The following is a 131,401-nucleotide window of genomic DNA, read 5'->3' as shown; positions in this document are numbered from 1 at the left end:
AAAACATTATTAAAAGGAAATTATTCAATTGAGCATTTAAATATCTTATTCAATTCGATTATGAAGTTGGAAAATAATGGTGATTACATTAAAATAACAACAAAAGATTATTTTTCATTTGATAAAGATTTAAATTTAAGTTTAGGATTGAATGATACAATACATACACATTATGGAGAAAATTCATCATTAAATAATAACAACAAAATATTAGAAGTACATTGTAATATAATTGAAGAATCTATTACACATCATATTGATGAGCTATCTCATTATGATGAAGTTTTATTTTTATTTCAATATAATTCTAATAGTGCTTTGATTAAACCTCATAAAATGATATATAGACCAGTGAGTAAAAATCGGTTTCAAAAAATAGAAATTTATATTTTAGATTTGAAAGGTAATATTGTTAATTTTGATGAAGAATTTATTGGTGTTCTTGATCTAATCAAAAAATAAATATGAAAAGTTTTTTTTCAAGATAAAATATCTTGAAAAAATAAAGTATGGAACGATCTTTTTTATAAAACTTCCTCAACTATTCCTCTTTCAATATCAAACGTATACACTGCACTAGAAATTAAACAAACATAACAAATTGTGTTCTCAGGTAAATTTTTACTGAAATCTACGTTTAAAATTAGTGTACAGTTGGTGACCGCAATTTGACTTTGGTGTCTACTCATGTTAACAACAAAAAATGGTCTCTTTTTAAACATTTGTTTATCTAAATACATTAATGGATTTTCTTCATGTGATTTATAATAGGTTTTTTTATAACTCATATGATCTTCATATGCTTGACAAATTTTCAAATCATTAAAATCAAGATTTTGCAATTCATTAGGATATTTTTTTCCATTAACTTTAAAAGAATAATTTACAACATTACAATCATCAAAAAAAGCAGCATTACTATCTTGATTGTCTAGTTTATTTTTTTGAAAATAAACAACACCAAAAAATGGATGTTTATTATTTCGATAATTAGATGATAAATCGTATCTTATATTTTTTCCAGTAAGATTTCTGATTTCAATACATTGCCATTTTTTAAAATCTAAAATAAACGGTTTCTTAATTAATTCATCAACTATTTGAATTTTTGTTATTTCATCATATTCTATATTTTGCATTTGAACTTTTAATTCTAAAATATTAACTTTACCACGTTTTGCTTTAACATTTTTTGACTCTGCTGTAGCTTCAGTGTTTGTTTCTAGAATCAATGCATCATCATCAATATTTCTTGTAAAAATTATTTCAAATCTAGCATTGTAAATTTGTTTTATATCTTTCATTGACCCTAAACCTAAGTGTGATAAAGGAATGATGAGCTCAACACTTCCTCCTCCTTCAGATGTAGATTGAAATCCTGAATTTTGTGTAGGACCATTTCCATCAACAGCATAACTCATATAACCTTTTACTGTACTTAGTCTTCCAGTATTCTCACTTTCATCTATAATTTTATTATTTAATTTAATTGTAATTTTTTGAAACGAAAATGCTCCACCATTATCAGATAACATAACATTAGATTTTGCTGGATATTTAGTACCATCTTCTTGTACATATTCAAGTAATAAATAAAGTTTTGAATTTTTAACATTCAGAAATTTATCTTTACCATCTACTATAACTATTGTATTTCGGTTTGGTTTATTTAATTCTGTTGTGATTTGAGGTATATAACTTTCATATTGGCTATTTATTATATAATTATCATATTTATTTAAAATATTTTCCATTTTCTTATTTATATTACCAAATATATATTTTTTTTTAAATAAATGGATAAAGTAAAAGTAAAATTTTTTATTGAAGATGAAAATAAAAAAAAATCTTTATTTGAATTACCTTCACGTGTTTTAATTATAGGACCATCTGGTTGTGGTAAAACAAACTTGTTGTATAATCTGATTATAAATTATTGGATTCCTTATTTAAATCTATATATTTTTACAAAAAATATTGATCAACCAATCTATAAATATATTAAAAAAATATTTGATGATATACCTTCTATAAACACACATTTTTCTAATAATGAAATAATATCTGTAGATGATTGTGAAGAAAATAGTTTAGTGATTTTTGATGATTTTCTAAAAGAAAAACAAGACATGATAATTGAATATTTTATAAGATCAAGATCAAAGAATATTAGTGTTATTTATTTAACACAAAGTTATACTTCAGTAGATATAAAAACAATAAGAAATAATTTGAATGTTTTAATTGTTTTTAATCAATCAAATTATTATATTGAAAAAATATGGTCCGATTTGATTAGTGAAGATGTACCTTTAGAAAAATTTAAAGAAATTAATAGAACTTATTGTAAAAAATATGATAAAAAAAGTAAAACAAAATCATATGGTTTCATAACAATAGACTTGATAAAAAATTTAATCTATGACAATGAAGGTAATGAGATTTTATATATCGATGAATGATTATGTTTTAATTTAATTTTGTATAATAAATGGATATCAAACAAATTCAAAAAGAATTAAAAAAAAAAATTTAAAAAAATGTTACATTTGAAGATCAAACACAAAACAATTCCAAGGTAGGAAATAATTTAAAAAACACATCAGATGTAAAGATTCAGACAATAATTAATAAGAAAAAAAAATTACAAAATAGGTTTAAAGATGTATTATTAAAACCTAATGAAAAAGAGACTGTTATTATAAAAAAAGATGATGAAGGTGAAGATGAAGATAATATTAAAAAAGAAAAAAAACAATTAAAATCTACAGATGTAAATAAAATAATTAATCTTAAAAAAGATTTACAGGGTAGATTTAGAAATACAGTTGTAAAACAAAAACATGTAATTGAAGAACAACAAAAAAAGTTTGGACCAATAATAAACGCATTAACAAATGTTAATACAACAATGAATGCAGTTAAAGATGTTGCTATTAAAACTGAAGGAGACATTCAAAAATTAAATAAACCCTATTATTATCAACCTAGAAATCCAGAATTAAAAAGATTAACAAGTTCAGAAGAGACTTTTGGAACTCCAAAATATTCTAGTCAAAAATCAACAAGTAATTCTCCATTACCTAAAAATGTTATAAACTTAGGTGCTATTTCGACAAGATATTTACCAACTGTAAAAGATACTAATTCTTTTGGAATATATTATAATAAAGAAGATGATATTCATATGATTGGAAAAGATAAAATAAATTTTGAAAATGATAATATAATTTTAAATGGAAAAACATATACAGGAACTCTAGGTTTGTGGAGATTATTAACTCATGTAGATACTACCAATCCAAAATTTTATACAGATGATGATTTTAATATTTATAAAAATATATTAATTGAAACTAATTCTATATATCAAAACAATGATCCTTCAACGAAAAGAGCTAAATCAAGTCGTGGTGAAAAATATAATGATATGATTAAAAACATTTGGAGAGAAATGAATGGAATTAAAACGAATGAAAATGATGAAGAAACTACGGATAATAAAAAGAAAGAAACTACTGATAATAAAAAAAATAATAAAAAAATAAATAAAAAGAAAGAAAATAATGATGATAATGAAATTATGGAAAAGAAAGAAAATAATGAAATATTAGCTGAAGATAATCAAATAGGGGAGGGTTTAAAGAAATACACAGAAAATCATATTGAATATCGTTATATTAGTAATGTAAACCAAGTTATAGATAATTTACAGTTTATTTCTGCAGAGGAAAGAGCTGGAAATAATAATTTTAAAAACGAAAAACTTGGTATTCTTCATTTGTTTAAAATAATTATGGAAAACCATATTGATACTCCTGAAGGTATTGAATATTTACTAAAATATGTAACTTGTTTACCAAATGATGTGAAAAATATATCAAAAGAAAAAATAATTAAACGTATACATTATATATCAATTGAAGAAAGTACAGGAAATAATATTTACCATGATGAAAAACTTGATATTCTTAATATTTGTATTAGAGAAATGGAAAAATTAATTGATATACCTATTATTGGTGCAGATTATTTATCATCATATGTTTCATGTTTACCAAAGAAAATTATTACAGGTTCAGGAATTGTTAATTTTCTTTTGAATTGTTCAAGTTTACCTCAAATACATTGGCCTGGTTATAATTATTTAGGACCGGGAACAAAGTTAGAAAAAAATAAAAAACCTATAAACAAATTAGATGAAGCTGCGAGAGAACATGATTATTTTTATAAAGATAATAAAGATATTAAAACAAGACATATTGCTGATAAAATTTTAGAACAAAAAGCAATGGAAAGATTTTATGATCCTCATAGTTCTATAGGTGAAAAAACTGCAGCCATTTTTACAGCAAATGTAATGAATGTTAAAAGACGATTTGGAATGAATTTAATTTAATTTATTTTTTTGTATTATAAAATGAATCTAAATTTAAATAAAAAACAATTTAATAAAATATTGGAAGCTCATAAAAATAATAAAGATGTATCAATTCTAATTGAAAATAATCAAATTGATAGTGGAAAACATAAATTTATTCTTGAGCCAGAACAAATAAGAAAATTAAAAAACGCTAAAAAAAATAATACCAGATCAAGATTAGAACTTAAACATATTCAAATTAAAAACGGTGGATTTTTACCAATAGCTATTGCTGTGATTGAAGGCGTAAGTGCTTTGGCTGCAGGTGCAAGTGCAGTTTATACAGCAATAACTGATGCTAAACATAAAAAAAAATTGGAAGAAGAAACAATTCGACATAATAAAGAGATGGAAAAAATTAGATCACAAGGTTCTGGTTTGAAAAAAAAAAAAAAAAATATTGAAAAAAAAATTGAAAAAATGAATAAATTTGAAATAACAACATTTAGAAATAATATTGAAAAATTTGAAGGTATTTATACACGGTTTTGGATTAAACAAAATAATGTAAAAATTGATCCATTGAGTAATATAGATATAAATTATTTTGGAAATAAAATAAAAAATTATAGAGGGTGTTTTATGTTAAATGAATTACCTAAAACATCATGGGAAAATGAATGTGGAGTATTTAATTTAAATGATTCTACTCAAAATGGTTCTCATTGGGTTGCATGGAAAAAAATAAACAATACATTTAAAATATATTTTGATCCATTTGGTCATATAGTTGGCGAGCCACCAAAAGAACTTTTAAAATATTTAGGTAAAGATAATCTTTTTTGTACTGTTTCCCAATTTCAATACTATAATGATCCACCTATATGTGGTCATTTATGTTTAGAATTTATTGAAAATTATAAAAAATTTATTTAAATATCATAATTTTTTTTAATAGAAATATTTCTATTAAAAAATAACGAGTTAACGAGTCGTTTTTTTACGTTAACGAGTCGTTTTTTTATGTTAACGAGTCGGTTTTTTTACGTTAACGAGTCGTTTTTTTACTTTTACGAGTCGTTTTTTTACGTTAACGAGTCGTTTTTACGTTAACGAGTCGTTTTTTTACGTTAACGAGTCGTTTTTTTACGTTAACGTTAGGTTAGGTTACGAGTCGTTTTTTTATGTTTTTACGTTTTTAAATATAGTATGTTATTTAGAAATTAATATAATTTTAAATACTGTTTAAAAAAATTTTTTTTATTTTTTATATTAAATAAAAGAAATGGTAAATGAAAAATTGGAATCACTTTTAAAATTGATTGAACAACAACGTAATATCCTAAGACATATATTTAATGATAGTGACATTGATAGTATGTTATGGGATGATGTAATAAATAAATGTTGTTTCGAAAATTTTTTAAAATATAGATAAAACAATAAACTAAAATTAATTCATAATAGTTGTTTCGAAAATATTTTAAGTTTTATTAAAAGCAGATATTATAATGAAATTTTAATTTCACTAAACAAACTACGTAAATTAATAAAAGAGGAATTAAATGATTCGAATAATAATAATAATAATATATAGCTAGACTGATTATTTTTCTCAAAATCGAAAATTTAAATCGAATATAATACTTACGAAGTATTATATATTTATATATTATAATACCTATACAGTGTTGTATAATAATAATAATAATAATAATATATATATATCAACGTTAGACTGATTATTTTTTAACATCCGGTATTGAATATCTTATCATAATATATATGTATAGTTTATATTGTGATGTTTTTTTTATCGAATTATTTAAATAGTGTTTAAATAATCATTATACATGCCTAAGTGTTGTAGCTCAGTGGGTTAACGCGTTTGATTTAAATGTGTTCTTGGTCGGATTGAAACTAGTGGGAGAATGTGTGGCGCCCATATTCACCTACTAATTTCATCAGGCTTTGAAGACGTTTACGGTAGATTGTATAGGTGGGTGCACACACCTATGCAATCTACTGAAAAACTGTCGTTGACCTGCGAATAAAGCACTTGGGTAATTTCACTGTCCCACGATAGCTTTGCAGATATCTGTAAAAGAGTTCCGGCCTCCTTTTTCCTAACGGGTATCTGCAAAGCTGGGAATGATTTTGTAGATTTTTTGCATTTTTTTTTCCATGTTTCTATTAAAAATATTAAAAATTAACACGATCGTATAAGAACTATATTTCATTTAATATTTGATATTATCAAGTCGGATCAACACAGATATGTTTTATATGCTTATCTACACTACATATTAAAAGTTTACCCCCCGCTTCATATTTTTCATTTAAGTATAATTCCGTTGCTATTTATGTCAGAATCTTCATTTTTACATCAAACATTTTTGTTTTTAATTCTTTATAAGTCCCCCTCATAGTATCATAGTGTAAAATCGTTTTCAAAGATTTTTGGATTTTAATAACGTGCACCCTATTCGGGTGCACGTTAAATATCAAATATTTTTTAATAGAACAATTCTATTAAAAATTAAATTAATTATATTATTATATTCTAAGCATTTTGTGATCGGCATCTGTACCTCCCATGCCAAGACAACATATTTTAATACTTCCTAAATCATGAACAACACAAATATCATGGAGATATTTGAAAAAATAAGTACCGGTTGTATTTATTAAATCATTAGCTATTTTACAAATTTCAAGCCATGTTGGCGATTCTGGTATTTTAGAAGCATAAGGTTTTCCATTTCCAGAAATATTGTGTCCATGATCGACAATTAAAATATTTCCTTTAATTGGAATTTTATTTAGATTATTTTTCATAATTTTAATTTTAATATTTTTATTATTAGTATTATAGTATTCATATTTACAAAACTTAACAAAGATTTCATTATTTAATATTGAGTTTTCTATTTCGTTTTGCATTTCATTTTTTCGTAATTTATTAAAATCATTGATAGTTGTTTCCATTATTTTATTATTTATTATATTTTTAATTTTTAAATTAATTTTTTCAATTTCTTTTTAATACATTTTTGCATTTAGATTTTTATTTTAAATAGAACAATATTATTAAAAAATTTTTTGGGGGATCATGGCATTTCAATTTTTAATTATTAATAACATAAGTTTTGCGAAAAATATTTTAATTATTATTGCATTTAGATTTTTATTTTTAATAATTAAGTTTTGCGGAAAATATTTTAATTATTATTGCATTTCGATTTTCTGATCTTTTTATACATTGTTTTCTTTGTGATCTTTTATTGATATAATATGGACTGTGCCAGGACTGGTACATATATACTACTAACAATAATGTCCTTTATTCACATTATTCATACTAACATCATCAGTATCCTCATCAATCACTGTTAAATACAATAAATCTATATGATTAGTTTTTTCAATTTCAATTATTTCTAAAGGTACAATAACTTATTTATCTAAACAATAAATATTAATAGAAATATCTTTTGTTCTTTTAACAAATTTCGGAACATCTGTGGTTTTTACTGGAAATTCAATATCTTTAAATTCTTTATCAAATTCACTTTCCCATTTTTTATATTTAGTTACTCTTTGTCCATCTTTTTCAACAGGATGTAAAGCAGAGAGTGTTGACCAAAGAAAACATTTATTATCTTAATTTTTAACGTTTATAATAGCATGTTTATTTTGAATATGTTCAGGTAATGGAATATATGAAGAACCTTTAAAACAAACATATTTATTTATATTTATTCCCAAGCTTAAAATTTGATCCATTGAGAATCCTCCATTACAGAATCTTCTATTTCAATTACAATTTTAATTTTTGCATATGTATAAAAATCACTTAAGTTAGAATTTTGTGTTAAATTTGTATTTTGTGTTTTAAAATTACATTCTTCCATATTTTCTTCATAATTACCTCTCTTATATATAGCAAGAAACATAATATTAACTTTAAAATTTTTCTTTTTAATGCTTGTTTAAGTTTTCCTATTACTGGGTTATCCAAATGATTTAAAAACATTTGTACATCTTTAATACCCATGTTATTTTTAATAATATAAGTTATTAATCTACTTTTAAATGCTGTTTCTTCAGTTTTTAAAATAAGTCGAATCGTTTTGTTCTTTTCAAACATTTTCCCACTAAAATTGAAAACTCTATGTGGTTTGGGTATTGTATCTTTACAAGTTTTGGTATTTTCTCTATTTTTGTTTTTGGTATTCTCTCTCATCTTGTTCTTATATTTGTTGTTGCTATACCCCTGTATGTTCTTCTAAATCGAGGTATAATTGTTTGATTTATATCATTGTTTTGATGACGAATAGATTTCAAATGTTTAGACCAATTTTTGTAAGTAACTGTTACATTTAAGTTACATTTATCACAAGTTTTGTTATCCCTTTTATTATTGTTAACATTTCTTTTAACATAAATTTCAATTTTTTTTTAGTATCCATTTTATTATACATTCATTTTTTAATAAAAATAATTTTTATTAAAAATTCTGTGAATTTATGTAATTGTTTTCTATATTTAACGCGTCCCCCCACCAGGGACGCGTTAAATAATATTAAGATCCGATACTAAATTCACACATTTTAATATTTCCTAAATCTTGAACAATCTTAATATCCTCTAGTAAATAGTGTTTATAAACACCTGTTGAAATAATTTGCTCATTGGCTATTTGACGAAGTTCTAACCAAGTTGGTCAGTGTAATAGTTTAGAAATATTCAAAATCAATATCTCCTTGATTAATAATGAAAATATTTCCATTAATTGGAATTTCATTTAGATTATATTTAACATTCTTAGAATTTTCATAACATTCATGAGCACAACATTTCACATAACATTTGTTATTTTTTATACTTTTTTTTATATTATTTTGCATTAATTTCAAAAAATTATAATTTTTTACTCTTTCTTGATTAATTGATATACCCTTGTTTTTTGTATTAAGTCTACAAGGTACGGTTGTTTGATCTATATCATTTTTTTGATGGTTATAAGACTTCAAATGAGCAGACCAACTATTGTAACCATTTGTTAAATTACATTTATCACAAGTTTTAGCAGGATATATTTTTTTATTTAATACATCCATTTTATTGTAGGTATCAATTTCTTTGATTAAAGATTCAATTTTTTTTTAATCCTTCCATTCTTTATTATAGAGAATATTATTTTTTAATACAATAATTTTTATTAAAAAATTAACCCCCCATGAAATATCAATCAAAATATAAAATTGGATTTTAGTGGAACGTCAGGTTAATAAAATAAAAGATTTTTTTTCCATTTTTTAACTTGTTAAATAAGATATCTTTCTTATATTTCAGAGAAATATATTCCAGAAAAGGTTGAATTTGTTTTATAGATGAAACATTTTGATGAAATTCTCCATCTACCATTAACTGTTTGAAGTTTAGTTGCATTTATATTTTTTGTTTGAATTTTACATTTATGGCAATGTATTAGATTGTCGCCATTTATTTTATATAATTAAATTTTAAATTAATTTTTTATAGTTTTTAATAAATTCGAAACACAAATGTCTACATATAGGTGGGTCGTTATAATCTTGGAATTTGTCATCTGTTACTTAAGGTTATCTTCACCTAAATATTTTACAAGTTCTGGAGGAGGACCATTTCCAAATGAATCGAAATAAATAAATAAATATTTTTTTTTCAGAAAGAGTATTATAGTATATTCCTAATGAATTAGTTTCAGATATAGATGATAGACTTTTTGATGCATTTTCACCTAATATTGTATCAGGAGGCATAGGAGAATTATTTTTTGTTTTTGTCGGAGAACTTTTAGGTGTTTTAATATTTTCATAATCCCCTGTACTTAATAATCGTAATATCTCTGGATTACGAGGTTTATAAGGAGTAGGTATTAACATTTTTTGAATATCATTATCGGTTTTAATAGCAACCTCTTTAACATCATTAACAGATCAAAATTTTTTACTTTTTCTTCTGCTGAATGTTTATCATTTATAACTCTTTTTCTATAGTTACTTTTAAATTTTTTTTTTCTTACTTTGCTGGTGAATATTCTTTTTCTTTTAAATTTTTTACATTATTTTCATCTTCATCTTCATATTCATCTTTTTTCAAATAATTCGACTTTTTTTCAAAATGCGGTAAATTTAATTTTTTTAAAGTATTTTTTAAATTTTGTTCAAGATGAATTAATTCTTTAATATTTTTAGGTTCGTTTTCTAAATTAGTTCCTTCCTTAAAATTGTTTTGATTTTCTGGTGGCTCTGAAAAAGTAACTTTTAGATTCTGAGTGAAGCGATGAATGAATTGATTTTACAATGATGTGTGTTTTTCTTTTTCTTTTTTTTTTTCTTTTTCTTTTTGTGTCTGTCATCACCTTTTAGGACAGTAAAAATGCTTGGATTTTCTTCAACAGTAACTTTTCTGATAGGAAAGTGAATCTAGTTGGTACTTTGGGGGGTCAAAAGTTTCCCAGTAGTTATCAAATGCGACGTGAAATTCAAAAAAAATTTTCACGCAAAATCTGTTTTTAAGAAAATCGATTTTGGTTTTTGGTGCAACTCTAAAACAAAGGACAGTAGGGACATGAAATTTTGACTGAATATTTATATTAGCATTTTCTATACACCATAAAATATTGAAAATATTTTGACTCTTTTTTAGCTGTTTACGAACATTGTCAGTTTTCAATTTTTTTAGTTTTTTTTCTATAAATATCAATAAAATTTTATCTGTTGAGTAAAAAAGCTTGAAAATTTTATAGAAGGCTCCTAGGTTATTGTTTAAAAGGCAGATGAAAAAAATTAAAAATCCTTAGTCACAGTTTATATTTATAAGCATTTAAAGTTCAAATTTTGACAAAATACGGAAAAATCATCAAAATTAGCAAATTATTTTGAGTTGAGAATTCATAAAAACTTTCTTTTTAAATCTAAGATTTGAAAATATAATATAAGATTACTCATAAGTTTGTCTACCTTTCTCAAAAAAAAAAAAATGTCTACAAGAAACTTAAATTAAATTTTTATGAGCGTCTGAAATTTATATTTTTACAACATTTGATATTCACTCGATTTCTCATGTAACAATTTTCTTATTTTATTGTAATTAAAAAACGAATGACTGTAGATACTTGAAAATTTCACTGAATGTTTATATTAGCATTTTCTATACACGATACAATTTTGAAAATATTTTGACACTTTTTGAGCTGTTTACGGACGTTGTCAGTTTTCAATTTTTTTAGTTTTTTTTTCTATAAATATCAATAAAATTTTATTTTCTGGGTAAAAAAGCGTGAAAATTTAATATAAGGCTCCTGATATATCATTCTAATATTAGTTAGAAAATATTAAAAATACATAGGCACAATTTTTTTTTATAAGCATTTAAAGTTCAAATTTTGACAACATTTATCAAATTTGTAATTTATTAATTATTTTGTGGTTAAAAATGTATAAAATGTTTAACTTTTATGGCTAAGGATTGAAAATTTAAAACAAGGCTCCACGTAAATAGGTTATATATAAATTACTTTATTCACAATAATATCATCAAATATACTCGGTAATATCATAGGCTGACTGACCGTTTTCGCTCAGAATCGTTTTTCTTATACAATGATATTATATCATTGAATTCAAATTTAACACCATCCATTACAAGGCCTCACTTGTAACCTACTGTACAGCAGAGCGACATCCACTTATTCACCTTTTTTTAAATTTTTTTTTATTATTTTTCTTAAATTCTTTTGAGTTTGTTCAACATCCATTTATTATATGAAAAATATTAGTTTTTTATTAATTTTTCAAGTTTATAGTAGAAACTATTATTGATTAGATCGATTGTTATAAAACCATAGTCATTTTTCCAACAATATGAACATAAAGTTTTAAAATCATTTAAAGAAATAATATTACTTAAAAAATCCTCCCAAATTTTTTTAATATATTGAGTTGATTTAAAAAACATTAAAATAGTTAAATTATTTCTTATATATTGTTTATTTGCTGAACTATAACATTGTGTTAAAAAAATAACTGAAATATCTTTTGGTATTGATCTATTCATATATTCATAAATAGGTTTTTGTTCATCTAAAGGAATATCATCAAAAATAACTAAGCTATCAGAGATATAAAAATAAATCTCAAGTATATCATCAAATATTTCTATCAGTTCTTTATAAATTAGTTGGTCGATACTTTTTGTAAAAATATATAAATTTTCATAATTAGTCCAATGATTTAAAATTATACTCTTCAACACAGTTGTTTTTCCTTTACCTGATGGACCAATCTCCATACCTCGCTTAGGTAAATGAAATAAAGATTTTATTTTATTTTTTATTTTAGATGATTTTATTTCAATAAAAATTTTTTTTAATTTTTGCTATTATAAATAATGAATAATATTTTTAAAAAGTATGATCCTTTTATTGAAAGAGTTCAAACTAAAACTTGGATACCTACGAATAACACTCAACTTAATACACATAATAAAGATACAATTTTTAAAATAAACAGCATGGATAGTTTTCTGGATATTGAGAATACAAAGTTTTATACGTATGGTAGATATTTGCAAAATGATGGAAAAAAATATCCTTAAGATTCAAAAATACCACTAATTGATAATTTTCCTCCAAATTTATTTACTAAAGCTGTAGCAAAAGTTTGTGGTAAAACAGTATCTGAAATTGAGTATGTAGGAAGAGTATGTACAATTAAAGGTGTGATTAGCTACTCTCTGGATTTAAACGGACCAACTATAAACTCAGGTTTTGTGTTGCAATTTTAAAGGTGGAGGTAATTTTAATGTTATGGGTAACTTATCACAATTTAGTTTACCATTTTTCAAAGACCATCCATATCCTGTTTTCAATTGTGATATGGAATTATGTTTTAATAGAAATACAGATGATGACGCATTATTAAAAAAAGATATTACAGGAACAGTTGAAGGAAAAATTATTATTGATGAATTTACAATTAAAATTCCAATTGTAGAATACAATCCTTTACAAAAAATTTTATTGATAACTGAGTTAACTACATTTTCTCAAGAAAAAAAGTATACTTTTAATTTTAAAACGTCGCAATGTATTGAGGAAATAAATATATCAGGAAGAACTATAAATATTCATTTAACATATCAATATCGAAGTGAAAATCCTCCTGTGTTTTGTGGTTTTGGATTACAAACAAACAAATTAAATACTCAAGATGATCCTGGTGAATTTGATCATTGTGGTGTTAGAAACTATTGGTTTCTAAAAACGTTATTTTTATTCGTTTCTATGGTAATAACTAATAAGCAAAGCGTTAGAAATTAAATTCCCATTTTTAGTGGTTTTTTGTAATTTGTGGGTGGTTTTTCCCGTGGCATTAAATAACTATTTGGAAAATAAAAAAAAGACCTTTTTAAAGTACCATCTTGAATCTTGATCCAATTTGCTAAAAGATATAATACTATATATTGAAATCGAAGCACTCCTTCTGGTAGACATTTTGTATACAGAATAAAAAAAAAATTAAAAAAATAAACACCATTGTAAAACCACTAGATCCCTCGCTCCGCTCAGAATCTAAAACATTATGTAATCCATGAACTGTGAATAACTGAGAGCAAATTTAGTGCAATGTTCAAAAGTTCCATCTACATAAAATACACTTATTTTACTAAAACAGCTTAAGTTAGATTGATACGAAAACATAATTATGCGAGTGTCCGAGTTATTAAATAATACAAATTGTATGATGTCTGTAGTTTTAATTTCAATAAAGTTTAAAATAGAATGAACATCATTAATAGTTTAACCGGTTATACGTGCATAATGCATATTATTTATTATATACATAACATCAGTTAATGTTAGTGTAGACATGTTTTTTAGTAGTTTGTTCTGATACGTCTGTAATTGCTTTCTGTTTTAAGCTATTTCTAAACTTTTGGCATATCTGCAAGCTGAATTTACTTGTTTACAAAGTGAATGAATGTTAATAGAATTGCTTGTGAAGTTTTCAATAACAATATTGAAATTGAAGAAGTGATAGTGAGTGGTTGTTATTGTTGATGAAGAGAAAGAGTTTGACCGGGAACTAATTTTTGATTTTTTTTTTTTTTTTGTTTATTTCTAACAATAGGTGTGGATGGTACATTTGTTGTGGTAGGTGATTTTTGCGGCAAGGACGTTTCGAAAATGTCTTTTATTATTTTTCGTTTTTTAAGATAGGTGATGAGTTATGTTTAGGAGTATTTGATATTATATATTATGTTCAATAATTTCTTATCCATCGACTAGTCTTCTACTTAGACGTCTTTAGGAAGAGCTAGGAGCTGTAAAGGCTTCTCTATCTGTTCGGTTGTTATGGAAGGGGGAATGCTTTCTATCTAATGCTTCAGAGGTAATGCAAGAACACTAATATTAGCCTCGATGATCGGCCGTCAACGCGAGACTATATAATATGACCCGAAGTCATCAGTGTTGAGTTTATCTAGATAAATATTCTTTTATCTTTTATCTTATCTAGATTAATAGAGATTATTAATTTACACAGTTATCTAAGATAAAAATCACCGTTATCTAGATGAATTTATCCAAATAATTTAATTTATTAAACGGCTTTTATTTATTATAATTTATAGGTAGACAATTAAGTAATTTATTAAGTATGTGATTTTTACTAATAACTATGGACATTTTTGATAACATACTATTAAGTTATTCTATACTTCTATGAGCTTACAGAAAGTTCTATAAACCAATATACAAAAAAAAATTATCTGATAATTCATCTAGATACGTATAGGTATAATAATAATTTTAAAATTTTTTATAAATAAATAATTAATTTATCTTTATCTTTATCTAGATAACATTATTATAATTTATCTTTATCCAGATAAAATTATATTTATCTCGGCTCAACACTGGAAGTCATCCTCTTAGTCACGAATTTCCTACGGATTTCCTACGGCCAGTTCTACGCGGATTCGCGCGTGTATCGTGTTTGAGTAACCGGAAACGACGTGGGGACTACGTGTGTATATAAATGGTTATTAAAATCTACACAGTTAAACACATCCTCACCGACTGCAGAAAGTACGAATTACAACGTCAAAAATTCAATCTAACTCACCATCTCGCTGAAAACATCAACATCGATACAACTAACGTTCTCAAATTCCTAAGGGATACAGAACTTCATAAAGAAATTTAATATATATTATAAGTATAATGTACCTACCATATTTAATGTAACTTATCTATTATTAAATACTATGTAATATTCTTTTGTAGCCAATGGCCCATAGTAGCCGAGGCATTTGTCACAATAAAAAAAAAAAAAAATCTACACGATTCCACAATTTTTTTCATTCATTTATTCTATTATACCAGCGATTTAATAATTATTATACTCAATACTGGTATAAATGCTATTATAAAAGTCTCTAGGATAATATTTTTTTGAACCACTACAAAATTATGAGCAGATTAGATTATCAGTTTTTTTCTGAAATGTTGGTATATTATAAGTATAATATATAGTGTATATCTCTTTTGAAAATGTTTACCTCATGTCTGAACTTTTATATTTTGCGATAGGTACCTATATACTCGGAGGTTCTGGATGTAAAATAATAAATACTTTTGTTACGGATATACGATTACGTGTAATATTATAATAGCAAACATATTATTATATTATATTCTAGTTGACATCAGTACCTCACGTTTTCACTGTTTTGTTTATTCTAATTGTATATATAAAATTACAAATCATGAGTAGGTGACACGACTGACACGTAGAAAATTAAGTAACACCTAGTTGAAGAATTTTTGTTGATTTACATAAATAAACGTTTTTGTTACCTATGTTATTTAATTGGTTTTTATTTGAAATATTATATATTATTATTATTATTATTTATAAACGCGTAAACACGATAGTGTAAAGTTAATTTATGCAACTTGTGAAAGTCGTGACTATATTAATTTACAGGTAATACTGCTTTTGGTTATTTTGTAACCGGTATAAATCTCACGAGAAACCTTGTTTTGAATTTTCAAGCTTTTTGACCAAGGAACAATTTTTCCATCTTTTATCAAAAGCATAAAAACTATGATGATTCATCGTAAGTATTTATATTATGTACGTATACAATATACAAAAATAATACATTTCTGTTCAAGTTACATTTAAAATTTCGATTTTTTAGTTTTTCAAAGCCTGCAGATGTTATTATATATTTATAAAGTAGGTTTTGAAGCCCTGTGTCTCCTTATACAAAACGTATATCTACATAGTGTTTTTCAAACCCCTTAACTCATTGTTATGCTTAGACTATGCATTTATTTAAATATTCTGATTTGTGGTTTTTTTAAGCATACTATATAATAGTCTATAATTCTATAGAAACAGTATTTTAAAATACTAAATCGGTTGGAAACTTGTTTGACAGTGTTGGATTATTCCCCGACTATAGTGGAAAAATAAGAACATTTTGTGGAAAACCGGTTTTACGTAAAAATTCCCGTTATTCTTTAATTATTTTTTTCCCGGTTTCTTTGAAAAGTACTGGACATTTTCCCAATTTGACCCTCCCCCCCCCCCCCTCTAAAATGTTCAACTGGATCCAATCGTCTACCAGAAACCACCCTCAAAATGGATATTAGATGGAGCATTTTTACTACCCCAATAGGTGACAACATACACGTAAATAAAAAACACACATAATTTGTGAAACCAATACATCCATCGCACTCCGGTTCACTCTCAGAACCTAAAAATACAAACAAACTTTATCATTGGCGTATAATATCTCGGCGTGCACAGATATGTTCTTGAAAATCAGAAAATCAAAGAAAAATAAAAAGACACGCGTCAGTCAAAGTCTGTCAATATAGCGCCAGCTAGTGTCGAAAATGAGATGCGAACGTTGCGATGCTTAAAACGACGCCGATAGAGTCGATAGATGACGCTGCTTTTATCAGCCACAGATTTTTATGATATTATCCTCATCATCAATTTCACCGTTATTTTTTACAAGGTTGGAAAATGTCAACGAATTTATTTCTCTATTATAGTTCCAATTTATTGTTAACGATCAATTATAAAAAAACAAGTATGTAAAAATCAATCAAAAGAAAATAAATTTCATAATACAGTCGTATTTGTAGCATTCATAATATTCAAAACTTAACAGAAAACGATTATTCGTAAGATACGCGAAAAAGTATACACCATAAGTTAATTGTCATACGACGCACTGACGAACAGTGACGTGGCGAGATGGGTGTTTTTGGTGTTGTAACCACATTGTTTGAATTTAATATACAAAGTGTAACAAAGTGAATAATCTGACAAATGAAATAACTTTTGTTCTAATCAATGGTTAAACATTTTTTTTTCTGTATGCATCATTTATAGACGCTTGCGTTACAATTATTAGGTACTAATGTATATTTTTTTTAAAAAAACGTTGGTGGTAAAAACGTTTATTTTAGTCAAGTAGTTTATTTTTAAAAATTATTTTTTAGAGTAAATTCATTTGATACATAATAAATTTTTTTAAACAATTATTTTTTAGAGTAAATTCATTTGAAACATAATACATTTTTTTAAGCAATTATTTTTGAAAATTTTCAGACAAGTAAATCTCAAATTATCTATTTATTTTCCATATGATTATTTAAATAATTTTTGTCTTACAAATATCAATTTTTATTTTTGTATGATCTTTCTGTTACATAATTATAATACATGATTCAGATACCTATAATTGTTATAAATAATTTGTTGTCTTATGGTTCTTTATTATATTTGATATTATTATTAAGATTGATTACTATAACAGAGTGTGCATGAACCCCGCCAAGTGATATTTAAATATAAAATTAACGTTCGTGAAGTTGGCTCACCTAAGTACTTCATTTTTTTTTTAAATCTATGTCATTATTTTTCAAGTAATTTGCAAGTATTCGAAAGTCTATTTTTAGAATTTTTAAGTCCTCCAGGTAGCCGCTATAAACTTTTGAACTTGTGAAGTTGGTCCATTTTGGCCTAGGTGGGTCAACTTCACGAATGTATACAATTAAGACACCCCTCTGAAAATAAATCCTGGTTACGAGCATATCGATGCGTATTGTAGTCCGACTTCTATAATTAATATAATTTTTAATTATACACTAGTAACAAATTAATAATTATTACAATAAAATGGAGTGTAAAAACAAATTTAGGTAGGTATACCTATTACTTACCATTCGTTACAACGACGTAATATTTTGTCTTCGTTAGTTATTTTGAGCGGAGTGATTATACATTGTAATAATTATTTAACAATGATGTTTTTGTTGAATAAATTGTTTTAAAACAGTAATATGAGTTCGTATTATTGTTTTCCGGGTTTTTATATGCATCACCTATAATTTATAACATATTTTTTTTTATTTTTTTTTATTGATTAAACCTACGGCAACACTGGTCATTGGGTAATATATTATTACAATATACATTACCGCGGCAAGGCGATATTAATTTAACTGCTTCAGTAAAAACTCATTATTTCAAAAACCGTATTAACATAAATCTATATGCACGTCTGTGGTCATGTTGCTGGGTGTAATTGAGTAAATAATATAACATTCTAAATGTAAAACGCAAGTTGACCGTACCTGGGCCGTAGGGATATCATTTTTCCATACGGCTCAACGATATACGTTGAATTAATATTTTCTTGGTTTTATTTTTACCTAGAGGACACCAAAACTGATTGCAGAAATATTTTGGAGAGGGATAAGAAGGATATATCCTAAGATAACATTACCTCAGCGGCTCAGCGGTAGGTATATAAGGGTTCGAAATTTCAATGTCACTTGAGCGCATTATACGAAATACTATTATAACATAAATTTATGCATATTATGTGGTCGTGTTTCTGAGTTCAATTGAGTAAATAATATAATAACATTCTAAAATTTAAAATGCAACTTGACCGTAGCTGCGGGCCTTAGGGATATAATTTTTCTACACGATTCAACGATACCCTGTGGCCTGCGCATTAATATTTTCTTAGATTTGTATTTGCCGGGAGAGGGCACAAAAAAGATTGCAGAAGTAAAGGTATGTTACGGAGAGGGATAAGAGGGATATCTTAAGATAACAATATCACCTCCACGGCTAAGTGATGAGGGTTCGAAATTCCACGGTTACTTCAGCGCATCACGTACGGTACAATTTGGGACAGGTGGGTCTAACCGATCTTCGCTGCAGAGGTTCGCTCGGTTCACAATATCAGGTATAATATACAGGTAAATATAATATGCAAATATTTTATGACGGTCACCGTCGTAATGGCCTCTGGTGTTGGACATCTCGGCGAGTCTGCCGGCAGGACAACGCGCGCGATTTTCGACGAGATCCAAAAAACTTCCTAGTCGAGCGGTCATCGCGCAAGTCTGGCGGCACCGCCGTCATAACAACACAGGCGCGCGCTTCCCGTCGTCGCTGACGTCGTGTCGCCCTCCGCCCCTCCCCCAAAAAACTACCCCCTACCCCCCGAGGTGTACCCACTTCCTCGTGAAACCCTTCTCGGCGACACATTCGCGGCAGTGTTACGGCGTCCGCAGTGGTACGACGTACGGCCGTCGACATGGACGCGAAGCCCGCGGATCACCGAAAGTCCAAACGCGATTTCCGATACGCCGAATCTCAGCTCCGGAATCTCAACACGAAAATCGTAAGTGTTCGGCTCTGCCTGTCTGTCACTCTCTCTCTCTCTCTCTCTCTCTCTCACACATTTCTGTCGAGCTCGTGATGTTATATTATTATCCAAAAACAAGCGGGACGATTGCCTTCCACCTCACTGTTGCACATATTATAACAATATTATATATGTCATATTATAATTATTATAATATATATTTACTTGTATTATATAGGTGTAATAATACAAATCGACGTGTTTCGTGATAAACGTCTCGAGCCCGATTTAGTAGCTATATTTTATTTGATCGTGCACCCATGTGTAATACGCGATGATTTATTTTGATCGAGATCCTCGATCGTGAATTTATATAACTATATATGCATCCGTTTGACTGATAAGCTCGTATGTTCGTTTACAATACGGAATTGAACGGACAAAAATACCCTGCTGGAAAAATTTAAATTGTAAATGAAAAAGTAATATTAATATTATTATATATTAATATAAATTAGTGAATAATTAAAATATCCTTATTATTTGATTTTAAACTAAAATACTTTGATCATTCGAAGTTTCAATGAGACTGCAGTAAGTCCCATAGGTTTCATGTTCAAAAATTAACGGTGATATTTAAGATTTAAATACGAAACAGTAGAATCAGATACGCACATCATATATTATAAATATAGGTACTAAATGAAAAGTTATTTCTTTTCTTTAATTTTATAATAATTTATTTAAACGATTATCTAAATAGATTCGATTAATTTGTCAATTAATTAAAATATTGGATTTATTTGAATAAAAATAAACCAATACATCAGATTGTCTTATGTCTAAGTTTACTTTAAGAAGGTTGATAAGTAATGTTTAGAAAAAATATTTACATTTTAAGTTTTCTTAGTTTAAACTTGTACTTTATTCCTTAGTAATCTTTATTAAAATACAGTTTTTATTTTATTTCATCAACAATAGATGGTGAATAAACAAAGCAGTTATAAAAATGAATAGGTAATAAACTTTTTAATACAAATATATATATTTTTTTATAAAACTACACTATGGTTTTACATAAATATTTTGCATATTTATTACAGTTTCTCGGTAGAGATATTTCATGTTTTTATACCAAAAGGTTAAAAATGCAATATTAGTTTAAAATTTATTTCCCTTACATAATTTAAGATTTACGTATACTTACAGGAATTGAAACTAAAATTAAAAAAAAATTCTTGTGTTACTCTTGGCTGTAATGCAAGTCGTATGAATAATTATTTAAAAAAAAAAAAAAACCATTTTGATAAATTTTCCAATGGCCCACATTTAATATATTACGGGTATAAAATATCATTGTATGATATAGCTTTTATGTAAGTACTGAATAATAATTGGTATCTACTATAAAAATACTTAATATAGGTCCACACGTTTTAAACTTAACACGTTTCCCGTTAACTAATAATTCTGCGTAATATCCTACTCAAATAGCATTAAATACTAAATGTCTAAAATATTAATACGACGAAAAAAGCAAACTATAAATTTTAGCGTTGTATAATACGTCTTGTGTCTTGTATGCAATGCGATCACGTTATAAAACGTAACACGTTGTCAGATTTAGGTATATAAATCGAGATTTATTTTAAGATAAACAGAAGCAAAAAAAAGTACACTTTATCGATTATTGTTCACTGGTGTAGGATATGTTATTGGCTTGTATGAAATTTGAATGAAACTAATAAAAACTATTGCACTCATGTGTTTAACAAATTTCAAAATTATTTTTTAACTATTATTCAGTACCAAACTAGATAATAATTAATTACTGAATGCGTATTATGTAAGTATTTACAAAACTGCCCTAGATTTACTTACCTACCATCTGATCAATAACCGGTGTTTTAATCAGATCGATTTGGTATGAACGAATTTATTTTTTAAGACAATCTATGTGTAGTAATATTTTTCTTTGAAAGTCTGTATTCGAATAACTTCGATGCAATTTAGCTGAATTTAACTAACGTTGATTATATCAATGCAATCATAGGCTATCAAAAACTTTATTTATCTTACCTACAAAATTTATCAAGTACCTGCCTATAACGTTGAATCGAATCGGGGTTTTTTTTTTGACAATAACTAGAGATCCATAAAAAACATTATTTTATACGAAAATCTCAAACTTCTATTTTTATCAATATTTATTTTTGATAATTTAATTGACTAATTTTTTTTTTCAAGATCCATTATTATTGTTTGTAAAATTATTGCTCTAAAATCAAAATTCACTAAATCAACTCCACGTTAAGTTTTATCGTTAACACGTATTATTTTTAAATATTGTACTAAATATTATTCTACTAAAACAGTATTAAGTATTTATACAATTTATAATATTTTGGATGACAAAAATACTATTGAACAATAAATAATACTGAAAAAAAATTCTAAATACAGTTTTCTATAGATATTAAAACTGTTATCAACATAATATTTTTATACGTAGAATCACGTATTTATATTTTACAATTAAATTTTAAATTACACTCGTTCAGTCAAATTTACTCTTAAAAATATGGTTGTTCAAAATGGGTGTTTGTATTTTTAAAAACACAAGCTTAACTGCACATATACGTATATGTGTATAACGAGTTGTCAACAATGTCCCAATACAATCCACCATAATCCGGACGAGAAACGTATTGTTATAATATTATGAAAAAATGATCACACTGTAAATACTAAATATATTATATTTATACAGTGGACAGTAACGATCATTTACAATTTTATATTTTATAATTTTTACGAATATGAAATTCATTTATACGAATATTAAGTCCATTTTTATGTGTACATGAAATTCTTATAAATTATAATACGCTAGGCTGACTTGGTTTTATATTTTCTTTCAGTTTGTATCAGAAACCTTTGGAATAGAATATTAATAACTAAACATCATATTACTATATTTTTAAAACTGAGTTAACCAATAATAATTTTTAATTTATATCGTCCATCAAGTGTATATATTTTATATCAACTGTAGTATCTATGTATAGTAACTATGCATAACACATTATATTATAATCAGTATTAGTTAAAATTTAAATTCGAAACTATTTAACATCGTATAACACGTCATATCCTATATCAGTTATAGTAGTTATACTACTTATAGGTATACATAATATACTATTTTATAAAACTTAAATATTTATTAATACGGTCTTCTGCTACTGTATTATTATTTTATTGTGCACTATTTACAATAAAGTTAACACGCATCTGAGAATGTTTACCTACGTGATTGAAATTTTTTTGTTTTATTTTAAGACATGACTGAATCTGTTTTACTTTGAAAATGCAAATACTAAAAATAAATTGAGTATAATTATGCCATTACATAAAACTAAATGTTAATATATTCACAATCCACCCCTCAACATCCCATTGCTAAAAATGTACTCATTTATTACTCTTTCAAACCCATTATTTTTAGTTTCTGTATCCGCATTATTACAAAATACGGTCCATACTTTTGGAGAAAATGTTATAAATAAGTTTTAGCTTATAAAACGTAATACCTAGTATATACAATTTCAAAAACACGATGAGAAACGAATTAATGTAGAAAAAACACAAAATGTGATGAAACTTGCTTTTAGTTTTTATAAAATAATAATTAATTCATAACAATGAATTACATTTAAAACATATTACGAGTAAAAATATCAAAATATTTGAATAATTTTTTATGTTATTAAATTACTTATCTTTTATTATCTTATCCCTCATAAATTATTTATCTTTTATAAAAGTTTAAAAACTAATTTACTATTATATTACAATCAGTTCATTTTTATAAATTACAAAATATGTAGAAAAAATAAAATGCTGTCCCAAGTCTAAAAAAATACATAGATTACTTTTTATTCAATATAATTATAAGTTTTTAATGCTTTGTAATTTTAAACAATGCATTTGATGAATAATTAATTTGCTTACACGTTACCTATATTGATAAGTATAATTAATAAATTTTCTATTATAAAATAAATACGTTTCTATATATTTTAACATACTTTCACCTAATTCAATTTAAATTAAAGTACAAATTTAAAAATAATCTTATTGAGTTAATTCATTTTGTATAAAAAACTATAAGACTGAACAATGTCCAATAATGTATTTTTTATTTTGTTAAAATAGGGTTGGAATAAATTACTACCTATTCAAAAAATTTTGAGAGATCGATAAAAAAAATAAAGAATTTAAATATATATATATACATTATGATAGGGTTATTGTGAAAATATTATACTATCATTCTTGCAAAATGAATATTTTAAATGATTTATGTTTTTAATTTTGTAAAGTTTATTGACAATCGTAATCAATATATTTGAAGAATTTAATATTTGAAAATGAAGTATTTAAGATGACAACAAAAATTATTACCAAATATTTTTTGTGAGTAAGATTTAAGATTTATTGTTTTATGTATAAGGGTTGAGAGTGATGTTTTCATGTTTTTGTCTAATATACGAGTATAATAGGAATTTATAATATAGATGACGAATTCTTTTCCAACGTAGGTACCAATTGATCTAGTGAAGCAATAATATTTATGAAAACAGATTTTATTGTTTTAATACACCGTTGAGTGTATACGTGAGAGATTTGTCCACATTTTTGATTTAATCGACATAAATCCTAAAAAAAGTTATATTACAAATATAGAAATTAAAAATATGTCAAGAATTCAATTTTTAAAATATAATAAGTATAAAAAATCCGTTTTCAGAATTCTTATCACAGTTATCGGTTCGTTACACACTTTATAGGTCAATCGGTACGTTGAAAATAGAACACTTCTAAATCCCTATATGTTTCGAGTGTTAGACAAAGACCACGAATCACCGCTTTCAATTTCCTCTATGACCGTATTTTAATTTTTTATGAGTATAGGATTTAAAATTCATTTGGAAAGATTATAGTACTCTTTCATCGAAAAATATTTACTAGTGAAAAGAATAACAAGTAGGCACACAAACAATTTTACGTGCGGAGTATTATTTGATTGAAAACGTTATTTTTTTTTTAATATTTTTGTTTAAAATTCTTGAAGATTTATTATACTCAGTATTTTTAATTATAGGGCTTTTGAATTTTTCTCGTGTTCTGACCAAGTTTATGCCGGTACCTAATAGATTATATTTTGATAAATCTTACATTTTTACCTTAATTTTTAAACACTTTGAACTGATGACCATTTTTAATGTTTTATTTATTTTGATTGATATACCTTAGTTATAAGATTATAAGGTATTTAGTTTCAAAGTTATAACATTTATGTAATCAGTAAAAGTTTTGAGAAACTTATATTAAGCTGGCGATTTGATACCATGATTTTCTGTTTTTGTCTAACACACGCGTGACATGGTATTTTAGACGTGTTTTTTTGCCAAGCATACCAATCGATTTAATAAAGCGATAAGAATTCTGAAAACAGATTTAAATTTGTCGTCAATTCTACTTGAAATCGACTTTCCTACATTTTTGGTATTATACCCCAAATTCCTAAAAATTTCATTAAAAAAGAGTATTTAAAATTTGTTGTATTTCAATTTTTGGAGAAGTTAAAATCAAAAAATCGAAAATGAGAGAAAGTCGATTTCAAGCAGACTTGACGACAAATTCAAATTTGTTTTTAGAATTCTTATCGCCTCATTAGATCAATTGGTATGTTTGGAAAATAACCCGCCAGAAAATCAAGGTATCGAATCTCCTTATATATGTACGATATTTATGTGAAATATCGACTAATTAACTGTTAAGGTACCTACTAAAAATAAAATTCGTTTATAACTAAATAAAATAATGAAAATTTATCCGAGAAAAATTCAATAAATAGTATTTACAGTGGAATAATCAAAAAATCCAACGACCAAAATTTGTTTTAAATCTCGTGCTTATAATATTATTGGGAACCATGCAACAGGCACGGATATAGAGCATCCAGAGCATAAGGGGGGGGGGGGCAATATTTTTACAACACAAATACAATCACAATATTATACTATTACACTATTTACTTAATTTAAAATGTTTTTCCATTATTAGTAGAAATAAACTTACCTAATGTAATAAATCAATTAATGATTATATATTGAATAACTAATAATTATTAAATTAGTTTTTATGTAAATTTCCCTAGGAAAGTTGGAGAAATAATATGTCTGGGGGGAGGAGGCTGGAACCCTAGGCTCACTCCTGGGTCCGTCCCTACATTCATTCGGGAAAAAACCGTTTTTAAGATCGTGTAAAAAATATGCATCATTTATTATAAAAAAAAAAATTAAACAACAGTACCTGTATATACTATGTCAAAATACGGATGGAATGTAGAAAGAAAGCCACCAAATTTGGTGTGACAGTTTCAAAATGTTTGACAAGGAACAACGCAATGTCAAGAGAGTGTTTAAAGAAACTGTAAGGTTAAAAATGTTCGAAATATGTTTCAGCTTAGAAATTCTTGAAGATTAAATAAAACACATAATGTAGAAGCTTGAAAGCTATGGTATTTTTTTTTTATTCAACTGCACTTTAGATCATTTATAATAATAATATGTACCTAATAATAAATAATTAAGACTTATGTAACAATAAAATACTTACAATACATCATACATGTATGTGAAACTTTTAATACTCAGAACAGTGGCCTCTGTGTTTTTTAATTTTGATTTTCTGGGTATGAGAAATGTTTAATTATAATAATAATTGTGACAATTATATCCTATATAATATTATTATCTAATAAATATTTTAATACAAATTATGTGTTATAATATTTATATATTATATAAACGTACTACTTTAAATAAACAATTAAAAGTATATAGTAACTATAGCTGACTCAGTGAACTTCGTTGCCCGTCAAAAATGCTAACTATTTATACCTTTAGAATTAATTTTAAAATCTTTTATGTCAATAATATTATTGCATTAAATATGTTAAAACAATTAATTTTAATAATACTGTAAACTGTAACCAATAGCAATTTATTAATTATAATACTGCTGTAAGCCGTAACCAATAGCAACCATTCGAATAATGTCAATCGTAATAATATCAAGATCCTTTCTTAAATGTTCAATAAAAAAAAATTAACTACTACTTATCTAGGTAAAAATTGTCCTATATTTTAAGTTGAACCAAATCACACACGTTGAACATATTTTTCTCTAAATTGGTTGAGTAGTTTTGGAATGCATTGCACGTTAACTCGTTGTATGCGTGATATTTATAAAGATATCATTATTGGTACAATGGTACCATTCAATTTAAATGTATAATTACAACAAAATAAATGTTATTTTAGATTGTTCATTAAATGTATAAGATATTATATACACCTATATATTATAATTATATATTTATGATAATAGGCAATTATTACTTAAATAACGGTTATTATTTTACAATTTTATTTGAGATACATAAAATTAATTTAAAACTATTTTTCTAGGTAATTCATTTTAATAATTTTCTGTTATAAAAAAACTTTAATTTATTAGTTGGGCAAAATTATATTATATACTGGCTTATCAATAATATCCATTTTTTTTTATTATTTTATCCTAATTCTATTACTTACATTGCATTATTACTTATTAGGTATAGGCTGTATAGCCATATATAGATATACCTATTATGAAATTAAAATGACTTAAATAATTTTATAAATCTCGTATAAAATTAAAAGTGTTGAAATCTGAACACTGTTTGTTCTAACAATTATACATATTTTGTGAGAAATGTATTCTTCTTATTTTAAGGTTATAATTGAAAATCCGTTTAATACTTGTATATTGATTTTAATAATACAATTATTTCAAAATTGACTCACACATTTATTAAAAAAAAAAGTGAATAGAGATTCTCTTCAACCGAGGGCCGAGAATCATAACTGCCATAAATAATTTATAACGTATAGGTATCTACAGCCGGTGACAGTATCCAGTACCGAAGGGCGTTGGTACCCTGGTGTCGGGTCTAAATCCTTTCTGCAACAGGGGCATAGTATGTGATGTGATGAATGTGGTTAAAAATATTTTGAAAAATAATTCGTCGGTCCCTTATAGGTGAATTCTAAGACCTTGAGAGGCAGGATTGTAGGATTATCTGTTGTGGTTTCATAGGTTTCCCCTACGCTGGCTCTAAAATCCGTCGTCGAGCTCTACGGGTCCTGAAGTTTTATTCCTTCTGCTCCCAACCCAAACCGTTGGAAATCCTGTTTTCTCGGCCACTCCAGGCGAGATAAGGAGTTAAATCAGTCGAGACGTCAATAACATCTTATTAAAGATACCCCAGTGGGTTGACAGTTCCAGATGACGTATAATAAAACTGCGTCCGATGCGCCAGTACTGGGATCATCGGCCACGTAAAACCTAAGCGCTATAGCCGGTGTGTCATGAAATAATTAAGCCGGTGATGGGATGGCGGGGATGATCGGACCCCCAAAGACACGTAACTGCGGTACAGTACCGTTTTATATCAGCTGGTATAGTAGTATCGGACGTGGCCACCGCGGTCTCTGTCACCGACGAACCTAAAACTATACCACCAATACGAGTCGATGAATAAACTTTCAATTGTACAAAAACACTGGAATGGACATTATAATTATAATATACCCCAAAGTAGATATAGACGAAAGTATCTACTCGACAAACCCCACGATAAGCCGACTATAGGGAGCCGAAAGACTGACGGTCTTTGCATCTCTTACTGCAGGTGTCTTATTTAAACACAATAATCCTGTTTTTTCTATCCCTATAGTTATTCTCCTGGCACGACATATACCTATATATGTAGCTGCACATAAACTTATCCGTACGCATCGAGGTGGAGGTGGGAGTGGGGATGCCATAACCTAACCTTTTACGGACGATAGGATTTTTTCGTAACAAAAAAAAAAATATGGATATCCGGAAAATAAATAAAACGAGACACGGCGACGATGGTGCAGGGCGAGGACGTGGGATCATCGGCCGCGTAAAACCTAAGCGGTATAGCCGGTGCGTCATGAAATTATTTAACCGACGATGTGATAGCGGGGACGATCGAATCCCCAAAGACACGTAACTGCGGTATAGTATCGTTTTATACCAGCTGGTATAGTGGTATCGCGCGTGGCCACCGCGGTCTCTGTCACCGACGAACCTAGAACACCAGCTGGCACTCACCATACCGCCAATACGAGTCCATGAAGAAACTTTCATGAAAATATAATCCTGATTTTTCTATTCCTAGTTATTCTCCTGGCATGACATATCCTAGCTATATGTAGCTGCGCATAAACTAATCCGTACGTATCGAGGTGGAGGTGGGAGCGGGGATGCCATAACCTAACCTTGTACGAACGATAGAAATTTATTAAAATGTACATCTATACCTATATAATATGGAAAATAAATAAAACGGGACACCTCGACGATGGTGCAGGGTGAGAGCGGGGGATCATAGGCCACGTAAGACCTAAGCACTATAGCCGGTGCGTCGTGAAATAATTTAGCCGGCGATGGGATGGCGAGGACGATCGGACCCCCAAAGACACGTAACTGCGGTATATAGTACCGTTTTATACCGGCTTTGCAGCTGGTATCGCGCGTGGTGTCTACCGCTGACGAACCGAAAACACCTGCTGGCACTCACGCCTATAATATAATATGATGACGTCGGAAAACGGTCCGTTTTTATTTTTTCCCTCCGATATTAGCACACTATATACACACTATAGGGTGCACACGCGTCGCCGGACTGAAACGTTATAATGGTATAGTATATATGTATTATATACGGAAACCCTGTCAAAAACCGTCGTCTCCCCGAAAGCGGCGAGACGTGTACAAAAGTTGCGTGTGCGGGGTAGCGTATTGCTTCGACGAAGTGCGGACGACCCTTCGAAAACAGACACGCGCGCATTCCTCGGGCGGTCTTTATCGGATTTATTCGTCGTGTACCGTACCACACGAATGCGCGTGCCGACGGAAATACGCGAACGGGATCGTTCAAACAGCGTTGCTGCTCTCTTCCGATACGACCGTGTGTGTAATATATACGCGCATTCCTACGACTGTTTCCGGAAGTCCGGGCGAAGAGGCGTCTACGTGAGATGTACAAGTCTCGGTCCCGTGTCCTATCCGAATACCATACATAGACATAATAATATGTTCTACGGTATAATAATATGCTGTGAAACCGCGTTAAGACCATGTCAGCGCGCTATTTGTATTCTCTTTCCGGCCCACGCGCCACATAGACAAAACGCGCGTTTACGCAGGATCGTGTTTTCTACGTCTTTTGAAAGTAATCTCAGAGTAAAATCACTCATCACAAAAAATACAGAGAATAATATTTTTGCGGGAATGACGAATCGATTTGTCTAAATATCGTCTCGAAACAATTTAAACATAATTTAAATTTACAACATTTTTTCGTTTGTTCTGAAAGTCGAATACAAAGTCTAATTACAATAAAATATAAAATCGATATGTCATTCTCTCAAAAATATTATTCTCTATCTTTTTTGTAATGAGTGATTTTACTCTAAGATTACTTAAAAACATAGAAAAAACGGTTCTGCGTTAATGTGTTTTGTCTATGTTGCGCGTGGGCCAGAGAGAGAAAACAAATCGGTAAAGCACGATTGAGCATATACCTTTTTAGCAACACGATTGAGCATAGAATATTTTATGTGATGTTGCCACATTCACGTGGCCGAAATGTTGTAAAATTTTGCGAGCTGAGTCCAGCTATATCGACAATGCTATCGGTTAATAAATTAGTTCCGGAACAATGAAGTTCCGACATTTTAAAATTGGGGGAAATATAAGATAATAAACTAAGATACAATTCCAAAATTATTATAGAAATAATATCAGTGTTCGATCACCTATAATACTAATCTATAGTACTTTTGGCTTATAAACCATGCAGTATTATTTTTAATTCGTACCATATTTTGATTTTATTATTTTCATAACTATTATTATTATTTTTACTATCATTATTATTATTATTATTATTATTATTATTATTATTATTATTATTATTATTATCGAACAGATTTATAAAATGTGACTATATTATTGACTATGAAATCATGTTATTTTTTTGATATGTTATATTTTGAATTAATATAATAATTTAAATAAAAATGTTTGTATAATATAGTTTAAAATGGAAAATAGCAACGTTGCAGAGTTTTTTATGCTCAATTGTGTAGGTTTTCTTTTGTATTCCGATTTCCTTTGATACACCGACAATTATTTGGCTCAATCGTGTCGCAAAAAAAGGTGTTATATGCTCAATCGTGTCTCAGCAAAACAAATAGTGCGCTGACATCCTCTTAATATGTACGATTAATACCTACCGATATTATTTAGGTACGCACGATCAGAGGTATCCGTATAATATAATATCTATGCACCTTTGTTTAGGAAAATGTAATTTTTATTTTTGCGTGTTGTCACAATTTGTCTTCTTCATCTCGCCTGCAACGCGTGACATGGAAAATTCGTGTTCTTAGCATTAGTGCTATAGCGAATTGACCTTTCGTCGAATGTAAAGTGAATAACATTATAATATTAATATATGTGTTCTGAGTTTTTGACGTTGTCACTTTTACGATATTTAAATTTCAAACGAGGGCTATGGGTATAATATGTATAAAAATATAATGTTACGATTTAAAAAAAATGCTTATATTATAATCATGTTTTAAAATATTTGAATACTGTAAAAAAGCCGACTCAAGAACATTATATAGTGTTAATGTTCGAAAATTTAAGTCAGGTCACAAGATTGCGGAAAGCAAATTTTCCATATTGCGCGTGGGTCAGAGAGACAACAAACAGTGAGCTGACATCTACTTAATAAAACACGTATGATGTAATGCTATTAATAGTGCTCACATCCTCTTAATAAAACACGTACCTACCTAATGCTATTAATAGTTCACTTAGTATAGAAGCGATTATGTGTGATTACATACTTCGTTTCGACTTACTACATAATGCTTACCTGAATGAAACACGGCAACATTCGTTATATTTAATTTTGATTGTCGCGGTAAGTTCTAAATAGATAACAACGTTCTGAAACCAAAAAAACGAATATCTCTCCGACGTACCTAAAAAATAACCGTTGTACGAAATGTGCAGATAATACACCTTATTTATTAAACAATTGTAAGAGGTCGAATAAATGCGCGTATATATTTGATAAAACTTTGTGAGTACAAGGCGTTCGTATCGATAATAGAAACCCCGTGTGTCTAGACAAAATTTTAAATAAATTTAATACAACAGCACGCGCACGTAGGACGATGCGTTTTAAAACTTTCTATAAGTTTCCACTGTTTTATACTTAGTATAATATGTATATATAGGTACTGCCGAGTTAACTGTTTACTGCAGTACGTATTAGGTATATATAGTATAATATATTGATGTAGCGCATAATTTAATCAAATTGATTCCGAGAACATATTTTTATGCAAAGTAGGAAACAAGTTTAATTTTCTTTTTCTTTTCTTAAACTAAAAAAAAAACAGTTCTACAAACACGCCGCGGTGTTAGGGTTTATATATTTTATTGTACGCGAACGGCGCCGCCGGCTTGGTAGCCAAGTAGAATTGACCTCTGATCCTGGAAACGAAAAAAAAATGATACGATTTTTTAATTTATTTTTTATAAAATACAGTGATAACATACTGTTTGTTGACTGCTAATCCCATGTACTGGACTTTGTGTTCCTTGGAGTATGCGAAGTCTCTGAAGCACGTGCCGTTGGTAAATGATTCGTAGTTTAGGCATCGCAACGAAGGGAATCCAATTGGATTGATGACGGATTCAGCAAAATACTCCCACGCCCTGTCGTGACTGCAAGCCACTAAACAATTGCATTCCAAATTTTAAGTATAGTTATACGGTAATAATTATAATATTACACATAATGGTCCTCCGGTAAATTTTCAGCGATCATAATATTATATTATTTCGTTTTACTGACTTTCGAAGAAAACAATTCACAATCCAATGAACTTTTTAATTAGTTTTTATTAAATATGCTTTCAAACAAATAATGAAATTAATCCCTCATTGTTGACATTAATTGATTATAAAATTGAATGTATATTAATATTTTGATATTTTTTCGTGTTAGGTCGATATAGGCTTCGACGACAATGCGGTTTTCAGCCTTTATTTAATTTTTTTTAAATACAAATAGCGATTTAATCATATTTATTTCCATTGATTAGGGTGGTTTATTATTTAATACGAATGTTTAAAGTCTCAATTTTTTCTATAAATAATAAAGTTATTTGTTTTCAGTTCACCGATATGTGTAATCAACCGTTAAATGTTCACGATCTGCGTTAATCTCGTTTTCGATAAGTCTTATTGGTTTTCTACTGTGGGATGTGTTTGACCAACTAAATTTGAAAACTTATTATTCCACCCTCAACTAACAATATTATTAGTTTGGTAGCAGCCATTGAGGGTAGTTTTACTCTTGCATTCGATGTTGCTGGAAGCAATGAGTAAAACCGTTTCGACCATCATCACAAACTCTCAAGTTTTAATTATTACGTTTAAATTAAACGAAAATCGTATAATATGATTATTATTAAATTGTCACTTATCAACGTCGTTTAGCTAGAATTAAGATTATATGTGCACTAACGACATTAAGTTCTCTCGAGTAACATATATAATATATAATGCTGGAAGACATTATAATATTTCATTTAAATTATGACAGTTTAAAATATATAAATAAAATCTATAACATAATATAATATTATATGTAACGAGCACGTCGTACTGAGAGGGTTCTCATTTCCCAACGAGTAAAAACGTTTTCTTTATTGTTATGAAATAATAATTTCTGTGTTGCACTTCAATAGGTAATATTATAATGTAGACGGAAAATAATTATTTCCTATGTTCATTGCTCGGTTGACAAAAACATTTACAGTCGAAATTGATTTTATCGCGGTGTCGATGTTTCAATAAACGCACTAAATAACAATGAGTTATGTTCTTTGAATATTTATAACTCACTGAAGTTTCTTTAGTAATACATTTTAATGTTCTCACACTCTATACAATATAATGGAGTCGAGATAAGTAATGCCTACGCGGTTTCCATTGTCAAATTCAACAAACTACAGGTGCCCATAGCAACAAAACCCTATTATTTCTTCTGACGTTCGCTTATCAAACCTAATGTTCGAAAACTTTTTGCAATTTTTCTTAAGTTTCCAACAACAAACATAATATACTTGAAATTTTACTTTAGTCTTAACTCCATATAACCTGCTTAAGCGGTATACGTTTTGGCCACGAAAAAACAATTTAAGGTAAATATTTTTCTTAAAATTAAATAATGAAAATGAGCATGCAGGTCATAACTGATTATGTATGACGACATTACTATCTAGCTCCATTTACAATGAAATCTGTATACACATATTTATTTTTGTATTATGCATATTTTTTATCTGTCTCATCGTAAATAAAAATTTCAAATAATATTCAATACGTTTGTAATTCAAATAAAATAATATAGTCGTTGCTATAATAGTTTATAAGTTATGCAAGAATATCTTATGCTCATTAAAATGCTTAAATGAAAATAATATCAATAAGAAAGCTAAGTATTTTACAATTTACTTTTATACACCCAATACATCATAAAATATAGTATTCAATCGGTCAACTAGAACAATTTATTTTAGTTGAAATTTTTTCATAATTTTTAATGATGAACTGTAAGTATACACTGTCAGGTGGAATGCCTTTTTTTTAATTTTTCAAGTACCTGATCTTTGTATTCTCGTAGAGCACTTACATAATATACTATACATAGTTCAAAATATTGAAACATTAAAGAACTCGTGCACGAAATAGGTCAAATGAATTATTGACATTTCAAAACTCGTTTGTTTTTTTTTATTTCTAAACTAAATATTAAATTATAAAAATCGAACATATTTATTACTTTGGAATAATCTGACATTAAAAATAATTAATATACTTATTAACTTTTGTGATTTAGTTTAAAATTATAACTTTATAATATATGTTTTAATAGTTATAATTGATGATAATCATTACTTAATAATTTAAAAGGTATCTTGGACGTTTTCTTTTTTAAACGAGGGACGTTATTTATTAGGTCAAGAGAGAATAAATTAGAAATCAGATGATTTTGTAGTTTTTATGGAATAGTTTGTAAAGTTTAGCTACTAAATATGTAGCCCATTATAATCAAGTAAAAATATAATTATAGACACACTTGAATAGTTTAATCATAATACAACAAAATAAAACTTTATTCCAAATAAATTTTGTTTTTTTTTTTTTAATAGTTGTCTCGAAGAATGTTATATTCCAGTTTTCAATCGATTAATTCCCCATGTTGCCTCGACTGCTTCAGAGTTTTTTCGTTAATTTATTTTATGTCAGACTTCTAATTTATTAAATTCATCTGCTGACTAAAGTTTGCTTTTTTTAAAAAAAAAAAAATATTGACTTGATAAAATCTAACAAATAACGTGGCAATATAAATATTTAAAGACAAAATACCACGAATAAATGAATACATTACGGTTGTGATTTATACGAAATCTTAAACAAATGGAAAACCGTTTCAAAATTAATTGCACTCTGTGAGAATAAATTCGCATCCAAATAATTTTAATGCGAACGCGTGTTACATTAAGGTGCGTTTTAAAAATTAAAATGGTGCAGGAAACGTTTTTAATAAATTACGAGAAAACTCAAAAGTTTTGATAATATTATTATTACTATGTCGTCGGCGGCGTACGGTAGAGCGCACAATTAATAATAATAATAATAACATAGTCCTGATGGTTAAGAATCGGACCCAATCGTATTCGTTGGAAACGGGATACTTTAATGTCATTGTAATCCAACAGTGAGCACAGTATGCCGTATATGTGGTTTTTGGGGATGTTATACAGGGTGATTCACCAAGCTGCATGCTCACCCCATTCTGATTATTGGAATATTTAAATGCACTTATAGACCATATTTTTGAATTTTTGAGATTTGTTGTGCTACTTAAGGATTAAGGAGTATCGTCTGTGTATCCTGTAACGAAACAAGCTTTTTTTTTAATGAGAACCCTTTTTTATTGAGGATTATGAAGAGGATGAATTTTTTTTAATGTTGGTGTACCTTATCCAAAATTCGAACGAGTAGCTTTTTGGTTATTAAATGTTTATTTCTTACTTTATACTGGGAATAGTTTAGTAGTTGTGCTAAAAATGATTTAACAAAAATATAAAACAGATGTAGTATTTATCGTACATAGATGACCATTTTTACAAATTATAACTGTCATTTTTAAATCGCCATAGCTCCCATATCCTCCAAACCCATTACCCATGGCCATGGATCCTTAGTAGATACATAAAATTAAATAAATCAAAAACTACTCTTGTTCAAATTTTGAATTTGGTACGTCTACGTTTTCACAAAAAAATATCTGCTAAATAATTTCTAGTATACATATTGGTGAGGGGAGTTTGATTATTTGAAAAAGAAAAAAGTTTGCTCTCCACCGGACAATCCATTAAGTGATAGAAAAAATCTCAAGAATTTGAAAATACAATGGTTTTTAGGTTTTGAAAAAATTCCAAAAATCCGATTTTCAATAACTGGCCGTAAGGGAAAAACGGGGTGAGCACGCTCGTTGGATCGCCCTGTATATTATGATATTATCGTATTGTATTTTTCCCGAGTTTGTGGGACCGCGCGACGATCAGACGCGTCGTAGTCATATGATATTTAATGATATTGACACGGCGCTGCGTGGCAATGGAACGAGCATTACGTTATATATAGTGATATAAAATTGTATTTTTAACAAGCCACGATCGCATTTCGACGGAATAACACAACGACATCGCCGTGTACAAGACGTAATATTATTGTAATAATGATAAAATAGTAACAATACCGCGTTGGCGTATATACTGTCAACGTCGGTTATAAGTTGTTACACCTCGGACAAACTCCCACGCGTAGGTTTTATTATTATTATTAGGGACTTATCGCTATGAGTATATTATTATTATATATACAGTATAATAATATGATATCGTTGCAGAAATAACGCGAACAATTTCGAGACTTGTGCAAAGTCATGTGCTCACGCGCTGTTCGCAATATCTCACAATATGTTATATGAGCAGACGTGCGGTAGCCTAATAGTATAAACAGCGTACCTATATTATATTGTACTGCAGTCTACAACAGTTGAACCATATTGTATCGAATCAACTAGGAAGGTCCTCGGACGCTACGAGGACAATTATTATTCAAAACGATGTCGCGGTTCTTGGGATTTGTTTAAAATATTGGCCCAAATTTGAACGGGGTTTCGCCTTTGAGTACAACATATTTTATACAATTATTAGGGTCCCCGATGTAGACAGGTATATTATTATTTATTGCTATGATACCAGTATAATATATGATAATATTTTTATAAAGAGAACAATTTCGAGACTTGTGCTAAGTCATGCTCGCTTGCAATTCACAATCTCACATGTTACAACCGATCATGTGGATGTGGTTCCCTAGTATAAACACGGCGTATAATGTTATACTTGCAGGCTACTACGGTTGAACTATATGCAAGTATAATGACTTATAGAAGACGCGTCCAGTTGAACCATATATTATTAATTAGGAAGGTCCTCGGATGCTATAAGGACAATTCAAAACGATGTCGAGATTCTTTGGATTTGTTTAGATATTTTTAAAATATTGGACCAAATTTGAACGGGTTTTCGCCTTTGAGTACAACATATTTTATACAGTTATTATGGTCTCCGATATAGACAGGTATTATTATTATTATTTATTACTATGATATCAGTGTACACTGTACATATATGATAATATTGTTACGTACATAACGCGAAGAATTTCAAGACTTGTGCAAAGTCATGCTCGCGTGCTGTTCAGAATCTCACGTGTTACAACCGTTAGCGCCACTTGGGGGGGGGGGGGGGGGTGCAACAGGGTCTTTAACGCCCCCAAGTTCTAATTTAGCACCCCTTGTCTTTTTAGGTCTGGCTATCATACCTAATCTCGACTGGATTTCCGCCTTTAAGCATTTACAACATATTTTATATATTACCTATAGTTATTAATATCATCTCTGATATGCAGAAACCAATATTACACAGGTAATATTTTTTTACAGCGAACGATCGAACTCGTTTTTTTTTTATAGTTTAAAGGTTTTAATTTTTTTATCATAAAATATTTTAATACTATCGTTCTAATGAATGACGTATTAAACATACATTTCACGTCGATTGAAGTAGATCAATTACGGAAATTGCATTTTTATATAAATTATTATTATCTTTACGTCATGTGCTGTCTTTTTTTCAATCATCCCCACCCGTCCCCGTTCAACCGTCCCCTCGGCGTACATATAATATATATTATACTTGCGAAAAGCTATATAGCTGCCATCGACACCGGCCATCGTTTAATTAAATATTTAGACTATTTTACGTAGACATCCAAATATTTTTAGCATAATATTATTTTATCATATTTCAGCGCATACTGCAAGCGTATAATACTATACACGCACTATACATATTTTAGCATTTTTGAGTGCATCAACTGCGTATGCTTATTATTACATTGCAGGCTTTTAGGGCGTCGACATATAATATATTAATATACGCAAGCACCAAATTTATTACATTATTAGTGTGGTTTCGACCGCGCAACACCAGAGTTGCTATACATATTATTATACATTATATATTTCGCGGTATATTCCGCAGAGGTTTCTATGATATGTACCTAATTCATTATACACTGCAGTGCCAGGGATCAGGATTCGGATATCCAGATTTTGGATGGTGGGATACATTTCATACCTTGATACGTGTGAAATTAATTTATAAAACTCTTTTTCTTTTTACGTAACGTCTTCTCATTTTTACCGAAGCGTCAGAAATATATTTGCGAATTGTATGGAGTAAACCAGCGAGATTAGTTTTTTCGATCCAATCTCGTATTATATTATATAAACTGGATCGGTAAAAACACATGAGTTTGTAAACGAAAATAATATAATACGCGGAAACATCCACATTATTTCCCAGTCACGATAGATGCACAGTCCTGGTACTTATATAGGTACTCACTGATTCTGGTGATGAGGTTGGTCTTCGACAGCTCCCGGAGGGTGCACCCGGGCTGCAGTGGAAAACCTCCGTTCGGGAAAAAGTCGGCGTGACCTAGGGCCACCGGAAATCCGAATACACCGCCGTCGGTGTGTATCACGTCCACGAACTCCGCGTCCGAAGGCGTCAAGTGTCCCATCTTGCCCGTCCACATGTACAGCGGAAAAGCGGGGTCGAGTCCTGCAAAGAAGGGATGATAGCCCCACACGTGGGGTGTTATAAAATCGACTTTGACTCGGGACAGCATGGTATATAAATTGCATCAAATATCGGAATCGAGTTTTGTATTTTTCATCGTGTAACATAAATTATCATTTATTGACATCGCCAATGTCCAAACACAAATATATATACAGTGTGATTGTCCTGTGGCGTTACCAAAATCATTTTTTCAAATGAGAACCCATGTGTTTTAACGTTGAAAATTGCGGTGGATCGAATGATTTTTCTGTTGGCGTATGAAAATGAACGAAAATTGCTGAGTTCTTCCACTTAAAATACTAAGGACAATATTGTCTAGTAAATACTTTGAAAACAGATACGAGCTCGGTAATTTATATTATGTTATAATAATTAAGTATAAAATAGAAAGTATTATTTTGTTAACAATAGTTAAAACTACTTAGTCGAATATATTTTTTAATGTTACAAAAAGTCTATGGGTTAATATTGCACCCAAATGATTTTCAAAACAAAAGTAAATAATATCCTTTTTTTGAACTATTGTCCTTAATATTTAAAGGATAATAACTCGGAAACTTTTCGTTCAAATGTTGATTACAATACGTCAAAATTATCTGCTTCACAATTTGGGTTAAGACATGCAGGTTCTCATTTTAAAAACCAAAGTTAGTATCGCCACAAGATACTCCTTAAAAGCTGTGAAAAATCTAAGTATTCAAAAATATCGTCTATAATTACACTTAAAAATTCTAAAAATAAAAATTGGGTGAGAATGCTTAAGAAATTACCCTGTAATCTGTTTATTTACACATTTTTTAATTTCACCCATTTATTTAATTTAAGTGTATTTATATTTGCTTATAGGTTCATTGGTCTAGTAGGCACTACTATAATATAACCTAACCATTATAATGTAATTAGTTTTAAATTAAATTATTTTATAAAATATTATACGTATGTTATGATGGATTTCATTATTTAATTCAGTAACAACAAATCCCAACAAAATAATATGGAAATAAGGAGTTTGTAAATAAATATTTGAAAATAAATGTATTTGTAAAACATTACCCGTCGATTCATCATTCCTGGATTTCACGCATCATTATTTAAAGCAGGTCTTATATTGGTTCACATTTTAAGGGGATGTTTCGGGAATTCGATGTTCACCGCGTGACCAAATATATTATATTAAATGCGAATGAATATAATATCCATTATCGTATTAAAATGTAAAAACTTGCGTAGGTATAAATATTATATGGATGACAAAATTACAGTAGGTATAAATTAATCAAACCTCAATAAATTACGAATTGTGTATAATAAAGTATATATTATTATGGCTACCGAAACTAAAAAGTAGTAAAAACTCGCGAAATGTTTGCCCATCCTCATAATATATTATGTATGGGTATATCGTATATGTATTGCGTCGTATATTATATTATACAGAAGTGTGTTGCAGACTGCAATCTTAGATATTATAATACTCGATTATCGTAAAGACGAACCAGCAAACGTACCTCGTAATATAATATCGCCGCAACTCAAAATAATCTTCATAAAATATTATAATTAAAATACTTCAATCTTCAACTTAAAGGGTAGTTTTTGGTAGAAAATTGAATATAGTTGATACTATTATAATGGTGTAAATGTAACAAATTCACAGTAATTTTCAAAATAATAATAACAGAATTATTGAGAAATTACGGAAATATTTACGCAATTAGTTTTTGATAAAATTTAATTTTGTTTTTTTGTTATAACTATTCAAAAACGAATAACTGTAGAAAATTGAAATTGAAAATGTGAATTTCACCAAATTTTTGTATTTCTAGATATAATGATATCGTTTTTAAAATATTTTGTTTTTTTTTTTTTGCGTTGTTTATATCACAGACCTATTCACAAAATATTGTAAAGTCCTTCGATATTGAATTATACGTTATATTTTTACAAATTACGCTTGTACACGTACCTATATAGAGGGATTTCTTATTCATGAGAATGCCAGAATTTTAAATTGTGAGTTATCCGTAATATTTTTACTTTTATCGTAACATAATATTATAATATAATATTAATATATGTCACAGTGTGATAATTTTTTCGGGTAAAATAAGTACTCAACTGGATCGTATACATTAAATCGAAACTGGGTTAATTTTTTCGACAACCTAATTATATGAGTAGCTGAGTAAGTAAAAACACATTAATGGGATCGTTTAACCTCTCCCAAATGTAACCGAAATTTACATTGTAACCATATATACGCGTGCCATTTCGCCTACAACTATACTATTATTATAATATAGTTATTTCAATATGAGAACAATATAATAATAATAATAATTTATTATAATATTATCGCACGCGCACAGGTGTTAGTTTAACCCGGCGGAGACAATTTCGTCGTCGCCACCAACCGCGGTATCTATTATAATATATTATTATTACACCCGATGTAGGTATAAACGTGGTGCAGGTATAAAATCTAGAGTGTCGTAAGGTGGTGGGTTACACATAATTCCCGGTCGTGGCAATGTGTGTGGGTAGGTCGCGAATATTATTCCTCTCGCGTAGCTCGCATAAAACCGTTTGTCGTTTACGTAAATCATTATTATAATAATAATAATAATAATATGTAATTATTATCATCGCGCGTTTCTGCCCCGTTTTCGCGGGGGCGCACAAAATCTTCCGACTAAAGCCGCTGCTGCAGGTATATATAATAAGAATATATAGTACAGTAAACCGCCGCCCGTTTACCTATATATATATAGACCGAGTGTGAGCTTTTTAATTATTCGCCATTGAGAAACAGTATATACATTTTGCGCCTTTGTCTCTCGCGAACGTATTAATATTGTAATAACCGAGCCACACGTGCCGGTTTTTCAGCACGACATCGCCGACAACGATTACACGGATTACGACGATAATTAAAATTGTATAAAATACGACGAGGGAGAAAACGAAACCACATTAGGTATAATAATATCGTATCGACAAATCGTCCGTGTCGCTGCGCAGTCGCAGCAAACAGTATATGTTTCTGTTGCATCTAGGCGCAGATTTTATTTTAGGGGGTTGTTTAGGTTTATTGTGTTTAATTACAAAACGCGTGCAGGGGGAAACAGTAACCATATTGTGCTCATCATTCTTGATATTAATATCAAATAGGAAATAGAATCATATTATACATATTGTTTTCTAGAAATTTTAATCACATTGCAGGTAGGTATATAATATAATATATTTTTCCCGTAAACTCGGCCGATGGGGGACACTTTCAACACCCAAAACACCCTCCTGGCTACGCCACTGATTTATTTATTTACATAGGTACACTGGTGGACAGATTATTGACAACGGGAAAGGTGATTCAAAATAATAATCCCGATCGAGTATATAGTCTGACTAACGCGGTTATCTGTGTGTTTTTTATCTTTATATTATATTATATATTTAAGTATATTATCTGACTAGTCGCAATTGAAAAAATAATATAAATATTATCGTCTAATCGAATTTGAACCTATATATGACGTTATCGTATAATAATATTATTATTATTGGACTTTTCGTGTTCGTAAGTAGGCAGGTACGTTACGGAAACACTTTTCCCATCGAAACTTTGTTCATTTGCATTCTACTACTACAATATCGGAGTTGGAAAAGTTTGCGTGCCACGTATATTTTATACTATCGTGTATAGTTATAATTACTAAAAAAATAATTGTACACAGATTTAAAGAGATGCGCTGGAAACGACCGATATTGATTGATTATCGTTATTCTGAATTAAATGTGTTCCGTGTACACTATTATAAAGTTTAAAAGTTAAAAATATTAGTTTTTTTTCCCCCATTAATAATTTTCCCGGATATTTTAAAAAACGATAAATTCTGCTTTGTTATTTCGAAGGTAAACTCATTGATATCGTTAAAGTGTAATAATATTATGATACTTTTATTTCGATAACCATATTATACATTGAACAATGAATTGATGTACAAATTATTATTATTATTACATAATGTTCGTAAAATATTGACGTTTGACATTGATAATAAAATATACTATACATTTTTATTGTATTTTTATTATTATTTAGTATCTGTTACCGTAAAATATGTTATATTCAAACTACAATAATATTTAAACTATAAAATACGTCATAAAAATTGACATTTGATATTTGAACATACTTAATATCGATTGTTAAAAAAAAAAATAATCATAAAATCTAAATAAACGTAATAAACACAATATTATTATGTAGGTATCTAATTACTTTATTTCTTGTATTCGTTTACTGTAAATTCTGTATTTGCACTATTCGGAGGCAATTTTATGCTTGAAATTAGAGTTTTAAACACTATAGCGTTACTCTGAACGACTTCTGATTGACTACCGAAAACATCAGATTACCTATGTTTAAGCATTGCCATTAAATGTTGAGGAAATATGTAAAATAAACGATAACTTCAATGGCGTAATCGTGCTAAATTATGTGTAAAAATATAAAATGTGTACCTATTGGTCATAATATAATATGTAACAATGTGTAGCTGTAAAGTACACATACAATAGTCTTAGTCAATGTAAATAAAAACTGCTTACATAATTATTATTATAAAGATATGTAGTAGTAGTTTCTCAAAACGCAATAATTATATTTAAATATTATGATTAATTCATTTTCAAAAAATTATGGTAAACATTTCAAAAGCGTTAGTAATTTGATTTGGATTTTAGTTTTAAATAAATTTGAATAAATTTAAAACTTTGTAGGGTCATTCACCAAAATTGTTTATTTTATGCGACACGATTAATTTTAATTTCCTGTTTTTAAGAACAAACAATATTCCGAAGTTAATCATACCGTTTTTAATTAGAGTACACTTCACAATCATAAATATGACTGCGTTTATCCATATAAAATAATTATGTTTGATACTATATATAATATTATTCTTTTATAAAAAAATCTTATGAGAAAATATTTTACTATAACTTATAACGTCTCTTATTCAATATTATACATCCCTATTCCCTCTATTATACTATTATATTATAAATTAATTAAGTACCTACATACATACGTATTGAAGCCATCTTTAGAACATCGAGACTTATTTTAGATTCTGAGCGAAGCTATGGATGTATTGATTTTACAATGATGTGTTTTTTTTTTTTTCTCCTTTTTTATTTTTGTGTCTGTCATCACCTTTTAGGACAGTAAAAGTGCTTGGATTTTCTTCAACAGTAACTTTTCTGATAAGAAAGTGAATCTAGTTAGTACTTTGGGGGGGTCAAAAGTAAAAATTTCCCAGTAGTTTTCAAAAGCGACGTGAAAAACAAAAGAAAAATTAAGGAAAAACGGGAATTTTTACGCAAAATCTGTTTTCGAGAAAATCGATTTTGGTTTTTGGTGTAACTTTAAAACAAATGACCGTAGGGACATGAAATTTTGACTGAATATTTATATAAGTATTTTCTGTGCACTATAACATTTTCCAAATATTTTGATTTATTTTGAGCTGTTTACGGACATTTTCAGTTTCCATTTTTTTTTAGTTTTGTTTTCTATAAATATCAATAAAATCTTATTTTTTGGTTAAAAAAGCTTGAAAATTTCATGCGCTCCTAGGTTATTGTTTCAAAGGCAGATGAAAAAATTAAAATCCTTAGTCACAGTTTTTATTTATAAGCATTTACAGTTCAAATCTTGACAAAATACGGAAAAATCCCGAAAATTAGTAAATTATTTTGAGTTGAGAATTCATAAAAATTTTTCTTTTTAAATCTAAGATTTGAAAATGTAATACAAGATCATCCATAAGTTTGTCTACCTTTATCAAAAAAAAAAATGTCTACAAGAAAGTCAAATTAAATTTTTATGAGCGCTTGAAATTCATATTTTTACAACATTTGATATTCACTCGATATCTCATGTAACGATTTTCTTATTTTGTTGTAATTAAAAAACGTATGACTGTAGATACTTGAAAATTTCACTGAATGTTTTTATTAGCATTTTCTATACACGATAAATTTTTTATGAAAATAATTTGACACTTTTTGAGCTGTTTACGGACATTGTCTGTTTTCAATTATTTTAGTTTTTTTTTATATAAATATCATTAAAATGTTATTTGTTGGGTAGAAAAGCGTGAAAATTTAATGCAAGGCCCCTGATATATTGTTACAATAGCAGTTGAAAAATATTGAAAATATATAGGCACAGTTTTTTTTTTTATAAGCATTTAAAGTTCAAATTTTGACAAAATTTATCAAATTTAAAATTTAAAATTTAATAATTATTTTGTAGTTAAAAATGTATAAAATGTTCAACTTTTGTAGCTAAGGATTAAAAATTTAAAACAAGGTTCCACGTAAATAGGTTATATATAAATTACTTTATTCACAATAATATCATCAAATATACTTGGTAATATCATAGGCTGACGGACCGTTTTCGCTCAGAATCGTTTTTTTTATTCAATGATATTATATCATTAAATTCAAATTTAACACCATCCACTTGTGACCCACTTGTAACATACTGTACAGCAGAGCGACATCCACTTACCCACCTTTTTTAATATTACAATTATGTAGTTAAAAATTACAGTTGAAAAAGATTAACTGTCGAGTACGTAAGTAGTAGTTATTATACTAATGTAGCGACGGGTTTAATTTTATTGTTTTTTTTTTTAAATTTAAAGCGACCTAATATTTTGTGAGAAGATATTATATAAAAACTGTCTATATATATGTAATTAATTCTCGTATCCATATGATAAAATTTGTAGTTTTTCAAAAACAATATAAATAGTAATTCATACGGATTCAGACCAATAATAATTGTGACGGTGCGGATAAAGGTTTATCACGGAAATATTTAATCAATGCGTGGGTATACTATTATAGGTAGGTATTACTGACCTGTGATTCTTGGAAGTTTTCCGATTTTCAGATTCTTGCCGGTGAACCCGGCTATTTCCGCGCCCAGACTAAATCCAATTAAATGTATTTTGGACAGATAGAATCTTCTGGACACTAAATATTCGATGAACTTGGCCAAGTATTTAGCGGCTATACGTGTATTGAGCACTGCGTGACTGTACCACGGAAATGCGCACATCGGACTCCAATCGACTATTATAATATTCACTCCTCCTCGGTGTAAATACGCTGCAAACATTTACACCGCCATTTTCAATCGCTTTAAAAGTATCGGAAACTCGCGTAGGGCGTTCCTCTCCGCGAGTGACGATTCATAATAATATAGCCGTCTCGATAATATTTTATAATTTATATTTTTTTTTTTTTTATAATAATACCTTTTTTTATGGTCTCCGCGCCTTTGGAGTTTCCCTGCTCTGTAAACCCGTGAACGTAGATGACTGTGGTCAAATTTTGCATCATATTGGCTCCGCGCAGGGAGACATCGTCGCCGATGTATATGCGTTTCGGACGAAAAGGGTTGTTCCTGGACAACATCATTTTTGTTTTTCGATTATTGTTATTACTATTATTATTTTTTATAGTGACATATAATAATAGCAAGAATAATAATAACACAACAGTAATAAAACGGACGCACGCATATATATATATACGTAAACGCACACATACAAAATATTATTATATTATATACGAACATACACAAGCACACACAGACATACACAAACACACACACACACACACACACCTCGAATATGAAAAAAATGCGATGTCCTCTTTTTCGTTTATTGGACAACAACCTTCGCATCGACCCCTGGGCGTCATTGTAGCGGAAAATGGATTTTTACCTGAACGATAAAATTGTGGTTTCACAGTTTGCTCTACATCATTCAAAAGTCCGACTCACCCCAAAACAACGTGAAGGTCATGCATGCCATCATGCCTAGGGCCACCATGATTAATTGGCATCACAGAACATCGATACCTATCACAATGTTGCAGGTTTAGTAACTGTAAAATAATTGAACGAAAAAAAAAAAAAATTACATCTATCGCACACAATTTGCAGTTATAAGACGTGTGTTTAACGCGAGAAAAAAAATTAACGTCTACCACCGAATACGCGTTAGCTGAATGGGAAACATTACTAAACGTTTCGTCGCTCGCAGGGCTTCGTTTATGTATTTTTTATCTCCCCGCCAGCTCCTCTACACCCAAGGTTAAAGCTAATGGAAATTCGCAAATAATAACAATGACAAATTCTTCTGAAACTTAAATGCATTTTGTTTATTCGGAGTTGGCTTTACATAACAGTACAACCAATCAACACGTTCAGCCGAAAATTAATTGCAAATAATTGATACATATTATTATCAATAAATTATTATTGTTTAGATAGAAATAAAACCCAATGATCATATAATACTTATACCATAATAATGCTTACCTGTAAAACGTTTAAATTCGGTTTTGTACTCATACGATATTATGTTATACAACATAGACTATGAACATATTGTATATCAGACGCACACTGCACACTGCCATTCGCATTGTGATTGCATTTTTTAATTATTATTTTGTCGTATGCCTGGTGTACCTATACATACTTTGTTACGTTCGCGACAGGGCGAACGATTATGGGTAATATAATAATAATAATAATAATAATAATAATATATTTTCGTCCTTGGCGAAAATACTATATTCACCGATACGAAAACCATGACCACAAAATTTAATGTCACGTTCCAGTCACCCAAATACGAATAAAAAAAAAAAAAAAAAAAACAATTTCGCCGATACATTATTATATTATTATTATTATTATTATTATTGTCTCTTTGATACGGCGGAAACGCATTAAAACGCATCGCACGAGACAACAATATTGCACTCGTCGGGGAAAACAAAATAACATAATATCCGACGAAATGAAAAACAAAACGTTCCCCGGACGTGAACGCGACGTGTTTTCGATAGGTAAATACAAACAACGAAATATGTGTGCACGAATAATAATAATAAATGATGAAAATAAACTCTTCCAGAGAGTACATCGCAGCGGCGGCGTACTCTATATTATAGTCGCTGTCCAGTGTGTGTATAGCTGACGAACAAACACGAATCGATATAAACCCTAACCTACACCCACTAATATTATTATATTCTGATATTATTATATGACATAATGTCATTAAATAAATTATAATATAATATTATATCGTCTGCGGCACGATAGACATTCCGTCGCTTTTTTCTCTATAATTACGTCCTATACGACCCCCCACACCTATGTCGTATAATATTATAATAATATTATGTCCGCATTATAACAGCGGCGGCGGCGGCGGCAGTCGTGTGCGTACGATACGAAAAAATGGCGCGAATTTTCACGTTTTTCTCACGTCCTTGTGCAGTGTGGAAAACGGGGCCAATATTCCGGGGGCGAAAAAAATAATATTAAAATAATAATAATAAAAAAAAAAAAACCGACAAAATATGTATTATTACAGACAACGCGTCGCCGCCGATTTACGACAGTTCATTATCGTTTAACACGGTAAAATATATATAATTGTATTATAATATAGCTTCCGAACGAATACGATATATACATACATACTTATAGGTACGTGTGCCGAGGCAATTAATTTGATACGGCCGACGAGCTCGACGGTTTCGACACTCCGTGACAGTGTATATATTTATGATTTATTGTAATATGTTTACGTTGACCGCCGCGATATCCATAATAATATTATTTTTATAGACGCGATTGCCATAACGGCGCGATTTATGTAACTTAAGTAAATATCAAACGATTTTTTATGATATATCAGATACCTACTATATAATGTATATATTATTATTATATTGACTTCCGACCGAATCGACGTACGTAGGTATATAATATTATAATATTATACCGGGTGATCCACTTTTCGTTTATTTATTTATTTACACTATAATGGTTTTTGGAAAAAATATTTTATTTTACATTAATTTAAGTCGTCTAAAAACGACTAAAAAAAATATTGTAGTTCTCATTTTTTACTATTTTTCAATAACGATAAATATGCGATTTTTGATTCCTCATTTCAAAGCAGAATATTTTTTTGATGTACTCCGGTAAATAAATATCGAATTTTGGACTAATGGTATTGTCGTATTGACACTGGTAAGTACCCTACAAGAAAGGTCACTACTCCGCTCATCTTAACTTTAAATATTAACTGTAACTAATAAACTACCAGTCCAAAATTTGATTTTTAATACTCTGAATAATATTCTGTTTCGAATTAAAAATATAAGTTGTTGTATAAATGAGTAAAAACTTAAAGAAAAATAGTAACGATAAAAATAGAAAAAAATATAATTTTTTCCAAAAAATGTTTTATACAACACTAATATTCAACTATTATGTACAAGAAATAATTTCAAAAACATCAGTGTTTTCCGAAATCACGAGTGCCTTACGTTAAATGTGGATCACTCCGTAATATAGAGCAGATAGGTACTAGGATTTCTACGGTTTTAACGAGAAAACCGCTCAATTTGGAAACCGAAAACACCATAATAATATTTAGAACAGATGCGTGTGATGTAAAAATAATATGTGTTGCATACTGTAAAATGTACATATTATCTGTACGATATTAATTGTCATAATGTCATATCATAATTGGGACACCAGCTGTTCCACTGCTGGCCGTTAGATAAATTATATAGATGATAATATTTACTTTTTTACTTATCCAGCTAAAAAATAATTTCACATATCTTTTTATCCATCTGTGTTCAAAATTAAACGATTGTCTGAGATTTATTATCTAGATAATTTTTCGTGACGAGACTTTCGTTTTTACTTTTAAATAATCTTTTTTGTTGCGGGGAGTCGTTTAAATCACCGATTTATTTGACTTTATGTTCTTTTATATGTATATTTATTACGTGTGTTCTACTGTAGTGATTTCGTAATGTATTGTTCATTCTCTGTAAGCACCGACGGGTAATCGTATTCGAAATACCCATATTACATTATTTATGAGTGTAATCATTTAAACTTAAATATGTATCGTTATATTTATATTTTATAGTAAAAATGATGTTTATGCAGGTTTTATATTACCCGTTTTTTTATCCAGATAAACATTTGGTTATCTTTGACCCTAAGAATGTTATGCAGTTCACGAATCGATTGGGTCGATGTAGGTAAATTCAAAGTTTTTTTTCACGTGTTCCGAGTACGAAAGTACGTCGTCTACGACGATTATAACAATATAATTATTGACTTACAACGGTAATCACCGCGCTTTAGCGTGCAGGTCTTTAAAGTTTATTTGCTAAAATCAAAACACACGGGCCCGTAGGTCAAATGCAATACGCACGCGCAGTAATATGGAGAACAGACTGCAGTCAACAGATGAGATAACTACTTACATTATATTGTTGCTATATACATACAACTATTGTTATTATTATAATCGGTACACGCGAATACCTGTATACCAGCTGTACCGCCCACCACCGCAGCCACCGGTCGACAACAATAATACTTAGAAGTGCACTTAATAGTGCAATTATCGTTGAGTCCAAAAACCGCACACTTTTTTCAAACATTGTTGTAAGGATACCAGAACCAAAAGTTTTCAATTTTAAATGCTAATACCTACTTAAAAGTTAAAAACGTATATTATATATTATATTTAAATGTAAAAATAATTCTCGTCACCTGTTGTACCCATCACAATAGTTACATATACTTTTACACCGAAAATTTCATTTTATTTGCAATCACAAGTTATTTTTTTCATTTCGAGTGGTATGAATGTCACAATTATTTAATTATTCTTCCGAAACTCGGTAAAAGTTTTCAAAGTTCGGAATACGCATCTCCTGGTCTGTAGATTAAAAACGTTTGTGCGGTATTTTTCTACTTAATATACATTATACAATCAGACGATAAAACGAGCGCATAAAAAATATGTTTGAAAAAAAATATCACGTATTTACTATATAATCATTGTTGTTATTATAACAATAATTCCGTTTCCTCGTCTCTTCCGACGAGTGTTTTGGTCGTCATTGTCGTCGTGGTTGGATCATAGACGTATAATATTATATTATATTATACGTCTATGGGTTGGATGCGGGCCGATTCGGCGGACGTCTAAGTCGTAATGTTCACCTAAACATGCCATTATTAAATTGTTTTGTTTGTTTCGTACAGTTGAGCCACTTGTTAGTTGCGTACGATCCGTTTACATTTTCATTTTACTTTTGTTTTTACAGGACAAACTGTTGAACAAACTAGACGAGAAGGAACAAGACGAAGCGAAAACGCCGGAAGAAGAGGTGGGTTCGAGACTTATTCGCACTAATAATAATAATAACATGTACACCCATACCCTATGATAATCATTAAACATATATACGGGGTGATCCATTTAACGCGAGACACTCATTCTCTTTCAGAAAACACTAACGTTTTTAATAATATTTCTATAAAACATATTTTTAAGTCGTTCCATTAGACCAGTGTTTCCCAACCTTTTTTTACTCAACGCCCCTTTTAGATTTTTAAAATCACACACCGCCCCCCCCTTCCCCAATCAATTTTTTAAAATGATAAACGTTTTATTTTTTAATAAGCTATTTAATTTAAGACAAAATATCATTAACATTTTAACGCTACAATTTAGTTAATTTTAAATTTAAATACCTACTAATAATTAATAATTATATAATTTGATTTCGAATTCGCTAATATAAAATTATAATACAAAAAATACTTATGTGACTAATGACTGCCATGAGGTTGATGTTTTCCTGCTAACGAAATGATATCTGGTTCAATAGATGTCAGCATTAGTCTTAAATCTCCACATAACATTGTCGGAATCGGCTAATCATTAGCCGCTAATCGGAATCTATACGATAACTCCGATAATAACGTCAAGTACCTGTCAAGATAATTTTTTTGATATTATTTAAGTGTCTATAAATATTATACCTACATAATTGTGTTGATTACATTAGGTATTTTATTCTACGTAGTTATACATTTCATTACAATCAGTTATAAACAAAAAAAATTTAAATGATAGATGAGCGCCCCCTTTAGCGCCCCCCTCATAAAAACGCCCCCTTCAAAATAAAAAATGCCCACAAGGGGGCGGTAGCGCCCACGCTGGGAATCACTGCATTAGACACTAAATAAAATTTTTGGGAAAAAATTTATACTTTTACTATTTTTAAGTGTTTTGCTGTTTTGAATGATGACACACGTTTTTAATTTAATATAAGTAGCTTATTGATTATAACTAATTATCAGTATTTAAATTTGAGATGAGTGATGTAGTGAAAGAACATTTTGTGGGGTACCCATTATGTATCACTCTTAACTCATAAATTAACGTCCAAAATTCGACTTTAAAAATCAAAGTACTCTAAAAAAATTTAATTTTTGGAATAAGGATTTAAAAATGAATGTTGCAATTAAAAAGATTAAATAAAAGATGATAACGATAAAAATAATAAAAAAAAAATGTGTTTTTAGCAAATTAAAATAATATGAGTGTCTCGCGAGATAGCATATTATCATTCGGTATTTATTCGTGTAGGTACGCCGCGAAAATCCATACCGGAAAATCCCAAAATTAAATCGTTTTTCAATAAACGTTGAGTGTCTGAAGTCATACGAAAAATTGTAGAAAAAATAAAATATGGGCCGAGTACACATCAATATGTCATACAACAAAATAATAATAACACCACACAATTATTATTATATTATTCGTTGGTAGTTTGTTAGGTACATGAATTTATTCAATTTATTCGCAGGTTTTTTTTATATTTTCACGTCATCGCGAAAATCATCAATTTCTCGGTAAACTTTGTTTTCATAAACCGCACATACAACATATTTTTCGACTTTTGTTGACATGTCCTCCAAAATTGAACGTCCACGTGTATATATCGAATGTATTCATAATATTATATATTTTATTTACACGGGTAAAAAAATATTATGTCATCGTTTATTTTTGTTTATCCTTATTCGCTATACAAACAACGTTAAGTCATTATATCGAAATCGCCGTTTAGTTTTTTTTTCATATTATTACTACTATAGGTGGTGTCTACATTAATAACTGTCTGTGAACATTCGATTTGAAACATACATTTAAGCTCAACACCGTTCAAAGGTGCATTTTGTTCAAACAAACAAAAAATGTAGAACATAACTACACATGTTATGCGAGTGTTATCAACTATAATTTCACTATTATTAACGACGTTTAAAAATTATTGTCAGTGTAATTTCACTTTGACCTGTTTGAGCACACCAAAGTGTTACAGAATAAACATACTGATCTTAAATTTACAACAAACTTGAATTGTTTGTCAACAAGTAGTTTCTAAATGTTATTAGTACTCATTTTTATTTGTGCTTAATATTGTTGACAAATTATTTTTTTTAAAAACTAGCCTAAGCTACATGAGCCATCACAAAAGAAATTATATTATTTGATCAGTAGATTTAAATATCATATAAAGTTCTTGTATATTACAAATCATAATTTATTATAGGTAACACGCAGACAAAATATTTAGTTTAAATTTTAAACTAAAATAAGTTATTTTCATCCATTTATAGTAATGTGTATAATATAAATAGAAGGTAAATAAATATAGGTAATTAAAATATTTTATAAATATTACTCGATAAAAGTATTACATTATAATAATAATAATAATAATAATATCTTAATGACAGTCGTAGGTACACGCGTGAGTTTTACTAAAAATTAATACAAATAATAGAGAAAAATATAAATATATATAATAATTAATACTTGTTAGACATTAAAAACTGAACTATTTATTAAACAACAGTTTTGACTTAATTAAACTTAATAGTTAGGTAATAATCTAAAAATAGCAATTTAAAGAACTAAGAGTCATATTGAACAGATCCAAATTACTGTAAAAGTTTTCAAGTTTATAACCGATTAAACAAAAATAATTAGAACCAAAAAACAAATTCGATGAACCGAAATTAATTTTAGTGGGTACCTATAATGTATGAAAAAACAATATTAATTTAATGAGCGTATAATGTAATGCGATGTAGATTTTTACGATATTTGTCTAGAAACAATATTTGGGGGATCACTGAACTCGCGTTTTAGCGAAAGGTGAACACTTTATAAGAGCTTTTGCACTGTGTGCACAGTTTCTCAAAAGTAAGTTCCGAATATAAATTGGTTGTAATTGAATAGATGGTGGAAAAAAAGTTTCGGGGGCGATGAACATGTTTTATTTATACCGTCTCTGAGATCCGATCCTTCAGTGCTATGCCGACACGCAGCCGGGTTTCCTTCTTGGCCCTTGTCTTGTTCGCATTCAACGAAAACACGAACACCCTACGATAGTGAACATTTCAGTGTAACACGTTATGCGTGATTTCGTTTACAGACCTTACCGTGGTTGCGAATATTTATATACTTCGTCTCGTGCGAATATCTCTAAACAATAATTACTATTCCGAGAACATCGTCCAGTATATTATATTTACGTAACCAATCAAAACCAAACAAATTAATTTGTTCGATCCGCTCATAAAACATACCAGCAAGAAGATTATCTATTCTGATTATACGTATAATATATAAACGTCATTTTTAGTTCAATCACAATAATTAATATTTTTAAAAACAATTAGTGAGTTACCCAAGACAAGTAGGCACTGTTGACAGTGGCGTACACTTAAGGGGGAGGGGGACCAATTCAATTGGTATATTTTTTCTTTGTGTATAGATGTTTAAAAATTAATACAATTTAAAAACATTTTGATATATAGTATAAATATTACAGTAGTTTTTTGTACAGCCCCTCACATTGAAAATATCTGTGAGCGCCACTGACTGTAGACAAGTGATTTCCATTAAAGATTGCCAAAAGAAATACGATATAATATGTAGATACATAGTACATAATATTATAATCTTAGATTCTGTAGATAGTAAAAACCAAAATTAATTTAACTGTAAAATGTCAATAGCTATAATAATATATTAATTTATTGACCTTTTTTTTTTTTTATATATAAACGTAGGCGGTGGCCGAAAATAGGTTTTAAATCTCATTAAAATATGCACGATTACTCAACGAAAATAAAAGATGAATCATGACTTATTTTTATATTACCTGTATGCATTACGTTAACTATGATTCATATGGACGTTACACGAATTAAAATATTAGAAAATAATAATAGAATATTTGTACGAAAGTGAACGAAGTAATATAGTAGACCTATGGCCGCACGATAGGCTAGTGGCCGTTGTAATTTTTATTTGGCATTTGGTTAGGTTTGGTCTATTTAGTTAGTTGTAGTTGAAAATGTTAAGATATTGATACTTTTAAGATAGGTATGTAACTATAATAGCTAAAGCTGGTTTAAATATACTTTAAAAAAAAAAAATGTTGATAATTGTAAAAATTTTATTCGACACCAACATAAGATAATGATTGAAAACAAACTTGTAACTTAAAGTTAATAATCACGCAGAATCTTATATTTTAATGTAAATTACATAAAAAATATATATACGCAGGCTGTTGAGTATTTTAAAATTTAAATTCAGTTAGCAACAGGTTGTAACGTTTCTATACTTTGCCATTTAAATGTTAAGAAATAATTAGTGATGATTAAACTATTTTTTTCCAACTCTATTCTGATTAACCATTTGTTTTAATGTTTTTTTTTCGCATTTATCCTTCCTTTTCTTAATAAAGAAATCATTTTTACTCACGTGAGAAGAAGTAATTTGAGATTAGAACCGTATTTTTGCTTGTCATTTTTTTTTTTTCAAGCAAGTAACCAAATAACTCATCAAGATACTAGCTTGAGTGCCCGACCTTGACGTAGTATAGTCTGACAACTTCCAGCACGAGATAATATTGATTATTCCCCAAGGCATATCTATTAGTTTTGGTTCTACACAATTTTCAAATAAAGAAAACTACAATGATTAAATATATAATATATAACACAAGTCACAAAGAAAAATGTCTTTCACCATTAGATATTTATACACGGGGTGGTTTTTTTCACAGTAAACACTCATCATCTTGAAAAGTCTTGATGTATTTGATGATAGTTTTTTTTACATAATTTTACATAAGTCATTATAAGACAACATTTTTGACAAAATATTACATTTTTTACTATTTTGTACGGTTATTAATTTTTTTTAATCACAATGTTGGTATCTATTTAGAACTTATTAGCTGGGTAGTAGAAACAAACTCGTTTGAAATATGATGTTTGTAAGTACATAAAAATTCTGAGCAAAACATTTCGGTTCAAAATATGAAATAAAAAATACACGAAGTTCAAAAGTAAAAACCACAAAAATAGTAAAATATATAATCTGATTTAAAAATGTTGTTTTTAATATGATGACTTCAAATTACGTGAAAACGCTTATTTCAAAAACATTGGTAATTTTAGATACGATAAGTGTTTATTGCTAAAAGCCGATCACCCATACATGTTGACAATCATAAAACTAGCATACAACTGAATATTGAGAATCCCTGTAGGGGACGTTTTAAAATTCGACACACGAAGCCTTTTACACGGAGTAGTAGTTGTTGGATGGAATCTGCTATGAGCTGTATGACATATATATTATAACCACATACGCTGTAGTACACACGTAAAGTCTCTAATGTATTGATATTCTTGTGAACACATATAGGTACAACCTTATAGGTACACGGTATATCGTATATACCCGGTGGTTGGTATATAATAATAGGTGCACTATATTATATATATATAAATCTTTACACGGGTACCTAATAATATGATTTTCCAGGATTGTAATCTCTCAGCGACAACTGAATTTCAAAACTAATTACGAGGAAATTGATTTTCGTACATTAATTATTGAGTAGACACAATAGTCCCTGCAGTACATTATTATATTGGTTTTAAAATAACAGTAAAATAAATAAATGCCCTTGCTCAATATTCAGAGCAGATACTAATCCAAATTACAAAGCATATTTTGTATTATTATTATATGGGTAGGTAGATTATGATACAAACGTATATTACTTTAAGTGTTTAATAAGTATTAAAAGTGTAAGTTATTTTGGTTTATACAGATTTGGATTATACGAAAATAAAATAAAATACTGACATTAGTACATTACCTATTACGTTGCCCGCTAATGTTTCATTAAAAAAAATCATGTTCATGTCTGACGGCAGCTATTGTCACGAATTTATGAAATTAAATATTATGTACAAACTTTTCGTCAACTCGTATATACGCGATTCGTATTTAGGTTCAATGGTTTTGAGCGAGTACCTACAATAATGTAATATTACAATAATTAACTATTCGGCTTTAATTAAAAATATGATTGTCTTGTAATAGTATTACGGTAAGATCCATAAACTGAGAATCCTCCAAACGTATCACATTTAAAAGGTTGAATAACTTAAATAGTATTTTTATTATGCCTACCTTATAATATAATAATTTTATAGTCATATTATAGTGTATTATACTCTGTCTATAAAATTATACAGGTACCTACTGACAGAGGTGTGCCCAGGAGTTTTCTGTTGAAATTGAGAAATACAATATTTATAATTATATGTAAGAACATATTATAATTACGACATACCTACATGTGTGAGCCCCCTAGCCCCCCCCCACCTCGAGCAAGCCCTTGGGTACTGACAAACCATCAGCCGCAGCTGCGCTGTAGACTGTAAATGTCTTGAAAGTCGATTGATATTGTAAATTATAGGTATATGCGAATACGATAAAAATATGTAGTATTTAAAGAAACACATTTTTATCTATTTATGTGTAACGGAAATACACATACCAATCGAGTACATCAAGGTGTGGGTGTGTAGGTGTTCTTATGCATACCTGTCATAAATTACAGTATAGGTACTTTTAGCCACTACTACCTATACACAGGCGACGTATGAATATAAAATATCAGTGTATAGCAGAAAAATAGAATGTACAATTTATTTTATTCTCCACTCATAAATACATTCATGTATAATGTATATACGGTCGGAAAATTCGTTTGGATGCAGAAAAAAAAAACGACTCTCAAGTGTTTCGAGGTCGTTGATCCGCGGTGGGAATCTTCTCGTTACGTGACCGACCGATCCTGGAGATTTCCCCGACTGCGGCGTGGACGATTTTGCGATTCAAACATTTTTTCCATTAAATATTATAATATTCCGCATAAACAATATTACGACCGACATTGCGCCGTGTACATTCGAGTACAACGCTATAATTTGGCGCAACGTAAATTTTTCATAAAATTTGCACACTAATGGAATAAGAGAACACCTATGAACACTTAGCATGATATGCGCGCGAGGGGTTCGCATGTTATGACGTGTAGAACATCGCGAGCATGCGTGATGGAAGAAATTCCATCATTTTTGAGATTTCAAAGAGATAATATGACTGTAATGTAATATTAATAATATAATACATGACAGACATTTTATGTCATTTTATTAGCACGATAACAATCCCGTCGAGCAATTTTACAAATTATATTTTTGGTTAATGTTACAACACAAACATATAGGTAATAATATCACTATAAAGAAAAAGTATATTAAATCGAACTTATGAACGTACGTCTTATGGTGGAAGAAAATTGTAATGTCGTTATCCTCTCTAATGTATACATTTATTTTGAAACGTCATCATCAATGACGAATGAAAATAATATAACTTATGTTATGGTTTTAAATTGGTGTGTTGTCACATATAATAACATAGGTATCGTGTCATACATAAAAATATGTTAAACATAATATACCATTAAACATTTTCAGCGATATTTTCAATAACTTTGACAAAATATACGTTTCACAAGGCCTTTGATATAATGTCATTGAAACATATTAAGTATATGTGTGTGTAAATTTTAATATTTTTCCGTACAATAATAATATTATATTATTATATAGCACTGTTGCGCACCTGCCCGCCATTAAACCATTGTTCACGGTGTCCTGAAAGCATTATATAGTCTACCTTTACACTGTATGCTCACATTCGCTTGGAAAAATCGATGGCTCGGGTCACTAGGACTCCAAACCCTTAGGAAACAATTCGTGAAAAATATAACGAACTAAGTGTTTCATTATCATTTTATACCGTGGTATATTATGTGCCTATACGAGCCTACTTTGAAAATTGTTACCGTAATAATTCTCGTTTCCCCTACACAAAAGAAGCACAAGGCGAATGGCCAAATGCCAAGACGTTTATTGACCAAATAATTAAATTGTACGCTTGACATTTAACGCAGTTTGGGCGGACGGGGCCGCCGCCGGTAAGAAATCAAATCGATATCGTAATTAATTAATTTTAGCGATCAACGAGAGCATTTTAATAGTCTTCATAATGACATAATTTATGTCAAAATAAATATTTAATAATCACTAAAACGTGCGACACAAAATAACATAATATACATATAGTGTAATAAAAATACGTATGATATATAAAGATGCAACATCATTAAACGCACTTAACTCCGATGACCTTTCCGTATTATAATATGAAGCCAGAACGATGCAGAAAACAACGTGTAAGACTTAATCAATAAAGTTTCATTCCGTACATAGGCACCTATACTTACGCATAGGTAATAGCTGGTGCTTACATATTATTATGAACACAAAAAAAGAGAGATAATAATAATATGACGTGTGGTTTGTATACTACACAAAATACATCATGTTTGATCGAAGTCAAATAAATTGCTGCGCGTACTGCGGTATTTTAAGGTAAGTACGGGGTAGGTAGCTGTAATATTTTTCTGTCAAAATTTTGATTCTTTTTTTCACGATAAAACACGAAACAATAAAATATTGTCGAATAAACAATAATGATAATAATCTGATTTGCAAGAGTATATTTTGTGACTTTAATATCGCCTGTAAATTGAACGTACCGATATTAGGAAATAATAATGCCATTCGCCCTGAAAAACGTATATAAATATTTATGGTTATTTTAGATTCTGAGCGGAGCGATGAACGTTGCACTGGTTTTACGACGATGTGTTTTTATTCATGTTTTTGTGTGTCTGAAGACACTTTACAGAAGAAAAATGCCGTAATCTTCTACTCCATTCGACGACGGTCGTGTCTGGTAACAAATTGATAGCGTTTTCTATAGATACATCGTATTATTTTCAAAACAGTTTGGTTCTTTTTATCCTATTTGTAGACATTGGAAATTTTCGACTTTTTATTTTTTTTACAATATATTTTTATGAGAAAAAATTTTAATCAACTGAAAAGTTTGAAAATGTAATGCAAGATATCCCATACATTTTTTTTTTAAATGTGATTTAAATAAATAGGTTAAGCGTAAATCCACTTCAATTTTTCATGAGTATTTAAAGTTAGAACTTTGACGAAATTCTTCAAAGTTGCGTGAAATTTCGCTAATTTATTGGTTAATAGTCTTAGGACTATCGAAATTATTTTCAAAGTATTTAATTTTAAAACCTAAGATGGGAAAAAATATTTCTCATAAGTTTCCTTTACTAAAACTAAAAAAAAAGAGTTGAGCGTAAAGTCATATTATTTTTTTTTATGGTCGTTTGAAGTTCAAATTTTGACGACATTTGATATTCAACCGTATAATAACCATTTATCTGGTCAAATGATTTTTATTATTTTGTTATTATTCAAAAAATAGTCATCGTAGAAACTTCAAGTGTTCCACTATGGCACTATTACTTAAATTATCTTTTTATATACATAATGACATTTTCAAAATATTTTATAGACTAAATATGTTAAGCTATTTAAAGTAATTTAAAATTTTGGTTTATTGTCTATACGTCATGTTGATAAAAAATGTTATTCTCGGTCGAAAAAATTGAAAAGCTTCCTGATGAGTTGTCCATGTTATGCAACCTATAAATAATGAAAACACATAGATTTTCCAGAAAAATAAATGACTTATACCTACCAATATAAATATAAAAACAATAGAATATCCTAAGAAATTAAATCGAGAGACCATCACCTCCTCTCAAAATCGTTTTTCCTATACAATAATTTTATTTGTTTATCGTTAATTCAAATTAAACACATCAGCTTTTACAGTGACCATCTAAATGGCGACGAGGACTGCAGAGAAGGAAATCTCGCTAACTTTACAACTGAGTGACTTCCTCGGTTTTTTTTTTTTATAGCTTTTTCAGTATTTAAAAAATTGGTTGATTAGCTGATCGTATTTAACTACGCTTTTATTAAACAAATAATACTTTATCGTACTATTTTTTTGTGATAAAATTGTACTGTCTGATTATACGAATCACTAACTATCAGCGGATGTTTTGAAAAACCGAAACGTTCGGTGAAACTTAAACTTAATTCAAATTCAGATTATGTTTATCTTGAAACTAAACGAACGATGACTGCGTGAAACTTTGAGTTTGAATTATATGATTTAAAACGTTGTTCGTAATAACTAATGAGACGATTTAAATACCAAGTCGTTAACACTAAACTTACGTTCAAGGAAAAGAAAAACTCTGTAGGTAATTATTATTAACGATACTACAAAATAAACAGTATAGATTTTCGTCCGGTCGTGTAAACAATGGGGGTTATAAAGGAATAAAGCCAACTTTTGTTGGGCTCTACAAACAATCATTTATTATACTTAATGAGCTTCGTGCGCGTTGTTTAGCGAATTATCAATAATGCAAGAAACTCATTTCCAGTTATCGTTATGGCTAATATTAGGTATATTATTATTTATTATCCTACTTTATCGTCGAAAAGCCTATACAAACACACATAATATTCACCAGGAAATATAATAATAATAATATGTCCAATTAATATAGAAACAAGCACATAACTAGCTATAACATAATATGATATTATTAAATCAATGATGGTTGATACATACGTTTTTTTTTTGTACGTTTATCATTAAATTGAAAATATACCTTCAGTGTTATTATAATACCCATCTAGATACCATCATATAGACACCAGCTACATATTAATATATTATAGTAGTTGTAATAGGTATAAATCAATTTAAATTTGTAGTATCGGGTATTTCAATTATTAATATATGAACATAGTTTATAATACCAAGTCACCAAATAGGTATATGATAGCAGCACATTAAAAGTGATGTTAACCACTGGGCTTGCAAACGTTATACTTGACAAAAAAAACGATAGAAAACGTCATCATAACGGAAATCGACAATCAAAAATATTTAAACGCCGCAAAACATAACGATTAACAAAATAATATATTATACATCATTAAACAAAACATAATAATAATATATTGTTCGTACATATTATATAATATATCAGATCGAGATTGATAATATTATGTCGAATATCGGAGCAGTGAAGAGTTTGACCGATGTCAACACACAGTCAGATTGATACCGAAATCATGATAGGCATGCGTACTTGACGATCTCCGTGAAAATGGAACTTGAAGAAGCCGAAGTTACTGTGGTCGTAATTCTAGCCCTGAACCAAAAGAAATGGCTATGCAAAAAAATTATACCTACATAAGTTATAAATATGGCTATATCACCGTAAACTTATGTACATTTACACCGTGTAATAAACGATTTTGTTATGCAATTTCATTGGTTTTCATTTGATATTATTATCAACAGCCGCGTCGAAAGGCTGGCGTAAAATTAATTTTTTCCAAAAATGTTCTTTTGAAACTTCTTAAAATTATGCGAAAGAGATATTTTCAAAAACTTTATTGTCTTGTGAAATAATGAGTGATGTCTTACGGAAAATGGATACAGGTCCTTATTTACGCGTTTTAGAAATGTTATCTCGTCGACTTTTACGAGTTTTCAGATGATGATGAAATCGGTAGGTACGTGATTTGACCAAATCGAAGAGACGGAGTTGAGACATGAATATATTTCATCCGGAATGTTGCAGTTTTTTTCAAAGTTTTCACAAGTGATTGGGCTTTCAGTTATAATATGTGTGACGTGTGTTATTATTAGCTGAACTCAACAATATTATGTAGTTGTTGAAGTTTTTTTACTGGGAATTCTCCATTCGAGTATTATATTATGACTGTATGAGTGGTTTCTTTTTAATCGAAAGGGATAAAAAATAATGTTTTTATTGTTACAGATATCAATTTGATAATTTATCAAAATTTTTTTGGGCAAGTGTAAAATATATCTTAATCTGTTTTTATGTGTCTGGACTTGAGACTTTTTTTCATATTTTTCTATCAAATAATGGTACAATTTATTCAATACAATCCAGTGGCAATAGGTATCAGCTTAATACAGAAGTAGGCTTGAATCTTTCCTCGGTTATAATTAGTATAAAATAATAAATATTATACAGAAATAACATTGTAAAATATACAGTTAGAACAATATTTGAACTTATCAGTCATGGGCAATATACGATTGACTAAAAATTGTGGATAATAATTTTTTTTCATTTTATTCCCTAATATATAATAGTCTTTAGCTATTGGTTGTTATTGATTATTTATTATAAACTATTTACACGTAGATACTGGTTTCGCCCTTGGTCGATAATTTTTTTAATTTTCCACATAAAAATATTACAGCAAAAAAATAGATCATAATATATAATAGATTATATACATATATTGTTATATTATATAATATATATTAATATACATAATATATGTATTATTATAATACTTCGGTATACATATTATATTATTATATTCAAGAAATATTATACCAACTAATTGATTTGTTTATATTTTTAGTGATTGAACGAAACAATAAAATTATATTGTTTTACGGTATTGTGTGGTTTTTCGTATTGTCTTTATGGTTTTATTTGAAAACCCCTGCATCTGTACTACACCACTACTGGAATTACTTCATACATCTGGCAACCTAATACAACGATATTTGGAGCTTTTTCAAATAAAATGTTTACAGAATTGAATCTTGGTATTAGAAATAAAAACGAATCTGAGCTGCAGCTAATACGATTTTTGATATTTCTTCAAACATTTTCAATGGCCGAAAAATGAGCTCTTTTAATAATTATTCTCTTCGACGTTTGATTCCTCCCGTCTGTGGTGCAATTTTTTCGACCTGCGGTGTGTATTCGCAGAAAAAAATGATAATTTTTAATATTTATAAATAAATGATTTGTGTCCGTATAAAAGATAAAATAATTCCAATAGTTATTATTAAATAATAATTTATCATAAACATTAAAAAAAAAATCATATTGACGTGCGTTAGCGTTAACTATTAAATTATAATATGGTCAAATAAATTTATTAAATTCGTATTATTCTATATTACTGCCTATTGGTTTATGAATTATTATTACTCTTAAACTATAATATTGAAAAAAAATCAAAATAAACAATTTTGTAGACATCTGGAAACAATGCAATACAAATGCTTCAAAGCGTAGGTTGAAATTATTCAATCTCATATTTTATACTATTTGAGAAATGTATATATTATGTATACGTCCTACTTAAACCTAATATTATTATTTTTTTTCGTAATATCCACTACGCATATCCCATTTACTTTTAAGATAATAATGTTTACCATTTAGATTATTATTATGTTTTTACAATGTTATAACTTATAACTTTCAATAAAAGTAGTATCTTAGGACTTAGTTCGTGCAAATAACTTGAATATTGAAAACAAAATCGAATCCTTTTTTATTTTTCAACAATGTTTTTTGTACAGTAATTAAAAAAAAATGTAAAAAAAGATTCGTTCGTCGATAAATAAATAAAACGTAGGTAATATGATAACTAAAAATTAAACTCATTATTTATAACTGAAATTCAAAAATAACGATGACACGCTGTTGCGCGGAATACGTGTTCTTCGCTGTACAATTCGTATACAATATGCAGACACAAAGTTTGGAGAAAATTACATTTTTTACAAGGTACACGTCATTTAATGTCGTGCAAAATCGCGTGTTTAATTTCCCGAATAACAATTATAGTGATTACGCCCGAGTGGTGTCCACGTGCCGTCACTGGAGTTACACCTGTGTAATACGTGACGTATCGGAAAACCCGTCCTTCTATGATCAACAACAACAATAATAATTATTATTATAATCGTGTACCCCCCTAACCCTGTTTTATTCGGTGGTGTCCTTAAGCTTCGTACCTGCAGTGTAGTATACGGGACACGCGCGTTCAATATTAAAACATTAATATACGATAGGCAATATTTAGTGTTCACTCGACAATATCATTATAATAATATATTCTTGAATCGATCTGTACCTAGGTATAGGTTGGGTATATAGGTAGGCATACATAACCGACTTCCGTTCAGCACCTGCACGTAATGATCGATCGTGGGTACGGTGTAGTAGTGTACCTACCTATATAGGCGCCTTAATTAATTTTCGATTTTATTTCGTTTTTCTTTTCGATTCGTGTAGATAATAATATTATAAAATAGGTATGATATAATTTTGGTTTTCGAGTAAAGAAGTTTGGTACCTAGGTAATGTAATAGAAGATTATTATCAGTTTTTTAATATACCAATAAACAAATATATTGAAAATACATAGTAACAATATTTCACTTTAAGGTTTTTTTATAAACACATCAAAATCACCAAAAATTGCAAATTATTTTTTAATTATACACTCATACCTTATGTTTGAAAGTTTTATACAAGCATTGAAGCTCATTACCGTTATAAAATAAAAAGATGAGTGTAATTATATAAATATTTTTCTTGGACGTCTGAAGTTGAAATGTCTACAAACTTGGATATTCACAACAAACGATTTTAGTTTTTCTTAATGTAATTCAAAGAGTATTATTTAATCGCAAAAAACTTCGATAAATGTTTCGAAATCAGAGTTGGTTTCTTGTAGACAAGTATATAACTGAATCTCACAAAATAAATGAATTTCCAGTACTTACCTAATTTTCTAAATAATTAAAAACTATTTTGCATAATACTGTTATTGGAAGCGATTGATCCTCATATAATATTATTCGATTGCGATAAGTCGTTATAAGACGAAAATCATTGAATAAAATGAGACACAAGATTTAGGAACAATACATTTATTTATAAAGAAACAATACACATAATAATTATTTGCAATCATTGCAGTCCATGCATGGCGGACGTGCACTCCACCAAATATATAACAATAACAATTTGTCATGACGATCAAGACTCACAGACTCCAGGGAAGTGTGTGTTGATCCAATCTTGCTGGATGGATCGCGGAGGAAGAAAAATGTGGAAAATACGAGGAGGAAAATGAAACCCCGTACACGCCGTACAGGATCATTGAAGAAGACGGATCACTAGGTTCGGAGAGCACAGCGCCGGCGTGGAGGTTGTACTTAGTTTTTTACCGGTCAGTAGTCGCCTCAGGCAGCGTTGAGCCCCCCAAACTTGGTGATCATCATCTTCACAAATCCCGCACAGGGTTTAATTTTCTTCCTCGGACTTCCGACATTCTTCTTCCCCCCCACCACCGATCCATGTCCACAAGTTTGGATCGGCCTCCACGTCCCGGTGACGTCACTCCGCGGTGCGTACCGTCCACCGTCGCTCACGATTACGGTATTTTGTCTGCGTTTTGGTGCCAAGTCGTCGCGGTTGGATTCGAACATTTTGATCAGTGCAGAAACATTATTGCCCCTCTGGACACGAACCTTCAAATCAACTGTTTCAACTGCAGCCATCATAATGGGTATGTTGCTGTAGACGAACTGCGAAATAACAATATGGACCATAATTAATACAATCATTGATTAATCCACGTAATATAATGAATTAATTATTATAGTATGGTTGTTTTTAGATAATACGAACCGATTACTATAACTGTGCGGATGACAAAAAATGTGAAAGCGCGATAAATAATTGTTATACAATATAAATAAATATACAATAAATGTTCGACAAAAATACGCGTCGAGATACGATACGAGAATAATACGTTTATGGCTTGATGTCCGGATAAATGTATTTTGAATAATAATGTTGGCATGGCATTGTCTTACATTTCATTGGGCCATAATTATAATTATTAAAAAAAAAAAAAACAAATAAATAAATAAATAAAAACATATTTTATTCTCATGCAGATATTTAAGATTCTGAGCAGAGCGAGTATTGACTTTAAAACGATGTATGGTTTTTTTTTTGTCTCTGTATATACGTGAAAGAAAATAGAAAGGATTTTTCGATATTTGACTTTGAGGGTGGTTTCTGATTTCTGATAACAAATTGGTTTTACTTGGTAGTTTAGATAGGTAAAAATTGAAAATTCGCAATATAAAAACGAGAATTTTTACGCAAAACCAGTTTGTTCCTAACCTAACCAAAACTCCGGTGTTGTCAAATTAATAATCAAGTTATATCGATTATTTTTAATATAACAAGAAAAAAAGTAAAAAAACCCTTAAAATGTTGAAGGATAAAAGTTTATATTATATATTAATTTTAATATATATTAATTTCGCAGTATAACGATGGATTAGGTTTCAGTTTTTGAAATATTTATTTTGGTTTGGGTTTTGTACAAACGGTTATTGAAAATGCTATTATAGTTTAACAGTTGTCTCATCGATTGTTTTTGATGATGATCACGTTGTAGACAAATAATTAGATAAATATAATATCCTATATTTTTCATTAACTATATTTTTAAATTTTAACCAGTTTTTTACTTCAAATATTTACTTTTTTGAGAATACTGAATCAAATAGTTTAGGTCGTATATATACATGGATATTAAAATTTTTTTTTTAGAAAATTATGTCCTTATAAAGTTTCTACAGTTAACGTGAATCTATATAATATAAAACTACAACAAAAACGTATAATATACGTTAAAGTACCTATATGTTTTTATTCAATAAATGAATAAAAATAATATAGGCTTATTTCGTCAATAATAATATTGTAAATAACATCATATTTATTAGTTATTGAACTATATTATTATTTTTCAATAATAAACTTTATGTAATTATTATTGTACGGCCCACACCAACTATCAATAATGAGTGAAAATAAACAACGATGGGTGTGAAACAACGGTCGAAATCAATACTGTTTTAATCGGATATTCGGTTTGGGTTTTCCGAACAATTTTTTTGAAATTCTCAGGTTTCAGATTTTTTAAACCCGCGGTTTTGCAAGCTTCCGATTTCGATTACCGTCGGGCGGAATAATATTGTAAAAATATGAAAACACCGAAGTCATAAGCGGCTTTCCGGAAAATATGTTTTCAATTATCCACGTCGGAGTAGGTACCTATATTCGTGGAAAACTCGAGTACCGGGAAATCTCGTCTATTTCTAGACGAACACCGTGGCGCGTGACAGTGCAGTACTTTGTCAACCGACGCGCAAAAAGTTACTGAAAAATAAACATCGGTTTTGTAATAATATTATGGTAAACGGCCGCGGAGTATTGCTCGCCCGGCTCATTTCGGCGAAAAAAATTTCGCTGCGGGGGTCAGGTCGAATTCCGCGTCGGTCGTGGGCGTCGCGGCGGCCTTTCGACGTAATCTCAGCAATATTATTAATAACAATTTACTATCGTGATAATAATATAAACAGAGAACGAACCTCGCAGGTCCTAAACCAGGTTCTAAGGATTGTAAAAAGTTCTATGATTTACTTGTTTATACTTTAATACGTCTTTATAACGATAATAATATAATATCACAGCGACACTCTATCAAATCTCTGGTGTAGGAAAAAACACGGCGTTAAATTTTTGTTCTCTCGCTCTCGTCTCGTCTCGTCGGATTTCTCGCCGTTTTTAAATTTTGCGTTGGTCGTGGGCGTCGCGGCGGCCTTTCGACGTAATCTCAGCAATATTATTAATAACAATTTATTATCGTAATAATAATATAAACAGAGGACGAACCTCAAAGGTCCTAAACGCGAGACGGACGTCGGCGCACTGTTCCGGGAAGTGGGCGATCGAACTGCGTCGTACCGGGTAAACGGTGTGACGGTTACCGGATTTCTGGTTCATTCGCGTAATGTCATTACTGATTTTAATCTGACCGCCATGTGGCGCTGCGACATTCTGCGTACACAGACATTTCAATATATTTTAAGGTAATAATAATAATAATAATAGAATGACGTATATTGTAAAGAGTGTAAGGACTAAGGAGTCTAAGGATTAAGGAGTCCAAGGATTGTAAAAAGTTCTACGATTTACTTGTTTATACTTAATACGTCTTTATAACGATAATAATATAATATCACAAAGGTACTCTATCGAATCTCCGGTGTAGGAAAAAAAACGGCGTTAAATTTTTGTTCTTCCGCTCTCGTCTCGTCGGATTTCTCGCCGTTTTTCAATCGCAATTATTGGTTTTTCCATTTCACATTCCAGAGCGGAAATTCTTTTCCAAAGCAAATCGCAATCGTTTTCTCCGCATAATCGTATAATGTTGTGATAGTGATTATTATAGAATCCTAGAGAAACTCGTATGCAACATCTCACCGTCGAACCTTTATGCCACTATAATATTACACGACTGTTCATCCAACTCAAATACCTTTACTAACAAACAACAAATATTATTGTCCAAAATTTGCACGCACAAATACTTTTCGGAACGTGGAATTAAAAAAATATGAATTTCCTGCGCAATATTATGAAATATCGGCAATCGCCTTTCCATAATATTATGTACACAAGCTGATTCTTTTTTAGGTAAACACTCGAATACGTATCGCGTTCGAGCACTATATGAAGTATAAACGTTTATGGGAATATTTATTTTTTTCACGTAATTTGAAGTCATAAGCAATATTTTTACTTTTTTAGTGACAACATACATTTTTAATATCATACCCCAAAGCAGAATGTTTTCTTAAAAGTAAACACTTATCATCTCAAAAAGTATTTATTATTATGAACGTTTTCGGAAATATTTTGAGCTATAAGTTTTTAAAATAAATTTATATATATTATGAGCAATATTTTGCAGAGTACCACTTTGCTAAGCTCCAAATGCTTATACCCAGAAATATTTCCAAAGACGTTTATAATTTAGTTTTAGAGAGACAACGAGTTTTTACTTTCAAAGTATAATCACTTGTATAACATACAGGTACCTCTATGCGTGTATCCATTATACTAAATCTAAATCCTTAACGGGGATGGCGAACGACGAGAAAGACTTTTCACGCCTAAAGTGAACATTGTGAGTAAAAGAGCCATAAACACTCAACAGAAATCAAAATAATTGTATTAGGTACTTATAATAATTATATAACCATCGAACATCGTCAATATAAATCAAACTATATGTCACGGTTTATTTCATTGCAGTTGTTCGGAATTATATTATTATAATATGTTCGTCGGTAAATAGTGTTGTAACTGCGAAAAAACCTGAGAAAATTAGAAAAATATATTGTACAATATTCTGAAACCCGGCTATATATTATATTATAGTGAGCACATTTTTTAAAACATTTTTCCCGTATCCGCTTGCAAAAATACTATTATGCGTTGGAGACCACCTCCGATGTACCTACTGTATCGGTACATTCATAATGCATTATGCTGTGTATACTAATATAAGGTTTATAAATAAACTATGTATTATGAATAGGACAGGGGGGGGGGAGTACAAAATATATCGTATACTTACCGCTCGCGTGCTCGTCCCGATATTGCAGTGTACCTATACTAATGTATATACGGATTCGATTTTTCGTTTTGTTTTTTGATTTAAGTGAAATATGCAAATCGAAAAATATATTGCGTCATCGCGATTCGTCGGCGTGGTGTATATAATATTATAATAATGTTTGCGAGAATTCGATGTTGTTTATCCGCAGATATATATTATACAAAAATGAAAACATCTCTAACGGCTTTAATTAAAAACGATGCAGTATACAGTCTGTGTGTATATACACAAATATTAGTTCCGCCATCGTACATTTTATGGCTGGATTCCGGTGCACAAAAAACGAGCGAATATTCCCTCGGCGCGCTATAGCTAACGCTTCTTTTTCTATGACTAAAATACAACAATGAAAAATGTTTTGGAAATAATTAAACTATTAAAATATAAAATTGTACATCGTATAATTACCCGGTATTGTTCCGTTTTTTATTCGCTGCAGCCAGGTTCTCTGAATTTTTTAATGGACGGAGGTAAACATATAGTGATTAGAACACTTCGGGTTGTTGTAGCCCTCGTGGGTTCACCCTCCCACCAGTCACGAAAATAACAGCAAATTTAATTATTTCAATCCCAATCAATATTGTTTTTTTTACTATGTACTGCTGTTTTTACCATTTTAACTTACATTTGTAAAATTATATCAATTGTTCTTGATTTCTCATATTGAGAACTTATTCAGCGCACCCCACTTTACCGTGAGTGGTCGACAATGTTAACCCATTTAAATGGTACTAAAAACGATGGTTCTCCTAATTATAGGGAAAATTATGTCCCATTAGTAAATTCAATACTTACCACAGCCATTGTGTTTCTATTATATTACGTTATACTATAATATAACCTGTATGTATTGTCGTGTATGAAATAATTAAATAATCATTTATAAATATTGAATGACTATAAATTAATTATACATAAACGTTAAGCAGCTAAAAAAACTATATAAAAAATTGTATTTTATTGAGTATTAAAATATAGAATGTTAGTTAAGATATAGTTATAAGAGTTAAGAAGAGACTTATGTAATTAAGTTTTACTTATTAATTATTATTATATTATGTTGACAGTTCAAATGAATTTACGGTTAAATAAATTAATTTGAACCATGGAAATAATATGACGGTTAACTTTTAAAATATTTAATAATATATATATGTAATATTTCATATTGTTAAAAGCCAAAAGGTACTCTGTATAGGATCAAAACTAAATCATCAACTAAAATTTTCAAAAGTACAATAATAAATAATTATCATAATACCATCACAGCTGTGTAGTCATCCTACCAGTGGTGTAGTGGGGCGTATACGCGGGTATACGGCGTATAACGACTTCTCCAGTTTTTGGTTGATGCGTATACTTATAATATAATTTGTGATACGCAGGTATACGGGTATACTGTATAGCTATAAATCAATAATATAAATAGTATTAACGAATAATCAATAATACCAAACATATTTCCTTATTATCATGTTCATTAGGAACTGTTATTATTTTTACATTTTACACATCTATTTTTAACTTCATTGCATGGATTTCTATTTATTATATATATATATATTATACGTCTAAAATTATAAGCTTATCGATAACGATAGCCGACGCTGAGATTCACGGTCACATGCATTACTGAAAATAATTTTGTCAAAAAATATTATTTTATGTACATACACTGTGTCACACAATAATTACATAAATATAACAATTGATCTAAAAAAAATGATGTTTTCATTTATTTTTAATCATTCAAAGTTGTGATACCTAATTTATATACTACCGAGTATACATTTAAGACTATAAATATTAATAAATATTTAGGTTTTTTGACTTAAAAAGAAGTGGGGATAGGGGGGTTAAGAAATTAACATAGGTAATCATAAACAATTTAAATGTATAATCATATATTTTAGGAGTATGATTGTAAACTATAGAGACTCAATTGCGGTAAGGTAGTAGTAAAGTGTATGTAATTATAAATATATCATAAGTAACAGCGTAGCATATATAGTGGTTGGGGGGGGGAGGGGAGAAGCCCCCACGCTTACATATCAAGCACATTAAAACGTATACTCAGTAAAAAAATTACGACTACATCACTGCATCCTACCCACCTAATATTAATATGTTTTAGAACAGGGGTCAGAAATAAATGGCTTGCTGGCCAAATCCAGCTCATGGAGGGGAAAAACTGGACCGCCAAGAATATTTCTTTTAATGCTGTTTTCTGCCCATAATAGATATTTGATCTAATTTCAGGTTGTATTTTGGCTCCACATGTACACATGGGAAATGTTGTTCTCCAAGATGACGTTTTTAAATAAGAAATATTGTTGATCTCCGACTTGAAAACACTCTGCTCTCCAGTTGTTCTCCAAGAGTACCAAATTTAAAAAAAAAAACTGGCCAATATTATATTATATTGAATAATTTGCTTCAATAATAGCTTGAACTGTATTTTTAACACAAAAATAAACACATTAGGTATATTACTATTATTTCAGTGTATTCTGGTCCTTGAACATTTTTTTTTTCAAATTATCTGGACCGCCATAGAATTTAATAGCCGACCACTGTTGAAAATAAATTGTTATATATTGTTGAATACCATAAGATTTTTATAAGAATATATTCAAGATTACAAATTACTATTTTTAAACTGTAGGTATAATACCTACGGCAAATACACTACCTACTGCAGCAGTAGTAGTTCGCTCTATTCCGATTAATGCGACTAATTACTAAGCTATAGTCAATTTTAAATTTCAAATCACTACGGTGAGTAAATCACGTTCGTATTGAGTCGTCGGGTTCGCAGATTGTCGACGTGTATATTTATTAGTCGTACGAAATCACGTTAGGAATTTAAAATTGCATCCTTTATGTATATATCGCGAGAATTCCAACTATGTCCGTATTCCCGTATAATTTAATTGAACGAGAAATTGTTTGCAAAACTCGATGCTTTTAGTTTTCCATTACCTTGCCTATAACGTATATATATATATATTTGTGCGATAAACTATATAACACGCCCGCATAAATTGCCTAGCTCGAGTGGGTAGGCATAGGCATTAAAAATGTAATGATGAAAAAAAATGTTATTCCGAAACGCGTTTAACGGAGAAAAGCTGCCGACTAAAAACGAAGAGAAGCGATTTCAAATATACCTGTAATAAATTAGAAGCATAGTAAGTAATAATGAATAACACCTCGCTTAGGTGTACTTTTGCACCTGTACGGTGTGCAATACTGCGTGCATAATATTATTAAGTATTATAAATAATATTTCGGTAAAGACGCGCGAACGATTAACATAAAATATTATATTATGCAAAAACATAACAATATTTTTTCATTTTTTATGCTCTCGTTTCGCTCTCGCAAAACGATAAAAACAAATGGGTAATATAATATAAAAATAAATAGATATTACGCGATGGTGGGTAGGTACTCTGCAGAGCGTATATTCAAAATATTTGAACGAATGCATTTTTTTACAAAACAATAGTTCAAACAATATATTTTTGTAAATCAAATGTTTCTATATATTATATTCTGCACACGTGCACGCCAAATATTTTAGGTTACAGTTGTGATACTATCTACGGGGCTGCAGCATTGTGTGTGTGTGTGTGTGTGTGTGTGTGTGTGTGTGTGTGTGTGTGTGTGTGTGTGTGTGTGTGTGTGGAAAAGTGGAAAAAAAGGCACGAAACAGTAACACTATCGAGTCTGATTAAATGTATTGTATATAGCTATAGAGTCCGTTGTGGGATACAATAATAATAATTACACTGACGTTGTACAGATGGAATGGAGCGATAGACGCGACCGTCTTGTTATTTTAATCGAATTTCGAGACGTATATATATATTATTATACCGAGTGCACTTAAATGCAAACAAATAATTAACAGTAAATACATTTTATAGGCGGTGACCCACTTGAGCAATTTTATAGTGCAGCTGCGCATCGAAAACGATGGAAATTGGAAATTTGCTCGCGTTATTTTATCGGGGGGGGGGTTGTGCGTTTTTAAATCGACGATATCGATGATAAAATTATTATTATCGTCAGCGTTTTCATACAATTATGGACATCTGAGGTGGGTAAACGCATTTACCACTGATGGTACGACATTATAATGACCTGCCGTGACCCACTGCGGTATAATAATATAAATACTCGGGCGGGGTTGTTGTTTTTGAATTTCCTCATTTGATTTAGTGGCTGGCGAGAATCCCAGAAAAACCAGCAGTTCGGTTCATTAACGCCGCCGTCGAACCATTAATACGGTCGGGCCGAACGTGCACCGAACCCACCGCAGTAAAACCACCCCATTAAATGTCACGAATTTTATTTCTGCACCGGTACCCGAAACCCAGCACGGGTAAATCTCGGGTTTTCCGTAATTAGGAGGAGGGTAAAATAATAATATAACGTCCGGTCAGCAGTTCCCGCGGTGCGATGTGGGCTGTAGTGGGGTATTAAAACACTGTTTGGAAATCCTACTGTGGTGTTGTAAGACAGTGAAAATATTACAAAACGCTCAATCGAAAAATGTTCGATATTTCGACGAAAATTTCAATCGTTGTCGCTCGCTGCATTTTTAGAAACACATTTGTTTAAACTACATTTTTTCCCGAGAAATCCCTTAAGCCCTGACTACTTGAAGTGCATTCGATGTTTTCTATTTAAAATCTAAAAAATATTGTTGATGTGTAAGCCTTTTCACCGCCCGAAAAACTGTGCGTTTCAATAAATTGAAAAACGCGTAGTTCGTTTGAAATTATACTGCACTTGTATTGTGTTAATTTTAAATTTTTCGTTTTAAATACGGTTGGACCGAACGTGCACCAAAATCACCCGATTAAATGTCACGAATTTTGTTTCTGCACCGGCACCCAAAACCCAGCACGGGTAATTCTCAGATTTTCCGTAATTAGGAGGAGGGTAAAATAATAATATAACGTCCGGTCAGCAGTTCCCGCGGTGCGATAAGGGCTGTAGTGGGGTATTAAAACACTGTTTAGAAATCCGACTGTGGTGTTGTAAGACAGTGAAAATATTACAAAGCGCTCCATCGAAAAATGTTCGATATTTCGACGAAAATTTCAATCGTTGTCACTCGCTGCATTTAAACTCATTGTAGTTTTTTCAACTCGCTGTAGTTTAAACACATTCGTTTAAACTACATTTTTTACCGAGAAATCCTGACTACTTGAAGTGCATTCGATGTTTTCGATTTAAAATCTGAATAATAATATTGCTGTGTGAAACTTTTCACCGCCCGAAAAGCTGTGCGTTTCAATTAATTGAAAAACGTATAGTTCATAGGCAGTGTTGGGAATCATCTAGATAATTTTATCTAGATAGAATTATTTCTTTAATTATCTTATCTTGATAAAAATAATTAAATCATCTAATCATCTCATCTAGATAAATGTAATGGTTATCTGTGGTAATTTATCTAGATAAATAATATAATAATAAGAATATTTTTAAATACTGAAATAGCCAATAATTTACGATAACCGAATAGTGATACCAAATTCCAATATTATTATTTTATAGTTGAAAAAGAAATGTTTACTGAAATATTGTCAGTTTTATTTTATTTTTATTCAAGTTGTATTAAAAATTTAAATTGTACATTAATTTAGTTGAGAAATGACATTAAGGATTTATTAATTAATAAATATTATCTAATTAGTAATTACTAATAAATTACATTATTTATAATATAATTTTAAAAAAAAATTATCTATATTATTATCTAGATAAATGTATGTGTATTTTTATCTTTATCTAGATAAAAAAAATTGTATTTTATTTTATCTTATCTATATAAATTTTGAATGAATTATCTGTTATCTTATCCAGATGATTTTTTGGTTATCTTTTCCCAACACTGTTCATAGGTATTACGTATTATTATATAAAACGTATGTTCTGTGTTAATTTGAAATTTGTCGTAATTGAGGAGAGCCACATTGTTTTCGAATCTTAACCACAATATTATTAAAAATAGATTCCATTGTGGGTTGCAGCTGTGTGTGGTTTTTTTTTTTTTATAAACTTTTTTTTTGCTATTTATTCACGTTATTTTGTTAATTAACTAACCAAGGTTGTTCAAGATTAGAACGTTAATTAACTACTTTAATTAAAATAACTGAACTAAATCTATTTAAATGGTGTCCTTTTTGATTACACGATGGTCATACGCACGTTGATCACAGAAAATTACGTGTCGGTCTACAATATGGTATAACATAATTTATAGGTGAACTTCCGATTATTCCATTATTTTTTTGAAGTCAGTTTATTCAATGAAAATTACTGTGACATAATCAACACGTAACGTGCTATTTTGTCCATCAATAGATCACTGAGAATTAAATACAATTATTAACGTTATTTCGGTGACATGTAATATTTTACACATTGTGTAAATTTGAGTTAAAACGTACAGCCCTAAAATATAATACAATTATTCAACAACTGTAGTAATGAATCAGTTCCACGAAAAAAATTTACATTTTAATATAATATTAATAATCATAAGTTTATACAGCACGATGGTCAACAATTCTTTACTGTTGAATGTCGATCAATAAAGTAAAACAGTATACTGTGCATTATATGATATTATATTATTCAGCATAATATATTATTATAATTTAAAAATATTATTTTTTTTCAAAGATTTTTTCGATTATATACAAAAATGGTTTAAAAAGTTCAAACATTTTTTTTTTTGCGGAAACTCCGTCAGTTAAATAATGAAAAAATAATTAATTCTGACAAAAATTGCAATCCAGTGCAGTGGTGCTGTATGCCTTTGATCAGACAGTTAAGCATTTAAATGTAATACCTTTTATAGATTTATTAAACAGCCCGTTGGCGTACTCTAAACCAAAAGTTTGAAAATACATTATAATAATATTAATTGTTATATAATATACATAGAGTGAAATGTTTAAGTCAATACTGCACACGATTTACCTTGTAACAGCAATGTGCACCTGTTTTGCCTATACACTTTGCCGTGTATAACACGTTATTAATATTGTTTCCTTTTTTTTGATTATCTTACTCTCGAATTATTTATTTTCGACTATGAAAACTTTTTTAAGCCAGTTGCATCATATCTGGCACAGATACTTGTTAACTTTCAGACCAATAAAAGCAAGCGCCTAGGAAGCAAAATAAGATTTTACCTCGTAATAATGAATAGTATTATTATTATATTTAGTTTTAAATATTTTCGATGAATATTTTGCCACTTCTTGGATCGGAATTCCAATACCAAAAGGTATAATACTATAAAGACGTCCAAAAGTGGGAAAGTTAGTGAAAATAATTAACTCGAGTGAATTTTATTAAGTCAACGTTAAGTTATAACTTATAAGAAAATATTATGAAGAAAAATATTAACTTAACGTCTTAACTTATTTTGTGTAGTTTGTGGGTTGTTCAACTTTCAAATATATTAAATAATAACTAAACACTTTGTTTAAAATTCATTCTACAATATTTATATTCCTATGCAGTATGCACACAGCCCACTAGTACTTTAGACAAATACACGTTAGTGTGAACCTGGCTTTTAATGAATATTGATGTGTTTGTTTCAATTCTAAATCATTGTATAACTAAAATTAATAAATTATACATAATATATTGTATAAACGTGATTTTAACTAATTAATGCCCACCTTTGACAATGACATAATTAATGAATGCTAGGGCTCGGATTTTAATGACATAAAAAATGTACTGAAGGCAATTTAATTTTCTAATATTTTGGTATTACGCTATAAAAGTACTATTATCGTTTGAAACGTATTTTGTAAAATAAAATGAGTTGGCCCACCCACGTGTTGAATCGATAAAATTGACATCTGTATCTATAATCGACAGGTGGTAAATAATAATTATTGAAACGGTTTGTGTTGTACAATGTTGTCGCAGTGCGTGATATGCGTCAACTCGAAGGCGACGATGCAGACTTGGCCGTGCGGTCACCGGGTGGTGTGCCGCAAGTGTCTGGTGCGCACCATCCAGATAGCCGTGTCCCGGCGGTCGTTGCCGTTGCGGTGCGTCGTGTGTCGCGCCCGGGTGTTGCGCCTCAAACGGTCGTCGGACTCGCGAGCCACGTCCACGGTGGCCGCGGCGTCGGCGTCGGAGAGCGGCCGTGACGGGTCCACCGCGGCCGGCCGGTCGCACAGCTTGCCGACGAAACTGCGGCGGCACGCGGCCGCCGCAGTGGCCGTCCGGTCGCGGTCGGTGGGCACCGGCAAGACGGGCCCCGTGCGACGGACGACCAGCGGCGGCAGTGGCGGCGGCGGACGGCGGTACAACTTTGCCGGTTGGGCCGACGCGTTCGCCACTGACGACGACGACGACGAAGACTACGACGACGGCAGTGGCGTTGGCGGCGGTGGTCACGACCAACTGCACTCCACTTCCGTTAAATACAGGTACTATAATAAAATATATATTGCACAAGACATTTAATGAATGAATAAACCCACTAATAGTCCCTTAAAAAAGACTTAGCGGCCCACGATTGGTCCATTAAATTTTTAGTAAACCATTGAATTTAATAAATTGTTTATGCAACCCAGTAATATACTAGGCTGCATTATGACATAAACGCCAAAGGTATATAAAAAAAAGAAACACTTGTCGTTTCCTCTCTCAATTAGTAGAACATAAGCGTCAAAGGTATCGACAAAAATACTTGTCAATCGCGCCATAATTAGTAAGGATAAAAGCGCCAAACGTAACAAAAAAAAATAAATATTTGTCATTTGCGACATAATTAGATGTAGGACGTAAGCGCGAAAGATGACATTGTATATAAAAAAAAATATTATTCGCACCAGTACACAATAATTGGTATATATTTTATACGTTTCATATAATCGTGCGATTCGTCATTTGATGTAGAATTTTACGACCGATCTTTTACGTCTGCTGCTGTACTTACGAAGATTTTAAGTAGTTGAAAGGATTAAATATTTTACTTTTAAACATTTTAACATGGATTTAAACTGTATTATTTTCATTAAATCTGTGCTGTTTATTGAAATTAGAAGCGGCAATTATCCGTTATGGCCATAGTTGCCGGGCTTAAGTTCAATAAAAAAAAAAAATCTGTTTTGGTCGTTAATAAACATTTTGATGTCTTGTGCGCGTTTCAATTTTTCGTTATATTTTTACTAGAGATCAAATTTCACACATTTTTTGATTTATTACTAAACCGCAAAAAAAAATCAATTCAAATATTGTAATATTCAACTTTTAAACTTTTTAAAGAATTTCAAACAGAAAAAAAAATAAAACCTAGCGGAGAGTATATCACTTGTAGACTTATTCACATCAACTTGTCACATCAATGATGGTTTATTATACACATCTGCAGGTTTATATTATTATCGTGTTCGAAATGTGCGAGAATCAAGATAAATTCCGAACGCATATTATTATACACTGAAATTATTATAATATTTTGATATACTCGTCGCACCGCCTAACTATACGTAATGCGAATAAAACATCAAAATTCATAATATTCACGACTACAATGGCCACGACCGCTTGTAACCTACTGTACAGCAGAGCGACATCCACTTGCCTGCTTTTATTATATCGGTATAATAATATGATTTCGTTTCGCCGAATAAATTTCATATTATATAACATAATAATATGCGTAAACCGGGCGGCATTGCAATGTTTAGTTTGTCCGGGGCCAAACATTATCGTATCGTTTTTTAGCACCCAAGTCCCCCGTGGGAAAATATCGCGAGATCCGGTCGCCGTCCGATTTTCCGATATTTTCTGTCCGTCGTAACACGGCGGTGCGACGACATCGTATAAAGTAACAATATTTTAGATTCTGAGCGGAGCGAGAAAGCTAGTGGTTTTACAATGGTGTTTTTTTTTTTATCCTGTATACAAAATTTTTACCAGAAGGAAAGCTTCGATTTAAAAATATAGTACCTTATCTTTAAGGATATTGTACCAAGATGGTACTTTAGAGAGGTCGTTTTTCGATTTTCTCAACAGTTATTAAATGCCACGGGAAAAACCACCGATAAATTACGAAAAACCGCTAAAAATGGGATTTTAATTTCTATTTTAATTTCTAACGCTTTGTTTATCAGTTTAACACCATAGAAACGAATAAAAAAATATAATATTAATTCAATTTGCAGGATAATATAATAAATAATAACAATATTTAATATCCAGACTGACAAACCGTCTCCGCTCCGAATCGTTTTTCTTATACAACGATATTTTATCATTGAATTCAACAATCCATTATACATTGACCCACTTGTAACCTACTGTACAGCAGAGCGACATCCACTTTCCCGCTTTTATTGTATCGATAATATAACAATATGATTTCGTTCCACCGAATAAATTTTATATTATATATAACATAATAATATGAGTAAATCGGGCGGCATTGCAGTGTTGTTTGTCCGGGGCCAAACATTATCGTATCGTTTTTTAGCACCCAAGTCCCCCGTGGGAAAATATCGCGAGATCCGGTCGCCGTCCGATTTTCCGATATTTTCTGTCCGTCGCAACACGGCGGCGCGACGACATCGAATAAAGTATAATACAATTTTAGATTCTGGGCGAGTGGAGCGAGGAAGCTAGTGGTTTTACAATGGTGTTTTTTTTTTTTTATCCTGTATACAAAATTTCTACCAGAAGGAAAGCTTTGATTTCAAAATACAGTACCTTATCTTTAAGGAAATTGTACCAAGATGGTACTTTAGAGAGGTCGTTTTTCGATTTTCTCAACAGTTCTTAAATGCCCGCTTTTATTATATCGATAATATAACAATATGACTTCGTTCCACCGAATAAATTTCATATTATATATAACATAATAATATTCGTAAATCGAGCGGCATTGCAGTGTTGTTTGTCCGGGGCCGAGCGTTATCGTATCGGTTTTTAGCACTCAAAGCTGCCGTGGGAAAATATCGCGAGATCCGGTCGCCGTCCGATTTTCCGATATTTTCTGTCCATCGCAACACGGCGGCGCGACGACATCGAATAAAGTAATAATATTTTAGATTCTGGGCGAGCGGAGCGAGGAAGCTAATGGTTTTACAATGGTGTTTTTTTTTTATCCTGTATACAAAATTTCTACCAGAAGGAAAGCTTTGATTTCAAAATACAGTACCTTATCTTTAAGGAAATTGTACCAAGATGGTACTTTAGAGAGGTCGTTTTTCGATTTTCTCAACAGTTATTAAATGCCCGCTTTTATTATATCGATAATATAATAATATGATTTCGTTCCGCCGAATAAATTTCATATTATATATAACATAATAATAATATGCGTAAATCGGGCGGCATTGCAGTGTTGTTTGTCCGGGGCCGAGCGTTATCGTATCGTTTTTTAGCACCCAAAGCCCCCGCGGGCAAACGTCGCAAGATCCGGTCGCCGTCCGATTTTCCGACGTTTTATTTCGTCCGATTTCTACGAAAATCCGTTATTCAGACCTGACGGCCTCGGCAACATACTCGTCCGCCGCATGACGTGCGTGGGTGGCATCATAATATTATAATAATATTTTATAATTACAGATGGCGCGCGGTCCGACGGGTGCAGGTCCGCCCGTGGCCGCACGCCGCGCGCCGTTTGATCTGCAGAGTGTAAAAATAATTACTCCGTGGTTTGATCTTCACGATCACGATCCATATCAGTGCGCGTTAATGCGCGCCATTCCACGACTTCTGCAACCGTACCAAACGACACGCCCCGATCGGTCGGTTCGCGTTATCGATACCGCATTATACCACTACAGCGGTTACCGTTAAGTCGAAAAATTCCAACTCCGTCGACGTGTGCGGGAAATTCGTTTCCATACAGTTGTAACCGGCGACTGTGTTTCCCCTTAAAATCAGGACAGGTTAGACAATACAAACTAAGACCCTAGATTTCGTATGATTTCGTATGGTGAGTCTTGTCTCGCTGTTTATATTTCGTTACAAATCGCTCGTAACCTTTTTTAATGACAATGTCCGATCATGCTGCAGTATCCTACGGTTACGACTGCAGATTACCACCTCCAAAATTATTACCTCTCCTATACTAAACCTAAATAAAATATAATATCGATCAGCAGTTGACTGCGAGAATGAAGATTCGACATTATGGTCATTATTCTCTATTATTTTTAAACAGGTTGATGTTACTCTTAAACGAATATTATGTTCACAACCACCCTTAATTTTTTTTGTGGTTACCTTTTTTTGTCTTACATGTTCACAATAAATTTGCAGTCATCTCTAACAAAACTCCATGCGGTGTCGTCAGCGTTTATCAATATTATACCCCGTGCGAAACGATGACCGTGACCAATATCGACCATACAATAATTATTATAATATACCAAAACTAAAGATTAGATTACTAAAACCGCACGAGAAACACGACGTAGTTGTACGCGACACGGGGATAGTGGAATAGCGCTTTTGTGCTGCACTGCAGGGGTTGTTGGCGATTATCATACATTAATATTATAGTTTCTAAGGCAGTCCGAACGCTCTTAAAACAAATGTCCAAGTCCAAGTAGAGAAAAAAAATTGCAAATAATATTCGATCGGCGTTTGTTTTCGTATTAAGCCCTCATTTTACAGTGCCGAAATATTATGCCAATTGAATAGAAAAAAAAAACGTCTACGTGTGAACCAAAGACATAATTCTGTGGCTTGGTGCAAGAAGGGCCAATGTCATATTTTGACTATGTTCAGGAATTTAAAATATTAAATTGGCCAATTTTTAAAATTTAGATAAAAATCGTAAATTTTATATTGTAACTCTAAAAATTCTATTACTTGATAACATTTGTTTTTATTTCATTGTATGACTTTCATTTTGATTTTAAGTATAAATATGTACGTTTTAGTTTGACATTGACCACCCAGAAAAAATAATAAAATTACTTTGGTTTGACATTGGCCAAAAACTAAAATTTAAAATAAACAATTTTTAATAATTAAAGAACTTGACTTTTTTATGAAAACCTAATAATAATATTCGATTGATCATAATGTTAGTAACTTCTACATTTATAAATTGTATTAATTTATTTCGAAATGGCCAATGTCGACATAGGCCCATAATAAATCGATTATTATTTTATCGATAATTGACAAAAAGGCCAATGTCAAATCTAATTTGGTCATAAAGCATTATAACAGACATTGGCCCTTTAAACACAAGTAACATAAGCACATTTTAATGACATTGGTCAAATAATCTCAATTGTCAAAATGTGACATTGGCGGAGCTTACGCCAAGCCACCGAATTATTCGCGTCCTTTTCTCGTGCAGATAAACGCAAATAAGAGGTAATAAAGGCTTTAGAGGCCGAGAGTTCAAAAGTCCTTCCCCCCCACCAAACATTTCATAAATTTGTTTCAGCTTATTCGATATTATTATAGTAGGGCTTCATCCTCGCCCCCCCCCCCCCCACCCCCACACACACAAAAAAAAAACTTGAACACTATTCGCGCCTATGCTCATACGTGTGTTTTATTATTTTTGCACGGTGCAGCAAACTGGAAACGACGGCGGACCGGACGAGACACGACAATCAATCGAAAAACGGTCTGCAGAGGATACTCGGTAAATTCAAATTCTGGCGGTTTTTACGCTTTAAAAACAACAAACCGTAGTTCGACCACCAGGCGATTTATATTATTATCATTTTTTGTGGGTAGGTATTATTATTATTATTATTATTATATAGTTACGACCACGTAGAGCGCACTGTGTTTTCTAAAATTGAGACGGGGTGTTTGTAACCGGTGTTGGTAACCGATGACTTAAATTATACTATAAATATTTTATCATGTACATACCTATACATAATATTATTAATATATAATAATATTGTATTTAAATCGTTTGATTTTCAATAAGCTCCATCGTATTTTTTTCCCCGTCCGGAAATCACAACGGCCGACGACGCTGAGCTCATATTATTATTATAACATTATCATCATCACGGTGATAATGTATAACGAACGATACATCCGGTTTCATAATATTTTTTCCACAGCAACAATAATATAATAGTATAGAGTACATTTTAATTTTAATTTTAATATAAATAATAACATCGTAATAGGTAGTAAGTATTAATGAGCTCTCGCGTAGTTCGGCCTCTCGATAGGTACATCAGTTAAACTTTCCTGAAACAGACAGAACATAAATAAACACGGAGTGTGAATTAAATTATTTATTCAAATATTCATGACGCCGAAAAGCGCGGTGTACAACACATAACACGAATGTTAAAAATATTTCATTTGACCCGTTAAATAACAAAACCCTTAAACACGGTTACATAATATTTTAAACGTTCATTATTATTATTATTATTATTATTACTACTGTCATAGTGTTAAAGAATACAAAACTATATTTAATGTGTAATATTTTGTAGTGTGTTTGTATACTTAAGGCTTCCACTTTTTTAAACCCCATTTCTGTGATTTATATTTGTATATGTGTAATGTGTATGTAGCATAATAATATTATAGCAGATCTTGTATCTAAACTATAGATTTAAGGATGTATTTATTCATTCACGAATTAAGTCTGATAATGTTTGTTTTCTTTGTTAGTCAAACGACCAATTTTATAAAAAAAAAAAACTAAAAAATTAGACGTAAAACTATTGTAATAGAGCCTATAATAATATTATATTATAACCTATTTTATGTATATTATATATATTAAAATAACATTTTCATTCAAATAAATCTCTTAGTGTTTCATATTTGATTTTGTATTTCATTATGTAATAATAAACGTCTTACGTTGAGTTGCTATTCGAAAATCGTACCTACTGACAGAGTAGACGAATAGATGATTGGTGAGATTGGTGATTTTAATCGATATCGATGTCACTATATATTGTACTACGAACGAAACAGAATGAAACAGAAACAGCTAACAATGTATTAACTTTTTTATTGACAACAATCATATTAGATACAATATAATATCTGGTTAAAACAAATGATACAAATAAAGTGTAACAAAATTGAAAACACTGTCTTTTTGTTTTACAGGTTAACAGATTTTCAAACTTTATTCAAATGTACAATATTAAGTACATAATACACAAATTTTCTTTTAGAATCTGATTATACCGGTTTATAAGGCGTACATTAAAAACAAGGAATCGACATTCATAAATTATAATTTTTAAGACTCACGGTTTTATAATACAATTGTCAATTTCTATAATTATAATACCAGTTCTAACTTCTAAGATACTTTGGATTTCTTGATCGATTGTTGCGATTTTTGATATCCAAACGGGAAATGGTTTTTAATAAATAGAGTTCCTGTTATAGTTCGAATCTGACATTCATAAGCTCTGATCTTCCCAGGGCTACGTTCTGATATTTTCCCATAATCATGTCGAAGGGTTCTCGACATCTCGTACTGGTTGACTTATTGTTACATTATCCTCGTCTTCTCCTTCAAATAGTTCAGTCAAAGTTACTTTTTGTAAGGTTTCTCCATCTGGTACTTGCTAAGGAAGTTTCTTTGAAAATGTACTTTCCATTTTTTTTCGTGGATTTGCATTTGCATTGTGATCATTAAAATCAATTTGAGCACTTTTTTTAACTTACAATGTCAAATCCCTCGATCATTAAGTCCTTCAAGTTGAATAAACTTAGCCTGAATGATGGGTTCTCCAACTTGGTATTCAAAGAATATTTATCTTGATATCATACAAATTTGTTTCCCAATAAAATTGGTAATTTTTACTTCTGTAACCGGTAGTTGTGGCATCAGGATAACAGTTGGTACTTTTTTTTTTAACCTTTACCTTTAACCTTCAATTTCTTTTCTATCTATTTAAACGAGAATAATAGTGTCTTCGTAATTCTTTTTTTTGTACCCATTATTTACAGATGTAGATTTTACTTCTTGGATATAACAATACTGTAGGTTTTCTTCGTAGATTCAGCCTTGTAATTGGGCACCAATGGAACAAAATTGAAAACGATGAATTTTCGTTTTGCAGATTAACAAATTGCTTTAAAAGGACGGTACAACACACTTGTGTTTTTATTCACATTATTACAATTAATGGAAGACATAACAAAAATTGTTTTGCGCGGGTAAGAACCACTCAGACTGTAGTCCAAGTAAAGCAACCAAATTTTCACACTAAAATAAGAGAAGTATCAATATTCTTATATTGACTATGCAACGTTGTTTTTAATTTTTCGATATCACAAATTCCAAAAAACAACAACATTTTTTTTCAGCATTTCAAACTTGAATGACTTTTTTTTAGTTCCGATATCGAAAAAGTAAAAACAACGTTGCACATTGAATGTTCCCCTTTTTATAGTGTGAAAATTTAGTCGCTTAGTTTAGACTATAGTCTGAGTGGTTTTTACCGACGAAAAACAGTTTTTGCCATGTTCTACATTTGTGAGATGGAAACAACACACGTGGGTGCAGCGTTCTGTTAAACAAACATATTTAATATATATATACAATATTTCCTTTTAGAATCTGATTATGCCAGTTTATTAGGCGTACATTAAAAACAAGGAATCGACGTTTATAAATTATAAATTTCAAGACTCGCAGTTTTATAATACAATTTTATTGATCCGGTATTTACTGTGTAACCGCGCGGGATTCATTGCCTCGTTAAGTGGGGAAGGTTAGGATCCGACGTCGTGACGAGTGGATTGACATACTTGGCTCACGTTGGGCTGAAGGTTTCGTGGTGGACGGGTTGTCGAGTCGAATGGCGATCGTGATGGCTGGAAATGGACTGATGTCGTGGAGGTCGGGTTGTCGCGTCGGACGGTGAACGCACTGGCTGGCTCACGTCGGTATTTGCATTATGTGTAACAGCGACTATGGTAAGTATGACGTTATGGGCGATACCTCATTACAAATATCAGTCAGTTGTCACACAGTTATAGTTGATTATAGAGCTGACAGTTCTTTCTGTTGCATTCTATGTAAAATATACTATATTATCAAAAAAATTTGGATAGTATCAACGCTCGTTCGCTAGTTTATCGACGGCTATGAAAATGAATCGGACTACTAAACGGTAAACGACGATAATATCATAATTTTCTACACACCGTGTGCAGGATCCTGCAGGATGAGCGTTGGTGAACTGCCCTCGTTAAAAAATAGGTACGTATCGACGTACGATTTAAGCTTTACCTGTGTGCTTATTTTGTCACCATGTGACGTGGATATCGTTTACTGCAAGAACTCTGTATTCGACGTACCTTTATAATACCTACGTGTCGTGGGTTTATAGAATCAAAACGGAACAAATCGATTTTTTCGGAATATATGTTTTTCATATAATATGTCATAATGTAATATGGGATTAGTTGCCGACGCTCTTTGATTGGTGCTCGACATGAACGCTTAGTCATATTATTTAAAGGGCCATCGTGAGGAGCTTTTAGAGTATAGTTAGAAATGAACACACAATTTACAAATCGATGATTTTTAATAGTGATCTAAATAGAACGGTTACCTATATTGTAAATAACTGTTTTTTTCGATGTCTTTTAATAACAAGTATAGAAATACATATATATTAATACCGTGCACCGGTGCATCATACTATAATTTATGCATAGAATCATCATCACGCTGCACAGAGCCTACGTGTTTTAAAAGTTTACATACATTATTTTTTTAACGTCAAGTTTTGTTGATATACAGGACAACCCAAAATCACATGATATAAGACTTAGTTCGTACAAAAACTTTTTCAATATTATTGTTTTTGGATCTGACAATCGTTGGAAAATCATTCATTACGAAAGAAGTCACGCGCACCTGTAATAATAATAATTTGGCAGTTTAAAGTTTCAAAATATGTTGCTCTCCCGGGCAAAAATATAATTTTATGTTTCTAGACAGCACCGTCTTTTGGTTCTGAGCCCGCCTGATATAATATGTGCGCGTACACCATAATAATTTATGCATGATATTATTATTATTACATAGGTACCCGTATGCGCACACGCTTCATATTTACACCGCTATGATATAAATATATATAGGTAGGTACATAGTAGGTATAATATATGTAAAATACGAATAGACGTAAATTAACCGGGCGCTGAATAAATTTCTAACACCGCGCAGAGTCTAAATAATGCGATCATCGAGATCACACACACAAATTCGCATATGTATATGTATATGTGTAATATATTATAATGTTATTATAATAACAATATATATATAATGATATATGCGTAATATCGTGTACACCCGAACCCATATACACCGCTGCCAGTTTCATATAATATACTACTATACGACCGGCGGCGGTGGACATGCTAGTACCGCGCCTATACAGCTACACTATATATAGGATATACGTGCTTAGGTATATATACGACGCATACGTGTGTACAAAACCTAGTCTGCGGACCGAGGGGCTAAGTTATTTTTTTTTTCAGTTACTATATCGTCAAAATATATTCGTATGATATAATATTATATTATATTAACATCGCAGTCCGTTTTGGGCGAAGGGTGTAGCCGCAGTATACCGCGCGCGTACGTGTTGTACCGCGGTCGTGTCGACTTAAACGCTCCTTCTGCCGGTCGTCTGCGCACTCGATACGTTATATATTTACGTCGGTACACTTAATGCGAGTGTGTGTGTGTGTGTGTGTGTGTGTGTGTGTACGGTGTGTATACTATATTCGGACTTAGCTGCAGTAAAATTTCTCGTCGGCGAAACGACCGAAAATGATTATAATAACATATGTATGTCCGACGACCTGCAGCCCCGTCCACCCTCGGTCGACCCTCGATCTGCACTCGTGTGGCGCCCTACGACCGCCGTTCGACGGAAAATCGCGAGAGTATAATATTTAATATAATATAAAATGCGCCGGTCGACTCACCTCTGCTGCTGACCGGCCGGCACGTTTCGTATCGCCTCCAGTAATTGGTGTTATCGATGGCCGAACAGTCTTCCCGGCCGTTGAAGTGAATCCTCGCGTAATCGTCGCAATCCGTCACGCCGTCTCTGTTGCAGTCCTGCGGCGAGAAAAAAAAAACTGATAAGAAAAAAAACCGATCCCACCCGCCGACGATAACAACGAAAGAACACGAAAATCGATGGCGATCTCCTATATATAGAGGAGATACGCATCACATGATACATTATGCATACATAATATATACATTTGCATATTATACGACGTACATAGGTAATACATATTTATAATATTATGCTCACGGATGAATCGAAAAGAAATATGTTCCTAGGTATTTTATTTTCCGTTATCAGCCGAAAGCGCTTATATATTATATACTATGATCGATACCGCTTGTGAGTACACCTGCACTGCCACGGTGAAAGATACGCAAGCCGATTTCGACCGTATCACTACGTCGTGTAGGAATAATTATTAGGGTTAGGAATTTGCGGGCACTACAATATAATATACACAGTATAGGTATATAATATTATGCGCGAACAAAATCTAAAATATGTTAAGTGCTACGCAAAATAATAATTTTTTTAATTTTAAAAAAAAGTACGGACCAAATATATATTTATTATTATTTATTAACGTTTTTGTACGGTTGTAGTGTACAACTATAATACAGTAATATACCGAGTTGAAATATACTTATATTGAGTTATTTCATTAATTAAAAAGAAACATCTGATGTGAGAAAATCTGGAGGTTGCCGGCGAAGTCAGTTATTGAACTGCAAACATAATATGATTATTTGTTACCGGCTACAAATAGTATTAACAAATATATTATTTTCAATATTTGTAAAGTTGTACCTATAATACTGAAGCCATAAAATAAACACGTCAATTTCTTATTGTATATATTGAGAAGGTATGCATACAGATATTATGCGCTTTTTGCACAAAATTGAAGGAAATTAATTTTTTTTTAAATTGGCAAAATCTGCAAAATACGCATTTTACATTTTCGATTTTTAATATCGTCATTGTGTAGAATTCATATTTTCTAGCTTGGTTTGCTATAAATTGAGAGCATATACTATGGAAAAATATGCAACTTCTACAACTTCCGTGCCGTATAATAATGTTACAACCACGATGATAAAATACATCAGACGACTTATATGGAGATGCAGACTAGTTTTAGACTTGTAGGTTAGGTCATAAAATACTAGTTGTGCCCAAAACGAAATTTATATTTTAGTATGAGTGTTCCAATTTGCGCCACTTACAAATGTTTATGGTCTGCAGTATACCTGCAATTTCCCTTCTTTCAGCCAGTAAAACAAAAGCGCTTAAATTTTAGTTTTACCTGTTGAGGTATATGAAAAATATATTTCTGTCCAATCTAATGTGGAATTATACCGCGAAATTTAATGTATTGTCATCATACATTTTACATAAACTATGTACCTACCTATATTAAAATATTAATTGATTATTATTATTATAACCGTCGACGAACTAGTTAAATATATTTTGTTTTGGAAAAAAAATAAAATTAGTTTTGCATTTAATGTTAATACCTACGTAATGGCTATTACCTATCATCATTAGTCTTTAATTAAACAACCGATCACAATAAGAAAAGCACATTTTAAGCGCAATATTGGTAAACTGCCGCGTATGGTATATAGCGTTATCCCAAAGAATTTGACCGTCGGAATCGACCGTGAAACGATCGATTTCGTGGAATTCGATTCAAAATTGGGTCCCGGAAACCAATCTGCTCCAAGTCACGTTTTTCTCTATTCGGGTATAAATGTATGTAATAATGATACGTGCAGAGACGTAGATGCACGTCGGACTCTGCAAGCTGTCCAAACGACATTTCCACACTGTTGGTCATCTCGCGGTGTATATAATTTATCGTTATTATTACCATCGTCAGACGAATTCGATTTAATAATACAGCAGCTGATGTTAATATTTGCCACGACACAGTATAATAACAGGGTACGTCGTCGGCGAAGACCTTACGGTGGTCATTACGTTTTCAACGAACCCGATAAAAATAGATACCTGCACTATACCTGCACTATACCTACCCATATATTTTCAATATATTATTCTGTGCTATCTAAATGCATTTAAAATATGTGACTCCGTTGGCGTGACGTCAGCCGAAACGCCGCTCATGCGCATTGGTCTGCTCGTCGTCATGACGTGTATAATATTATATTATATTTATATTATTATAATTTATAATGAATTCCAGGTGGCGGAAACCATCACTAAATATTCAAAATGAATCAATACCGAGCTAATCTGCTAATGGTCTCTAAACAATCACTCGGTGGCCCATGATCGGTTCATTAAATTTTAGTGAACCATTAAATTAATTAATTTTATCGTGCAACCCTTGCAACTCAGAATCGTTAGTAGTATAGATCTGTATATTATTATTACCTATGTATATACGTATCATCGACGATCTAGTATTATATTAAAACGATATCAAAATGTTTGCCTCACAGAAAATTCATCCTGCATTGAGGGAAATCGGTAGCGAGTTTAAGGGTGGCCATTCATTAGCCAAACGCCAGATATTTGTTAGGGTGAATGTTCAAGTTGCCACTGCACGATACCTAGCAGGTGAAATTACCAGTAAGTAAAAAAAAAAAAACAAAAGGTCCTAGGTCCTAGGTCCACCACCGGAGGGGACTGATTACCGATGTCTAATATCTCTGCAGTCTTTAACGAGCGGACCATGGTATAAAAATTAAGAACTACTCATTTCGAGTCTATCTGTATGATCGCTATATATAATAAAGAGATTAATCATAAAATTAATTTGAATTCAGCGCGAAGTGTGCACAAGATCGAACAGGCCGCTTTTTTTGAACTTCACTCCCGATTTTCCAAAAATTTGTTTGAAAATTAAAAACTAAAACTAAATCGAAAAAAGTGGCCTGATCCATCTCGTGAATGCTTTACGCTGAATCATTAAAATATGTTTTTATAATATTTATCGTCTCACTTAATCGATCGTAATGCTCGTTGGACGCTAAATGGGTAGTTTTTACTATTATATACGTATGTTGTGTGAAAGACTACAGAGACAACAAACATCGGCAGATATCCAATTGCATTATAAGTGTATTAGGTTTCTGTTATAACAATATGTTACAATTAATAGACGATTGTTTTGTAGGTCAACGCTCAATTATTTCGAAAAGTATAAACGTTTTTGGAAATATTATTATGGTTTTTATACGTAATTTATTGAAGTCATTACAAAACAAAGTTTTTGAAGACAAATTTACATTATATTTTATCGTTGTTGTTTTAACAGGTTTTTTTTTAACTACAGCATGGGTATATTATGTTTTTTTAATGTCGTATTCCGAAACAGTATATTCTTCTGAGAATTTCGACGTATATAAAAATGGAATTTCGAACGAGTATTACACAATTATACCTACCCTGCCGGTTAATTACAATATATTATGTACGAGTATTTAAAGTTTTGACGAGCGGAGCTGCATAATATAATATTGTAATAGCGGACAACAAATTTTGCGGGGTACCTATACCTATATAATACCCCCGTGCCCCCACTCGCGCTTGTTAACTACCTATATATTATGTTCCGGGTATAAGTCGAGAGGGTTTATCGACGACTGGTGCTGTTTTTTTTTTTTTTACCGTTATTAATCGTGCTCGACAATGTTTTTATAAAAAAAAAAAAAAATAGATTAACAAAACTTGTTTTGAATTATTCACACGTTCAATGCGCGGCGTTATTATTATACTCGTCGCCAACGTCACACCGCACAATAGACTCGCGCGGACAAAAAACCGTTCCGACTTGAATAATTTATCCGAGTGCGCACATAATATAATTTTTAAAGGGCGGAAAATGTCCATTTTGTCTGTGGGTTTATCGCACATTTTTGTAATCCCACATAATGCCGATTGCATTCGCCACGTGCACGTGTACCGCGTCATATATATATATATATTGTATAACGGCGAGCAGAGACGTTATTTTAGCATAATACTATCATTAGTTAATATCATAATAAGTGCTATACAGTAATATAACAATAATAATATAATAATTATTGTCCAAGAAAATATTAATATGCATGACATATTACTACGATAGGTAAAATAACAAACTCGTCCGCGATCGTCGCCGTTATAACCGAGACATTAACGCTAATAATTTATTAATAATTAGTCTACCTATATACTTATGCAAACATTAATCTGGTCGATATCGGTCATTACTGTACAGTGTTGTTTTATTATTTCATTGGTCTTATGATACGAAATCGCAATACTTTGTCGGATTATCGTTAATAATAATATTATAACGGCGTCATACTGCAGCGAACGATCTTTTGCAATATTATATTATGCCGTTTTCAACGTATACGCCGAAATTTACGAAATTTACGTACGAATTTTTTTTAACGATTGCGAAACGGCTTCGATAACGTATATACATAATTCGAAATTTCTGCCTTACCGACAATTTTCTCGAGTAATCGGATATATTATGATTGTCGGTTATTGTAGGCACGTGTGATGCATTAGCCTTGTAATGTTATATATTTATATTATACCTACTGCGGGGTTATTCGAAATGAATCATCCGATGCTCTGCGCACAACAACTTCCCTGATCTTACGCCCACGCGGCTATTATATACTTATTCTGGGGATATATTGCGTTTAAGATATACAGCTGTGTACGTATCAAAATATTGTTATCGTCTGCGACCACGAACGGAGAGCTAAAAAAAAATTGCAAAGTCAATTACAACGGATAATACGAACGAATTCGAGTTCAGACCAGACGTTGTTCGTGCGACCGGTGGAAGCCACACAGAACGTGTTCTATAGGTGTCATCGATTAAAACGTTATTATTTTATTTGATGTACCACATTGCTCTAAACTTCAAAACTAAAAACATACATGCATTAGAAATCGGATAAATCGTTTTGAATAACGCAACTATGTGGTTTGTTTAGCTGTGTTGAACACGACGACGGCGATGCAAAACAATTTTGGACGGATAAAACAAAAAAAGACTACCGGCGGGTCACAGATGACTCCCGATGATTATGATAATGATAATATTCGTATCGACTACATTGTATTAGTATATATTATAATATAGGTATACCCATGTCTAATATCCCTCGTGAATAATTTATGAGTTTCGTTTAAAACCCATCGCCGCGTATACCATAATAGTACCTATATTATAATGTATATACACGCACAGTCATCAATAATAATAATTATGTATAATATCGGATTTTAATATCGCGATTTGATGACTAATGTTTGTGTTATATTCTTGTTGGCAAAACCTGCAGCAAAACCTACAGCACACATCAAGGACATCGATCCCCGCTCATCGATCGCGTATTGTGTAAACTAAACTTGTATGCAGCGTTGTAAAAATAAAAAATAAAACACTTTCAAAAAGTATTTACAATGCAATTCGGATGCAAAAGCACTCGAAATTATATTTTTATTTTTTTTCGTTGAGTAAACATATGTATAGTACCTCCTACCAAATCATATACCGTCGCGGCATTAATATTATACCGTAACAGAATGTCGCCAACTCTACGATATTTTTTTAAAAACTATTAAATTCATCCGAGTACTATTATAATATACGTTTGTAGGTAGGTAAGTAGATTTGTAATTTACTCTATCGCGGACCGCGTGTTAGCTATAAGCAAAAAAAATATTCGTGTAACGAACACTGACTTTTTGTTCGTAGGCGACTTGCATCCTATGTATGTCACGATGTACCCCAAAGAATGAGATCCACGTTGTATGACCAATAGTCACGATTAGAGCACGGATTTTCATGCACTAAATATATCACAATATGCAACACGATAATATATTATGTGCAGTAAAAAATGGGAAAATATTCAACGACAATTATTCTGAACAATAGGCCATATTATTTTACATAATTGAATCTTTTATTTGATGGTTATTATTAATTAGTTAGGTATAAAAATAATTTTAAGTACATTTCACAGCTAAAATATATTGTTAGATACAAGATTCAGAACAAACAATTTTTTTAGTAGAATTGCTTGGCGAGATTATGAACAAAGAAGTTCACTTCCTGGTTAAAACGATAAAACTGTTATTACATCGCCAAAAAACGATAGGTTTGTAGTAGTCGGCGACATTTGTTATTAGAATTTTCTACTCGACAAAATATTATTTACACACCTTTATTAGATTTATCAAAGTGTATACAATGTAACTTCTTTCCAATATGCAAAAACTATCAAAATATATGCGGAAATGTACAAAAAAAATTGTGGTCTGCAGAGCTCTAAACTATTACAATCAAAACATAAATATACAAATGCATAAAAATAAGCGCTTTAGTCGATACATGATAATATAGGCATAATTGTATATTATTTTATACAAGGTGATTATAATGATTGGTTAGTGAGATGGGTGTGTGGGTCGCCCACGTTAAAAACAATACTAGGGTCAACAAACTGTTTAAAAAAAAAAAAAACTATTAACTTATTCGGTAACGAAACATTGTTAACCGACTGCTGTTAGTAACTATACCAATAACCAGATAGTTGTTATATGGGGTGCGCTCATAATATTATTATAATATCGCGTCCCCGAGAGACAATTAAATCGTCGACGCTGCATAATAATAATATATTATTATTATTATGAATACGATAAATTGTTGTTGTCGTAACACTCGGGTTGTACGTATATAATATGCGTGACGGCCTGCGACGAGTGTGTTTCGTGTGACGTTTATTATGTATATATTTTATACGACGCTGAGCGTGTCTGAACGTTTTCGATCATTTCCTACCCCCGACGAGGGGTACGGCACACAGTTGGTGTATTTTATTATGCACCCGTCGACACAGCACTCGCCGCGGCCAATAATATATATTATAATACCTAATAACAATAATAGAATCGTTATCGTCGTGATTAACGGCGGCGTTTCTGCCAACGACCGGACAAAGCGTTTCCTACGAGGACGTCGCCGGCGGAACGCTCGCCACCCACCACCCACACCAAAAACAACGAACTTCGGTGATGTCGTTCCCGCGCAAGTCGTCTCGAGGCTAACAATAATTATTATACAACGGTCAACGATGTAATAACGGCGGCGGCAGCGGCTCGAGCTTCCTTCCGGCCCCCCGACGCCGCCGCCGCTTAAATACCCAAATAATATTATTACTCGGCTGCGGCGAGGTAGCCACAGGATTTCGCTTTGGGGCCCCGGTTGTGGGGGCTGATCGTTTGTAATATTTAGAGAAGACTTATTAGGGAATCCGAGTGTGGTATATTATAATATATGCAGATGCCCTTTGACTTTTTAGGCGGCCTTCAGATTGCGATTTGTTATTAATAACTAGATACACGAGGTGAATATTACCGTGTCTTACGCGTTCACAGCATAGGTACCGGAAGCGTTTAAACAATATTATTTCCCTGACATTTCGAGGTGGGTACTATATAGATGGACGAAGTTTTACGGTAAATTTTTCCAAGAACGTCAGCCCTCCGGGAGGCTTCTCTCCCTCTCACTGCCTCTGCTATTAGTACATCCTATATAGGTCCTGCAGTCGGCACTTACCCGTCCCCATTTGACCATGTAGTTCTCGACGACCTTTTGCGCGCATTCCATGTTGGAAGCACAGTCCACGAACGCCTGGTCCCGGTCCGGGTCGTCGTCCGCCACCACCAACTGGCCGGCGTCCTTCCAGTAATCGCGGTACAGGTAGTAAGGACCGCAGTAACCGCGCGAGCACCCCACGGTCACGTTGCACAGGGTGGACGCGTAGCACATGCACCGCATGCAGTTTCCGTTCAGGTTGGAGACGTGTCGGCCTGCAACAACAACGACGTCAGTCAACAAATAACCAACTCGCTCGACTAACCTACTACAACCTCGGACGACGATAAAATCATTGGTACATATTATTATTATACACGGGGATACGTGCCTAATATGATGTTTTGCCTATACCAAAAAATAAAACACGTCAAGAAAGACGTGAGTCTGCGAGCGTGCTGAATTCCCCCGGTTTCTAAACGTATTATAAATTATAATACAACGCACAATAAAATATATATATTTAATTTCATATACAGTTTAAAACTAATCACTAATCAGGTACCTAACCTTTAATATTCTGATACCTATTTTGGGTCGCGTATGAATGTATACCGAATACCTTACTCATACTTTGATATTTTGTTGAATACTGGCTAGTGAGAATTTACTCTGAATAGAACCGTTATACAATTATTTATTCATTTAACTGTAGTGTTAAAATATTTCTAGTTAAATGACAAATGTATTTATATTTTTTTTTTTGTCTTTTGAATCATTAATCGTAACTATATAATATAATATATGTAATGGTAACTATAACGGACGGACGGATACAACGGGGATATAATATAAGGTGTTCTAAACTAATTTTTGGAAACCTAAAATGAAGCGAGGGGAATAATCATCGATCCGACTATCGCATAATATAATATAGTATTATTATACGGTACCGTGACGTGTGATGATAACTCACCTCTGACATCTTAAAATCCAATCACGAAAAACGTAGCACCATCGCGTCCTATATATACCCATTAATTTATCGTCTCTATGTAATATTATGGTCTGTGTTCGGAATATTACAACGTCGGAAAAATATTATTATCGCGTGCACCGGCGGGGCTTAGTGACGGAACGACGTAGGTAGTCTGAAAAATGATCACAAAACGTTTTCCGCGGATTTCTGAAAAAATTAAACGGCGTAGGTATACCTGTCGTGATGATTTCACTGTACACGTTTAGCTACTATATTATTATGACGTACGTCGGAGGTGGTGTTTTTGTTTTCGAAGCTATTTTGCGTATAATTTCGGCCACACGTTGTCGGCAAAAACGCGCAGTGACCAGAAATAAAAATCTAAAAAATAGACTTATATTTTAGCTCTTCTATCTAACACATGATATATTATTTTGTTATTTATAATGAATGCACAATATTGTAAGTATGCTATTCACCAAAAGTGGTACATGGTTCGTTCATGTCATGGTGGAAAATATGTGGTACTATAATGTATACTATAATAGTGTACTGTACTACACTGTACTAATAGATATTATTGAACAACTACAAAAAAATAATTATATAAACTAGCTTGTGATATTTCTCAATAATTACCCAAACATTAAAATAGTATATTTTGAATATTTACTGTATATTATAGAAATCGTATAATGATCATCAAAATATTTAACAGCATTGCGAAAATGTTTTCAAATTATTTTTTGGCAGCAATACAATATTGATATTGTGTCAAAGTTGTTTACTTCAAATATTAACATATTATCTTTGTATATATACTTCTGAATGAAATCGTGCACGTATTGTCAAAATATATAATGCATAGGTATATTGTACTCGAGTACAATTGCATGTACCCAACACTATTGTTAAGGACAATTATAGGACAATGCAATAGAAAAAAGTAAATCTGTTCACCGCATCAATAAATCATAGGTTATTGTAATGAGAAATTTTTGGACGTAGGTACCGCGACGCCATTAGCTACCTATAACTAATATTATCACTATGTTATGAATTTATAATGACGTGCAACGAAAACGTGCGTCGTCCCAAAGTACAATTTTTCCTACCTATTTTATCTCTTGTCGCGTTCGACTCGAAACTGCAGACAGAACGATAGAGTATGATATGATAACGCGATAAAATAACACGGTACGATGGCAATTTTATGATACGCGTATTACGCTCGTTACCCCACCGACCGGTTCGTCGCTTTTCATTGGTCGTGCCTTGATTAATATAAATATAATAACAATATAGCGTATTATATGAGAGGCAAACTGGATACGACAATGTGCGCGAGACCCGACGGTGCTTCGGTTCGTTCGTCGCCTCCGTGCCTTGTTAATTCATCAATGATGTGGTACATGACAGCTTACCTAACCTACGGTATCGATATTATTTCCGCCAACTTACCGGCCGTCGTCGCCATGGACGTCCACGACGCTATCAGCAGCAGAGCAGCGGCGGCGGCGCACGTCAGGAAACGCTGTCCGGACGGGTCGCGCGTCATTGTCGTACTATTTGTTTACGCACACTGCCACTGCGTATCGGCCAATAACGATATTACAATATTTTATTGATGGTTCACCACGACGTAGGTATGGTATTGCCAGTATAGTTCGTACCGTGGTCGAACCGGTCACCGCGACGTAACCTTAATCTCTCCCGACGGTCTTCGCCGTTTGTCGTCGCCCCGTCGTAGTCGTTATCAGCCAGGGCGATAATGGCTGCAGCTGAGGCGATAACGGTACTTCGATAAAATCACAACTTCGTGCTGCACTGGCCCCGCCAACAGAAACACGGCCAATAGTTATTGCAGTGTTACCTCCATAGTCCATTACTATAATTTGTGTTATTTTTTTTTGCCGCCTGCTGGCTGCTGTGACCTTACATAGTATATAAATACATAATACATATTGTACAGTGCGATTGACCAGCTGCAAGCATGCTCCTTTCTTTAATAACGATAAGATAATATTCAAATTCTAATCATTTGAATTTGTATGTATGTATAGTTTAAATATTTAGATCTGTATATACCAATGAAGAAGTGTCAGACTTTGTTTTCAAATTCTAGTCATTCTTATTCCCGTAAGTTGTTAAGCACATTACTTTTCTGAAAATGCTGATGTAGGTATCAAAATCAATGTTTGAACAGGTAGTTTTTTATTTACTTAACTTTATGTAGGCGCTGAGGAATTTAGGATAATAGGTCCATAACAATAGGTTTGAAAGGTATATGGATACTATTAAGGCTATTGGAAATTATATTAATTAATATATAGGTACTGACTAAACTATTGACATACTATAATATTTTTAAAAACTACCAGAGTATAATAAGTAAGAAAACTATTAAGAATTAATTTATATAGGTACTAGATTAAAACAAATTATATTTTTGTCAAACCATCTTTAAGATAAATATTCTATTAGAACATCGCTCTGGTCTCTGATAACTAAAAAAATTTTCTCGTTTAAATGTAGAATATGAATTGCAAACATATTGTTATGGAGTCATGAATATGGAGTATGGAGTCATGAATCCACACATGCATCAACATTTTCAAAATAATCATCTGATTAATAATTTACAAGTAAAAAGAGAGAAGTTTGTATCACCATCATAATATGCAAATACTCCTTATATACCAAATAAAAATCTAAGTATTTGAAAATAAGAAAAATATATTATATAAGTAAACATTTAAAAAATATTAGAATTTCAACAAATTCATTATTAAAGAAAATAAATTGGTGAGTATGCTTAGGGGATCACCATGTATACATTACACAATTTGCGTAATCGATAGAACGGTGTTCGAGGATTGATTAGGTTGTATTTAGTTACCTATTACAGTATTACCTATTATAATCTAAACGAGTCCACGTCGGTGACTCTATTTTGTATTGTTAAGATGCTATTCAGGAGTTGGTTAAAATAATGGAATTTTTTTAAATTTACGTGTTCGATATTAACAGTAAGAATTTATTCATTACGTGCACTATTCAATTTAGATAACTGAAAAAACATAATACACGTAACCGATCAATAATTTCGTATGATTATAACTTAAAGTACGTTAGTTACGTTGGTCGATTTCAGTTCCGAAAATATTATAAACACTAAATCAATGATTAAACTGACTTAGATGAAAAATGTCAAAAACAAATAGAAATTTAAAAAAAAAATGCATAGATGTTATCATTTTACTATATACGGGTAAGTAACATTTGTATTTGAATATAAATGTTCATACTGCATCACTGATCGCTATAACCGTCATCTATACAAGATAAACGGTATCAGGACACAGATTATTCGCAAACTAGGTACTATCTAACTATATAGTTAGTATCAAAAACTCACTGCCAGGGCCGTTCAGAGGGGGGGGCAACGGGACCATTTTGCCCCAGGCCCCATTGTTGGAATATTTTAGGGGGCCCCCAAAAAGTCTTAATGTATAATAATTAAAAACAAAGAACTATCACCGACCACCGTTATTGAGACAAAAAATATCTTCTTTGCGTCATCCACATAATATTAATACTTAAAATAAAATTAAAATATAATTTAACACTTATACAGTCATACAATGCGCGAGTATAAAAGCATGACGTCCAGTCACGTAGTCAAAACAATTTCCTCCACCTCTCGTCTATGCCACCGTTTCTACTTAATAATATTTTAATATATTAGTATAATGTGTATATGTGTGTAGTATAATGTGGATAGATCGCGATAACGATACTCGATTTGCTACGATAGGTGACGGTGCACGCAGCACGCGATATTTTTAGACAAAAACCTATAACCGATACATTGTAGAATTGATTATTCTGAATAGTAAACCACAACCTGCACGGCCGCACCAGTCGGTTGCTTATTACTCGACAGTAGACGTATACCACACTACCACAGTGTCACTGTATTTTTATAAATTTATTACTAGCACAGTAAATAGCGATTAGCAGAAACACGAATATTAGTAAGTAATAATTGATTAAAATATATACATATTATTCTTTATTTTTATTAAAATGATTAATTTTTAATATTTCTATTAGTCTTTAAAGAAGTATATCTTCGTATTGGGGCATTAAGCTATAGTCTGTATCATTATATGTACCTGTACTTACAGAATAATACTAAATTATACCTAATACGGTTATACCTATTTACATTTATAATTACATGTTAAATTTATTGAAGAAAACATTTTTTTTTTACTTGTTATCTAAATATTTTATAGCATTTTCCAGTGGCAGACTGGGAGAAAAAACAGTTTACATGTCTATAAAATTGTATTCTATGATTATCATAGTGGTTTACCCCTCGTAAATTAATTAAAAATTGAATATAATATATATTATAATAATATTATTTAAAAAATATAAAAATGTATTCATTTATATTTGTGGTTTACCTCTCGTAAACTAATTTAAAATTGAATAAAATATATCCTATAATATTATTTAAACGAGAGACTTTTTTCCGTTTACTGTACTCGATTACTTAATTTAATTTCTAATAATTTAATCAAATATATAAGAAAGGACTTCAAAATATACTACCTCAAATATGTATTTGTCTTCGAATACTTTCTACCATTCCCACGTCTGTGTCAACGGGAGAAAGATCTTTCAGTAAACTGAAATTAATAAAAAGTTATTTACGTTCAACTACAGAAGAAAACCGCTTAAATCATTTAATACTTCTCTCCATCGAACACAAGTTGGCAAAGACTCTAGATTATGATGATGTTATAGACAGCTTTGCTGAAAAAAAAGCTAGGAAAAAGGTGTTTTGATATACATTTTAATATTTTATTTAAAATAATAAAATAATATACGTAAATTTTTTTTAATTGTCTTAATCTACCTTATCTATTTATTTAATCCTATAAACATCCAAGTTAATATTTTCTTTGAATATTTATAACCATCTAGGAATAAATTGTAGTTTTTTGTATACATGGTAATACATTGCTAATAATGTATTGAATAATATTGATATAAATAATATAAATAATATTCAATTCTATAATGTAAGTATGTAATGCAGTAGGTACATGAATTTAAATGAGCTTGATTGGTTAAGGTTTGGAAAAATACGTTCATAAACATTTTGTTATTCTCAGTGAGTATTTTGTTTATCATATCTTATTATTATGGTCGAAGGGCCCCCAAATTAATTTGCCCCTGGCCCCGAAAAACCTTGGGACGGCCCTGCTCACTGCGTCTTTGTGTATTATACATAATATTTTGGATTTGTAGCGTCTCCGCGAGCTGATCACTCGCGTGTGCATTGTCGTGTGCAGATCGATAAAGCAATCCACGTGCTTGGATTCCTATAATAGCCTGACGTGACCTCACCGGCTCTGCAGAAGTCCGTCACGACTCTCGAGGGTATCTCGGACCTTATATCTGCTGCTGCAGCAGCGTATAAAACTATAAATTTTCATTATACGCAACACATACAGGTACCTAGGTACACGTGGTAATCGGCGCTGTTATATTATAATATAATATAACCAGTCGTTCTCCCGTCGTTTTCGTGCCCAAGTGCAGGAATGGTTTACGAGGCGTCCGCTGTGTAGTACGACAGGTACGAGCCCCGAGTCTTTGTTCGGTCGACTGCTGTTCGTAAGTTGTGACACTCGTGTGTGTGTGTGTGTGTGTGTGTGTGTGTGTGTGTGTGTGTGTGAGCGAGTGACGCGTGTGAGCTCAGAAACACAAGCCATAAACGGTCGTAGCATGTTCTGTGGTCGCAGGCACGTGTGACTCTCGACGACGATACTCGGTCCAGACGACGATGACGTAGTCGTCCGACGTCGCCGGCATTATACGTTATTATATTATATTACTATTATTATTATTATTATATCGATGGAAGGTTGTCGGACGTTCGGTGCGCTGCGTCGGAATCCGGGTCCGCCTCTGGATGTTGTGATTGCGCCCGAGGTTGTTTACCGGGTAACATAATACGCACACACGCGGATGCATTATTATACAGAGCCGTCGTATAATGTTCTTGGGCAATGTCTTAAAACAAAAAAAAAAATACACGAAACAAAACAAAACAAAAAAAAAATCGAAAATCGCGTCTATAATAGTGTAATAAATAATATTATTAATTATTAATTATTAATTAACGACGCGGGCGATACAACACATTGCAATACAATACGATGACGTATATTATTGTATATCAATATATTTGACGCGTCGACCTATTATACATAATAATAATAATAATATGCAAGACGAAAGGCACATTGAACGACGAAGGACGTGCGTAAACGTGTTAAAACACGTATGAGAAAAAAGATTTTGTCGAATGGCGTTCGTCGCGATTCGCGGTATTTGTCATCATATTAACAACAGCACATCGCTTCCACTGAATTTTCGTAAAATCCTTCAACACGTTTCCCGCGCGTCACACGCACTAAACCGCCGACCGGTTAAAAGCCGTCTTAAGAAACACACTTGCGACATTGAATTTCGATTGTATTGCGATTTTGATACCATTTCAATAACACATTCGTCGGAAAAACCCACACGGTGTGCTACTGCAACAGATTAGATAAGATTACTAACCTGCCTATTACTAGCGAAATATTATTTTCAAAGATAATGATTTCGCGATATTCTTTCGATGTAGACAAAGGTCAAACGCCTGATAGTCTTCAGCGATGGCGTATATTTATTGGGTGGGAGGGGTCCCCTTGACCATTTTTTTTTTAGCTAGTACGACGTTCTTATAATATTATATAGGTATAATATTATATTATTTATGACAATATTATTTGTTGTTGTTTATTTCATCACACTTAGTTTATTAAAAAAAAAATGCACTCGATTTACGATGACACGGTCACGTGGTTATACGCCACTAATATATTATACATTTTTCATTTATTTTGTCGACATAACTTTCTGCTCTATAGATGATGAAGGTACCAAATGAAAAATACCGATTTCCATATAGTTTGAAAAAAAAAAATAAAATCGTGGATTATACGTTTCAACATAATACAGGTAGGTAAGTACCTATCTATAATATATAAGTGGTTAAAATAATTGAATCGTCTGTCTGATTCAAAGAGTTGACACTATTTTGAAATGATCGTAATTCGTTTATTAGAAATGGAAGCCAAATTTCGTGGGAAATCAATGTCGTTACAATATACACCGCAGAAGGTGAAAAAAAATTGTTTTCCCAAGAAGTGTATTTCCAAACCTGTATACATATTATATTATATATCTACTCCGCCCGTGGCCCGTTAGTGAAAATTCAAAATCCTATACAATATAATATATAGTACTGCAGACGTCTTATAATTCGATCAATAATATTATTGTATACATCTACAACTGCAGGCAGTCGACCTACTGTGGAAATATATTATCTATGTGGTAAACCAGAGAGGTATGTGGAGCTCACCGGTCGCACAATAAAAATCATATACGATAAGAATATTATTATATTTGACTGCGTTGTAGCCTCTGTTGACATTTTACGTCCGATAATCTGTCCACTATACATAAATATATTGCCAATGTTAAATGCGATCAGGCGTTATGTGCAGTTTTCGTCCTATACGCACAGATAATAACACACATGGAATACAATGTAAAAAAAATTATATTTAACTGTTCACGAGAACCTAGACTGTAAAAATAAAATGACGGGCATCTTTCTTGATATTCAAAAAGCTCTTGACTCGGTTAATCATGATATTTTATGCTGGTATTAGAGGTTCTACATTAAATCTTTTCGAAATCTACTTAAGAAATAGAACACAGGTTGTCAGATTAAATGGTGTTATTAGTCCTGTTAATATTACGCATGGGGTACCACATGGAACTGTATTAGGGCCTATTTTATTTCTTATTTATATAAAATATGGTCTATTCAATTTAAATGATGACTTAAACATTTCTTGTTTTGCTAGTGATACCGCCATATTGGTAGGTAGTGACAATTATAATGATTTATATAAAAAAGCAAATTTACTACTATACTGTGTTAAAATATGGTTTGATAATCATATGTTGATGCTTAATATTTCTAAATTTAAATATATGATTTTTAAAATCAAAGAGCACTCATTAAATCATAACTTTGAGCTAAAATTACATTCTTTTGATTGTACATTTTGTTCAATAGGCAACATAAATTGTAAATTTAATATTTTGCAAAAGTGGAAATATATAAATATCTTGGTATTACATTAGATTATAAATTAAAGTGGTCATGTCGTATTATTAATTTAATCTCCAATTTACGTAAATTTTTCTTTATTCTTAAAGACGTTGAACGCCACTTTAATATTAAGATGAAGAGAATCATTTACATTGCCTTGGTTCAATCTATTTTTACTTATGGAATAATGTTTTGTAGTTGTACTTACAACACACAACTCGAGTAACTAAAAGTCACAATAAATAGTATTATTAAGTTTTTACTGAGCAAACCCAAATCTTATAGTACAAAGCTTATTTTTAATGAACTCGATGTACAAAACTTTGATAAAATATTTTATACTAATGTATTATTACTATTATATAAACATAATCATATATTGACCAATGTAAATCGTGATTATAATATCAGATATAAACGTAATATTAATATTGTTTCTAATAGTAATATAACTTTTGGTTCTCATTGTACTTTAAATGTAGGATCAAATTTATGTAAAAATTGAGTATTAATTTATTTAATTTTAAGAGTGTTAAGGAATTTAAATTTTTATTTGTATAATCTTAACTTCGATATCATTTAAACGAATCTTAACTGGTGTTTTGTTAAATTTTTATACCTCGCTTAATCTTAAATTTTGTTTATTCTTTCTGACATTTTTGGCATAATAACATGTATACTTAAATTATAATCTGGACTCTACTCTCCCAATACAAGCTATGCTTACAGGGTGTTGCATACTGTCTATTGTCTTATTTTTGAAATGTATTGTGTTCTTATTTGCAAAATAAAATTATTATTATATTATATTACTATAACTCGGAAAACTCGCTCCGATGTATAGTAATTGTCGTAGGTTTCGAGTGTACCGGCTCGTCCGTCATCGTTGAGCAACGCGTATTATAATTAAGTCAACGCCAGCAATGGGTGTGTCAAAGTCGAATTTAATGATAAACCATTGCCGGCTATAATATAATATTATTGAGACGTAGGTGTATACGAAAATGGAAAAACGATTCAAATCAAAGGAAACTAATTGCGATCATGGCGAATATTTGAAGTCTGAGCCGCACCGAAGACACATTATAGCTAGGTATACCTACTATAAGCAATATCACAGAATAGATTAAATTAAAATCTATAAACTTAATCTGTTCTGTGGTAATATATCATATGATATAATGGCATACGTTTTATAATATAATATTTAATTTAAATTCATTTTTTTATATCCTGTTTCTGTTATTTAATTTATAACTTCTCGCATAAGATCTGCTAATTTTTGTATTGCCAATATTGTTCTCATAAAACCGCATTGCGCATTTGCGGTTGTTCTGATAAATAAATAAAATAATAGCTATTATAGTGTTTTATTAATTCGATACCTACGATATTATTGAATCAAAACAACTGTTTGCAAAGACATCGCACACATGACTTAAAAATCAATATCGACGTGTAACATTGTCCGCAAAGTAGGTATGTGTAAATATAATATGTGTTCAGGGTAAAAATAACTTAATCCAACTTTATTTACTACACTTAAAAGTTTAAAACATAACCGGGTTTCCGCTAGAAGCCGTGTCGTGTCGTGTTACCGACATTTTGTTGCCAACGTATATTAAATACATACGAAACACGACACGACTATCAACAAGGCGAAGTGAAAACGCTTTACCCGGATTTAGGCTAAATGTATTAAAAATTTCATCGCGTATATTATAGAAAACGACGATATAATTAATAATAGCGGAAAGTTTCAAGTGTCTTCTACGGTTAATATTTTTCGAGTTACATCGAAATAACTAAAACAGTTTGAGGAAAATCTCGTGGCAACGGAAATCGCCAAAAATAAAGTAAAATCAGCGAATAAAAATAAAAAAAAGCCAGCATACCTAACTCGTAAATATTTTATTATACCTTTTTTTTTTTTTTAATATTCACAGTCTTCAGCAACAATCAATTATAATTAATGCAATAAAAAATACTGCTGAATGATTAATATACCGCTACTACACTAATATTGAAGTATAAGGATAAGTTACACCTCGTAAATACTTCAATCTCCCTATAATAGTATCGTAATCTTATCGTCAACAATGTCTTGAATATTTTTAGCTGCGTCACTTTTTTTTTTTTTATAACCCAGATAGGTTCAATAACATTTGTTATATATTATTACACACGTACCTACTGATTTACCATCATTGAATTTACACTTTGTCCTTTTTTGGAAAACTCAATGAACGTCTATATCCGTACAAAAATCTAACACCCAATTGATTAAAACCTCTGTGCCACTCTTCAGCAAGTAAAACGTTATCCTTTCTTCGCAAATCAATTTTTTAGTTTATGTGAAATCTAAGATTTATCTTTTATCTTTTTTATTTCCGATCCATACGTATCTCCAAGACGACTGCGATGCGAGTGGTTCAGAAATGCATTCATTATATCGACGTTAAAATATGTACTGTCAATGTAATTGTTCAAAACAGTATCGACAACATAATTTTCCGGAACGAAAGACAACGTAGATAAGTAACGGACTTATAGTAATGATAGTAATAAGGTATGTCGTCCATTGTAGTGTGTCAATATCACAAGTTCCTGCAGCGATGGCGAAATATAATATATTGAAAATAATCATATGCTAATAAAAATATGCTGGTATCAATAGGTAATTGAATGTCATGTCTTACCTTTCTGAATTACAACGAAACACAAAATCGATTTTGTCAAAAACCGGGGTTGCTTAAAAATTTCCGTTTCCCGTTGTTTTTTCCTTACCCATGTATCTGGATCAAATTTTCTAACAGAAATCACCCTCAAATGGCCTCAATGCTGCAGATATTAGGTTAATTCCATTGCAAATATTTTCTGATATAATACGCCACGACAATACGACAGACATAAAATAATTAAATAAAAAACATATAATTATAATATTATAAAATCAATGCATTCCTCGTTCAACTCGTTTAACTCAGAATCTAAAAAACATGAAAGTGAAACAAATTAATGTTTTTTGTTACCATTATATTATTATACTATATTACATAATTTGCTATTTTATTATGAGTAACGTGTCAACAAACAACAAAATGCATTGATTTTTAAATCATTATTACAATTATTTAAGATATTCAAATATAAAATTGTGTAATGATGTATTATAATATTATTAGTTTAAAAAACAAAGATATTATTATGTGATTTTTACAGGTATACAATTTTATGCACGGTTTCGTATTTTTAAAATATATATAGCTATTAATATTATTTCTACATAAATAATTTTCCAATTTCCTTAATTGTACTATAATATACGTTATTGTCGTCCTTCATAAGTTATATTGTGTATATCTATTTTCGAATTGTTTTTCTTGTCCATCATTTTTCGCGTAAGTTGATTTTTTTATACACAACCATTCATTTTTGATTCTTTGATTTTCACACATTCAAGATATCCAGCCATACCTGTAATTCCGAGGTTAGGATTTAATAAAACTTGAAATATGCGCCAAAAACATGCACCAAATTACGAGTATTTAATAAGGTTTGAGTGTCAGAAAAAATGGTTCATAATCTCGTGAACTTAAAAAAGATTCAATAAACTAGGTACTTGATATAAAAATAAAAACTATTTGAATAGAGCAGAAATAAGAAGTCAACTGAAAAACACAATACATAGAATGTATTTTTAATTAATTACAGAACACGTATGTGAATCACTGTAGTAGTAGACATTATATAGTCGTTGTTGATATAAATGAAAATAAAAATGATATTTTTGTACGATGATGAAAAAAAAAATTTTAGTTAGGTAATAAATTACATTTTAAGTTTAAATTTTATGTACTACAAATTACAATCAATGAATGCGTTCCGTATTATTATTTGTTTAGCCTTTGTCAAGCACATAAAATGCTAATCTATTAGAATATGGATACAACATAAAACAATTGTGTGATTATATTATTAAATATAGGTATTATATATTATATTATTAATTCTACATAAGTATTATAGTGTATTAATTAGGTTAAGTTGAGGTACACTTTTAACAGTAAAAAAAAATCATGACGAATTCTTAATACTTTGGCGTATGACAAATTTTAAATTTATAATAGGTATATTAAAGAACAAGTTTCAAAATAAATATTATGTATCTATAATTCAAGGTTGGCGAAAACCCGGCCTTTATTGAGAAAACCCCAACATTTTTATTGTAAAAGTAATAATGGGTGGTTTTATCTGGTTTTTTTCTAAAAAAATTAAATTATGTATTTATTAGCTGCATGATTTTTTATTTTTCCCTTATCGCCTTACCTCTATACCAGTCCCTTCAAAAACCACCAAAATAATATATTAGACATTGACATTCCGACCTATTCCCAATTGTTCATTGTTAATTGTTATTGATATTAGTGGCATTATTAAGTTTTTTGTTTTGTTGTTTGTTGTTAAATTTTGTTTGAATTATTCATTAAGTATTTACAGGAAAGTTACATAATGCCATTGATTAAATATATATTTAAGTAATGATAATACCTTATATTAAAAATAAAAGATTTCTACTGACCATTGGTGTGTAATTTTTTTCATTTTATACTTTTACTTATACCTACCAAAATAAATAAAATAATAAGTAATGAAATTTTGTCTAATCAAAGTTTAATAGGAAAATAAAATAATACCTATAAGGTAAATTTTTCTGAAAATTAACACAAGTTGAAAAAAAATTAGAGTGAATTCCTGTTTCATCCAGAAAAGCAGCCCGGGTTTTTTCAAAATATCAAGTGGGTTAAAACAGCCCGAGTTTTATTCGGACTAGGGTTTTTTGTGCCAACCCTGATCTCTATAGTCTTTACAGAAGTTTTTAATTGAATTTTAAATGGTTTATGAACTAAATTGAATAAAATATCATAAACCAGCTCTATAGTTAATATTGTATAATATATATGACAAGATTGACTGCATTTTACAATTCAGTTTAGAATTTGCGAATTGACTGCTAAACATAAATTTATAAATTAAAACAATGAATTACGTCATAATATAAAAATATGCTTGTCCTTCAAACTTATATAGAAGTACACCGAATATAGATAGGTACTCTATAATATTATTTTATAAATTGGCGATAAATATTATACACAAATATATTTGTATATACGTAATTTTAAACTTTGATAAGTGAACAAAAGTCAAAATAACAATACTGTTAATACGTTTTTGATTGGATTTACTATTAAATTTAAATTAAGAATTATTTATATCGTCAACAATATTTTATCTTCAGTTAATACAATTGTGATGCTATATAGTAATTATAAGACTATATATGTCAAACAATTATTAAAGTAACTGTCATTAGTCAACAATGTAGGTATAATACTATAATTACATAATTATACATTACAATATTATCTTGTATTTTATTTTATTAATATACATTTTTTTAACAAGTATTATGAAGGGTTTCAAATCGAATCGAACACTGCAGATTTCAATAAAAAAAAATATGAAAAATATAAATACAATATTAAGCGTCAGATGTTAAAGTTATACTTACTGAATATTATACAATTCAGTCTTCACTTGTGCAGCACGATATAGGGTATTTTGTTGTTTTTAAAAATAACAATAAAATCTTTTGTTCGTGTGATATAAAAATCGCAATAACGCCAGGAACAGAGCGCACAGATTAGATCTATATGTACAATTCTGTGGTAATAATATTTTATTTACGAGTTGGGTGTTTTACGACTCCAGTATAATATATATTTTGTCAAAACGGTCGACCTCCGCGTGTTCACTGAATTAGTGCGACTCTAAGTGGTATTTTTCGAAAGACAATAATAATATTTTAATCGTGTAAAATCATTTTTGTTTTTCGGTTGCTGGAATATAATGTTGTTACGAACAATTTTTTTCATAAAAAAAACCCCCGTCCCAATTCTTATTAATTATACGAGACGTTGTGTCGAGCAAAACCGGCACATTATAGACGGACGGTGGATCACGATAGTGACGTTATACGTATGTAAATAGTGTAATATTATAATAATTAACAATAAATTACGATGATGCTGTAATCGGTCGAAAATCGTCCGCTATGGTACCGTGTGTGTGTGTTATTTATCACTCAGCTGGAGGTTATACAATATAATGTTATAGGCCACAATCGTTTAAATACACCCATTGCCTCGGCATATGCTGTTATTCATCTGCACACTTCGGTCAAGTCGAGTTCAACTTTACTGCATCCCAAGGCGATCCACACTGCACCGCACGATGGCTTTTAACGTCCTCTTCGCTACCGCGGTCCTGTGTCTGACAGCACTGTCCCTTTCCGTCGAAGTCTGTAAGTACACAGCTGATGATATTTTTATCATTATCATTATTATTATTATTATTACTATTCGTTTTCATTACGGTTATTTTGATTTTTTTATATCGTATTTTGTTATTTTGATTTTTTATATTCACGTCATTACGACATGTTATAACATACTTAAGACGTATACTAATAATAATACGACGGCGGTCTTGTGCGAAAATCACGACTCGTCTAATAATTTATACTCACGCGTTTTTACGCGAAATGATATATCGACATTATTAGTCGATTTTTACTCGATTCGTTTACGATTATTATTAGCGTTTCGACGGGGCACATTAGCCGAAGTCTATAATATACAGGAACCGATTTGTTATAATACGATGTTGAACCGAGTAAGATTTTTTTTTTACTCAATATACGATTTTAGACAGTTAAAATAATATATGTTTAACCATTATTTTTATCATCGTAAATTATTAAGGTCATAGAAATTAATATAGTGATATTTGGGATTTATTTTGGAACATCATTGACATTAGTTTTTTAATATTTTATTAGGAAACTACTTACTTACTTTAGTTTTAAATAAAAATATAGTATTTTATTAAATATAAATATGGGTAGAAATAGAAATGAATTTTTCATAATATTATAATTTACTTTACGCGTTTTAAATACATTATTTTTCGTGTGTTATAATTATTTTTTTTTTTACAAATTAGTCAACTGGTTCGAAATACGTAAAAAAATATTTCACTATTTAAAAATGTATTTTAATAGTTTTTTTTAACAAATTACGAAAAAATCAATTAATAATTATCACGATATGTAATAAATAAATATTAATATTATATCAAGTTGAATTGAAACATGTTTAATATTTGTATACCTACCTGAACATACTCGCTATGAATGGTATTTAATAACTCATTTATTTCCAGTTATAAATAGTAATAATTTGACAAAAATATCCTACACTACGTACAGCGTGAATGCGATCAGTTTTTTAATTTAAATTTTAAAGAATAGTGTTGATTTATATTTTGTAGTGGCAGTTCGTTTTTGGGTTTTAATGATAAATAAGTTCAAAAACCTACTCTGAATAGTGCTCGCGGGTTACTAATTGCAGAATATTACCGGGGTTAAATTAAAACCACTCGTTAAAAAATATTCACAAGGTGCAGTTTTCCTTTTCAATTTCTCGCCGTTTTCTCGAAAACCACTCGGAATAATAGTGCGGTGATGCATGAAACTTTTAGAGGTTTTTTTTTTTTTTTTACTACCGACAAACCGCTAAGAAGCGCACACATCATTGTAAAATCAATAAGTCCTTTGTTCCGGTCTGAGTCTATAATAGGATTTAATAATTCTACATAGCAAATTTGAACAAAGCGCGCGAATAGTGATACCGCGGTATTGGTTATTTTTCTTATTCATTCGCGCAATGTTCGGGGAACGAGTACGGACGAAATTATTCATAATGTTATGTTATCAATACTATCGTATAAATGTGTGGGTGTTCTACGCCAGAGCAGGTAGAATATTATGTGTGCCCGCTGTTATTATTTTTGTGGAAATAAAACGCAAACGGGGGACGAGGTGGCCGAGTGGTCTAACGCGACGGATTCGGCACAGCCGGTCCGAGTTCGATCCTCGACCACTGGGCGGCATTTTTCTCCGTGCAAGTCACGGTGTCCGGAGAACAAGTGCCGCCATCCCCCCACCCCGGGGCACGGCAGAAACCTACGGGTGCCCCATTAGAAATTCTGCCAAACACAACACACACGTGTACCAACCTACCCAATATAAAAACCTACCAAACCTTCCAAATATAAAAACCTACAGTGCCCTCCCCACACCCAATGGCCTATGTTGCCGCGGGTTACCCAATAAAAAAAAAAAAAAAAAAAAAAAAAAAAAAACGCAAACATGTTTTATTATAAGAAGGTATATTGGTGCAGTGTTGTATGTGCATTTTTTTTTTTTACATCTCATCGTATCAAATCGATTACGATACGCGTACGACGTGTAACGACGGTGATGAGATTTACAAATTATTAATTGTTTTGCAGCGGGCGAAATCAAACCGGTGGACGAGCCTTGTCTGGGATGCCTTTGCGAAGCCAACGGCGAGTGTTCGCCACACATGAAGTGCAGCGGCGAGGTGTGCGGTATGTTCGGTATAACGTGGGCGTATTGGTCTGATTCGGGAAGACCGGTTATAGCAGGAAGTAATCCATACGACTCGGACGGTAAGACTTCATCGGATTAATAGGAGTCCTACGCATCTATATGCGATGCCGAGTGATCTATTATTATGCACACGCCGCCGCAGATTACGTTGTCTTACGAAACCATTATTGGAGGACGTATAATATTATACGTCTCAAATCGATTTTTTAAACGAATTTCAAAAAAAATTTCATTATAATGAATTCCTTATAGAATAAGTAGTAAACGTTCAATGTTGTACTATATAGGTGATGGTCGTACAGTGGTTCGTACATGTTACGGCGTCAACAAATAGGCTTTTTTTCGACACGGGAACTCTCGTTGTATATTTTATTTGCATAGGTGTCTGTAAAATTATACGACAGATTTGAGATAAAATTGTGCGCTTAAACACAATATTGTTCGTGGACCTATAAAATGTGGTGCATATAATCGGGTCGGAGTGCAGACACTATAGGGACACTACTACCAAACAGAATTCTATAGTCGAGTCGCGGATTATTTTTGGTAGGTATACCTACTACGATGTGTAACGAACAATGACAATATGCGTATTATATTTTCATCATATCGCGACATTACGATTTGAGACAATTAAATTAATCTCGACAATTAATTATAAACACTAAAATAATTATTTTAATTAAATAAGTACCTATATATTATTATATTATGATACGCATATTTATTGAAAACGTAACATTTGTAGATTTAAGAAGGTTAAAATTGATCTCAGATGCTTAGCCATTAAATATAAATACCTACTAAATCAATGGTTGTAGATAAATGAATATACGTGCATGACGAATACTTTGATAAAAAATACCTACGAAACGACCAGGCCAATAATTATTGATAGTACAACATCAATACTATCAATGCTATAATATATACCGTATAGATTCTATAGTTGGCATATAATAACCCATCCCGCACAACAAACAAACAGTGCTCTGTCATACTTTTTAAATGCATCGGCACCTAATAATTTGTTCGGAATAAATATTGGAATCCTTGAAAAAGTATACTTTTAGAATATATACCTATATTGTTCCTGCTTGTCTATGCCTGCAGTCTTGGAGTGGCGGGGACTTACGTTCATACAGTTAATACACATTAAATACCTAGGTACCTGCAGTAAAAATAATATTGAAACAATAGGGACTATAATTAAAACAGCATTGTACTTACAGCATTCACTGTTGAACCGTGTGATAAACTTTAATAAATAAAATACGATGAATAAATAATAGTTATTATATCAATGCTTAATGGAAAAACGACAATTAGAAAAATAATAAATCATTAGTAGGAATACGAATATCGGTTAATTTATTGTACCTAACAGTTTGTTCAGAATAAATATTAGAATCCTTGAAAAAGTATACTTTTAGAATATATTTATTGTTCCTGCTTGTTTATGCCTGCAGTCTTGGAGTGCCGGGGACTTAACGTTCATACAGTTAGTACACATTAAATACCTAGGCACAGTAAAAATAATATTGAAACAATAGGGACCATAATTAAAACAGTGTTGTACTTAAAAACATTCACTATTGTGAACTGTGCGATAAACTTTCATAAATAAAATACGATAAATAAATAATTGTTATTATATCAACGCATAATGGAAAATCGACAAGTTAGAAAAATAATAAATCATTACTAGGAATACGAATATCGGTTAATTAATTGTATTTAAATACCCTACGGTCAACGCAGTATCATTGTCAAAATTTTGTATGTAGGTACACAGACGAACAAAACTATTCAATGAATCAGCATCATATCAATTAATAATAATCTAAAATTTAAACGTGAAATTAAAAATTACCATTTTATTGGTAATTATCTTGTTATTTTCATTAAAAGTACAAACTTGCATGTAAACAAGATAATCATAGAATATAATGTTCTATATTAAATTAATTACGTTTTGCTGACGTATAAGTAATAAGTATATAATAGTATTATGCGTTTTTTACCCTAAATAGTTGATTTTGTATGAAGTGTAAATTGAATATTTTTAGTTTACTAGTAAACTGAAAATTAGTAGACTAGTCTCCCACTACAGACGTTGCTTATAATAGTCAATATGGAGTGTGTGTCAACCCTGATGTATTGTTTACGTAATACACATATTTTGTAATATGTAATTTAAATAAATATAATAATCAAATAAACATTGTATTCAAAATGCGATGAATAATAATTAAAAATGAATTGATAGGAAAAATGTTTTTTGTCCTCTATATTTAAAACCATGTTTCTGGTTCGGAAAAAAGTATTACAGTTTGAAGTTAATACGAACAAAAAAGTAAGCGATTACATATTTTAATTTAATAGGTACATACCTACTCGAAACTGGTGTACTGCGGTTACATTATTACTTATCGTGAACTAAGTTCATGATAATTATATTTATATTTTATATATCATTACAATAACTTATGTGTATCCATCTATAGTGTTAAATTTTTTTATATTATTCGATAAAGTGACCAATATTTTTTTTACATCTATTTCTACACGGTCATTATACCTATGTAAGTCTTTGTACACAAATAACACTTGAAAATAGCGGGTTCACTCAATTCTATTCGGGTTGCATTTTTAAGTGTTAAAAAAATCTTTTAGAATAGTTTGAATAAAAAAAAAATGTTGTCATCGCTAGACGGTATAATTCACGAATATAAAATATGATATACCAGAAATGGCTTTCATTGTATTTTAAAATGTTTTAAGCATTTCGCCATTTCTCGTGTACCTACGGTAAAAAAGTAAGAACATAGTTTCAGAGTTGACATTTATACAAAATACCGTACATGAAAAGAATAGTCGCAACACGTGAAGATCTACTCGATAACATTTTCGAAAATTCTAAATAGTATGATTCGGCAGTTTGTCATTTTTTTGCATAGTGTTTAAACGTAGTCACACGGGCACCGTATTATACTCCAAAAACGACCTATTAAACGAACAAAAGCCAATTCTGCAAGTGTCACGCACAGGATATTATTATTATTATTATTATTACATGTCCGACGTGGTTGAATAATATTTTGGTTAACTACTAAAGTTTTGTTTGATAAATCGACTTTCCTCCATATTATATTCATTTACATCCCCAGTGATGTGAACCGTTTTCGTCGCAGCACATAACATCGCGTTAGTCATATTGTTGAATAACTTCGATCAATATTAATCAATATTAATATTAATATCAATATTATAGAGGTACCAATACATTATTTTGGTAGAAAATAATTATTAAGAACATAATATTGTCGTATGTAGGTAGGTACTTCTGTCGTAGGTGTAGGCCGTGCGATATAAAAAACATGTCAGAGGTGTGATAAATACGACGATCGAAATATTTTATACCGACCACCGCGACAAGGTTTTCGTCGTTTAATAATAATAATCATTATTGCCTTGTGTTTTCAGCGTACAAAAAATGTGCCAACGATCCTGCATGCGCCAAAGCGTCGGTGATAGGTTACATGAAGAGATTCGCTCAGGTAAACCGTTAGATTGTCCGCAAAAATTAGTCGTCGATGTATCGTGCGCCGTCGGTGTAATCGGATTTTCCGTTTTACGACGGCGTCGATCGACTGAACTATTTTTCACGCGTCCATGATGCGCACTATTATTTTATACGATATTATTCGTTTTTTAATCTCGTTTCCCACTGTCGACCATTGCAGGACTGCAACAACGACGGGGTCGTCGACTGCTACGATTACGCGGCCATCCACAAGCTGGGAGGTTTCGGATGCAAAGCACACTTGCCAAGTGATTACCAGGTACGATTTAAGGCTTGCCAACTCAGTATTCAACAACTATCGGGATAAACCGGGGCGCCGCAATGTTGTTATGATTGCTGCCCGACAATCCACGGTCCAGACCTTGTCATATTACGCTCAACGACGAGAACCCTGAACTGCTGCAGTGATGGGACGAAAGCCCGCCTATGCCTTATTTAAATCACTATCACCAATTTTCTTGTAAAACGTACCTATATTTATCGATATCGCTATTATAATAATAGTTGAATTGTATGTTTTTAAAAATAATAAAAACCTAATTTAATTATAATTCGGGTTTCCGTGTTTTCGAAATGTATTGATATTATATAAAATACATTATTTAATAATACTGCACAGACGAATAACGGCTGTTTTCGAGGGTTATTAATTCCTTAGCACACAGCTTGTAGGACAACTGTATGGTAATATTATCTTAATTCTTAAGTCACGCTTAGGACTGAAAACAGCAACTTAATCTACATCTAATTTTAAAATAATAGTCTCGCAACAGGTTTTTTTAATCCAAACTAATCTAATATGAGTATTTTGAACACGTGTGTGTTTGTTTTGGCAGAATTTTTAAGTGGGCACCCGTAGGTATCTGCCATGCCCGGGCGGGGATATTTTGTTTTGTATTTTAATAACTTTATATTATTATTATTATTATTCGGTGTTGGAAATATTTATCAGACTTAAACATTTATAAAGTCCATTATTGTACAATTTCGTATGTTTATTAACCTCACCGGATGAAAAAAAAAATTCCTCGTGTACCTGTATCATATAATATTGTGTATGACACAATGACAGCAGCGCTAAAGGCTTGGATAAATCCTTGATGGCGTTTGTTTTCGATAACTAATCAGCAGAGTGTTTTTGTGTGAGCGTTTTATTCTTTTGTTCTACTATATTATAGTTCCTTCAGTCCTTGCATCACGATGTTTTTTTTTTTTAATTTACAATTGATCAGCTATACAGGTCAACACGACCTAAAAAATATAGGTGATAACAGTATATTTGCGACCGGTAAAACATACGGTCATCCTGCACATGACGATTTCGTTTTTCTAGTATGCAACATACAATCTTTAATTATTTTAAGACCAGGTAATTTCACACTGAAGGACAAGACGAATAACGATACGTATTATGACGTAAGGTGGTCGTAAAAAATCTCCAAAATCGTGGTTTAAATAACCATTCGATGTTTGAAAAACGCTAATCGTGTAACATTTAACGGTTATGGTTTTTTTTTTTTTTACATTTGTATTTTCGATCTGTAGCTCGAGTTATCGAGACTTGCTATTATTATTAATATACCACTATATATATTAAGATCACACGTACAATAAATCAATGTTCGTTCGTCATTTTTTTTTTTTTTTAATGATTAATTATATTTCTATATGTGAACAACTGAACGTTTTTAAGAGTCCTATAAACTCTACTGTACACAGTAAACCGCACGAGCTCAGCTCGGAATCGTTTTTCGTATGCGATTATTTATCATTGCGTTCACATTTCAATGACACAATATATATATATATAGTAGGTACCTATATAAACAACACTACGTTTCGCCAAGCCGAGAGAAAGAAATAAAGGACTAAAGGATACCATATACTACCCCCATCATACCCAGTCTCCGTATCCTTTTCGACTTTTATTTCGTTTCATTGTCTATCGCGAGCATAATATTTTGTTTGTACGTTATTGTCAGTACAACAGCGAAAGACTATAATATTGCAAACATTTTCTGTCGACGGATGCAACCACGTCACTGCAACAGCTATTATTGTACTGTTTGTAAAGATCATTATATATTATGTAGAAATACACACAATATTACAGCAATAAATGTTTGATTTTTCGAATAATGTTATTGTCATCCGATATTATTTTAGGGGATGTTTTTACCCCGAATACTACGTCTTTTTTCCTCGGACATTTTAACGTGCAACAATACAGACACGAGATATTCGTTTTGACGAATGTATATTATTACTACATAAATAATATGATGTATAAAGATCATTCGATAGTGAATAGAAATATTCAGTCCACAATAATATTATACTATTTATACCGGATTCATCAACCGGTGGTCGCGTTTGTCAGTCAATTGTGTTAATTTTTTCTTCTTAATTTTGTAAAAGGTTGCGTCTGTCTAACGCGCTTGAGATAGCCCTTAACGTCCGATGAATAATCATATTATATAATCATAACAATCTCATAAATGAGAACAATTAATTGTCGAAACGCAAGGTATTGCGAACATTTTCTTCAGTACCTATTATTTCTAAATCAATAATTATTGAAACACCTGACATAAAAATAAAACAATTTAAGTAAAATACGCAATACTATTTAAACCTGTCGTGGTTGTGGTTGGGTTATTTCAGTGAATAATACATGTATAAAAATACACACAATATTACAGCAATAAATGTTTATGTTTGATTTTTCGAATACTATTGTTGTCATCCGATATTCTTTTAGGGAATGTTTTTACCCCGAATCTACGTCTTTTTTCCTCGGACATTTTAACGTGCAACAATACAGACCCAAGATATTTGTTTTGACGAATGTATATTGTCACTACATAAATAATATAATATATGATATATAAAGATCATTCGATATTGAATAGAAATATTCAGTCCACAATAATATTATTATTTATACCGGATTTATCAAATGGTGGTTGTGTTCGTCAGTCAATTGTGTTAATTTTTTCTTCCTAATTTCGTTAAGGGTTGCGTCTGTCTTACGCGCTTGAGATGGCCCTTAACTTCCGATGAATAATCTCATCAATAAGACCAATTAATTTTCGAAACGCATAGTATTGGGAACATTTTCTTCAGTATTATTTCTAAATAAATAATATTATTGAAACACCCGACATAACAATATAACAATTTAAGTAAAATAAGCCATCATGCTATTTAAACCTGTTGTGGTTGGGTTATTTCAGTGAATAATTAATGCCACATTTTTCAGCGTGTAATCGAATTATGTTTTATAGGTTTTAGTGGGATTTATTTTAGTGGGAACCAGGAACCTAATACCGTTAAAGGCGCGTACGACTAAGTGGATTCAATAAAAAATATGCCATTAACAAATCATATACACGATAAAATATGTGTTACAGAAAACCATGAAATTTACATATTTAAGATTATGACGTGTCCGAACATATTATATTCTTAGTGCCTACTGTAAAAACGTGATAATTATGCAACAGTATAATAATAATAATAATATGTATAAGGAGACGGACAATGAGTCAAATATAACGTATAATATTATTTGCGCGCGGGTTTTTATGTTTAAAAAAATAAACCACAGGTGGCCCTAGAAATGGTCCGTCGAGTATTGTGCAGGTGGGGACATTTTGGGAACACCTAGGCCAGGCCACTTTAGTATCAACTTGCGAGCAATAGCCACTGCTATAGCTATCTTCTACCCCGTGTGATCTATACGACACTCATTGTGCAAAAATCCGTCGACGCAGTTGGATGTCATGGGCGCGCTACTTCAGTTCCTGTTGACGACGGTGTTCGTAGCGTTGGTTTTCTCTCAAAATGATTTGCAAGGTAGGTACATAATCGTGATGTTTTGTTTTTCATAAATGTTAATTTTCAACCATTTCACTATAACTTTAAAACCTGTTGTTCATGTACCGAGATATCACAAGATTAATATATTAACAGAAATTTTTAGTAAAAAACGTGATGTTTCTTTTGGATTTGTTTTCTCATAAACGTATAGATACTAACGACTCACCCGTTATATTTGCATATTATTATATACCTACCTATATTACACGAACAATTATTGTTTTAATTTAATTTAAGTGATACTTAATTTTCTATATATACACGTAATTTATTTTATATTTTAATTTAAAAACCAAAACGTTTTGTTTATATTTTAGTCTTGCGTGATTCATTTTCACGATAATTATTCAAACTTTAAAAACGTAATATTGAGAAGACATATAATATAATAATTACTGTTTTGAACGAAATATGATCCAAAAAAATTAAACAAGTTATGAAATATCAGTTAAAAATGTAAGATTCAAGGATATGTGTATCCGGCATATTATGTCCCGTTGTTATATACCATATAATATAATTTGTTATTTGGAAAAGGTTAATACGATGCAAAACGGCAAAACATAATTCTGGGAAATCGAAATATTTACTAAAACACGAATATCGAAATATCCATCTGAAAACTCGTAACACGAAAATAATAATGATTACTATTTACACTGTTGATCAGAATTAGCAACATTTTTTATGCATTAGTTTCCAGTTTCGCCCACACACACATATTTTATACCATCCAGTTCTGATACGTATTATAATATTATTAATAGCACAAAAGTAAATGGAATTCGTTTTAATTTCAAAAATTTACATAATATTGTATTAAATTTATATTTTCTTATTTGATTGAATGTACCTATATCTCAAATTTCGAACACGTACCTATTATTTCTATTTAGTATTATTGTCGTTGATAATATAATATTTGGATTACGCCTCATCGTATATTATACATATTCTGTATTTATTACTCATTTACCCAAAATATTATATACGTGTACTGTACTGTTGTTGTATTGTAATAATTTTGATCCACAGTCATAAAATAAATTGCATAACTTTGGAGTAGATATCACTGAAAATATTTAGTTGTGACGAAGTCATTAATAGTCACAAAAGTTGTGCTAGTATTATTATAGCATACTGCATAATAATACAAATGCGATATAAATTATATACTCCAGTCTATAATTTTCAAAGTATAGTCATTATTTTAATTGAGTTAAGTTTACAATATTCAATTTAAAAAATGGAAATCATTTTTTCTTCTACAATTTAAATTTTAAGCATGTTGAGTGCCGATAGACGGCTAATTAATAATATTTACGACTATATAAGTCGTAAGACATAATACTATATAGTAACGTATTATAATGATATGAACTAACGGTATATGACAATTATTAATCTTCGCCATTATTTTTAAGAAAATATTTATAATACTTATAATATAAAGAATTTTAAAAATATTTCCACATAGAAGATATCTATGGTACTGAACTTTTATTTTAATTATACTTTTGATACAGTTGGTAGGTATAATAGTTAGGTATGAATCCGTATTTTAATCCTTTGAAAATTATCGGAAATTATTCAAATACTATATCGGAGACCGATTTCGTAACGGTATGGTTATAAACTCAACGTCTGTTTTATGCCAACTATTCGAAACTAATTGAATATATTATTATTCCATTAAATACGACTATATATAATATATGCGGGCTTTAATGGTCACATCGTTATGTAGATACCTACGTACGCCTATGCGATACAACAATTATTACTGTGTAATACCTTCGGTAATACTGGCACCGGCATTCGATTAATTTAATAACACGTCGTGGGACGATTTAGTTTGGAAAACAATACATCCGAATTCGGGTCTCCAAATTTTGCACGATAAAAAAAAAAAAAAGAGCACTCAAATTCCACACGTCCGCAGACAATTTATAATTGACAGTATATTTTTTATGGTATAGTGTTGTGTACGTCCTGCCCAGCTAATTACAATAACCACTATATACCATGCTGGTATACCATAACGGGTATCTACTTTTGACCGAAGCGATGTCGAATCCGACGTTGATGCGCGTGTACCGAATAAAGAAAACGGGCGACAGTGAGCAACAGGTACCTACTGTCTTAATCCGCAAATTTGTGTGCCCAGGACCTACGACACGTCATGTTCGCGCTAAATTTTGTATTCTGTGCCAATTACTTATAGAACCGTATAACAAGCATATTATTATTATAATGTAATACAGTTGGCAATAATAATGTATAAGTTTGTCAACTTCGTCCGTTTGCTGCAGTTAGTAGTTATATCCTGTTCTGGCGCGGTGGGTATTTCCGCCCAGTTAAAAGAGCGTAGGTAGGTTTTGGCCATCCAATACCTTTTAAGTTCAGTTATGATGGCCTCGATTTCTCGGGTAGGTCTAACACACCGCGGCGTGCGTCCAGATAATTTATTTCAAATAGTTGTTGCGCGTCTATGGTGTTTTTTATCAAATTGAATTAACATTATCAATGCATAAATCACGTATCTCCAATGTTATCGGTTGCTATGCAGAGCATGCCAAAGCCACGCGACTTCGATAAGCAGCCGGCCAGGTAATGCAAAGATTATACATTTCGATAACGCAATAACCCAATTAAAACGACACTAAAAAGAGATAAATACGTATAATGTTATAAAATATCGTGTTTAATTGTTATTGTCGGTTTCTTATTACAAATTCTTAAGACATTAATAATATTATGTGGTAGGCTCATTTTTATTTGAAATTAAGATAACAATAATTAATAACATTGATAAAAACATAACAATTTACTTCTTCCACTTAGAATCAAAAACTCATTAGGCTCTACAAAATGTAAAATATTATATAACTTTACGAAACAAAAATAAAAATAGACATCATAAATAATGCAATTACAGTAACAGTGTAATATATATTTGAAAAATATATTATGCATCAAATGTTTATGTACATAACTTTACCCAGGTATAAAAAAAAACTTTATAGGTATAATTTTTAACAATAACTCAAGACATTCCACTAATGTATAAATGGTTTTAAAACTTAAACCATTAAAAAAAAACACATAACATTTGTCATGGGTACATGATATTATCATGATTCAAATTAACTTACGCCGTAGCATTATAAAAAAATGTGTGGTAAAAACAAAACAAAAAAGTTTTGCATTAATACTGCAGCTTATAAATATAAAGTACAACTAAAACAATTATAAGAATTTATATGGAAATTTAATTATATTTATAAAAAAGTTTTTAATTTTATTATATCGAAAACACAACACGTTATGTTTTCAAAATCTACATTTACGGGAAATATTAGTACCGAATAACTACAAATCTCTATCTTGGACTTTAGGTTAGGCTAGACTTTACCACTATACCTAGAAATATAATCCAAGTTAGCACCCCCTTGGAACTTCTAAAGGATGTAAATAATATCTCGAACGAGTAATTTATTTGCTAAATATTAGAAGGTAAACCGTAATAAAATACACGAATTATCCTTAGTTTACAAAAATCAATTAATATACACACCCTGCTAGGTCTTTTATTAACACAGCTGTTGTTCGATAATCAATTTTCTTTATTTTGAAATAGCATGCTTGTTAACATTTATTTGGGATTTTTGTAACACGACTATTAAGTATGTTAATTTCATTGAATTACATTATCAGATTGTAAATTATGTTATTAGTTGTTATCGTGCAAAGAACTGATTGCCTTTTACAAATTAATATACCTAGTATTCAATTCGTTAAAACAATTTAAAGCGGTTAGGTAATATAGCTACATAAGCACCGTTTAAACGATAGATTTACAGTAAGTGATAAACAAGTAAAGTCGGATGGGTGACTGGGACAGGTGTATAGCCTTTAAATTTTAAAGCGACGATAAATCAAATAATAAAAAATTTGCTACGTGTGCTTGCTTACAATTTTCTTGAAAAAAAAGATAAAAAAAAGAAGATATTAGGAAATATTACCTCTTAAAGTTTAATCTTTATGGAGTACCCACCTGTGTTTAATTACATGATTATAGAGGTAGAACTATCCGTTAGAGCCTTTGTAATGAAAAAAAAAATCATGCGTTATTATTGTAAATCTGATCTGAATCTAAACTATATTATAATCCAAACAAACTAATGATGATTGATGAATAATAAAATTATGTAAATCATGGATTTATTTATGAATTATGAAAATATAAAAAGTAAGTTATATTGTTTGATAATCTGAATTCTGAATATATCATTTCTTTTTATACAAATATGATTTTATATACATTTCGAAATGTTATTTTCACTTAAAGTCTTATTATTTTTTTTTCTTTACACTCTATGCATTTGTAATTTTTATTTGATATTATTATTTTATATTGAAGTTACAAGAGAGCTTTTTTTTGTCAATAATAGATTAACTTCAACGCACTTCAGAAATTCAATGCAAGCCGCTTCCGGGCTCAAATTTATAGTATACCATTAAGTTAACGACATCATACAACCCTCTCCCTTTTTATTTGTATTTTATTGATTGGTCCCGACTTACTCAAAAGGTAGGAGTTTCTTTTACTTCATATGAAAATATCTGAGTAGCATTCACAGTATACGTATATTGCATATAAAAAAGTACCAAAAAAAAAAAATAAGAGCAATATTATAGGTTCTCGGTTCTATATTATATAAGTTCTCGGTTCTAATAAATATTGAATTATTATTATGATTACTATAATTTTAATTGTAGTTATATAAATATAGTTGAACAAATAATTTTATTTTGAATAATAACAACTACTCACAGACGTCAATCCTTACAACTTCGCTTTAAGTATAGGTAATATTCTCTAAGTACGTATAATAATACGCCATCATAATCTCCAACTAACCTAATGCGGTTTTGTGTGTACACGTGCGTATATATTAATGGAAAAATATACATATTATATACCTCTTGTCTCTTGCAGAAGAATTTCCACCGGGATGGACGGAAAAGTGCATCGGATGTATGTGCGAAGCGTCTTCTGGGTGCAATCAAACACTCGAGTGCATGGAACAAAACGAAGTTAAATATTGCGGTGTGTTCTTGTTGAGCGAAGTTTATTGGCAAGACGCCGGTACGCCCGTGCTTCAAGGAGATGACCCTAACCGAATCGGAGGTAATGCGTCGTATAATACTACTCTCTAAGTGTTAAAAAATAATATTTTTGTTACAAATGCACTTGTATCGTATATTGACACACACTATATTACGATAATAATTGTCATGTCATAACACTTTTTCGTTTCAGCGTTCGAGAGGTGCGTCAGAGACCCGTATTGCGCAGCGAGAGCTGTAAATCAGTACATACAGAGATACGCAAAGGTATTGGATTTTACGAGACGAGAATGATATAATAATAATAATTGTTTCGGTTTTTAAAAGTGCAAATTTTTAATATTTTTTTTCCTCTGGGTCGAGTTACAAAGCTATATATCTACGTTTTCAACACGCATGTGATATTCGACAAACTTATAGACTCGCACGCGTAGTCTAACGCATTTATTATATTTTTAGAACCATATTCTACCTAAATATTAGCGTTTTGATTATAGGTACCTCGTCCCACTCACACTATTTACTACCTACTGTTTAAGTACAATGTTTAGCAGTTCGATTTCGTTTAAATGCCCGATTACTAAAAAAAAAAATTATCAATATAAGCAGTACCTTAATCGTATAAGTAATGAGTTTGATGTAATATGTGCTGATGTACTAGTCCTAGTCCTTCCGTACTATTCAGTCTATTAGAATTTTCTATATTACGCATTAAAGTCGTATAACACAATATTATTATATTTAACGGAAGTTATTTCAACAAACGTTGTTCCTCGAGTTATTTGCAACTCGCACAATATACACATCCGATGCTTGCGTAGATATTGCAGACTAATATTTATATCAGGCAATATTTTATAAAAGCTTCGTTTTTATAATTGTTTTTACGTTACTCAATAGAAATGCATTGTATACGTAGATACGACTTGTGTCGTTATAGATCCACTACAATGGTGGAGTTAAAATACAATTCCACTAGAAACACTTTTCGAATATTACAGATGAAATAATTTAAAATCGTATTCAGTTTGAAGTATATAATATTTTCTCAAACGTGGAACGTGCAAACATAAACACTTTTAAAATAATATTCATATATAATATTGTCACGTACTCATTCCGATAGTGGTTGTACTCACGATTTCGACAATTTTTTTAAATAACCAATAATCACACTTTTATATTATATCCACTGATTATATTTTATTGTCACAGCTCACGAAGTACTTACTTACATAAATCATTATCAAACGAAACGTTGTACAAAATATAACTTTTTCATGTGTTTCTTTACTTGTTATTGTAATTGTATTAATTTCATATGATAATATTATGCTTTATCATTTATATAATTATTATAAATCGTGTACAGATTAGTATAAATATTTTTTTAATGTTATTTCTAATATGTCATAAAAAACACGTAGTTAACATGATTACTAAATCTATGTATTGATTAAAAATTCTCGTTAACCAACACAATTTATGACTGTTTATTTTTTTTTAATTTGACTTAATTATGTGTGCGTTTTATCGAAAAAATTATCTACATATACTTAAGTGTCTGGTGCAGCCTTATCTCATAACCACACTGTCGTTTTTCTTATTAGAAATTTCTTTTAAAATGTATTAACTATTTTAACTCTTGTACTAACTTAAAACTTGATGAAAAATAACTAGATAGTAGTTATTTACGTTACCTACATTATAAATATTTATATTCTCAATGTATAGGTAAAAATTGGTACATAAACAATAATTAATATGCTTCAAACAAATTAGGTAGATTTTGTTCTATGCATTTTGTCAAATAAAATAAAACTTAATTGTATTCAATTAAATTGAAATGATTGCATTTAAATGTTGAAGACATCGTGTCTGTCAAACATCAAGTCCCTGCCGCTTATTCATTCTCTATTATTTTATTTCGAGGGTTTACATCTTTCATTCAAACAACACATACCTTAACTCCCATTTTTTGTCTTCATAATAGGTCTTTGACAGTCGGATTTTTGATTTAAACGTCCCGTTTTGGTTGTAAAATTGTATAAAAGTCAAAATAATATTATCTTTATCAATGCAACGCAGCTATAATATATATCCATATATATTTAAATATAAATAAGTACAGTTATTATGAAACGCAATACTAATAATTATGTTCTGTTCACCTATAGAAATGAACGACTAATAACCCTTCAAGTATAATATGCACCTACTTAATATTTTCAGGATTGCAATAAGGATCGCGTACTGTCATGTGATGATTATGTTCGATTACATTATTTCGGTGAGGCGAATTGTGAAAGACCAATCTCATCACTTCCGTACTATAGAGTTTTTAGAAATTGTATTTCATCTTAATTTAAATTTTATTATAACGCTATTTTATTTTATATAGAATATATATACAAATTTATAGAAATAAGAATATAATATTATATAATATACTATCATCAATTATTATTGATAAATGTAATTTATTAAAATTAATGTCTTTTTATTTCAATATTTTGTTTAATGATCGCCTAGAAACAATTCTACAGATATCAATAAAAACGATTGTGATGTATTTGACTAATAAATACAAATTATATAGTTAACTCCGTCATTTAAATTGTATGTAAGAGGAACATGTCGTACCACTCTGACGAGAATGAGTTTCTCAGAGCCCTAGGGGTATCTTCGGATGGCCTGGTAAATATAGCGCATCAAGATATTGATATGACATTATTTTGAGTATAATTTTAGTTACAAATATATTATATTATTTTTTTAATTTGTATAGCAAAAAGAATTTTCAAATCCAGTCGTATGTAAAAAAAAGAAGACAAAAACGGCATACGACCATTACATTAAAATGTATCGAAGGATTCGCATAGAGATGTTGAGTAGACCTATGTGTCGGAAATTGCGACCATGGCCAAATCCAAAACTCGAGG

The 131,401-nt window shown here is 30.7% G+C and overlaps 7 protein-coding genes across 8 annotated transcripts in view; 4 read left to right on the top strand and 3 right to left on the bottom strand.

Annotated features, from left to right (window-relative positions):
* Positions 1–20,028: 20,028 nt before the first annotated feature.
* Positions 20,029–85,382, top strand: LOC132953083 (uncharacterized). Its single transcript, XM_061025633.1, has 4 exons — positions 20,029–20,143; positions 51,898–51,960; positions 79,385–79,893; positions 85,015–85,382. The coding sequence occupies exons 1-4, from the start codon at positions 20,057–20,059 to the stop codon at positions 85,133–85,135; spliced, it is 780 nt and encodes a 259-aa protein (XP_060881616.1). The 5' UTR covers positions 20,029–20,056; the 3' UTR covers positions 85,136–85,382.
* On the bottom strand, positions 32,630–50,173 carry LOC132952900 (pancreatic triacylglycerol lipase). 2 transcript variants are annotated; one of them, XM_061025401.1, is made up of 7 exons: positions 47,510–50,173; positions 47,351–47,450; positions 46,980–47,128; positions 46,582–46,830; positions 39,400–39,618; positions 32,900–33,077; positions 32,630–32,833 (listed from the first exon to the last, which is right to left on the bottom strand). In XM_061025401.1, exons 1-7 carry the CDS (start codon positions 47,556–47,558, stop codon positions 32,761–32,763), a joined length of 1,017 nt encoding a protein of 338 aa, XP_060881384.1. In that variant the 5' UTR covers positions 47,559–50,173; the 3' UTR covers positions 32,630–32,760. The 2 variants fall into 2 exon arrangements, with proteins under 2 accessions (XP_060881384.1, XP_060881385.1); XM_061025402.1 differs by lacking the exon at positions 47,351–47,450.
* On the bottom strand, positions 66,621–70,416 carry LOC132952433 (uncharacterized). Its single transcript, XM_061024732.1, has 2 exons — positions 69,619–70,416; positions 66,621–67,445 (listed from the first exon to the last, which is right to left on the bottom strand). The coding sequence occupies exons 1-2, from the start codon at positions 69,727–69,729 to the stop codon at positions 67,101–67,103; spliced, it is 456 nt and encodes a 151-aa protein (XP_060880715.1). The 5' UTR covers positions 69,730–70,416; the 3' UTR covers positions 66,621–67,100.
* A 150-nt stretch (positions 85,383–85,532) lies between the features above and the next one.
* LOC132953085 (lysozyme-like) lies at positions 85,533–100,882 on the bottom strand. The gene is made up of 4 exons (XM_061025635.1): positions 100,524–100,882; positions 98,105–98,358; positions 90,401–90,536; positions 85,533–85,654 (listed from the first exon to the last, which is right to left on the bottom strand). The coding sequence occupies exons 1-4, from the start codon at positions 100,618–100,620 to the stop codon at positions 85,641–85,643; spliced, it is 501 nt and encodes a 166-aa protein (XP_060881618.1). The 5' UTR covers positions 100,621–100,882; the 3' UTR covers positions 85,533–85,640.
* A 12,643-nt stretch (positions 100,883–113,525) lies between these two features.
* LOC132953084 (lysozyme-like) lies at positions 113,526–119,995 on the top strand. The gene is made up of 4 exons (XM_061025634.1): positions 113,526–113,686; positions 115,738–115,917; positions 119,345–119,418; positions 119,605–119,995. Exons 1-4 carry the CDS (start codon positions 113,536–113,538, stop codon positions 119,749–119,751), a joined length of 552 nt encoding a protein of 183 aa, XP_060881617.1. The 5' UTR covers positions 113,526–113,535; the 3' UTR covers positions 119,752–119,995.
* A 3,142-nt stretch (positions 119,996–123,137) lies between these two features.
* LOC132952813 (lysozyme-like) lies at positions 123,138–130,948 on the top strand. The gene is made up of 4 exons (XM_061025252.1): positions 123,138–123,302; positions 128,329–128,520; positions 128,653–128,726; positions 130,692–130,948. Exons 1-4 carry the CDS (start codon positions 123,230–123,232, stop codon positions 130,821–130,823), a joined length of 471 nt encoding a protein of 156 aa, XP_060881235.1. The 5' UTR covers positions 123,138–123,229; the 3' UTR covers positions 130,824–130,948.
* A 145-nt stretch (positions 130,949–131,093) lies between these two features.
* The window catches only part of LOC132951872 (sperm microtubule associated protein 2-like), a 2,571-nt gene continuing 2,263 nt past the window's right edge, over positions 131,094–131,401 (top strand). Inside the window, exons 1-2 of the mRNA XM_061023890.1 lie at positions 131,094–131,156; positions 131,248–131,400. Coding sequence (XP_060879873.1) covers positions 131,094–131,156; positions 131,248–131,400 — 216 coding nt within the window. The remainder of the gene's footprint in view (positions 131,157–131,247; position 131,401) is intronic.

Source organism: Metopolophium dirhodum, chromosome 9 (assembly GCF_019925205.1).
Source record: "Metopolophium dirhodum isolate CAU chromosome 9, ASM1992520v1, whole genome shotgun sequence".
In the NCBI taxonomy this organism is placed as follows: Eukaryota; Metazoa; Arthropoda; class Insecta; order Hemiptera; family Aphididae; genus Metopolophium; species Metopolophium dirhodum.
The sequence above is the reverse complement of the archived record's forward strand: the minus strand, read 5'-3'. Positions and strand labels throughout refer to the sequence as shown.

Excerpts from the sequence above, each read along its gene's own strand:
- LOC132952900 (XM_061025401.1), bottom strand. The coding sequence starts at position 47,558 with ATGGTGGCCCTAGGCATGATGGCATGCATGACCTTCACGTTGTTTTGG. Across the intron at positions 47,129-47,350 it reads GCATTTTTTTCATATTCGAG|GAACAACCCTTTTCGTCCGA; the intron begins GTGTGTGTGTGT and ends GATGTTGTCCAG. Across the intron at positions 33,078-39,399 it reads CAACCTCATCACCAGAATCA|TGGCTTGCAGTCACGACAGG; the intron begins GTGAGTACCTAT and ends GCAATTGTTTAG.
- LOC132953085 (XM_061025635.1), bottom strand. The coding sequence starts at position 100,620 with ATGACGCGCGACCCGTCCGGACAGCGTTTCCTGACGTGCGCCGCCGCC. Across the intron at positions 98,359-100,523 it reads GTCCATGGCGACGACGGCCG|GCCGACACGTCTCCAACCTG; the intron begins GTAAGTTGGCGG and ends TTGTTGTTGCAG. Across the intron at positions 90,537-98,104 it reads ACATGGTCAAATGGGGACGG|GACTGCAACAGAGACGGCGT; the intron begins GTAAGTGCCGAC and ends TTCTCGCCGCAG.
- LOC132953083 (XM_061025633.1), top strand. The coding sequence starts at position 20,057 with ATGGACGCGAAGCCCGCGGATCACCGAAAGTCCAAACGCGATTTCCGA. Across the intron at positions 51,961-79,384 it reads CGAAAACGCCGGAAGAAGAG|TGCGTGATATGCGTCAACTC; the intron begins GTGGGTTCGAGA and ends ATGTTGTCGCAG. Across the intron at positions 79,894-85,014 it reads TCCACTTCCGTTAAATACAG|CAAACTGGAAACGACGGCGG; the intron begins GTACTATAATAA and ends TGCACGGTGCAG.
- LOC132952433 (XM_061024732.1), bottom strand. The coding sequence starts at position 69,729 with ATGAACCAGAAATCCGGTAACCGTCACACCGTTTACCCGGTACGACGC. Across the intron at positions 67,446-69,618 it reads TCGCGTTTAGGACCTTTGAG|TTCGTCTACAGCAACATACC; the intron begins GTTCGTCCTCTG and ends GTTATTTCGCAG.
- LOC132953084 (XM_061025634.1), top strand. The coding sequence starts at position 113,536 with ATGCTGTTATTCATCTGCACACTTCGGTCAAGTCGAGTTCAACTTTAC. Across the intron at positions 115,918-119,344 it reads TAATCCATACGACTCGGACG|CGTACAAAAAATGTGCCAAC; the intron begins GTAAGACTTCAT and ends TTGTGTTTTCAG. Across the intron at positions 119,419-119,604 it reads ACATGAAGAGATTCGCTCAG|GACTGCAACAACGACGGGGT; the intron begins GTAAACCGTTAG and ends CGACCATTGCAG.
- LOC132952813 (XM_061025252.1), top strand. The coding sequence starts at position 123,230 with ATGGGCGCGCTACTTCAGTTCCTGTTGACGACGGTGTTCGTAGCGTTG. Across the intron at positions 123,303-128,328 it reads CTCTCAAAATGATTTGCAAG|AAGAATTTCCACCGGGATGG; the intron begins GTAGGTACATAA and ends TGTCTCTTGCAG. Across the intron at positions 128,727-130,691 it reads ACATACAGAGATACGCAAAG|GATTGCAATAAGGATCGCGT; the intron begins GTATTGGATTTT and ends TAATATTTTCAG.